At 42.4% G+C, this 123237-nt stretch overlaps 3 protein-coding genes across 4 annotated transcripts; 2 read left to right on the top strand and 1 right to left on the bottom strand.

Annotated features, from left to right (window-relative positions):
* Positions 1 to 5726: 5726 nt before the first annotated feature.
* LOC121624302 (guanine nucleotide exchange factor VAV3) lies at positions 5727 to 95387 on the bottom strand. Its single transcript, XM_041961959.1, has 27 exons — positions 94984 to 95387; positions 80958 to 81074; positions 56981 to 57039; positions 56783 to 56848; positions 52612 to 52720; positions 51393 to 51494; positions 49927 to 49995; positions 49415 to 49518; positions 48960 to 49059; positions 48503 to 48598; positions 44372 to 44440; positions 43571 to 43657; positions 43393 to 43478; positions 42616 to 42748; positions 37655 to 37764; positions 34224 to 34325; positions 32127 to 32218; positions 30165 to 30187; positions 28948 to 28966; positions 26297 to 26427; positions 23184 to 23249; positions 22539 to 22573; positions 22163 to 22279; positions 19370 to 19457; positions 18613 to 18742; positions 11323 to 11474; positions 5727 to 10012 (listed from the first exon to the last, which is right to left on the bottom strand). Exons 1-27 carry the CDS (start codon positions 95188 to 95190, stop codon positions 9968 to 9970), a joined length of 2514 nt encoding a protein of 837 aa, XP_041817893.1. The 5' UTR covers positions 95191 to 95387; the 3' UTR covers positions 5727 to 9967.
* Positions 95388 to 101602: 6215 nt separating this feature from the next.
* Positions 101603 to 108970, top strand: LOC121624310 (crystallin J1B-like). 2 transcript variants are annotated; one of them, XM_041961976.1, is made up of 10 exons: positions 101603 to 101668; positions 102189 to 102255; positions 103036 to 103152; positions 103790 to 103888; positions 104478 to 104570; positions 104657 to 104813; positions 104927 to 105042; positions 106049 to 106126; positions 106546 to 106685; positions 108576 to 108970. In XM_041961976.1, the coding sequence occupies exons 2-10, from the start codon at positions 102189 to 102191 to the stop codon at positions 108678 to 108680; spliced, it is 972 nt and encodes a 323-aa protein (XP_041817910.1). In that variant the 5' UTR covers positions 101603 to 101668; the 3' UTR covers positions 108681 to 108970. The 2 variants fall into 2 exon arrangements, with proteins under 2 accessions (XP_041817910.1, XP_041817909.1); XM_041961975.1 differs by having other exon boundaries at positions 103036 to 103215.
* Positions 108971 to 110900: 1930 nt separating this feature from the next.
* sh3glb1a (SH3-domain GRB2-like endophilin B1a) lies at positions 110901 to 121939 on the top strand. The gene is made up of 9 exons (XM_041961972.1): positions 110901 to 111096; positions 111576 to 111717; positions 112577 to 112705; positions 113842 to 113975; positions 115124 to 115216; positions 117964 to 118053; positions 119120 to 119220; positions 119816 to 120050; positions 120675 to 121939. The coding sequence occupies exons 1-9, from the start codon at positions 111034 to 111036 to the stop codon at positions 120780 to 120782; spliced, it is 1095 nt and encodes a 364-aa protein (XP_041817906.1). The 5' UTR covers positions 110901 to 111033; the 3' UTR covers positions 120783 to 121939.
* The last annotated feature ends 1298 nt before the right edge of the window (positions 121940 to 123237 follow it).

The following is a 123237-nucleotide window of genomic DNA, read 5'->3' as shown; positions in this document are numbered from 1 at the left end:
GAGCAGGTAAGCTAAGAGCCTTAAATGTTTTAACCCTTTACTTGCAGACACATGCACAGAGAGAAAACACAGTCCGGATTTAAAACACATGCACGCAGGCATACTCAGAACTGCCATTTCTATGCATTGCACAGTCCAGATAAATAATGGAGTTGAAGGTTCCCTGCAGCACCTAAAATAAACTTATCTAGCATTTAAACAAGGTGCACGGGGGACTGTGCTGAGCTCACACATAACTGTGCATCCTCACGTCAAAACAGTTCTCAAAACCAAATGTTCAGGCAGTTAATGTGCCAAATTAGAAACGTGATATTCATGGAGATAATTGAGATTGCTGTCTGCTGCAGTCGTTTCAGCCGTGAAGATCTTGTAACACAAGGTTTGTGATGCCGGAAAATCCTTCCAGCCCAACTTCAGTAATAGAAGGCATGATGTGCTAATGCAGTTGGAACAGAGGGGCAAATGAAATGTAACCGAGACAGTAGCTTACCATACAGAGCGATAGTTTCCCTCGTCTCCTCTGCCAAATTGGAGTGGATCAGTGTGAGCTCCAGCTTCCTGTACAAACCACAGGGGAGGCACGAATTCCAGGACCTCTCAGACATGTAAAAGTACCTCAGCTGTGTTGAAACAAGCAAGTCAAATACCGGTTTCAAAATTTACTGGAGTAAAAATAAAAGCGCAATTGAAGTTCATTTACTCAATTAAACTGAATGTTCCCTGCATTTATCTTTAAATTTCCCCTTAGGGTGCTTCAGCTTTAGATAACACATTGTTAACTAACATCACGTACATATTCTGTGTCTCCCAGTGGTGCCTGAAGGAAGTATTACATTTATATTGAGGAAAATGTTCAATTCTACCATGCCATGTTTTTAAGGCTGCACTATTACATGACATGGATAATTCTAGGTGCCTGTATGTTCATTTACCAATAATTCAGTATGACAAATTTGATACTTTTGGAAACTTTGGGAAAGTGACTACAATTTCAAATGGAGCTCCCCGGGTTTGAACTGGTGGATGAGCTTCAGTTGTACAGCAAAAGCTACAAAAGTCAAACTAGGACCTTAAACTGAAATTACAAAATTCCAAAGTCATGAACAAAATGTTATATGAATCAGCAGAATTCATCTGAAACAATAGCACACAGTTTGCAAGTTAGGTGAAGTCCCCAAAACTTGCCCCCAGTATAAAAAAACACCCAAATACACCCTTTTTCTCATCATTTCTTACACTGCATCACACTCTTCTTGGTATTCGGACCATAAATATTACTGGCAGGACACCACTTTCACAGGCTTTTCTTTTCCATTATTGTTTGGGCAATGATGAAAAATATTACATCTTCAAAACGCGATCAGCTGCCCCGCTTACGTAACATATGCTTGTCAACTACTCTTTTTGTCCCACCCCTCAGCGCTGAACAGGGCCAAAACTAGCTCCAGTGTAAACCCAGAGAAACTCTGAGAAAGGTGACGGGCTCTTTTGTTATCGCCTTTTGAATGTGAGGGAATGGCGGACTCCGCCACCACTACTGTATACAGAGAGGTTGCTAATGCATGAACACATATTTGATGGCTAAAGCAGAATACAACCAGGCATCAGTGCATCATTATGAGTCTACTAATGATTCACATACCTGGTCATAATAATTGTCATTCGTGTAATGTAAAGGGTTTTGTTCAGCTTTGTGATGATTTACTGTCATGTAACCATGGTAACTGACATGTCAACAAACCCACTGGTATAATTTAGTTAATAGTGGTGTGGGAAATAATTTAGCAATAACAATGAATGCATTATTGTGCATACATACAGTATTGTTACCTGACATTATGTGTTATTGCTGCTCCACACAGGTTTCTTCCAGCTACAGTATGACGAGGTCACAGGTGTGATACTCACACATGCCTACGCTCTCCAAGTTTTTCCCGACTTTTCTCTACTTTTTATATCAATTCTTGCATCGAGAAAAAAACAGCGTGGAACATACAGGGTGTCATCGCACCCAAGTATTTATTTATAGACTGAACACAGACACCGTCTGAATGTAACTGCTGCAAGTATCAACTATACATGCGACTCCAGTTAAGATGCTTTTGCCAAACCCATTGTGTACGTCAGTGCTTGTGGACTCAAATGTATTTCTGGTTTCCAAGCGGACTTGACTTCAGCTGCCGGTGTCTGTTGACCTTGAAGGAAGGACAACAACATAAAGCACTGAGTCTGTACGTAGCCTCCACGGATGTCAGGGGCAGAATGTGTTCAACACTGCAAATAAAACTTGGAGTAAGCTTTTCAGGAAATTAAAGGATTCATCTTTAAGCATTCTATAACGCAGATTATTATTGAAGGCAATGCTTGTGCCGCCATCTGTTACCAGCGTGTGCTGGTATACATCTGTGTGTGTGTGTGTGTTGGGGCACACTTACTGTACAGCTTGCATGTGTTTGTTTGCATTGTGACTTGCAAAAAAGGCTACGACAAAGAACTGCAGCTCTGAGTACGCCTTCATACCATGCCGCTGCCACTTAGAATAAATGCAGTCACCCAGCACACGCTTCACTTCTGAGAAATGCCAAGCCATGTCAACATGTGCACACGGAGGACATGCGTTCCCTCGAATCATTCCTGAATACATAACTATGCATGAGAATAAACTAAAGGCTGGAATAACGTAGCTGCAACCTGCAAAGACAGATGCCCGTAAAAGCGGAGTGTGTGTGTTTCTCAATGGGCAAGTGTGTGTGTTTTATGGTGATGAGCTGTCTGAGTGTGTTCTGCAGACAGCACCTCGGTGTTTATGCAGTGCTGATAGTCTCCAGGAAAACAGGGGGGAAAGAGTGCTGCTTGATATTTACACACAGCAGCCATACCGTCTGGCAATGATGATGGCTCCCTCATGGCCCCAAAAGACAGCCGTAAACCCAGAGAAAGCTCGAGCGAGACGGAGTGAGAAATAGACTGGCATATACAGAGTGCAGGAATCGCAACATGGCAGGTTATATGAGAGAAGGGGAGATTGAGGGAAAGGTAGACAAATGACTGCACTGCTAAACTGATACAAGAGAGAAGTTCAGTCAGCTGAGCGGGTCATTTTGTTCCACTGGTCCTCACTGGTGTTTTTTATGTGTTACAATATAAATCATGTCTTTACTGTATGAATCAGGACTGTTACTACCTGCCAGGCATCCTATGGTTTCTATTCATTTTTACGACAAACAAAGTCAGCGTCCAAAGACCGAAATAGGAAAACCGACATTTTCTGTGTTGTTGCACGTGGCCTTGCAGTCGAGAACAAGAATTTCTTCCTTGCTGGAGCTTTCAGGGCTTCAAGTCATGTGACATATTCACAAGCTGTGTTTCCACGCGGTTTAATGGATTTTCAGGGCCACCTTTGCCTCAGACCTTAGGTTTGATCTTCTGAAAAAGGTTTTTGAAAGCAGCTGGCGTAATTGTAGCAGCACGACCTGACCTGGACGGTGGGAAATCAGTCTAAAAATGCATCTTTAGCAAATAATAAATAAAAATAGTGCGTTTTTTATTTTTGTGTAGAGTTCGGCAAGACAAAGCTCCTCATTTGCAAAATAATGTTATCTGTAATCATTCATATTCATGTCTGACGAAGGAATGATCGACAGGAAGCTTTCGTCTATGGCTGTGCTGCCATTTATTATTTGAACAATGACAAGAGCTTCTCGTTCCATCAGCCTCAGCAACACACAACTCTTTGCTCATCTTCAGACCCTCGTATCAAAGAGGACTGAAAGTTGGGTCCTAACAATCTCCCAGTGCTGTGAAGCCAGCTGATGTCACCCTCTCACCAGCCATCTGTCACACTGGTGGTCCAGCCTCAGCTGGAAGTGGCCTGGTAGTGGATCCAGACTGGCCCGGGCCAAGGCGAAGCCCGCCTGGTGGGCGTTTAGCGCGGCATCTCTCTCCGCCCCTGCAGCGCCAGCAACAGCCCACACCCCTCATCCTTTTGGCGCCTGAGCCTCAGTCTAGCTTCAGCGACGGCAGGTAACCGGGCGGCAGATGGCCGAGAAGACCACCACCCACACACACGCACACGTGAGAGCTGCACATGCATGCACAATGATTTCTACGAAGAAGCTACTGTAAGCATCAGCATATGGTCTGCACCTTGTACACACTTGTACAACTGTTCACTGCATGGTTTCACACACCCACAGTACTGCTAACATTCACCTTTTCTGCATTCATTTTAGCTCGCTATATTTAGAAGTTTGGTTGATTTGGTTCATTATTATCAGCATGATAACAGCAACAAAGCCCACCGTTATCCCCATATCCATTCACACCTATTAGCCAATGAGCGAGTGAGAAACAGCACCCCACCGGCTGCAGGTTATTTAAGTCCTGTGGAGGGAACAGCGACAAAACGCGGCAGTAACACCACGGCAGCCATTTAATGAGCACTGCTGTACTTAAAGGACCAAGTCCTAATTTTAGCCAGGAAGTCACTTCTGGGCAAGCTGAGCTCACAGAGATGAGCCTGACCAAGATAAAAGCCAAATTACGCCATTAGTTCTTTTTTAATTTACTGGCAAGAGTTGGCGGCTGTAAGCGCCGTGCTCCTGGAGCTACTGAGCTGTTTGCACTCTGAAGACTTCTGTTTGAAAATGTTAAGCAGCATAATGGTTACAAATAAAAGAGTTCGTTCATTTGAATAAGTCATTATAACTTAAAAATACTCAAAAACTCCACGCTGCTCACCCAGTGATTCATTTCACAGTATGCAAGACATTTGTCCACTGATGAATTATTATTCCAAACACATATATATGAAAAATATCAAATTCATTTGGGTCATGCTGCTAATTAAATACGACTATTTGATGCTGATTGCATGGTCCCTCATATTTTATGCTGCTGTGAGGTTTGTAGTATTTAGATGTAGATATAAGACAATAAAAATACTACTTTATAAGTAAAGGTTCTGCATGTAATTAGTCCATCTCTGACTTATATATATAAATATATATTATACCACTAGATTATTATTACAGGTCCTTTGCTGCATTGGTGTTGGAAACGTAGCTAATAATGACCTCACTTAGTGTTTGTCAGTTTAATCCGTAGCAATACCTTGGTTTTGGAAACAACTCAAATGTTTTGTTGGTAAAATATGTCAGAAACATATTTTGCTTATTTTTGGTACACTTGGATGTTTGAGCCTCACTGTCATGTGATGTCTGTGCCTGTTTGTCTGTCTGTGCTCACCTCAGGTCCCACGCACAGTAAGTATGAGCAGGATTGAATTAACACAGTTTTCTTCGATATGCAACTTTCACAGGTGTGATGTGAAAACTTGCAGCTTCAAGTTTTCAGTGAAATCAGGTGAATCTTGTGTGTGTTAAATATTACTGGCTTTTTTTATTGAGGGAGAAGAACTAGATGTGATTTTAAGAAATTTAACCAGTTAAATGAACTTTTTCAGATAAAAAATTATCATTCAAAGCAGAGTATTCCTATATATCTGCAGGCTCTTCAGAGCCTGTTGCTAAACCTCTGAACACTCAGACTGGTTGAAGTGAATGTGTTATAGTCATTATCAAATCTCACTAACTTCAAGAGAAAATTTTAAAAACACATTTTACATAATATTCTGTATGTTTTTCCGCAGTTTTTCAGTGAATAGTTACAGAACGTTGTGGTTTAACACCGGGTGTAACACACTCATATGACATAACAACACAGTAGAAGAAGCAATGTATATCTTTATTATGTGCTATGTACATATTTTTACAGTATAATACAGCAACAATACACGGTAATGCTACACAGTCAAGATTGCACAGTTATAGTTAGGCCACAGCGGTCAGGTACCGTGGTAATGAGACATCACATGGAGCGTACAGGAAGTACATACATACATCTTTGGCTTCATGGGGATAACAGAACACGGACACAGTGAATGCAAACTTCAGTCGAGAGTGAGCAAAAGACCACAGAGAGATGGTGGGGGGGTATCAATGATTTCTCGGATCCAGAAAGGATTTTCAGCCCAGAAAGAAAGACGTATTATACGACATATTTTCTTCATACATGGATTACTATTATGTTTCTGTTCAGGTTACTACAGAATCATCCTCGCGTGTTGGTAGAGGAGATTGCAGCCTTAACCCCCCGCAGGGCTCAGACTTGCCCGGCCCTGAATCCTGTCAGAATGTATTTCCGCACGTACACCGTGTGTGCCTGCGCATATGGACGTAATCTGTGCACACACTGGATACGAGGAGACAGCAGTGGTGAGAGCCAATCCTAATTCATTCTCTAATTGCCATCATTTTTCTCTGTCTATTAATTTGAGGTACAATGAAACTAGTCCTCATTTCGCGGGGGTTTGTGTATAGAGAATCAGACCGCCTCTCTCCCTCCTCTCCTGATAACACTGAATCTCCTCCTCCCAACATACAGCAGTTACAGCCCACAGAGCATCGGGGTGAGGGACAGAATACAGAGAGAAACGGAGAAGACAGAGATTGGATGAAAGATAGATGGGGAGAGAAAGAGGGGGGGAGAGAGAGAGCAGAGAAGTGACAAGGTGAGGCAGAGCGAGGGAGAGGGGAGCCGACAGAGAGATGGATGCAGCGGGGTCGCCGAGGTGAGGAGATGGTGTAATGATTAGATCACAGATACCCTTGAGCCTTCCTCCCGTCCCTCCTGCGCTCAAAAAATCTGGGAGCACACGGGAGGGGAGGAAGGCCTGCAGTTGTAAATGGCCCCGCTGTCAGAGTTCATCTGGGCGGAGGAGGCGTGCGGGAGTGGATTACAGGAGTCTGCGATTACAGAAGCATATTCCGCTTTCTCCCCTTTTCCCGAGACAGAGAGAAGCCTGTGCTGGATCTCATTTGTGCTGCTGTCGCACCGCAGGTTTCCTAAAGATGTTATAAACTTAATGTTTGGCTGCTCAGACACTGCAGACGTTTCAGGAAGCAGGAGAGGAGAAGCATCATCCTCAGGGTTCCTACTGGACATGAAGTTCCTGGAGTAAAGAAACTTTAACATACAGCTTCTTTTACAAACACTGTCATTTTAAATGCATTGTTCAGTTTGCAGTCTACCCGCCTGTTTGCTTCTCTCAAAAACCTTCATCTTGTCTGTTTTGATCGTTTGCTTTTGCCTGGAAGGCGTCGCCTTTCCCTCTCACTCCCTGCAACAAGTCTGAGGGTGATGCTAATTGCCTCCCTGACTATTGTTCGTCTTCTGATCAGATGATGTCATCTCCAAACTTTAGCAAGTTGAAGGTGACTGCTCGGAGAGGGGGAGATGTGTTTGGGATGCTTCCATCTAGTGGTCACTGCTGATAACACTAAGTTGGAAGAAAGGGAGATGTCGGACAAAAACACATTAACATGAGCCTTTTGACGCGTCTCTTCAGTCCAGTAGTTAAACAAGGCCACTGAGAACAGAACTCTTTTGTCATACGTATGATAATGGCGTGGAGTGGCAGGGCTGGCAGCGGGCTGTTAGCGATGTTCAAACATAATGGCTCCATTAAGCGCATACAAGAGCATATCATTACAATAAATTCTTACTTAGATTCACAAAATAGATTTCTGACACAATACCCAATGGCTTCGACACAATGAAGACAAGACAGGGGGGGTGACAGCGCTGAAAGGAAGCAATGCCCAGAGTGCTGCCACCGGAGGCACAATCCACCAGTTAGCCACATCAAGTGCTTACACTTGGATATCAGCTCCGCAAGTTCTGACTTCATGTCTGATTCAGTATCCCACCATGTTTTTCACTTGAAGTGCCAACTGGAGAATGCTGCCTCTACAGGCGTTTCAGTGACCGATATTGCATTTTATGTACATCACGTTACATAAATAGTTCCCCTTAACAGAAAAGAGATGGATGCTTTATAAAATGTCAAGCGTGGGCATGTGTAAGTGTGTGAAAGTATTTGAGGAGTGAGGAGGAAGTATAGCCAAAGAACAACTTCAAAGAGAAGGAAGTAAAGGACTAGTTCAACACGATGTTCTCTGTAGAGATACACGTATGACATGCGCAGCTGTGTGATTGGGCGATCGGCAAGCCCCGAGAGCTGACCAACCGTGAATTAAATAAAAATGTCAATATGTACATATTTTCTACAAAGAGGGATGGTTTGTAGTTTTACAGCCAAAGAAAGTTCGTGTAGAAAGGAGAGAGTCGACACTGGCTGAGATTAAAACATCGCTGCACGAAGCCAACTGCTGGGGAGTTTTTGGCCTCACCTCCAGACACAAGTTGATCATTATTTTTGGATCTGTGTACGCTGCCGTCTTATTCCGTCTGTGACTGTGTGCTGAAGTGGTGTGTGCTGTTTAGCTGTAAAGGTATTTATTCCCTCAAATGTGGGAAAATCCTCTTTCACTGTGGATTAAGGAGACAGAGTGCATAATGTATACAGGGGTGAGGGTGGGACACAGAAAAGGCGAAGGGGTGAGAGCGAGGACGGTTAGCAGGAAGGTGTAAGCAGCGGGGAAATGTTTCTGAAAGCTGATATCAGCTCTTTTGGATTGAAGCGTTTCTACATAAATACCTTTTTCAATGTGATGTTTTTCTTGCCAAAACAAATCCCCTAAATTACAAGTGTTTGGTGTTTTTGCACAAACTGCATCGTTGTGCAGAAAAACCTCAAAAATAGCAGTTGTAGTAGAAGCCACTAAGTATCTGCTACTATGTAGGAAGAAGATGATGAAACATCTTGATGCATCATCTGATGAAAATGTTGCAAAAGTTCCAATGTCGGCAGATGCATTGCTCAGATTTGTAAGAATGCAATCAATCAAACTGCATCTGTAGATAATGCTGGAAAAAGCAAAGAAAAGGAGATGGATAATTGGGAGGAAAAGAAACCAAGCTGGGCTGCATTTGTGTTTCATCTGCTTTTCTTTCTTCTGTTAAGGGGACAGAGGCTTCCAGGTAGTGTGGCTTGTTCCCCGACACGCCGCTAATGCCTCCAATAAGATAAACCCTCTGCGAATGTGCTCCTGTCGACAGAGCTGCCACCGATAAGAGCAGAGGATCGCTAACGGCCAAGACAACCAAAAACATGAGAGGCTGGGCTGGAGATAAAGAATGTAGGAGGTGGAAGGAAAATAGGAACAGCAGCGATCAATTGCTGGCACTGTGCAGCGATGCTATCCGACGCCATCCCGCTCTTACATCTCTTGTAAGAGTGTGTGTGATCATAATCTGAAGGGGAGGAGAGGTGGGTGGTGTGTGTGTGTGTGTGTGTGAATCTGGGTCATCAAGTCATCAATAACCACCTGCATTAGTGGAAGAAAGAGGGAAGGTCAAGGCTGACTGAAATCCTGACTGGCTGAGTGAGAAGGGGATGAAAGGGAAGAGAAAACTTTACAGTGCGGGTCTTTTCCAGCTCCGATGACTCTATTCCCACAGGGGGCTGGGAGTGAGGATGGATGCATGGATGGATGGATGGATGGATGAGCGCATGAATGGAACAGTGGCATTTGAGTACTACTTTTGACAGATTGGCGACGGCCGACTTGGCAAGCAGGAACAGGTGGGAGTTGGGGGCTGCGGCTGGCTGGGAGAGAGAGGAAAGAAGGGTGAATTATGGATGGACGGGCCGAGCTGGGGAGGGAGGAGGGGGCGTCTGGCGAGGGCCTGTGCCCCCGCTGACAGGCAAGCTGCTAGTTGGTGGAGTCACTTAGCCACACAGAGTCAACCAGATATGATGGGGCCATCTCTGCATGTGCAGCGCACTGCAGCCCTTTTCTCCCCCGAAGACCTCCGGGACGGCTGGAGGCCACAGGACTCCATCGAGCAGAGTGACGCCGTCTGCTTTGCTCTGAAAAGTAACGCTGGAGCAAGCAGCGCTGCAGAAGCTCACTGTCTTTGTTACGGTTTGTGTGCTCAGTTTGCTTTTACTCCACTGCTGCCGCTCTTCCTTTATCGTACTCTTCTTCCCACGTCGGGCCTTTCACTCCTCACTCTCCTCTACGTATGTGGACGGGAACCAGCCGACCTGAGGGGGGAGAGATGGCAATCAGTAACAACACAGGAGTTGACTGACAACAGGTCCGTTTATAGTTTCGTTGTACTTATTATGATATTTTTCTACCCTATCTGCATGTCTCAAACATCTAAAAGCACAATACCTGAGCTGAAAACTAAAATAAGTCTGAGTTATTAATTAAGTCTTAATAAATATTACACAAAATGTCTAATCATTCCACTTTATGTTGAATATAACACATACTGGCAGTTGTTTTGTGCAGTTGGAATAGCTAGTTTTCAATGGTAAAAGCTCAAATTTAATTTTGAAAAATGAAATCCAAAACCAACATCAACACATTTGGATAGCTGGACATCTTGCACCAGTATCTTTTCTTTGGAGCACTTTTCATGATAAACTTGACAATAAGGGACTGATATTACACCGAAGCGACACTGAGAGGTTCTGGTGGTGTTTCTGCACTGACAGATTCAGGCAGTTTTTTTCCAGCCAGCAGCGCTGATTGTTGTTGCTGGTTGAAGGCTCTAAAGAGAGTCTAACAGCTCTCTACAGACTCTACATTGAGTGTTTAGTTTTCACCAGAGCGGCACCATACACACACACCGCAAAACACACTCGCAGCACATTACAGGGGGCTTCAGCACACACACACACACACACACACAAAAACACACAGGCTAAAATGCGGCGCATGCGAGTGGGAGTCTGTACATACACTTTATGCATTTAGAAGCAGGATTTTCTCAGCCTGATTATGAAGCGCTGTTGGTATTGGACGGGAACATTTGTGCATTTAAGACACACAAGCAACACACTCAACAAACTCTTCCAAGGGATGATATGGGGGAACAGAAATGTTGGAAAGGTGTACATGACAAGCTAAAGATAAAACATGCTAAATCTGAATGGTCCCTTCCAGGCACCTGTAGACAACAATCTCTGCCAAATCTTTCTTCTTGAAAAGGCCCATTTTTAGCACTACCTAAAATTGGATTTAAGGATTTAACAGCCAGATGTAAAAACGAAACCGGTTTCTGTGTAAACACGGCTAATGAAAGTTCTGAAAGTCTTCTGTCTTGATTATAAATAAATAAATATCAGTGAATGTAAACACGAATGCAGCGCATATTTCACAGGTTTGTCATCGTATCAAATGAAAACAAATGAGAAGGGGACAGAAATGTGTCATCCAACAAACTTGGGACTTTTTCAGACTCTTTAAGAAAGTGAAAACCTGGAAGCCAATATCACAAAACATTATTTTCACCATTCTGTGACGGCAGGCTGTGTTTTATTGGCATCTTAAAGCCGCTGCTTACCCTGCCATTGACCTCGCCCCTCCACCAGCCGTTGGCTCCTGACTTTGTGTAGATCTTCACCACGTCACCCTCCTGCAGGGACAGCTCCCGGGTGTCACGTGAGCTGAAGTCGTACCGCGCTATCGCCACGCCAATCACTTTTGGAGTCAGCACTAGAAAGAGAGAGAAAGAGAGGTGGGTGTATGAAATACATGAAGCTCACTTCATCGAGGCTCAGGAGGATGCGTTTGAAAAGAAATGTGAAAACATCAGTTTCAGTGTCAACACTTACACACATATGAACACATACACACACACACACACACACACACACACACACACACACACACAGAGATGGAGATGGGTGATATTTTTTCTTTTGGTCAGAAAAACCTGAGGTCTTTCTCCTCTTTCACTCTGTTTCTTATGAAATGGAAGAACATCTACACATTTATTATTAGTACTGGTAGTAATAATGACGGTACTAGCAGTCTAGCACTGCCATTAGCTACATTTAAACAGGCTGCACCACATAAACTAGCTCTTACTTTAAGATTAGCTAGTTGCTGCTAATTGTTTACACCCAGTAACTGAACTGATCAACCTTAGCTTTGTTTACTTGCTAACATTTGAAATATAAGAGTAAAGAGCATAAGATCTGGAAATAAAATGAGTTTTAATAAATACATATATAATATACTGCGTGAACTGGGAATATTTTAAATTGCATTTCACAAAAATGACACAATAATTTTTTCAGAAAGACTGATGAAAGACAAGCTAAATGAGAGATTGAATTGAGCAGCTAGTTGAAGAGGTGTTAGCCCGGTTGTGATGTCATGACTTCGGCTGTCTATTTTATTGCCTGGTTACAAATGCATGTTTACAGAACAGCAGTTGATTGCTTTTAGCTGTATGTCTCTACAAATATCTCCTAGAGAATGATTTATAAGTTAGCATCACAAGCTAACAAGCTTCATAAGTTTTAATGGTGTAACCTCATTAAGTAAGTCACTAGTTTGAAACTAGCTAACTAATGGATTCACAAATAGATGGTGCAACCCACTTTTGACTATTTATTTGGTCCCAAATAAAGGCTGGGGGGAAAAAACAAAACAACGACAAAACAATGCAAAGTTAGAAATGACGATCACAGAAATTATTTTGTTTCAGTGTTGTTAATTAATCTGCAAAACAACATAAAAATCGGCTAATCTATGAACAGCCTGTCTGTACTACCAATGCATGTGATTTATTTTAACACTGCCCGACTAAAAAAGAGAACAGAAGTACGGCCCTTGTAGGTATGTGGTGCATCGCTTTAGTTGAGAAAGTCCAGCTGGAGTGTTCTGACAGCTGTGTGTGTGTGTGTGACTAGACATCTTGTCGAGGAGACAGCAGTATGAGAGACAGCTTTGGAAAAGGCTAGCTAGTTACTACTGCTCCATCCCACCCTGCCCACTTCCTACCTTCTCCAGACACTGACTGGTGGGTCGGCCTGGGCTAAGCTGACAGGTGGAAATGGAATGTCAGAATGTCTCTGAACCTGGCCGTGGGGATAGAATATCTAATATAGAGGAGCTCTGTGTATTTGGACACCTCCACCTTTACTTTGACAGACAGACACACACAAGCAAACACACACCAAATTCGCCTCAGAAAACACCTTTCTCAACTGTTTCTGCCTCACGCTCTCCGCACTTTCCATGCAAAAATGCATACAGAAAAAACATACATGCAGTACAAAAACAAACAGTTCCTATTCTCCAGAGAGGATGACATGTATGTGCACACGACGATGGAACAGGTGAAATGGTGCAATGGCAGAAGGCAGCGATTCAGGCGATGGTGTGAATGCACTGAGCTACAGCCAGCATGCTAAGCAGCCTTCAACATGAAAGGAAAGAGAGAAATCGAGTGTTAGAGAGACAGACAGAGAGAGAAGCGATACCTGTACCTGACCAGAAGGGAGCAGAGGAAGGAGGCACAAAGCTGTAACCGGCAGGAGATACAAAAGAGAGGCCACAGAGCAATGGGGCTATGGCAGGGCAGGCCAGGCAGGGAGCGATGCGAGAGGGGGGACGGGGCAGGGATGGGGTTAGGATGGTAGAAGGAGAGAGAAGCAAAGGAGAAAAAATAAAACACGTTTTTAAAAATTCCCACTCTGAGCTCATTTCTGTCAGAAGTATAAAGAACACAGTTGCAGTTTGATAAAAAATAAATGACGGCAGGCACAGGAGGAGCTGTAACCAGTGGGATTCATCTGCACAGCCACTGCTAGCAGTGCTTTCACTTCACTTATTTACACTGTTTGGCCTAATGTGGAAACTGTAATTAGAAATGTAAAATTTGAACATGAGGATCGAACTCTTGGTCTGGTCTGAAACGTTAATGCTTTTGTCAAACTGAATGACACATTTTGTGTTCTGGTGTTGGAAAATTGAACTGAAAGATCGTCAGGATTGCATTAAATGTCCAAAACAAACACACAGAACTGCTAATATTTGTTTGAAATATGAAGTGATGATGTGTCTTGTTTCCAATTTGCCAAAAAGATGTCTGCATCATTAATGAGGGACGGCGTCTTCACTTGTTCATTTAATTGGGAGGAACATGCAGTCTACTCACAATTACAGCACAGGGAATAGATTTCTATTTGCATATTTATAAAGACAATCATCCAGCTGTAACACAGCCACAACTGCAGATACACATCTCCTGCACAAATTTCCTCTGACAGACACGCTTGACTTGATAGCTTATCAGAAAACGATATGCTTTATTTCATATTCAATTATTATAGCACTTTCCTGCGGTATTATTGTTTTTTTATGTTGTGTTTCTGCACCTCACAATATCCACAGTGCAGATCTGCTTTAGAAAGGCTGACTGTGCTCCCTCTTGCAAACAACTTGAGAAATGCATTTGTATTTCTATCTGTCTTCCACTGTGTTTCCTGGCAGAGAAAGAAGCTACAGGCATTGATCTGATACCAGCAATTTCTTAGAGTTGGCAGTGTTAGTCCATTTCTTTGGGGAACAGAACCTCTAACCCTGGACGTATTAATACCTTAGCCTTTATGGACAACTCTTTTTTTTCATGAGCAGTCCAACAGAAAACAGACTATAAAGTACAAATCAAATAAAAGTAGTTGGCTAAATGGATGCCAATGCATGATTTTGTCCAGAAAAGTTAACTGGGGTGAACAAAATAGCCCATTTCAGATGTAGGAATTATCTGCAGTATCTGGACGAAGAAAACTCTTATTCAAATTACATTACATAGACAGATGCAAGAAATCAGTGTGTTCAACTCTGGCTTCACAGCCACACTGGTCTGCTTCTGCATCATTATGCCAGGGTGGGGCCAGAGGGGTGGGTCCATCCCCCTCCAGAGTCAAAAGGTGATAGGCAGTTGGCTTATTAGCATCATGGATGGATTACTGAATGAGCCTACCAGGCACAGGCCTGCAGCCCCTGGACCAGAGCCTCTGCATGAAGTGACCGTTAACACAGAGTCAATCAAACAACTGCAAAAAGATGCAAACAACTAGAAAGAAACACAAGAGACCTATGAAGAGAAACAAAACAACCACAAAGAGACACAAAAGGATCATAAAGAGACACTGAATGACTACATAGCTTTAGTCTGGCTGTCCTCTTGCTCTGATATGGGACAGTTGGCAGCACTCGTACATCTTGTAATCTAACCAAGCCTGTAAACTCTCTGAAGTTATAAATAGCAACTATCAATCTATATTATTTCATAGAATATTTAAACTTGTTTGCCATACATTTATTACACTGACTAAACCATGTAATTATTATTATTATTGTCGAGTTTATTGTTAAAAAATTCAAGTCATAACACATTTTTACATATTTTACAAATATGGGACTCATTTGTGAAATGAATAAAAATTACCTTCTTTGAAACAGCGCCCAGTCCAGCACCATTCAAAAGTTTCTAAATCCCCCCTCACACAGGAGCCCACATTTCTGCCACCGGGAAGAGACAATCTAATCCCCACAATGGCAGATAGATGCCCAAACTTTATGAAAAATGTGCCGCTCCCAACAATACTGCTGGCAAGTTAACTGGCCTGGGTTATTGATATGCAGTAAGGAGAGCAGAGCTCCAGTGGTTTTTAAAATGAATCCTAATCAGCGCACTGAGAGACAGCTCAGCAACCCCTAATGGTGTCGAGGTACGAGCAATATGAAGAGGGATCGCCCTCCACTTCAAACAGCCACCAAAACACCAGCTGCATTTTACATGCTTCATTTTTGCAAAATCTGATTTGTGGACCACACCGGAATACACAATGTGAGCTGGTTGACTAACAGAGGAGAGTAACGTCGAGAGCGCAATGCACACGCAGTGTATCATTTCACGAGACAGCGAGTCCCACACACACACACAGTCAGCTGAGTTTGTTCCACAGACACAAATTAATTAATATGATGGCACTGTTGCTATTGTAGTGAGCATACTGTAAAAAAATAAAAAACAGTCAGTCAGTTTTGCCTTCTGCAAAGTTGTCCAAAAAACATACAACAAAGCATGAACGTTAATTAGCAGTCTTCCAGCTGAGCTCGAGGAAGATGGAAATCAAAACAAAAGAGTCATTTAAAAGCGAAAGAGAGAAAATGAAGTTTGCACACCAGGAGGAGGCTGCCGACGAGAAATGAGACCACACCGGAACAAAACAAATTTGGACTGAAGCTGCCTCGACTTGTGATTTGAACAACAGGCCTCGCCTACAACAACCAAACAGCTCTGTAGGCTACAATCTGTTCACGTCTCTCCCACTTGGAACATGACCGTCAGCGAGCCAGGACTTTTTTTTCCCTCCACTGCACACAGTGGCATACAGAGTTCAAATGAAATCTCATTTTCCCACTGAAGTCATACATTTTCCATTAACCAACTGATGGGCAATGATGCTTTGCCAGGCTCACGCGCTGTTTAATACCTTTTCTTCTGGCATCGCTGGAAACATTCAGCTTGTGTGGCGCGACCACGGATGTTTTACAAGTAGCACTGAGTCTCTAAACCTCTCGATGGTTTTTCAAACGCATCCTCACCTCACGTTATCAGCCATGTCAATAAAACAAAGAAGACTAGAGGCTGGTGAAGTCTTTCTACTCTTTGAAAACACCCTTCATTACTACTACTATTACATTACAAAAACGACACTTTTTGTCACATAAACGTCCATATGCACACCTGAGTTGGCACGTTGGCAATGTTCTGTTTTATCTGTTCCACTTCAAACATCATCTCATTAAAATCTCAGTTCAAAGTTACACCCCCCGCACCTGTTAAATTCAAAGTCAGAAGGGAAAAACATCTCAGTGGAACACCTGAATGTTGAGAGGAATCAGGTTAGTTAGGGTAATGACTGACAAAGTCGCACAGTTAAGGAGCAACGGCAGCTGCATGCATAAGTAATCAGCGGCGTGTTGCATTCCAGCGCAGTTCTGCTCGTCTGGAAGTGTTGGTGACAACAGCTGTTTTGTCATGAGGCGTTGACAGGTTTGTTCAGAAGAGTTAAAAAAATAAAAATAAAAATCACACAGCTCAAATCTCACTCAAACTACTGCCAGACAGCACACCCCAACACCGACAAGAACAAAGTCTGCCGACACTGAGGCTATGACGTAGCATTAAGCGACGGTATAATATTGCAATATTCACTATTAAATTCCTAATAGTCATTTCACAACAAACAGATCATGTCAATATAAAGACAATCATATGATGCAATAATGACTATTTTACTCAAAAATGTAAGCAACCAGATAGAAACCATGTATGTTACAAAGTCACTGTTCTAGCTCCATCAGATTTATGTTTAGAGATTTTATTGACTTCTTTGCTAAAACTAAACATGAAATAAAAACGAATGCACAAAGTGCTATTAATGGATTACACTGTTTTCTGAAGCATCCACACAGTAGATGACAGTAGAAAGCTCTTGACTTTGGTTGACTCGTTGACGGTTCCACCAAATTATCTCCCTCCCCTGAAACTCAAATTGATTTGATCTTCAGTAAACGTCCAGAGAGTGTTATCAAATTTAATAACATGCTTAGTGGATTCTCCAGCCGCCGTCTGACGGTTGAGTCAAAAACAATTAACATCAGACTGCTTTTAACAACAAATAGCTACCTAACTCCTTTAAGGTTTTGAAGATGTTCCCGAGTGAATTGAAGCAGTGTGTCTGAGTGAGAGAGAGCTGGAAGGATGATAGAAAAGAAAACAGACGAGGCAGCTGCAGCACTGCTGGGAGATCAGCAGAAAGCAGCAGAACCAGGAGCAGCAGCGTCACAATGAACGGAGGCTGGATGACCAGCAGAGTGTCAGATCACACACACCGCTTTACTAAGAGTATGCTAATGCTAATTAGCTGCCAGCAATGTGGGGAGTGTTACTTTTAAAAATCTAATCTAATTACATTATAGTGCTTAAAAGTCAGAAGTTACTTCGAGTCTCATTTTAGCTTCTGCAGCTGTCTGCAGGTTCACACCTCAGCTGTGTTTCACGGGCGTAACCGCAACCTAAAGCGCTTATTTACACTTCAAATCTATTTCTTTCTTTCTTTCTTTTTGGGGGGGACAATACACACGCAAATGCAAGGTTCATGCACAATAAAAAGGCCATGTGTTTGTCTGCATTTTGAAAAGAAAAGAAAAAACTGAAAAGTGTGCTGCTTCAGTTTCAAGCAGCACACAGTTTGATCCCTTTTTTCTTTCAAGGAAACACTTGCTGCTTCCAGCTTCTTAAATATAATGTTTTGCGACATTTCTCTGCTTTATATGATTTGAAACAAAAAAAAAATGTTTGTTTTGTACTGCTGGTCACACAAATCAATTAATCTCTAGACATCAACTTCAGGTTCTGAAAAATTTCTCTGAATTTTCTTACATCTGGAAATTAGTACTTATTAGTTGCCACGATACCACAAAAATAAAGGTACCCTCTGAACGTTAACATGTTTTTGTTTACATGAAATATAAACAGTAGGGGGACCGGCATTAAAACATTGCTCTACAGCGCTACTAGTGGTCAGAGGCTCCACAGGCTGCCTTTAATTACCACAAGTTGAAATTAGAGAACTAACTGAAATGTGTCGCAATAAAATCTTTAATGATGATTTAATTACAAGCAGCCGCCCTGTTTGGAACTCCAAATACATCAACCGAGTGAGGGAGGCCTTCCCAGTTGCCCCCATCACTGTATAAAAGTGCTTAGTGTCTGAGTGGTGGATTGTTTCTACTCTTGGTGACTCTTCAGGTCTACACTTACTGTTGCTACCCGACCGGTTGAGGCGGTGCACAGACGCATTCTCTGGTTCCCTGTAAGGAAACTGCAGCGTGGTGTCCAGACTCCTAAAACCTTCTCTCAGGGAGTGGTGCTTGTAGTACTCGATCAACTCCTGGACACACACAAGAATAAACAGGCAAATGAATAGATATGCAGTCATTTGCATTTGTGTCATATTTCTCTCAGTTTGAAAAACCAGATAAATGAAACTTTCAGAAATGTTATTTTTCCACATCTGCTTGAAAACTGAATCTTATCATCTCAGCACCTTCTGCTTTTAACCTAGAGATGTGAAATAGCCACTTACACTGCGTAAAAAAGTCATGCAGAGCATTATAACATGGAATGAAAGCTGCCTTTAATATACCACCACACTGGACAGAACTTTTGATCAGGTTTTCTGACTCTGTAAACAGTGAAATTACATGTTATTGAAATACTGTTTTGACACACACTGGTATTCAAATATTATACTCAAACACCTGTTTTTAGCAAATTTGAGATCAAGGAATCACAGTCCTGCCATAAATAAAGCTGGTGAACCTTTCCAATATGCACTGCACTTATCTATAATGCTGAAGCCCTCGGGCCAGTATAAACATGTCTCTAATCATGGCTATTTTTGTGCACACTGCTAAAATAAAATTCAGGTTCTGACACTTCATTAAGCGAGCGCGGTGACTTATTTATGAATTGCAGTAGTGGAATTTAAAAAATAAAACAGGCTGAATAGACTCACTAATATGCTCCTGAACTTCTTGTTCTCGGCGATGTGGAAGCAGCCCTCCTTGGTCAGGATCTTTATGTGCTTCACGTCGTTGTTGTACCTGTGGGCCATTGAATAAGTTATGAGTGTAATTTCCCTCTCTGATCACCGCCATCGATCGGTGGCCGGCCCCTGGCCCCTGTGGAGAGCCCGGCCCTCGCAGTAATGCATAGGGTCCCAAAGGTTTGTGACATGTGAATGATGGGGTGGTCAGGAGAAAATGTGCCCATGTGCCCCCCCACCTGCATACTCGGGTTTGCATTAACAGGGCTCTGAGGCTGGTGGAGCAGAAATGTAGGATGTCTGTCACACACAGTGTTGCTCGTTCCAGTCCATCTTTACAGTGATCACCACAGAATGTGCTTCTTAGTGTAATTATTGCATCATGTTATTCTGGCAGTTTGACATTTTGCAGAAAAATATTAAAACCCAGATGAAAACTGGTAGAGTGGACTGTATGTTCTCAGAGTCTCTGGTTTGGGGAAGGGTCTTCTTTGACACTACCACTAGGGGGAACCAAAGTTGGAAATTTTCAAATTCACACATAGTGGCTTTAATGCATAAACTCTCTGTCACATTATCTTTCAGTCTGTCTTTCACAGCTGTCAGTGGAGGTCTTCTCAAATGAACCTATGGAAAACGTACAGGCATTATTTACTGGCAGAAAGACCTGATCCAAAAAGGGACCTGAGGATAATTACACTCATTTCCAAATTGCGATCAACCCAAACACGGAAATAGAGAGAAAATTAACCCAGCATGGCGGTGTGATGGCACTGGCACTGACAGCTGAAAAAGGCAACAATTTTTTCCCTTCACTTCAAAGCTACCACTTTCCCTCCCTGACCCAGTTGGAATGATTATAATTTGACGCCCGGCCTGACTCTGGTCCTGGGTCGGTCCTTGGTCTCTAAGAACAAAGCTGGACTTGTCAAGATGACTTGGTTTTAAAAAACGAAACAGCTCTTTCCAACCTTAATGCTAATGCTGTTGCCAATTTAATGTTAAAGGGATAGTCTGATATCTTAACAAACACCCAGTTTCTTGCCAAGAAATGAGTATTAATGAGAAAATCAAAACCACTCTCATGCCTGTCCACTAAATATGAAGCTACAGCCAGCAGCTGGTTAGCTTACTTCAGCAAAATGACTGAACACGGGGAAGCTTGCGAGGTGCTGTCCATGCTAAAAAAAATGATTCTAAGCTCAGTAATTAATGAACTGTATTTTGTTTGCTTAAACTATTTAAAAATCGAAATGCAAAGGTGACAAATTGTGGTTTCGGGGGGATTACGTACCACATTATTTCTTCCATATAACCACAAACTGTCATTTCTCTTTATTTATACTTTATTTAACAATAAATATAGCGAACATAAGATATAAAGTGTTGAATAGTGACATTTAAAGGTGCTATTAGTTGGATTAATAGTTGGAGAAAACGCGAGACTTTTTTAGAGATTTAAGGAACCAGACAGACTCTCTACTGTGTGGCCAGAGGTATCCAGGAAGCTGTCTTTGCTTTAGAAGAATACCTTAAGTTAAAATGTTAGAGCTTAATTTGTATAGAACTCTCTTGGCTATTTGGAGGCAATGATCAAAAATCCTCTGCTTCATTCCCTGTTTCTCAGTGTAGAGCTGGCAGAGGGTACTTCCATTTGCAAGTAATGCTTTTTAAATGTTGTCGCTCCCACCGCGTAGGCTTCTCTCTCTACCCTGCTCGTCTCTTTCATGGGGAGGTTTTAATAACCTTGAACAGTCTTACAGTCGTTCTCTGGTCTGCTCAGAGCACCGCGTCTGTGTGCACACAAGCAATTAAGACTTCAGCGCAGAAGGAACTTGAAGGCACCGAAAGCGGTCTATTCTGCGAGGGAGAAAAAAAGGAGCCTAAAAAAAAAAGTCTAAAGTTAAATGAAGTTTAAAGGAATGTTTCCGTTGCTCACAGAGAGGCGTGCTGGCTCCTTGTAGAGGAAAGTGTTCCAGCTCAGAGACTCAACAGCAAGAGACAACAGGTCTCTTTTCACCGCCTGAGCACACACTGACGCCATTCATCTGATGCATGGAGATAAGTTACAAACAATGGTAGGGTCACTAGCACCCCAAGGTTAATTCGTCATTATTAAGATGAAATCCGCTGTGTGATTCTAATTATAAACTAATAAGATTGTTTTGTGGGTCCTCGGGTCAAACCATAATGAGTCTCTCTCGCCTTAACTGAGACCCTGCTCCATGATTAGCATCTGGTTTGGTCAGTTTCACACACACCACTATGGTTAACCACAGTCTGAGCCTCAGAGGGAAAGCACATCACCCTGTGAAGGCATTATAAATCGGTCCGTCAAACTGTGTAGTATAGCTGGGAGTTAAGTCTGGTCAATACTGTGGTTTAGCTAAAGGCATCTGATGAATCTAACAGACAGTTCTCTCGTCTGACTGCGGCTCCTCTGCCATGTTAAGGAGGAACAATAAAACCTGATGATCCAAGACCAGCCTGTAATTCTTACACCACAAATTCAAAATGCTTATCATTTTGTCCCCACATGCATTTTTTTACTATCAAACACAGATATCAACCTCTTAGAAATGAAAACAAGCTGATGGAAATCCGTTGTTTAATACATTTAAAGGGCATTCCTATTGTGCACACAAATAGTGCATCGTTATGCATGCCTTTTTCTTCTATTCCATAGTCGAGCTGTAATCAGAGGTGCTGACACTGACACTGTCTGATCTTTCTTGAGTGACCGGATAGAAACATCAGCCTTACTTTATACTGATGGCGTACTCCGTGTACTCTCTGCTGCGATGGCGGACCAGGTAGGTGCTGTTGACCCTGTTGATGAGTTCTGCCTCTGCCTGCAGCCTCTCCATGGGCCCTGCAAACCTGCAACACAACAGTCAAAACTAGATGAACTTGATCCACATAAAATCTATTATGGAATGATACATGGAGTTAGTGACTGCTTGCATATCATTGTTTGCTGTGTATTGTCCTTTACAGTCTGTGTGATGGCTTTTTAATTTGCTTATTTGTCTGCACTAGCTGTGTTTTGCTTTGTGGAACTGTGTGATGAGTTTCAGCAGAGACTTTGACCTTTTTGCTTTAATACATTCAGACTGAGATAGATGTTTTGTAAGCATACCAAGGTTGAGTGGAGTAATCCACGGGCTTCGGGACCTGGAGCAAAGAGCAAAAGTGGAAGGAGCTTTCAGTCATCCAACCTCGATACAACAGGACAGTAAAATCTTGTACTTGGCACCAGTTCCACAGAGCTGTTTTCAGGCTGATGTTTTGCTCTTCTATAAAACAGGTGCCTTTACACTGTACAACCCCAGTAAAACAGCTTAATGCTCCTCTTATCTTTACAACAGTGTTGACATGGTGATAACATTTTGTTATCTGCAGGGAGGCTCATGTTCCTGAAGCAGCTGGACATACTGTGAATTTCATTCTGTCCAACTGAACATGGACAAGCCAGCGGTTGAGAGATTTAAACAAACAGAGGACAAGTGACACTGCTAGACAGTGAAGTCCTCCCTCTCAGCTCTCCAGTTCAAAGTAATGCTTGTTCCTTATACAGTATCATTTTGTTCTCTCCTTCTTATTGATAAGAGAATTAGACACTAAACCACCTTTATCTGAAGAGGCCTGCTTTCCCTCTCATGCCATGTTAAAAAAAAAAAAACCATCCTCACTTCCCTGAACTGCTGGTGAACGCACACAGCCAAACACGAGCTGCTACAACAGGCCCTAACGTAGCGAAGGAGAAGGAGGAAATGCTGCTTACACATGGGCAGGGCTTCACAGCGTCGCTTGGAAAGAAGCCAACCTCTTTCGTCGACAGGATTTTGCCCTGAAACCACAGAGAGATAATTGTGTTATGTACATCTGGCTGACTCTGTCTCCATAATTCAGGAACAATTAGCTTGCAACACAGAGCAGTGTAAATTTACAGCCCTAGTTAACTATTATTGAAATAATGGCTGGCAGGAAGAGGGGAGGAGGATGAGTTCCTCATTCCTCCCGTGATGATGACTCTTTAAGCTTGGTGCCTTGATTTATCAACGTTGGCGAGACTCAGTCCGTATAAATAGGGGTTTTCTGGAGGCCATAGTGTAGTTATCCTCTTCTGACTGACTCATTCGCTGTGGGTTGATGATGCTGTTTTTGGCAAAATATTCGATCTAAATGGGACAATAATTCAGTCACGGATTCCAGAGCTAAAAAGAAACTGAGGCTCAAAAATGATTGCGACTCAGAGTTGTGCATTTTTACGGTCACATTCTGAAATGACTTCGTTAAAAAAGATTGAACCTCTATACGAAATGATTGTTGTTGGTAGGTAAATAATTTTTGAGGGGTAAATAAACAAATAAGTCTCTTAGATGAACACACGGCTACACAGTGTGGAAATGTAATGTTGCTGTGCTGCCTTTACAACTGTGAATACACAGTTTCCTGCATGCACTGTTTGTATACTCACAAACTCACATTTGCTGCAGCTAATTTACGACTGTCTTACCTTCCCTGTCATGGCCTCAATCCTTAACCGCTTTTCCTGTGTGATACTTTATGTCTGCCACTTCAAAATTCTAATGCAATGCAGAAGTATCCTTTTGCCAGATGTGTAAATTCACATTATATAAAATTCTTTTGATTTTTGTTTTTACCTCCTGTCTTGCAAATCTCAACCCCTCACCTGCAAAGCTTAGCTGTTGCCTGCACTTACACTATCTCTAAACCAGTTTGTGTTTTGTTTAATCATTGGCTAACTGGATGTACTGAGAGATACAGCTGGCGGTGGATACAGTGACACCGCCAGTCAGCCTTGATGCAAATTGGTCCCAAATTATTACTCTTTGTATTACAAGTTTTTAATACATTTTTAATTTTTTATTTGTACAACTTTCCCAGAGAAAAGCTATTTATATTTGCATTGCAATTTAAAGTCTATGAGCCGAGCAGGAACACACCACACACCAGAAACACCAGTGCACATGTGCAGCTGGCCGCGCAACAGGGAAGCTAACCTGCGAGATAGAAAACATTTTTGGCTTCTGCAATTGGCAAGCAATTCTCATTCAGGTGAGTGGACGCCATCTTTGAATTCAGCATCCAGTTCTGATAATTCATCCATGGTCACCACAAGCAGCCACGGCAGCATTTGGCCGACAGTCACTAATTAAAGGGGCCACTTGTTAATATAGGAATCAAACATGCTCTTAGCTGGCTGCTGGGGAGTACAGGCAGCAGCTGTGGGGGTGCACAACAGCCTGAGGAACTACAAATGAGTGATAAAAATAAGTGCACATGAATAAAATTTCATTTGTTAAATAAGATTCATGCAGAATCTGCAAAAAGCAGCCTCTATGCTTTCAGTGGTTTATGCTAACTTGAGTCTGTGTCAGACCAACATGTTGGCAGGAGCACGTGCTCATACCTCCCCTCAACGTGGCTCCTCCATTAATAAATTATCTAAACCGTCTGACATGACACCAAGATTTAGCTGTAAGTGACCTTGTCTGCTTGTTGCACACCGGAGAGCTGCTCCAAAGATTCAGTTTATACTGAGAGGTCATGTGCAGAGAAGCGGTTGACAAGCAAATCCCTTTATTAGCTTGGTTTAAAAATTAAGGACTGTTAAAGAACTTTGACTTTTGGAGAAATGAGGATTTTGTTTAAATTTGCTGTTTAGTTTGCAGATCTATAACCACGCCAGCAGCTGCAGCACCATTAGGCTATACATTCACTGCCTGTTGACTGGCAGACTATTAAAACCACCCACACTATGCGCTCTGGTTATATTATAGGAAATGAGCAAATGAGGGATCGATGGGGTTTTCAGACGCAGCCGTGATCTCAGAGGCACAGGTAGCACACGACCAGCTAAGCTCATTTTGACGGTTTTGTGGTCATCAGCTGCCGCATCACCTGCTACCTCAGGACACGTTATCAGTCCTCGTGGAAAGCCTTGTGCATCCTTGCATCTGCTGCATCCTTGCTAAGAGTGTGATAATGATTAGAGCTGGTAACATTGACAGAGTAAACAGATGGTCGCTGTTGAATGAAATGAAATTACAGTGATCGATTCTATTTGTCACGCACCCCCAGAACAGAAATGATTATGGTCTGCTGGCTACAAAGGTGATGGATATTGAATGTTTGCTGACTGTGGGGCTGGAGCTGCCTCTGGTTAAGCTTTTACACGGGGTTAATTGAAATCTTTATCTATTTTATCTGTTTTGCATCAAATATGGTGAGATTTGTTGGTTTCCTCACTCCATGTCTGATCATTCTACCATATGTCTTTCCAGGCCCCAGGTATAATGTGATTCTCATTACTCTGTTGACTTTGATTCAGCCTCTCTCAAACAGTAAGCGACCGCTGCAACACAATGCATCAAATTTCCACAACACAGCTCAGATTTTTCCTTCCTCCAGTGAAGCTTAAACCACACATGTTGCCACACAACAGTAGCTGCTTGCATAAAACAAAGACATTTCTATTGCGTGGGAGTTTAACTTCCTTATAAGACGTACTGTGCTGTGTGTATAATCGTCAGTGGGTGAACACGTTACTAAGAATTCTGTTTTCACATGCAGACTGTTAGCTTGTTAACCCCAGAAATACAACTGAGAGCTATTTTGACACATGTATGAAATGTCCAACTTACAGTGTGATATCTAGGTAAATATATCTTTAACTGCTGAGGAAGCTGACACACAGGGCACAATAAAAAGGCAGACCTGACTGATACATCATTCAAACCCTATTACAGAATATGAGGTCAGGAGAAGGGCTAGATGGACTGACAGTGGAGGAAGTGGGAGATTTAAATACAGTAGGTCCATCTTTTAGCATTGTGCTATACATGACTAAGACATAGTGTGACCTCTGACCTGCCACCAGGGGCTGTGAAGGTCGGCGCAGATTAATTCGATGATGTCACCCGTCTGGATGCTGAGTGCTGGACCAGACGTAGGGCTCGGCACGCCAAAGTAGTTCCTGATCACCAGCATCTTGGGCAGACCTGCAAGAGGGACACAGTTGGCTCCTGCATGCTGTTTGCAAAGGGGGCTTCATGTAGTGTGAACATGACTGATTGGTAAAATTTAATGGAAATATGGGCCACAAAGGGGTGTGATTTCATTATTCTGCCATCAAAAGGTCTGTTTACCATTGCTGACGAATCCATTTGAAAACAAATCTGCCTCATCAATATTCACTGTCCATGAAACATTATTTAACAAATCCGCACCAAATTTGTTTTCTTTTTATTTATATACAGTTTTCAACCTTGTTTCCTTTAATCTCATCCTGTAGGATGCTATTATATATGACCAGTGATTTTGACGATTTTATGTTCATGTATTTCATGTTTTTTCCTTTGGACCATGGGTTTGAAATTAAGTGTATTTAAGTGACCTGAAAGGTTCTATTAATCCTATTGTCATCAACATTACAATCTTTGTTTTATGGTAACAGTTAAGCCAAACTGTCCTCTCTCAAACTTCTGCAGCTTGATTCCTTTAAGCATGAATGCCTGGCTCCACATGGGACCCTCTATGTGTGTGTTAGTGCACGCATGTTCTATGTGGCCTGAGGTCAAAAAGAGGGTGTTTGCCATTCTAAAGGTACATCTTTGCTCTACTAAACTATTCATGGCCCCATTAAAGGTGCTAATGAGAGGGAGCATACATGTGTCCACACATACAAACACACCCTTTGTCACAGGTGTACTGCCCTTTCAAATAGTTTGGACCATTTACTCATTATCATGTAAGAGATAAGCAACAGTGCACTCTGGTGCATGGCTGGTTACTAGGCACATAGAAAATGATGTGTGTGTGTGTGTGTGTGTAGCTCATAGTATGCATCCTTTTTCCTCAGCTGCTGTAATTACCAGTGGAAGGACTAATTGTCATATTACGCAGGTAATACATTACATAGTAGTAAGGGTTTGTACTGGCACTAAAAGAAGTCCATTTTAAACAAGCAGAACTTGTTGTTGGAATGGCCCCAGTCAGCGCTATTTAATTTTGCACTATGGCCAACTTTGATCCCATTATTGATGAAGATACCAGTGAAACTAAGTTGTAATATGTCTGTCATGAAGCACCCAGTTCACACCTTAGATGCCTGACACAATGAAATAAACGTGCGTGTCTGCATCGTGTGGCCATAGTGTTGTTCAAGAACACAATGTGAGAAAAAGAAATTCAAGTATGAGCATGAATAAAGGGTGAAGCTCAAGGCAAATAATAGAGAAGTCAGCAACATTGTATTGAAAGCTAATACATCTATATCTGCCTTGTTTCTCTTTCAGGGTCTGTTCCAGCACTGTAGCAATGAGGCTGGCAGCCTGACATGTGCTAGCCTGCCTGAATAGGACTTCTAAAGACACAGGGCCATGGAGAATTGAGTCTTGGGGGCATGAATTGCATTCCTATCCACACAAGGACAAGCCAAGTGTTAGTGCACCTTTGAAAACAGACAAGGAGAGCAGCATCGAAATATTATGAAACGCCAAGGGCTGGGGCAATCAAATGCCTATTGATTTTAATGCGTCTCCAGTCAGAAATGATTTTCTGCAGCAAAATGGATGGAGGCTGGAAAAATGAGTGTTGAAGCCAGGTTTATGAGAGATTAAAGGCCCTCAGTGTAGTGTAGGCTCACACACACACGCGCACACACACATGCGTTTTGAGGGATGCTGTATGTTATTCACAGTCTGTTGGAGAAAGATTGAGAGACAGGAATCCACAGACGGAGGGAGGCAGAAATACAACGGCTACACTTGCTGCATTTACTGTACACACCCTGTTACGTGCTGTGTTGTGCACTCTGGTTTAGGTTTTATCCAGCTTCAACTGTTTACAGGCGCCTTTCATAATCATAGACTGAGTCTCAGCTGTTGCAACCGCTACCAGGTGCACCTTACTCTCTGACTGAGCCAGGTAACCTCTGATACAGGAAAAAAAATGTATGCGAGCAGCAATTCATGCAAGCCTACTGCCAATCCTGACAAATAACCTCAAGGAAGAACTATATAATTTCTCCTGGTTGATCTGGCTCGTATAATGTGCCTGTCTGTAGTTAAAGTACCACAAAACAAGCAAAGGATTTCCTAGTAACCATACTGTAACGTGTAAAAGGGGCAAAATAAAAGATTTACTTGCACATTAGTTGATCAACAGAAAATTCAGAAGTCACCTGTGGATTTTTTACTATTTCCAGCCTCTTTTTTTTTTTAGACTAAACGATTAACCGATTAATTTGAAAGATAATCAGTGTGACAGCTTAACATACTTTTAAGATCATCATTTCATCATCATTTTTAAAGCTGACATCAGTTGATACTTGCAGCATGCTGACAGATGGTATTTCAGTAGGTGCATGGATTATCAAAATCTGGTCATTTGAGCAGCATGGAGCGGCAGTCTCTATGCACATAAACAAAGCCGGAGAGCTAAAAACAGACTACGGTGAAGGGAGAGAAGGATGCGTGAGAGGTGGGAGGATGTCTGGTGTTGCGATTTCGATTTCTCACCTGGATCTCGATCTTTGCCCTGAAAAAAACACACAGAGACGGTTACACACTGAAACGGGCATATGCAGGTTAACAAACAAACGCATACAGACAGGAGTGTTTTAAATCTTTCTCCAGTGATTCTCAACTTCATTCATCAATTTCACCATCAGTAGCACACACAAATCACCGCCATGGCGAAAGAGTAACCTACATGCCCTTCTACTGCAGCCTTACAGCCTACTAAATCAATTATTAGCTACACTGCTTTGAGGTGAATTTGAAGTTAGGACACACAGCCTATGTGTGCTATGAATATACCCTCCTACTGCTGCACACACAGAATTAATATCTGAACTCAGCGCACTGTCTCCCCTATACGGACCACAAGCAGTGGGCCTGGCATGGATGACGTCTCATAACATATCAAAGTTGCATGCACTGACACCACATGAAAACTCCTGCGTGTCGCTCTGCAGCAAAAATTTTACAAAAGTTGCAGAGAATAGTTAAACTGGTGTGATCTTTACGGGCAAATACAGGTATTTATTTTTGGTGAGGGTGAATAACTGATATAGTCAATAGGACATTCTACAGTATTTCCACCCAAAAATATTACTACTGCTATTACTACGACTGTTTCTACCAGTGATACGAACAGTACAACACACTGTATTCATGCACACTTTTTGTGCGCATTGCACGAGAGCAGTTGGTCGAGTTTCTGCTTTTTCAAAAAAGTTTGGATTTTGCCTTTTGAATTTGTGTTTGGCACTTTTTGTGCAAAAGAACACGTCTCATTAGTTACTCTATCGAGCCTGACACCAGACATAATCGCCGGGCCATAGGGACACTTGTCCATGTCACCCCAGTTCCGTGTTTTTGCTGATGAGCTGAGATAAGTTGTGCAGTTTTAGCCACAGTTATTGGTATTCTACTTAAGTAAATCGTCGTAAACTCAGTCTAATTTCCTGCTTGGGGATGCTTGTGAGCATTGTAGCAGTGAAGCGCAAAGAGACAACTCGGGGTAAATCTGCAAAAACATTCTCGTTTCTCGCGTCAGGTAGGCTGCAGAAAGTTAAGTCAATTGGAGTCTCCTTGGCAAATAGCTGCAGGAGAGAGCAGTCTTCAAAGTGCAGCACAGCTTTGGAGGAGGCAAGCAGCAGACATAGACAGACAGTATACACATCAGCATGGACACACACACACACACACACACAAGCACAGCAACAGCTCACCTGAGTTCTGACGGAGCCGGGATCTGAAAGAAGTTTGAGAACAGGCATAGTGAATGACGGGTTAGCGGGTGCACGCAAACACTTGCACACACTCGTCGGTACAAGGCAACAGTCCCTCATTAGTGGAGAAGGCGGACGCTTGTGTCTGATCATGGTTCGCTTTGTTTTGCTGCGCTGCCACTACCTGACAGCCAGGATAGAGGAGGTAACGAGGCTGGGGGTGTGTGTGCGTGTGTGTGTGGAGGGGGGGGTAGACCTGAGGTTTTTGCTCCACCAGTTTCTTTCATTGGCTCCCTGAGGGATGGGTTACACCCCCTAGACACACACAAGCACACACCTTTGCACACACACACTCATACTCCTGTACCTGTACAAACAGAGCAACTGTATAAACACATACATACCTCCACACTCACACACATATGCTAGCTGTCAGACAGCCACAAATATATGTGCTGTACCTACAGTACCTGCACACACACACACACACACACACTTCTCTCAGCAGGCCTGTTGTTCCCCAAATGAACTTTGACCTGTTACGCAAACATCTGTCAAGGGAGCTGATAACAGAGACAAATGCTGGTAAACAAAGGCTTATCTCTGACACACACACACACACACATATAACCCTATACTATGAGCAGGAGTGCAAACCTGCTGGTGAATTAACAAAATCAGTTAATGCAAGCTTTGTTGTGGCTTTCTGAGAGTGTATTAGGTTCAATGTTGATCAGCAAAACCAAGAAGGAAGTAACAAATGAAAATGCCTCCCTTTACTGTAAACGAGTTGCTTTTTTGTACTTCCACTTTTAGGAGTTTCTGAAGTTTAAAAAACACTTGTATATGGTATATTTTCCTGTACCAGCAGAGGGTGAATACTGTGCAGAGTAATGAGAGTGGGAATTCAAACCGACATCCCGGCCTTCACCAGCTCTGCCGCCGCTGGTGTCGCCCAAATCTACTCAGGTACACACTGTGCCCAGGTGGGCCTGGCAGTGGCGTTATTGCCTCTGCGACCTGATAGCACCATGACAGATGCCAGGTCCAACAGGAGCTGGCAGCTTGCCACGGGGAATACAAACACACACAATTGCAGCATGCAGTGTTGCGGGTGCAGAGTGTGCAGGCTGTGCTTTCCTGGTTTTAAAAACAGCGAGTATGTGTGCTCTGAGAACACGAGCACGCATTTGCAAGACCTAAAAGAACTTCCACAAACAAAAAGTGTTTAGTTTTTTCACCTCTTTGCACTCTCTCTCTCTCTCACACACACACACACACGCTGGCACACATGTGCAGGGGACATGCTAAGCTGGTTTCTGAAGGCCTTCCTTTCATTCCACATGTCTGAAGTTTTCCCTCCATTTCTCTCAGAGCTGTCAGTGCTCCTGCACCGGGAGCTGAGTGACAGATACACAACAGGGGTATAATAAAAAAGTCAGGAGTTTCTTAAAACTCCTCAGTAAAACGACTATTAAGCTTTGGGGATCGGCACAATGACACACCGTGACATTGCCTTTAAGGTGTTCAGAAGTGTCAAAACCACCCAGGGAAGCAGGGGAGCTTTTGAATGAATATCTGCAATACTGATCCAATACTTGGAATGGGAGAAATAAGGGCACTTAAGTTTTTAGTTATTTCCAGCAAACCCTCTAATTCCCACAATTCCACTTGGTGCACTCTTTTTCAGAATGTCACTGTGTAGCTGTTTAATCACAGTGCAACAGCTCCACCTCATATCCATGATTAATCACGAGACACTTACACATCAGGTTTTATTCACCACTGTGTGTCATCTGTCATTATGCTCACACTGCTGTGAAAGTGCACTTGTGTTCATTTAATTACATTTTGTTCAGTGACAAGTTGTTAAGTGCAGAATTGCGGCAGATGTGACTGACAGGTTGTGCAACAAACTTGGAGACTTTGGTCACATTTGTGTGTAAAGCAATGGTGTCTTACCTGATTTTCCGCAGCAGCCGAAGCGGGCGAGGCATTCTTTATGGGCACCTAAACCACACTTTGAGCACAGGTAGCCTTGGTTAAAGATGCCCCTGCAGACAGAACGGGAGAAGTCACCACATGGATTGCCTGACAGTAAGCACACAGTAGTAAGAGTAAATTGCCGTAATGCTTATAAGGAAGTATGGATCCAAGTTGAAGCAAAAAGTCCGGCATGGCTAAAAATTGAAGCGCAACACTGAAATATCTCCACTATTATTGAATGAATTGCCATGAAATTTTATACTTTCAAGATTCCTAGATGATAAATCCTAATGACTTGTATTCATCTGCTGACTTTCCTCTCGTGCCACCATGAGCTTGACATTTGTGTCTTGAGTGAAATATCTCAACTACTTTTGGACGGATTGTCCTGAAATTTGGACAGAATTCTCGCCCCCCTCCGGATGCATTGCAATGACTTCTTGGACCCCTTAACATTTCATCTGGTGCCATCATTAGGCCAAATACCTGCAAAACTGATATTTCTAACAGCCTCAGTTGTGCTTTGTTTGGAGTGCTTATTAGCAGCTGTTGGCATGCCAACAAGCTCAACTAAGATCATGAACACATCATAACTGCTAAACATCAGCACGTTAGCTTTGACACCAGCCAGGATCTAATACTTTCTACCAAAGCCACATTAGGAGTGGTGGGTAGGTAACCAGAAGTCTGTATCAGCTCGTATCTAATAAATACTGACACATTCTGGTGAAAATGATGTGCACACACACATATGCACGCACAGACTGAAGCAGCAGTGTGCCGTTCTGTTTTGCATTTACATAACCATCTCAGAGGCCCTAATTAAAATGACATGAAAGGAAAGACTGCTCTGCTTCGCTCTCCAGCTAATTGTCTGTTTAACCTCTTTGAGAAAGCTAGCATGGAGTTGAAGTGCAGGTACACTATTATTATTTTTGCTCAGTTCAAAAGTACAGGGTGTGTGTTGCACTGGGGGAAGTGTGTCTGAACGTGTGAATTTACACCAGTAGGACAGCCCTGTTATGAAACCTTCACAATTCTTATGAAATCACATGAAAGGAAATATTTTGAAAAACTTCTACAAGACACTTGACTGAATATTTGTATGCACCGTGTTTCCTGACTACTGACACAGTGCGGTATCATAAAGCGTTACAAGTCTTCTGAGCGTGCTGCATTTTAGTTCCAGTGTAGTACACTAGATATTAGATTAGAGCAAACATTTTCTTAATGCTCTACACAGTGAATTTTTTTTTTTTTTTTTTTTGCTGTAGGTTTTACAAGATAATGTCATATATACATACATATATATATATATATATATGAAACTCACAGAGTAACACCTGACTCAGACTCATGTTTCATGTAGTCATTTAATATCTGTATCTGCCTGATATCTGACGTGTATCTGTCTTTTCAAGTTATCAAATTTTCTTCTGCAGGTACTGTAGAAGGACCAATCATTATTTAAAGGAAATCTGGAGAGACAATCAAGAAAATAGCAACATCCTAAAAGAAAATTAATATAACACGGCACTTGCTCTCTGAGACCTCCCCTGCATTATTCTTGTTTTTCTCATATCCTCAGAAAACTGTTGGTGAATTCAGCACCCGGCTCTGTATATTCACAGTGCAATAACCTTGTCCCCTTTCCCCATCCATCGCCTTGAAGAAGTGCTGAAGTGTGACAGACATTTTTCTTTGCCGTCCTCGCTAGGTGAAACCACTCAGTCGTTCCCGATGTGAGAAGGACCATGAGGCGCAGTCCTCTGGGTGCCAGTACCATTCAGCACATTCAAAAGAAACTTTGTGTTATGGAGGCACATGTGCAGAGGAAGAGAGGAGCTAAAGGAAAGTGACGAATAGATTGTTAGGGTACACTGGAGAGGAATAGGAGGAGTGGAGGTCTTTGAAAGGACTCCTGACAGTTGTTTGAAGGGAAAGGGTCCACGTCTCGTCCTCAGTCTTTATGTTTGACGGTAGCCTTGAAGAGATTTTGTGCTACTTCCACTGTGTGTGTGTGTGTGTGTGTGTGTGTGTGTGTGTGTGTGTGAATAATAACTGGCCTCTCACCTCAGCAGCATGTGGCAAGAGTTGCAGGAGGTGATCCTTTCAAAGGTGTGCATATGAAACTCGTGGAAGTTGTGGGTGGCGTTCTCAGGACGAATGTTGGATCTAAATAAGACATAACCCACAACAAACATCAGGTCCATGAAAGCTTACATTTAGAGGATATGAACTGGTGATACTGCACTGAAGTATCTCTGAGATGTCACTGTAAGTAGAGAGTAAACCAATCCTTCTAACTAAGAATAGCGTCAAACCCCAAACAGATAGCTGCTTTTACATATTTTAGCCAATCATCATTACTATTGCGCATGTCATTTCTACAAATTTGTTGATTCTTACATGATTCTCTTTCTTTAAATACAGTCCATTGATCAGTCATGTGTCTTACACATCACTATGACCAGGCATGTCTAAACTATTCCATAAAGGGCCGTGTGGCTGCAGGTTTTCATTCCACCCAATGCAGGGATCACTTAATTATCAGCTAAACTGAGATCAGCTGATTAACTGATTCCAGCCTGGTGTGCTCCTCCTTGGTTGGAACAAAAACCTGCAGCCACACGGCCCTTCATGGAATAGGTTTGACATGCCTGCTATAGATACTAAATATACGAGTGAACATTATCCTCACCCTTCACAGAGTAAAGGACCATAAATACAAAATATTTAACATAACAAACATCTTTTCAGGACATTCTTTTACTCACTGATGGGTTAAGATGAGAGATTGTATTTGAATATTCTGACAAGATGCCTGTACTATTATTAATTTGTATTTATGGTCATTTGTATTTTTCATTAAGTCTCATAAGTCTGGCATTTTTAAATGCCAGTGTGTGTGTGTGTGTGTGTGTGTGTGTGTGTGTGTGTGTATTGCACTAGTACTATGCACTGTTCTCTACCTTAATGCCCCTGAACACATCTTTTAGAAATAAGGGAAGAGGTAAGGCGCCCCACAGACCAAAAACTACTGGAAGAAGTTACCAATGAGCCCAAATCAGTTACCGTTTTCCAACAGCTTTGATGCAAACATACATTTCAAAGGAAAATTTAAAAAAAGACTAATAAAATAAAATAATTCAAAATTAAATAAAATGTTTTTCACTAATAATTGCAGCCAACAAACTCTCTTCCATGGCAATGGGAACATTTCACTGATACAGTTCTTTGAAGTGGGGAGGAGAGAATTGCAAGTAGACAGGCAAGGTCTGCTTGAAGTGAACACAGGAGCGTTCTTGGCCCCTTGGGACACAGATGCATGAGTGAGAGAGTGAGAGAGAGAGAGAGAGAGAGAGAGAGAGCTTGCCTGTAGCACAAGGCCTGTTTATTTCTCATTTAAGAGGTCTCCCTTTGTTATTCACTGCTTCAACAGCTTGACATGATGGCATTATTGCATAAGCTCTTTGCTTAATATGCTACTTTTGAAACTCAAATAATTAGTCAAACTGCGAGCGCAATGACACTTTCTCTGGAATATGGGACAAACAGCGGAGAGATGGAAGAAAGTGTCAAAGAAGAAACAGAGAACTTCAGTGGTGTCCTCTCCTCTGTACTGGGGTCAACCAATATATCCACTTTTTACTGAAGAAAACTCGCAGTCGCATGCCACCAACAAGAGAGCGGTTCCACTTTCGCCTTAAAAACAATCACATTGAAAGATAATGAATATGTTGCTCGGGCATGTTTATAACAAAAAAACACTAGAAACCCCCTGAGCTTCTTTTTTCTTTCGACTTGACTTTGAGAGGATGACTGGCCTCCTCCAGTTCCACTACATCTCTGTGTACTGAAGCTTTAAAAGCGTCCCGACACAACTCCGTACGGTCCAACCTTGCGCTGAGAGGTAGCCGCTTGAATTTTAAGTCCTCTAAATGGACTCGTATTGTATTTTGGAGTCTTCTTCTGACTTTCAAGGATGGAGCGCTCACTCACTGCTGTTTAGTTTGTCTTTTCTCTGCCGCTTTCTGTTCGTGGAGCAGCGTGTCGACCTCACCCCCTCGTGGCCGCTGAATCATAGTCGAGGAGCAAACAGTGCGTGGTTTGGAAATAAAGGCAGCACGTGAGAAAATCACTGTTCACAGATCAGCTATGAAGCACCGCTGTGGGAGCATGTGATCATGTGGTAACGCCTCTCTTTTCTCATAGGGCCTTAATTGGGCCCCAAAAGCCCCCGTTTTCTCACATCACAGCACGCTTCAGCTTCCGTCTTCACTTCCTGTTGCTATAGTTTGGAGCTTGAAAATATTTCACAGATTTTTCTTTTCTGTGCATTATTCCCTTTCTTTCTCATTTTTAATTTCGACATTTGCATTGTAATTGCACCTGCTCGAGGCCACCGCTGTGCTTAACTAATCGTCGCTGCTGTCACGTTTGCCTAACACACCGACTGGTGTCTCAGTTCAAACTGAAGGAGGCACAGAAGGACTGGGAGGACGATGGTATTGAACTATTCTTTGAACAAAAACATTATTTTGGGCATGAAAAATTTTAAGTTATATTTAAAGGAATGAAATACTTGATCCCACATTTCCCATAATGCAATTCAACAGCATCTTTTGTTAGAAGCTGCTATACTGCGCAAGCTGTCGATATCTTTCTGGTGCCAATTTCATAACCACTTCTTGGTCATGGTGAATGAAGCAACACTAATTTCTTTGAATTTCATGGTTTGAAATGAGAGAATTGAGTCCTGGCCCCCGACTGTACACCAAACACCAGTTTCATACAACAAGCTACATCTTCACAAACCTTCATGTGGTATAAAAAAAAAACAAATAAAGTTTCCACACATTTTTTGTCAGGTCTTGAATGAACTGTGCAGTTATTGCTGTTCTGTTCTACAGTTATGGTATACCAAATAAAATATGTCTGGCCTGTAGCGGCAACAACAGAACGGTGGGTAGAAGATCTTTGAGACAATTAGTCAGTCATTTGTCTTTCTTGGCTCGATAAGTGAAATACTACAGTTCCATTTGTCACTCTTGGCACCAGTCTGTCAGTCAGTTTGGATTCATTTGGATCCAGTTCAGGATGTAGACTGGTTGATGCAGTTTAACTACAAACATCTGACTCTGGCACTAAGTTTAATCAACTGTGTTCTTTGGATATATAGAGCTCAATGCTAATTAAACACTGTAAAATACTGGATTCAAAACGTTGATATTTTGACAATGCAAAATGGGCAACATGCATTTTTATAAATGCATTTTCAGACAGGCTCTGGTATTAAAACTAAGTGTGCAACTCGTAATCTGCTCATCTTTCTGTCACAGCCTCACGTCCCTCACAAATCATCGAGTAGCCTAACTTGAATAACAGGATGGGAAATGTGTGGGCTCTGATGCTGTGACAAAATGCAGCAGAGGCAAAAAAGGACACACTCTTATCGCACCGTCACGCATGAACGCACACACTCGCAGACAAAGCACACTCACATGGCCATGCCAAACTGCTCCAGCCACTTCTTTTTCAGCTCTTTGGTCTTGAAGAAGAATTCAAAGCCGCTCTGGCCCTGGTTGTGAGTGAGGTAGAATCCGTAGGACCACTGCAACGGCACAGAAAAACACACACACACACACACACATTTGAGACAGAAAATAAAACGACTGCGAATAAATAGATTGAGGGCTTGAGTGAAAGACAAATGGAGCAGGAGGGGGCATGAGCTGAAGGAGACAGGATGCGGGGAGACAGATGGAGACAAAGAGATGCAAAATGAAAGAGGGATGCCTCGGGGAGAGCAAACACAAAGGCTGAAGGGTTGGAGGGCGGCAGAGCTGACAGACAGAGACAAAACACAGAGGAAGAGCATGAAGGAGAAGAGGAAAATAGTGTGAGGTAGCTGTGCCATATAACTGCTGGGCATCAGACAGCATGCACAGACCCAAGTAGTGAGTGGGCCTGTAATCATCTACCATTACCCATTTCAAAGGCTAAATATTTGTCTATTAGCCTCTGTGTCAACACATGCCTCTGTTTTTCAGAAAGCCTCACTAAACAGATGCTTGTGAGATGCACTTTTTATGGCTCCTTGTTGTGATTTTGAACTTCTAGCACTCAGCTCTGAAGGCTAAAAACACGCCAAGCTCGCTGTGCTGTCAGGGAAGCTCATCTTTGCTATAGACAGAGAAGAGAAAAGGAAAGCAGCCCTCTACAGAGGCATTCCCAGTGGACACCAAGACTTGCGCTCAGCAAAGATATCTCTAGCTACCAATTTGTAAAGGGGAGGAGGAGGTGTTTGTCTGTCTTTCTGTCAGTTCAGATCTTTTTATGCTTGGTTTATCTTTGGCATTTAAAAGGAAGGATCACATATCCAGGCTGATAATATAAAGTGTTTCTGTATTGATCTTCTTAAAATATAATTAAGCTAAACCTTGCTCATGTCTTTCAGCGTGTGAGTCAATCTGCCTGAATGAACCCTGGTTATCTGAGGAATGGACATCAAACCTGCAAAAATATTTGGCCACCTGGGGGCAGCAGAAACAAGCTGTGAACGTAACACTGACATCAGGTTTTAAAGTTGATATGCACTTGTTAGAATACAGATTACACACACAGCAGATGCTGAACAACATGAGCATTCTCTCAGAGATGTCTTTTATGCCCGCTGGGCGATTGTTAATCTAATACTCACTCTCCTTTTAGCTCTGTTTTGGGTTCCACCTCAGCTGCTCAAAGCTCCACATGTTTGGGAGCTATAGCTACTATTTGTCGCAAACTTTGTCTGCTGTTTAGCGCTTGGTGCTGCAGGTCGTGTAGTGAAAACGGTGCTAGTTGTGGGCCAAAACCAAAGCAAAACACAGACGCTAAAATGCACCATTTAGCCGAGGACAACTGCAGAGTCGGGTGATCTGTTGGCTAGTCAATGTAAGCGACACCTTACACGTAACACATACTAATCTGATGTTTTGTTCATGTAAATATATTGATTACAGCAGCTTTTAAAGTTGAAATACCCATTTAACTTTTATGCCATCACTTCCTGCTGCAAAGGCTCAAACTGAACTGATGAAAAATGGCTTCATTCCAAAGGTTGCACAAACGTTTCCTATTGCTGTGTACATCACTTTCAGAGCGATGAGACTTTAAAGTTATTTGGTTTTAGCGCCATCTGACTTGCATGTAAATGTGATTATTTTGCCTCTGTGATGAAGGTTCTTATTGCTCCTTCCCTCAGACAGCCACTGTCATCTTTGACATTTCCATAATAAATGTGCAATCAAACAAACTGCATCATATCCATCATGTCAGAGGTGAATGACACTGAGGCAACTGAAAGTTTCATAAATAATAACTATATAAGCCCATATGGGTCTAAGCCTACTAATGTCTGCTATTTACAACATCATTATTGCCCAAATCATTGTTTCCTGGCACGCCGTGGATATCATTCCTCATTATGATTGGCAATATTTTTCACCATTTGGCACTTAGTATTCACTGTCTGTATGTGCGTGTGCGTGTGTGTGTGTGTGTGTGTATTCAGGCCCAAAGCGAGGTTTAATGATAACACCATCTGGGAGGAGGCAGACTGTTCTCGTCTAACAGTGTTTCAGTATTATGCTGCTAAATGAACGAGACAATGTAAAACATGTGCTGGAGCGAGCATGTACGAAATTATTTAAGACTCTTTTCTCTTGATGGTTTTGTTGTCTGTTTTATGAGCTGGAAAGATTTCGACAAGTTGTTCTTTTTAGGAGCACATTAGAGGATTCAGAGCACAAACGGCAGCAGTGAGTTAAAGAGTTTGGTACAGGTGCTTATAAAATACTGTCAAGAAGCAAGTTAGCTCAGATTTCACTCAATTTTATGAACGTGCGTTTATCTGATAAATTGTTATGGGTGCTCATTATGCTGAAGTAGCGCCGCTAATTGGTTTGTCAGGAATCCAACATGGTGTCTGAACTTTGCTGACTCACTCATAAAGAGGCAATAATGGACTCAACGGCGCAAGACTTCAATCCATTACAGCTGATTGGTTGTTATAGGAGATGCTTGTTTTCTTTTTATTGTACAGAATGTTCAGGAGCACATTCTGCTGTTATGTTTTTACTGTATATGACAGCATCAGAGAGAGCGAAATTAGAAAGAAGATGCTCGCTACATTGATCTAGTATTAGGATGGACACAGCCCTCTGAAATTCAGCATCATGAGAGGCTGTTTTACAGTAGGTGTTATAAAATCAGTGTAAATCACATCTTACAGTGGCTCATTGCTTTCTGGCAAAGCTGGTAACTCATAAGATTACAAGCTGAATGCTTTGAAGCTAATGACTTTTCTCTTTCACTCAATGAAATTAGTGTGATTTCAAAGCGATGCCACCAATCAGACCTGAGAAAATTAAGCTTCCTAATTAAGGTACATATGATAAAATTAGATGTGTGATTGACACTTTGTGACATATCTGAACCAAGACGTGTTACTGTAGAAACAAACCTACATGGCTGTCAGAATTACTGGGACATTTTTTCAGAGGGTTAAAATTCAGAGCCCACATTTTGATCTTAATTTTGTGTGCAGCACAATGAAGAATGTGAGTAATAAATGTGGTCTGCAAGTCTGGCAGGAAGAGAAAAAGCGACCCATTTTATTCCTTTCTGACTTCAGTTTGAGTTAATTGAGCCTAATTTTTCAGCATGTCTGAGGCAAAACATCACTGTGGCCTCGCCAAAAGCAGAATGGAGTTACTCTCTTGGAATCGAGGAGCTGTGTTGTTGCCACAAAAAAAAAAAAAAAAAAAATGAATAACAGATGTGCCAATATTGTTTGCAAGGTGACGGCCAAATCTGAAACTTGAAAAAACATCTGCCAAGTAGGGAGAATTCACCTGGGAGATCTACTCATGCAGTCTGGGGGGATCCAAACTTTACCATGTTGTGGCTTTCCTGTCAGGGAGGTGGGGATTTCAGGGAACTATGGGTTGAACCCAGATGCAGACACTAGGAGGGGCTGGTTCAAATAATAAAATTTATTAACCTAAAGGAAACCAAAATCCAAAACACAGGGAACAATGATAAACACCCACAAGGACAGACAGGCTTAAGGCAGGAAACGAAGACATCACAGGGAAACACTGAACAACTACAAAGGACATGGCACAGCTGATGGACAAAGACAACTCAAACACAAGAAACATGGCTAAAGGGTTCAGGGAAAAACTATAACATTCAATAACACATGAAACACACTAGGTACTATGGAGAACTCTAACAAGAGACATGGCATGGGAAGGAAACATAGACCTGTTCTAGAAAACACTTACATGGACTGTGACATGGCTAGAGACAGAGACAAGACTAGAAACAGACCTACATGGACTGTGGCAAGGCTAGTGAACATAGACAACACTAAAGACGCTGACAAACATCCGCAAGAACGCAGCAAAGACAAGAACAAAGACAAACCAAGGAAACACTCATATGAAACATGGCACGGACATGAACAAAGACAACACAAAGGAAAACACTTACTACTGGGCATATGTCAAAGACAAGGGTTCTCAGGCAATGGCGGGTAACGTAGACAACAACCTGACAAAGACTGGGGGGAAGACACGACTTAAATACACAAGGAAGGACCACTAATGAAACACAGGTGAAACACATCAGACAATCACAAGGGCGGGAAAACACAGGAAGTAAAGCAAACGAAGAAACATAACATGAACCTTCAAAATAAAACATGACGTGACAAAAACACACCAAAGAAAACCTTCAACATAAATCAGACGTGGCAAGCACGGATCATGACATTTCCGTAATAAAATTATACCAGATCAGTGACCTAATGAGTAGTTTTGTTATTTTTCTGATTAAATACTGTGCTGGAATCCATTTCTATAATTTAATCCATCTATAAATCTCAATGATGCGGCTGTAAATATATTCCCACACGTGTTATGTTTCCTGACTTTTCCTGTTTGTAATACAGCTCTCTCTACACCATGACTGCTGATAATCACTCAAACACTAGACCTGTCTTGAGGTGGAGATTTACACAGGTGTAACTAATAACATTAGTTAATTGTGGCTGTAATCGATGCCTTAGTGACAGCTAAATATAACAGCGCCATGTCTATGAAGATTCTGCGTTACCAAGGAAACAGAGCCGTCGCTAATGTTGTCTGTCGCACCTGCGCTTTATAAGGTTAAAATGTGTGGAGAGAAAAAAGTCAGTCATGGTGATTGATGTCAAAACTGAAATCACTCTGCCGCACATCTGTATTCTTGTCAAGGTAAAAAAAAAAAAGTTGATGCTTAAACCGGTTCTAAAAGAATTCCTCCAACTTGCATGCATCACATCCAACTCTCTGGTCGGAGATAGCCGAGAGTCAGCTCCTTTAGGATGGGGACAGGGCTGAGGCTCAATAGAAACCTGAACCGTGAGTGTGCTGACCTTTCGGTTCTCCTTGTCCGACGTGGGGTTGTTGGTGATCTTGAAGAGGTGCAGGTCGATCACTTCTTTCATCTCATAGTTGTCTCCTCGACGCTTGCACACGATCACCGCTGCATCGAAAAGGAAGATGTGCCTGCGGCCCGGTAATTATTTATGACGTCATGATAGTAAAGGAAATTGGATTTATTATTCACTATTACCCTGCTATTGCCTGGATATCTGTGTGGTCACAACTAAATACCTTTGTTACCTAAAAATTGACTTTAAAAAAGGTATGACTGGGCGCCTCTTCAATTCCTGTGATGGCCTTACAGATATGGAGCGCCACAAGCTCAAACTCAGCTTGTCTGTTAGTTTAACATACAGCAGACAGTTCATCATGGTAGGTGAATCATCCTAACCCTAACCCCCCTAAAGAAGAAGACTAACAATCTAAGTTAGTAAGTTAAGGTAGCATTGTACTTGACCCACAAGAGTTTAGTCTGCTGGTGAGACAAAAAAAAATGTATTACTGGTGGGTTGTCCTTCATGACACAAGCATCAGCTAAATGCCAAAAACGTGACATGCATCATGTATTTATTGATGGTAATTCAGCAGCAACTATTCACTTGATTTTGTTCTTCACTTACAGGACACACAGACTTCGTTTCTAACAGCATGTCGTCTTAAAGTTGTGTATTCTCTGGCACTTTTCCAACCACAACACCTGATTCTCATGAAGCCGCAGCCTGTCAGTCAGTGTTTCAGCCAACCAGCGTGTCAGCCTCACATCTCACCTGTCCTGTTTGGCTCGTTTGTCCACCGAGGCCACCCGTACCTCCCCGTCACCTTTGGGTCTCCCGTAGTTACTCAGAGGCTGATTCTACGGAAAAACACACGGGTTTGTCATGTACTTCCAAAGTGCTGCGAGGCCGAGATCAGCTTCTCGGCATCTGGAAAAAACGGGTGGCTTACCAGGTTTTCGATGGATTTCTGATACTGATCTATTTCTCGCAACGTCTCATTGTCCCTCTTGACTTCATTAACGTACTGAGCCAAGTCCTGCACACAAACAGAAAACAACACAGCATCTCTTTTGAATTTTGTTTCATTTAAGATGTAGCTTTCACCAAATCCTCGTTCTTTCCCTTCATGCTGTTTTTTCCATCCTCAAATCTAACCACTGCAGATGCGGCTCGTAAACTCCAATAAGGCACTGTATTTGATATTGGCCTATACAAATACACTTGACTTGAAAAAGGACGGGACTCTCAGCTTTTGAACAGCCTTTGAGGGTTACAAAATGAGCAGGACTTATAAATGCTGCATTCACTGGAAGATTCATTTATTTATGTGTAGTCAAAAGTTGTGGACATGCGATGACTTGCAATGAAGTGCAATATCTTCAATATCAGACATGAAAGTCTCTTTTCAGACATGAAGCCAACGCAAGCTTTCATTGCAACATGGCACTAGGTAGAGGGAAAATATTATTCAGCACAAATTTATAATTATTTGATGAAATGACACCCACGTAGTCCCAGTCTTCATACATAATAACAAAGAAGGTTCTTTTTTTTTTATTCTTGCTAATTTATTCGTGAATATTCAGTTTAAAAGACTTGACACCAAAGGGAAAAATGTGAACTGTGCACTCTAAACGGTTCATGCTGGAAGAGCGAGCGTGAATGTAGCTCTGGGATGGACCTTCCACTCGGCGCATGCTGAGATAAGTGTGTGTGGAAATAAAATAAACTGGATAAACTGATGCTGTACCTTCATGGCGTCCAATGCCATCCGCAGATTACTCTTGTCGGTGGCGTCATGAGTGTGTTTCACCAGCTCCTGTTGGACAGAAACAAATCACACACACAAAATATAAGTCGGCAAGAGTCCTACGACAACGCCTCTTTCAAAAAATCACAGGATACATACACTCCAGCCACACATGAGAGCGTAATGCCTTGGCTCTTGATATAAAATGAAAACGGTTACTGTGAAAAGAACCCTGTTCTGAAATAAATCAGATATTGTGTGTGTGTGTGTGTGTATGTGTGCACTCATCTATTGCAGGCGTGTGTGTGCAAGTGTGTATCTGAAATTGCTTGCCAGCGCCTGGCTGCAGCGTAAACAAGACATCTAGACCTCAGCAGTGGAGGATAAGGAAGGATGCCATGCATGTCTCTCACACAGGCCCATACAAACTGTGTCCACACACACACACACACACACACACACACACACACACACACACACACACACACACACACAGTGAGCCGCTAAGGGAGATATATATGTCTGCATGGCACTGCTCAAATCCCTGTTGTCAGTCAAGCTCGACCTGGGCATTATTATCAGTAGCAAGACGGCAGAGTCCCATTTATCAAGGCTCGCTCCCACCTCCACACCTCCACAGAGATACAGAGGAAGGGAGTGGTCGCAATGATAGACCGTACATGACGGACTCATTGAGGGAATCGAGTCGCGGTGTGTTCGGCGGGGGCGAAGGAGAGAAAGACTGATGACAATAAAAGAGAGAAAGAAAGAAGCAGAAGAGAGAGGAACTCAGGGAGCGAAGGGAAGTGACAAGACATTAGTTGTACAGATTCTGGCTGTCACCATGTGGGAAAGTAACCCAGCGGAGGCTTTATGCAGCGGAGCCGACTATTGTCCGGCTGTTCAGCGGGGATCTCAGCCCATGTTGACACAACACAATCTCTTTATTCCTACAGGTCTTTATTCCTTTTGGTGGGTCATTTGTGTTGCATGCAAACATGAGGGGGTGAGATTAAGGTTTCAGAGAGACTTCAGCAGGGCTTTTTCTTGAAAGCCCCTGGTATAGGCTCAGCTCATTTCTGACTCAATGTAACAAGAAAAAGGTGAGAAACTACAGACAACATATCTGTCATTCATGTGGGAAGGAAATATGAGCTGTCACACCTGTATTAAATGCATCTACCATACCTGTAGAGAGTCACAGGCAACAAAAAGCAATACATACTGACAGCAAAGAAAGTTAATTAAAATAGTATACGCAACTGAATGGCTAATTGTAATATTGAACTAATATTGAATGCTCATTGTTGTGCACTTGGACTTACACAAGCAAATTTCCAGACGGTAATTTCAAAACCTAGTTCTTTGTTTTCTTTTGTTTTTTAATTTTAACAAATTGTGGTTGAAAAGTCGAGCCCACAGAGGTTTCCAGGCTCTTGTCTGACGCCTCGTTTCTTTATCCTTGGCAGCTCAAACGTTCAAGTTGGAATGTTTCATCTTTTTCATCTCCAACAAATGGCCAATTCATCCCGAGCAACTCTAACATTGTTGGCCTGAAACGAAATATCGCACAGCTTGAAGTTATCCACTGAAAATTCCAAAGAGCGGCAGCCATGTACATTCAGTGGTAATCAAATCTGACAAGTAAGTGTTCAGCTGCTTTTAAGATTCCAAACCTTTTTTTTTGCCTTTTTTTGCTTGCATATAACCTCCTAAATCACACCATCCTGCACTCGTTTCTCCTCCGAGGTTCAACATTAGCATACACAATTAACAAAAAAAATCAGTCGAATAACACACACTGCATAATCTCTCCCTGTGGATGACCAGCCGAGTGGAGCAGGAAGAGTCACCTGTCACCTCCACACCCACGCAGACATCCATCTTTTCACCAGGAGAAACACTGCTGCTTCTCTCTGCACAGCAAACGCACATGTACACCTTCAACCTCTTTGACTCAAGTGTGCAGTGTGTGCATTAGACTAAAAGGATAGGCCGTGCTCACACACATACGTGTCATCATAGACAGGCCTCTTATATGCAATCAATTAAAAAACGATGAGATCTTTTGGACCATTAAAAAGTCTAAACGTCTCCATTTGCAGTCACATGTTACTATGCTGACTATGTCCTGAGTTTCCACAGCCTCACTCCAGCTGCAAATTCAGATTGTCACCACTTCAAAAATACTTCACCTCTCTGTCTGCCTCTCTTTAGTTGTTTGTCTGCTCTCTCTTTCAGCCCTCACTTCACTTTCTCTCGCCTCACTCTTCATTGTCTCGATCAGATGACAATTATTTGCGGGTCATTTCAGACTGAGCGTCATGAAGCAGCCGCAGAAATAGATGAGAGAGGAGCGTCAGAGCCTCAAGGACGAAGCAGGGGAGGAGAGGGAAACACGATCAACAGCACCACCTAGTGGCTGCGAGCCCTGCTGCACATAAAGTCTGATTGGCAATGATGGAGCCTGATGAATCAAAATGTCCCGGATGGGGCCCTGTCACTCACTGACAGTCCACTGTAAAGTCAATGAAGATTTTAAATTTGAAGCTTCTGTCCAACTTTGATCTTTTACAATGACAGTGACGGAAGACTTTACACCTGGAAGACTTCTGCTGGAAATACGTAGTAGTAGAAAAGTGAAGAGAGCTTATTACATAGGCGCGATGCACAGTGGTCCTGAGCTCCTTCACTTAAAGGAAAGAACAAAATGGGTTATTGTAAGTAAAAGTCCTGCTTTCAAATGTTTACTTGAGTGAAAAGCAGAAGTATTATTACATATACTTACAGTATGAAAAGTAAAAGTATTCATTACTACTTTCAAAGTGTCACATTACATGTGTTACCATGTGTGCAGCATTTTAAGGCTGCAGCTGGTCGAGGTGGAGCTAATTTTAACTACTTTGTATTCTGCTTGGTTTCATTTCCATTCCTCTTTGACAAAGTTAAGGAGGGTCAGAGGTCGTTGAGAAGGTAATAGGACATAATGGAAGTGACACTGCCACATGCTCGATTCTGTTTTCACCAAGAACACGAAGGCAAACAAGGAGATGATAACATCAGCACATCTATATTTATCTAATATTTACTTCTTCTTTTTTTAGTGCAAAAACAAAAGCAGCTAGTGACTTTATAGAGTGACTTTACAACAGTGATAGAAAGAAATGTGCAAGGACAGACATGGAAAACAGAGAAAGAAACCGTGACATGATACATACTGTATATAAAACTATACAATCAAGGATGAAATAATTAAATTAATGTAATAGCAGTGTTTTAGAGGAAATCTGTTAATGGCACAAGTGTTTTTGTGTATGATTGTGTGTGTATGGGAGAGAATTAAAAATAACGGCAATAATGATACATGAAACAAAAAAATACAATAATAAATAAATACTACTGATATTTAGAAATGTCAGCTGTTGTAGTGGTGGTCTTTTGGTGTGTCTATTGTACAGCTGAAGTATGGAGGCAGGCACTGATGCCACCAGCAGTAGGGGCAGGATATTATGTGGGTGACAATGTAAATGTATGTACAGTACATTGGTTTGTGTTACACGTGTAGGCAAGTGATGCTGATGAATGGGGCCCAACATGTGTGAAATGAATCTATTTGGTCATTTTTAATGCTAGTTGACCAGTGTGGGATGTTAACATATCAGCTGTGTTTGCAGACCTTCTATGCATTCATTTTTGTTCTATGCTGTCCTTTTTTCTGCACAAACAAACATGCAGCTACAAGTCTGATTTATCATTTTGTCACTTTTACAAAATATAAAGATGCTAGAAAACCAAGGAAAATGACAGACATGCCCACAAAAATGCACAAATCTTTTAAATATAATAAAATGAAATCAACTGAAGAATGTAAGAAAAGAAAATATTCTGTATTATACATACAGTTGTGCTACTATAAATACAGCAGGCTTCACGTGTTCACAGATGAAAAGATGAACTTCAGAGGGTTTGGAACACTCATGCAGAAAAAAAGAAAACCAAACCTATCCGACCTACCTGGTTTCCAACAGTTACAGCACTAATTGGAAGGCTGTGGCTTTACATCATGATGACATACCAACTTTATGAAAACAGCAGAACAGAAATAGTAGAGTACAGGCTGGAGTGCTGTACCTGCAGGAGGAGGTGATACTTCAAGACTCGCTGCATAGGAACCACTAGCAGATCCCTCAGTGTGAATTTGCCGTAGTTAGCTCTCTTTGAACATTCCTGTGAGAAGACAACAAAGAAAAGATGTCAGAAGATTATCTTAGAAATTACACATGTATATATGCAGCCAATGAAGAAAACTAGTCAGGGAGTATGCAGTGTTTATCCTGTGAATCCCATACGATTTCCAGGGGCTTTCAATTAAAAACAACAGAGCTTGGTTTAACTTTCTAAAGGAGGAGTCTAAAGGAGGAAACTCTTAGAGCTTAATAAAAAAACTCAGCGCTATTTCATGCTGTCTGCCGAGGTGTCATCACCTGCAATGCCCCAGGTGTACACTTGAGGGCATTCTCTGACCGTTCTGAGATGCTGAGAAATGAGCTCATGAAACGATGACTTACTGACACTACAAACGTTTTACCTCGAGCTTCATGCGTACGTCCTCTCTGTCTTTGCAGATGTAGTCGAGGGTGGCGATGGCTGTTTCCACATGGCTGCAGTATTTCCCATAGATCAACAACCTGGGACATGAAGACACAGCAAGAGGACTAGAGAGGACACCAAGGTAGCTAAACTTTTCTGAAAACAGTATGTAAGACCTAAAAGGCCACTTCAATCTCAGATGTAAGTGGAGTTAAGACCTACTTAATAACTAATAACAAAACATAATCCTGAACTGGATGCAGCTAATCAGAAACAAATAGCCCTCTTCCAAATCAGTCTTAATGTGAACACACAGTACAAAGAAACCTGTCATTGCTTGATGACCTGTAGCAACTGTTCAAAAGTTTCTTGTGTTGTCTCGTTTTACAGAAATCTTAAGAGCTTGCGTACAGAATACAGGAAGAAGAGGAGGTTAGAAAGTTCATAGTCTACCTCTCTTTGAAAGTGATGAAGATCTGGTAAAGGTTCTGGGCACTTCTGTGGTGGACTGAGTCTTGGATTTCCAGCAGTAAACATTTGTGAACTTTAACCAGTTCCTGAAACACAACAGCAAAGATCTAGCACTGACCATGTAAGCATTTTAGCATGCAGATGATAGCATTAGCTCAAAGCTCCTAAAAGTCTGCCTAATGCATACAAGCATAAAAGCACCGCTAGCATGGCTGTAGACTCTCGTAGTCCTGTTACCATTTTCAGTGTATTTAATACACATTTAATGCTGCGTAAACAGTTTTTGTTTTTTTTTTGTTTTTTTAAAAAGCCATATTGAAGATCATCTGATTGAAAGTGTGGAATTCATTTATGATTAATTTGATCATTCACGCCTGTGCTTGGCAAAATGTCGTCAGTGAAAAAGGCCCTGCAATAACGAATTTTGTGACTCCAAGTTGACCACCCAGCAGGATTGTTAGACTATAAGGTATAAAGTAAAGAGAATGACTTACCGGGATATTCACAAACATCTTTTCCATCTCGGCCATGGATAAAAACATGGTGAGGGGCGTCATAAAGTGCTGCAGCAGAGAGAGAGAATACAAGGGAATGAAGCTCGTCCTCTCTGGAGTGAGAGTGGGAAAGTCATTTTGCGAGACGCTATTACATTATGGGGCCAGGTTGCAAAGAGCTGCAGTCAGCAAAAACAAGGAGGACTGTCAGGGTCACGACAATAATCTCATTTTCAGAGTTTGCAATTTAATGATTTCCTCTCAGAAAACTCCCTCCGTATAGTCCCCTCTACATCTCAAAGGAGCGGGCGAGAGCACCAACTGAACTCCACCATCCACTTCATATTGAAAGTCATCTACTGAGATTCTCCGCTGGGAAATCTGGCAAGGTCTTTTTCCAGACGTGAACGTGCACAAAAGGGAGAAGACAAGTAGCTGTGGCTGGGGGGTAAGAGACGGCAGGCCTCCCACGGTCCTGCAAAAGTGCAGGGTAAGGTGGAAAATGTCCACCACAAAAGGGCTTTTCTCACAGTTCTGGTCTTTAGGTGCAGTTTGCTCTAAGCAGTGCTGGGATTAGTCATTACCCAACGCTAATTTAAAAAAACTAAAACATATTCTTTCACTCATTTCACTCCTGGAGTACACATTCGTTAGAAAACTTATTATGTTTTTCCATTATGCCCCCAAAACAGGTCATTACAGTCAGTTTCACACGTTGCAAGTGATAAGGAGGCTAAATTGATTTTTGGTGCTCTTGTCACCCTTTAACTGCATAAAATCAGTGGAGTGGGACTATTTCCACCTTAAGAAAGTTAACTTTACTTTCATTTTTGATGCACTGTAGTTGAGCGTGGCCTCTTGGAGAACACAGAGAACGAAGAACAGTTCAGATTATGTCAGACATTTGTGGGAAAATAAAAGTTTGATTTGTAGTCTTAAGTAGTTCTTAAAACTGAGGAAGTGTGTGCTAATTAATGTGATAGAGAAAAGGAAAAAGAATCCTGCTACTCTTATTTAGATTCCTTTCTTTCTTTCTCTACTTTTTTGCCATTTTTCCATGTGAAACACTAAATGGTTTTGCTTCTTCGGGTCTCTAACAGTTATTATATTTAAACAATCTGACAAAGGAGAAAATCAATTCAGGTAAACTGGGGTCACATGCAGACACTGCTTTATTCTAGGGGGTCATCACCTGGACATTTCTGGAAGCACAGATCTAAGTAACATTATTTGTAAGCTTTAACAACTAATTTACCCACATACTTTGCCACACACTTGTGACTTTCTTCTTACACGTAAAATCTAAACTCCTGCAGCATCAGTGGATAACAGCACACACACATTTGTATTCTCAACATCTCATGTGTGCACTATAAGAAGAAAAAGAATGAGTATAAATGCCCAGGATAAAGCCTTGTACTTTGAGTCATTATAAAGCAATATGATAAAGCCCTGTCAGTCATTACCTTCTCTATAGACTCCAGGGTCTCAGTGTATTTCTCCTCCGTCTGCTTGATCTCTGTTAAACAGCAGCTCCTGATGTCAGTCTCTGCCTGCTTCTGGAACGCCTAAACACACACACACACACACACACACACACTGTTACTATGTGTCAGCACTGTCTTCAACCAGATGTAGTCTGTACAACCCTTTGAGCAAGGTCAGAGATTCACACATGCGAGCTAGACTAGATGCCAATTATGACAGAGTAGATAGGTACCATCAGTTTTTACTTAACAAAGCATGTATAAGGCTGAATGCAGAAAAATATCAAATGTGGAATACTACAGAGTGAATGATATGAAAAAAAAGCTTAAATGTCATTTCATTGAAGGTAGACGGACAGTTTGAGCATCAAGGTTGATGCTGCTTTCTTTCTTTTTGTACAGTTTTACTAAATACAATGTAAAGTCATAGTAAAAGTAATATAACAATCGTGTTGTACCCTAAAGCTCCGCAAAGTAATTTCACACACCAGCAGCCCAGAAAAAGCAACAAGACATCATTTTCTAGACTTCAGTTCTCAGATTTAGCGGAGATACTGTGTATGCTAATGAGAGCCAACAGCTGATTAGCTTTGGGGAAAAAGCTAGCCTGGTTTGTCCAAAGGTATAAACCTACTAGCACGCTGAAAGATGACTAATTAACACGTTATATCTTGTTTGTTTAAACTACAAAAAAACTGAAGATGAAAAACTACAAGTGGCAGTTTTATTTCCATTTTTACCTCCATTGGTTGATGGACTCCAGGAAGTCACTGCGCCCGGGCAAGAAATAGTCCCACATAACCATCCGTGAAACCACCGTGTGTCATTTTCACACTTCAGCTTAGTACAGATTAGACAAACAAGATGCAGGCTATCGTATTTTGTTCATTAGTGAGCTTTGGAGGTGCTAGTAAGCAGTCTTTGTTGCGTTTGCACAGAGTCGTGCTAGCTTCCAGCCTTTATGCTAGGCTAAGCTAATCAGCTCCTGGCTGTAGCTTCATATTTAGTTAGTGTACACATATGAGAGTGGTATCAATTGTCTTAACCGCCTCCATCAAGAAATAAGCTTATTTCTTGAAATGTCAAACTATTTCTTTAAAACAGATGGTGACTCAATGTGCCGTGTCACTAACAGAGTAAACCTTCATCAATGAGGCGTGGTAATGATGTGAGTGAAGTTAAAGAGAGCAGGACTGACCGGAGGAGGGATGGCTTCTGTCTTCATCAGGTCCTCATAGATCTCTCCTCCATCTTCATCGTCATACACGCAGTCATACAGATCCTCCTCATCCTCCACCCCCTTCTCACTGCAGCACACACAATAAAATACAGAGTACTGACATTGCATTGCATCACACTGCTGTTTGAGTTTTACTGCGAGTGGCTTTTTACTCCTCATGACAACCACATGAAAGGGTCACACAAAAACACACACAGTTCTGGTTTTTACGGGAGTGGATTTAAATACTATACTACCAATCATGTTAGTCAGGAACAACACTTAATCCATGGCTGTGAAAGTGGCTCAGACACACACACACACATGCACGCAAAGACTTTAACGCCACAGGCCTGTTCTGACTGCTCACATCTGAGCCAATTACTGTACCTCAGCAGCTGGGCTAGCGTGACATGTCTCAGTGCTTGTGTGTTCTTGTCCTTTTTATATATGTGTCTTAGGACCAAAAGTCCTCGAGAGGAAAGAAACATGAGGACAGACCTGTCAAAGAGGGACCTCTACAGGGTGCATGTAAAGGAATTAGACTTGTAAGAGTGCAGGGATATTAGGGTGAGGTGAGGGTGAGGCTTATGCATGGACTGGGTCTGCATACACCCGTACACACAAGCCTGACAGGATGCCTCTGGACAGCCAAATGATCCATATGTTCAAGGCAACTTATCCGCTGAACTGAGAGATGTGGAGTGATAGTGAAGCCCTCAATGGTTAGTTCATTTAAATGATATATAGGTTGGTCTTCCAGCTGTGTGAAGATTGATGAAATTACATTAATATTAGGTGCAAAAATTGCAGAGACTATAATTTTTATTTGCATAGAAAAAACAAGTAGCAACAAATAACTGTGTACAAGTATGCTTGTATATATAGTTATATGCGTTATACAATGACAGTATTTTCATACATTCATTCATCCAATCAAATGTCTTTTGACACAACCTGCCATCATATAAAACTGCGCTTGACTGTTAGGGTTAGGGGTCAGGGTTACCCTAGTATAGTACAAATGAGTTGTGCTTCTGTCACATGACACACTTCTGTATCTTTGTTTTTCTCTGTGCAGTGACATCATGTTGCATATTTAGTCATTGGTATTTATATAGTCAAAATTTATTTTGCATTTTTTATTCTCTCCGCTATTCCTGCTATTGCTTGCTGTCTGCAACGCCCTAATTTCCCCAGCAGGGGATGAATAAAGTTTTATTTTATCTTATCTTGTTGTAATGTTATATATATATACTTTTATAAGTACTAGCTACATGTAACCACTGTTAAAGTAATGCTGTACTGTAATTCCACTTGTTTGTCTGTAACAGTGACTGAAATTTAAATGTCCTTGTTCCTCATTACTTTTGTCAAATGTGAAAATAGTGAAAAAACTTTAACTTAACTTAGCAGCTTGTCCATCCAGCATCCTGCTTTTCTTTACAAAATCCTACTGTCTAACCCATAGACATATAAATGTAGATGCCTCATCAAGTGGGTTGGCCCGTTGCTGCGAAACGTCAGTGTGTCCGCCATGTTGGATGAGGCAGATCTGCCTGTAAACTAATGCAAGGAAGTGGACCGAACTTTACGAAGGGCCTTTCTACAAAGTGATTTAAGTTAATATGTTTTATCTACCCATTCACACACACTAATATATTTGGAAGACAAATATGCATCAAAAACAACGTATGTAACTTTTAATATGATGATTAGAAATGTTTACTCCTTTTGTGTTTAGGACATAGATAAGCACCAAACCAACAGTATTTTTCTGGTGATTTTATGAGATTTACTGCTACCAATGTAGGTAACACTGTTATTGTGATAATAAATATTGAAATTTTTATATTAAACATCTGTGTTTATGATAACCAGATCCTGAAATGTAAATGTGACAGCTGGGTTTTCTGAATAAAGAGCATGAATGTTTACATTTAACTGATTTTCATGAATCATTTTGATATTCAGTGATTGATGAACACACATACACACACACATATTGTATATACATATTATATATATACATACATACATACATACATCTATGCAACTACTCTGTGTGTGTGTGTGTGTGTGTGTATATGTGTGTGTGTGTGTGTGTTTCTAAGCTAAAAACCTTGGAAAAGAATGGTCTTGCACAGCTTTTTCCATGTGTTGCCACTCTGCAACTGTTCAGAGTTCAGTGTTCAGTTTGGCAATGTGGTGCAGCCTCCGTTTGTGGAAGACAGACATAACTAGTGACAACAGCACAAAGTGGTGGATGTCAATCCCAAACTGTGTATCTTGAACGTGCCCGAACAGAAAAAAACACATCCTCAGAGCCAATCTCAGCCCAGACAAACTGACAGATCAAGGCCACTTTGACAGCTTGCCCTGACACTGACTGGCAAATAAACCTCTCAGCTGATCTGACCACCTTTACTGCGCCCACAGAAGGAGTCATCAGTCCTCCTTTGTTTTTAACTGTGAGCAAGTGGTAGCTCTGATCAAATGATGTGGGTAACACATCAGTCACAAAGCTACCACGGCACACACCAACACACCGACTGTTTGCTTTTGCCACATCCAATGTGGCGGTGACGTCAACATATGATTCAGTGCTCAATGCGGCGTCTATTTATGTATGTCTGTGGTCTAACCAAGACAATACAAGTGTAGCCTACAGGTAGAAAGACTCATAGCTGCCCTCTGGTGGTCGGGAGTATTAATAACGTCTATTGCTACAGTAACATTGGGCACAATGACGGACAAAATTTGACAGTGTGTTGGTCCACACTGTGCTAAAGCAACACTAAAATAACCTAGCTATGTGTGCATTAATAAGACAGTTGAAGTAGACATTTAAGTAAGGTTCAAGTTACTTTCCTGAGTACCTAATTACTCTTATGCGCAGTAATTACTTAACTAATTCAGTTACTTCTTTGAGAAGCAACTATTAACTATAACTAATGACATTTTACAGTAACACAACAGTCCATGTAAATACACCACAAAAAACAACTAACCAGGGTCATTTCCCTCTGGTGTGTAAAGTAGAAAAAGGTGATACTGAAGGCTCCTGTTGGGTGAACGAGTACGTCTCTGCGTCTGTGTGTGTTTTTCTGTACATGCTGTGCCTGTTTGATAGCAGCTGAGCAGATGGGAGTTGAGAGCAGAACATGGCTCTGTTCGGTGTGATCCAGGCTGCCACTTCCACCTCCCATCCACCGCTGGCTGCTGTCAGGCTGCTGTTTTTCTCTGTCGCTGCTGTCTAGTGGTCTGCTTCCAACTCCAGGAGCTGTCAGCGCTAAGCATAGACCAGAGCACCGTGTCAGTGGAAGGCTTCCCTGCAGCACTTTTACTGAACGATTATCTGCCTTCACCCACTTACATTACCACACAAGTTAAGGTAGCGCTGTCTTTCAAAAAAGACTAAAAAATATCCGATAATTTTCCATATTTATAAATGGTTTATGATGAGGTCTAGGAAGTTAGACTCATGTTTTGATAAGAGCATCCTATGAATACGAAAAATGGTGAAAGGAAAAATATTGGCAAAAATATGTGCAATTGGCAACTGACAGCTAAAATGCCAAAATATTTCCAACTATATATTCTTCAAAATCCATATGAACCCACCCACAGTCAGGCCTCTAAACATCTTTCACATTCAGTTTTTATTGCTGGATTGCATTTAGGTAAAGGGCTTTGCAAGGCATTGTGCCACGAGTCCTGTGTGCAGTGTAGGTGGGTTATGCAATGTTATGATTTTGTTCCTTGTTCCCTTTCAAAAGTAAAAAACGCCTTATTTGCTGTTTTGATAAAGTTACTACAGAATAAGATTGTTGAAAACATCAATCATAAGTAGGTTAGCTGTCATCGTGTGTTAAGTGCAAGGCCTTAAAAATGATCAAGCCACAAGCTCACACGACTTGTTGTTAACTACAAAAAGAGTCTGGGAAGCTCATGCTGAAAGCCTTAGAGGATGTGGCTGCCTTCCAGTCAACACCCAGGGAACAAATGTTGTCCCGCGCCCACAACAGCCTGTTATTTATAAGCGTAGGGAAACGAGAGACCAAGTCGACAAATTGGAATGAAGTTGAAAATCCTCACAAGCATGTAGAAGGGAAAGGTGAAATGAGAGGAGAGGAGAGGAAGCACATACTCTATAAGGTCCTCCAGGTGGTTGTAGATATCTTCATCTTCAACACTCTCCTCAGATGGAAATGGCCTTTGAGGGGAAAACAGAAAGCTTCTGTATTAGGCTTAAAATCATATATATATATAAATATACAATAAAAATATAATCACATTGCTCCTAAAAAAATAATAATTGTATATAATAAACGTGTGTGTGTTGTACCTGATTCCAGTCTGCTGTGCGATCACTGTGTGGGACAGTTTGGATAGAGCATCCATCACCTGCAATGGAAATAAGGATGTGTTATTTTATTAATATTATTTACTTTCTAAAAAGCACACAGTGCCTGGAGGGAAAGATGGAGATCCGTGACTCATACATTTGTTGTTTGGGTCCTGGTGCTCTCATGCAGCTGCAATGCTCAAAGGACACACATGAGGGCAGTATTCTCCAACACTCCAACACCGCTACTGATCCGTACTGTAAGTGAGCTCAAGCTAATTTACACTCTGAGACAGAGGTTGTATATATACATGATAATATAACTTTCATTTCATGTCTCTACGTGGCAAATTTTATGTTGAGCTGCACCTAAAATCATAACCTCATTCACATATGTTTAGAATAATGAGAGAGCAATGAGAGAGGTGTTGGATGAGAGAGGGATAATGTTGCGACTCACTGCTCATACAGTCATCAGTTAGCACCACCGCAGGAGCAGAGCGCAGTCACATGACCTGATCAGTAATTGATCGTGCTGTGAAGTTAAGCGTGTGCTCTTGTGGGCTGACATGATTGCTATTAGTATGACATGTAATTTCACGCCGCTGTGCTCAGTCCTGCCAGTGCCCTTGACCCTGCGTGTGTGTGTGTGTGTGACCTGCTCGACTGATAATCACAGCAGAACTCACCTGCTGAACGAACGACACAGCTTTATTATCTGAGTCTTTATTATGAGCTCTGCTCATTCACGCTCATTCGCAAGCTGGCAAACGGCCCGCAGACCTCTTTTCGTGGGCCATCCGACCACTGACATAACACGACATGCCGATAAAAACACGCCTGCACGCTCGCATTCACACACACACACACATCACAGATGCAGCGTAGATACATTTGGCCTGGAGCATAAGCTCTCACAGATCAATACTGATCACACAACTGGCCCTTCCCTTCCCCCACCAGTAACCAGAATAAAGACTGGTGCTCCACTGAGACGAGTAATGTAACATGTTGCGTGTTCCAGGTGTAAAATGTATGTTTGTCCACTGTAGGATGTTGAAGATTAATGGACTTTAGCTGTTTTCAGTATCAGTATTGATTGTTTTTAACCAGAGGGCTCTCTGATTTAAGGATCCTTAACAGATAAGCACACGAGTGTTAATCAAGTGCACATAGGCAATCAATCAAACTGGATCACATCCATCAAACAGAAGGTGGATGACACTGACGGGCATTTCAGAAATCAGTCACAATCTGACACGGACGAAGCATTTTCCCATCTCAAACATTAAGATGCATCGGAGGCGGCGGGGCAGTATTAACACCGCGAAACACAAACTCAAGCTGCGTTCGTTGGTTGTAGCTCTGCTCAAAGGGAAATCCGTTAGCGGTGAGCAGCCGTGCAGAGCTGCGTCTGTGGCAGCGCAGCAGCAGCGGTGCACCAGTGCTCCAGACCTGCATTTCTATACATTAAGTCAATCTAACAAATGAGAATCTTCCCATAATAATTCACTGACAAAAGCATGAGCTCAGCACAGACTGCAGTCCTGGAGCAGCAGCCTGGAGGGCCGACAACCTCTGCTGTCAGTGTGCCCTTCAGCAAGGGAGGGGGGATGAGAAACACACACTTTAGGCAGTTTTGAGTAGAATTGTAAACACTTTGGGACTATTTGTGATTTGTGCATTCCATCTCTTTGCATTACATTAATCCGGGGATTAGACAATGCTCAACCAACTCTACAGCATGTGCTTACAAACACGTTCATGGTCGGCGTGGCAATCCAAACACAGACGGGTATGAATGCAGACACGTTCCTGAGCGCATACTCCAAAATTCAAAGAGAGTCCTCCTCATTCCAGTTATTAATCCTCACGCAGTTATCAGACAGAGTGGACAGAGTTCTCGCTCCAATAATGAATGAAGGGCATGACATCCAGAGGCCAGCTGGCAGGTACAACATGTCCAAAAGCTGAAGATCCACCGCGTGCCGAACAGAGCTTTGGAGCCTTTCCAGTTTTAGCTGGCAGGCGATTTTCAGGAGACGACTTGTGTATAGTTGTGCTTTTTGGCTTCGCTGACTACATGAGTCACTCACATTCGCACTAAAACTGACCATCTGCACACAGCCAAGAAGACTTTCTGAAGACTCACAAGTGATACAACCATCAGCAGTGGTACAGCTAATTATAGAAATGTCAAGAAACTGTCCACAAAGGAAATGAGAGGTTTAAATTCCAAGAAGCAATATGGTATGTTTCATTTTAGCTGAAGCAAAAGCAAAAACATAATGATTATTACTGTTTTTAGAGTTGCATTATGCAAGATTGTAAAAATACATCATGATTCAGCAGTCACAAGTACTCCAGTGCAAGACCAGTACAGTATCTGTTCTGTAAAGCTACACAGAGTAACGATGAAGTCAAACTTAAAAAGCTCCAAGACCCTGCTTTAGATCTGGTGTCCAGTGTGTGCGCATAAAGCAGAGGCCACGGGCTCAGCAGCCGCGTGGCAGGTGGGCGGTGATGCAGGGGGGGCTGGCCCTTTGATGGTGGTTATTAAACCTGTGCTGTCTGACCACAGCAGCACCGCTGGATCTAATGATTCACACCACAGCAATTAAAGCAGGATGGGAGCTGTGTCCGCCCGGATGAAAGGGAGATGGGTACACTGTGTGTGTGCGCGCGCGTGCATGTGTGTGTGCAGTCACATTGTGGGACAAAAACATAATTTCATGGATTTCAGGGTGAAGACTTGGGCAAGTAGTGGCTATGGTCAGGGTAAGTCTCCGGGAAATGAATGTAAGTCTATGTAATGTCCCCAAAAATGATGGAAACATGAATGTGTGCACATGTGTGTCAGTGTGTGTGTGTGTGCATGACATGATTTCACAGTCACATTGTGGGGACTCACCTTTCTTGGGGACAAAACACTAGTTCCCATAATGTAAATTATTACATTTTAGGATGAACACTTGTGTTAAGGGTGAAGGTTATGGTTGGACAGGTACTGGTTATATCTCTGCAAAATGAATGGAATTCTCTCTAATGTCCCCAAAAGCGATGTGTGTGTTTGTGTGTGTGTGTGTATGTGCTTGCATGCTGGTGCATGTCAGTAGCAATCTGTCTGGTTCCAGTGAATTTCATTTACGCTGCATTTATTCCTGCATTGACAGACGCTGCACGTTCACGTCAAAAATTACAGCCATCTCGTTTTATATCATCATCATTTTTCACTTTGGTAAGTGGAAACAGCTTTGACACAGTAATCACACGACAGAACACTTAAACGCTGCGCTGATACGCTGTACATAAAATGTTCACTCAGGCTTCTAAATTTACAGTCAACGTGCAATCATACGCTCAGTGGTCTCACACCACAATGCCACTGATTTCAAATGGGTCTACAAACACGGATGACAGGTTCGCTGCTTTCACAGTAAGATGAATACTAATGAATCAGTCAACACGGAGCAAACACAGACAGTTTCTAATATCTGCTGCAGGCATGCAAAGCCACCGATCACCTCCTCTTCACTCATCCTGAGGCGTCCTTCAGCACCTCTCATGGTAGAGGGCACCTCCAGAAAATGGGTGATGCATTTTAGATGTAGAACATGCCAACAGCTTTATTGGTTTCACACACAGCCCAGCTTTCTGTCCCAGTTTGCTGCTCGCTGCTTTAACTCCTCCTTCCTGTGGCTCTTTTCTTTTCTTTTCTTTTCTTTCCCTTTTTTCTTTTTCCTCTAAATTTCTGATTGCAGACTAAAAATAGAGATCAGTTAGGTAATCTGGTGAAACACATACAGATGGCAATATAGTTTTTATTTTACAGTCCTTGCGTTCCAAGCCAATAAAAAGAACACTTAATTCCTGTTTATAGTAATTGAGGTCACCTACCCACTTGCAGATCCTGAATCAGTGCTGAAAATGGTGCTTGACTGCAGTGTTTCACAGGAAAACAAACTGAACTGCAGTGTCAACGTGACAAACAGTCACTTAGCTTTAATACCTTGTTAGGGGAGGTTTGTAAATCCTAAATGAAAAGAAATATTGTCATTTGGAACTACAATTGTGACTATTTTGCCAACAATAACTCAATAACAGTTGCTGTAAAAAGATGATTTTGTTGCAAAGGCCAGGCCCCACTGCAGGTCAGCATAAGTTAGCTGTGTCTCTGCATCATTTCACAGGTGTGACTTTATTTTTATTATTATTATTAACTAAGTCAGCCTCCAAATGTCTGATCACTGCATCTCTCCGCCACCACTCCTAGAATCCACATGAAAGCCTGACCAGGGATCAGCTGTTTGCTTTAGGGTTTTCTCACCGTCACGAGATAAACCAGGAGGGAAACACTCGGGGGGGTTGATCCGACCACACTAACGTAGCAGGTGTGAAAACACCTTCAGATAGCGTCACCATCATCGGCAGCTTTATTTCAGGGGATTTTCCCAACCGGCTGCGCTGTGCTTCCTCCTGTCCCGGAGCGTCCTCACAATCAGCATACCGTCTGTGGAACAGTGGATTTAAAATCTGGAGTGGTTTTCTGCACGAAGACCTCAGACTGTCTAAGAGGATGAGGTTAAGGGGGGGGGAAATTCAAGGGTGTTCCATTTTGTTTAACCTAAAAGAAAGTCCTCGCTGCACCAGTGGAGAAACTGAACACCCCTGCTCGACAAAGACACCTTCAAAGGACGACACTATTGAAAATCCTCATCTGTCGATGTCCTGTCTTTTCATTGCAAATGCACATCAAACAACGGAAGTTTTTTTTTTTTCAAAATGTCCACTGACATCTTAATGCCGTGCTTGATAAAACATTTATGAAAAACAGGAGAGCAAATCATTAAAATCGTGGCTGTATTCTGAGGGGAAAGGCTCTTCTCTCACACTTTCTGCATCAAATGTTTTGCCGTTAAAACAGTGAAAAATAAAGGCTGTTTGAATATTTAACAGCCTCCTCTCCATCTCTGTTATTGTGTCTGGTGACAAACAACAATGGATGTTAAATCACTGCCATTAAAGAAGAAACATTTACAGAAAAACACACCATGAAGCGAGTGAACACAAGGCGTGCTGGTATAAGATGTGTGTGGGTGTGTGTCACAGAGTGTGTACTGACTGATTTAAGCTTGCTTCCTGTGGATCTGTTGCTGCGCGTGACACTGACTATTATTATTTGTGCACACATACATGAACACACGTGTTTGCGAGCGTGTCTGCGTGACAGATGCAGCCGGCGTACAAAATTCAACCCACACAGAAAGGAGCCAATAAAAGGCCGATTGGCTCGGAGAGAGAGACTGGCTAATGTTTGGCAATCAGTGCCACGGCTCATTAGCGGCCATGATACATAATTAGCGTGTTTGGATACGGAGACGTGCAGCTGATTGGAATACGACACACGTTTGCCTTTTCTCCTCAGTCTTCGTCGCCTGCATCATTTAGTCCATCGCTCTCCTCATCAAACACGGCTTCACTTGCGTTAATTCTATCATCATGCATATTGCAAAGGCAGCAGAACCTCCTACAAGGCAGTGCACCTCAGACCATATCCACGCTAAGCCAGCTGAATCTGAAAATGCACCTTCACCACTGCACCCGTACCTGGAGATAGCCAGAGAGATGATGGAGATGGCGAACTGTTAAATCCCCAGTATTGTATAATGTATGTAGCCATAACATGCCTACTGAAGAGCCTTTTACAGAATTCTCATCAAAACAAATCAGCCGGAAACATTAAAAATTCAGCTGTAGCGATCATTACGCTTCATAATCACCTCTCACCTGGCCTGTGGCACCGCAAACCAATCCAAGCACAATCACCCTGAAGCCCTCTGCCACATCTATAAAACCACCATCACTATGAGATGCACCAAAGCCGAGCTGTTGAGCCTCAGAAATGTCATATTGTTCTCTGACACACACACACATAAAATCTCCCACAGTTTTGGCCTCAGAAAGTATTCCACTAAGCTCTGCTCGGAGAAAACGCAGGACTACAAGGACCCTCAACGAGGGGCGGCGGTGCCATCCCCTCAACATGGGGATTGTTCACCTGCTCAGGGACAGAGGACGAGGATTAGCATTAGCTATATCTCTGTATGATGCATCAGAATTCAAGTATTGAAATGTACATTTATCGTGCATCGTCCCTGCAGTACTGATGTTAAACTATTGGCAGCACAGACGCATATATTCACCAAGCATGGCTGGCTTGCGCCTATGGGGGGGTTCTGACAGTGCAGTCTTCGCTGCATATCTAGAAATCACGACATCAGAATGTGTCACAAACTACCTGCTGTCTGATAACTGGACCATGAGTAAGAGTTTTTCTGGCCCAAAGTATAAAATTACAACAATAAACTATAGCTGCCAGCATCCAGTGACTCAACACTTCCAGCTGCTGAGCTTCCTAATAATCAACCCCCCCCCCCCCCCCCGCTTAGTCACACTCTTACGCCATCTCCTCAGCTTTAGTTCAGTTCAGTTATGTGCTCCACTGGAAGGAAAGTTAACAGCAGTGCAAGCTTCATTATCTTCTATCTCCTCCCTGAACAACTCCCCTTCAACAGCAGAAGGTCAAAAGCAAGGCCATCATTGCTGTCCAGGTAAATCACGTCAACTTCCACGGACTCGACCCCTCAGGACACACACAGTCGTGCACACATTCACGCCATCCCAGCACTCGAAGCAGCAGTCCTTCACTCCTCGCGCTCCCTGAATGCGTTGTGTTCCAATTAATAAGGGAGCATATCAGCCAAGTGGTCGCACATTTGTATGGTTCTCACACACAGAGACAAACGCTGCGCGAGCACGCTGATGTTCCCACGCAGCGCGAGGCCTTGATGCACAAACAAATCTCATCTGCCAAATCCTCACTTTGCTGACAGGTGAGGTAACTGCAGCTGAATTTCACACTGTCTGAATCAGCATGCTGCTCCTAACTGACCACCTGGCCTCCTGTGCCAGCACACAAATGAACACAGACTCCGCTGCTCAGGTAAGAAAAACACCCACACAACTATCTATACAGCGAAATAAGAAATAACCACTGTGGGTGTCAGAGGGCCAACATAATGCATCATTTGTGCCAACCCAAAATTATGGTGCCACTATGGACTATATTTTTTGTGGATTTTTACCAAAAATAGGCAGCTTTTATAGGGGGTCCTCCAGTAACTCAGCAGTACATATTACAAAGAGAAGTGAGCTAACACCATTTGTTGATTAATTAATGAATCTCAAATAAACAGATTTGTGTCTTTTCTTTCTTACGTGAGAATAAACTGGATGTGTTTAGGCTTCGTACTGTTTGATTTCACCTATGGACCGATCGATTCATTAAAAATATATTTAGTGCAGGCATGTCAAACTGATTCCATAAAGGGCCGTGTGGCTGCAGGTTTTTGTTCCAACCAAGGAGGAGCACACCAGGCCAACCAATCTACATCAAGGGATCCTTAGTTATCAGCTGAAGACTGAGATCAGCTGATTAACTGATTCCAGCCTGGTGTGCTCCTCCTTGGTTGGAACGAAAACCTGCAGCCACACGGCCCTTTATGGAATGAGTTTGACATGTCTGATTTAGTTAGTTGTTTTCCATCAAAAAGGTCAAACTCAAAGAAGCAGAGGCAGAGATGTCCAGACTTTAAGTGCCTAGTGGAAAAAGACTCCGGATCCTACAATTCCCATAATGCAATTCAGTAGTCTTTGGTCAGCCCCTCCTTGCCCTGGACCTGCCTACATCTTTCAAAGTCAAAATCTGAAGCCTCAAGCCCCCAAGATAAGCCTGATGACATCACTATGACATCACCAGGGTTACCTACTCAGACCTCAGGAGTACACAGGATATCATACAGCTATTTTCACACAACGAGTGCAGTGTGACAATCAAAGTGATCTTCAAGTGTAAAATCACCACAGGCAGCTCGATTCCAGATGGCCTTCAAAAAGATTCAGTGCAGTTGACAGTAAACGGAGTCCAAGGACAGTTTACGATGTGCTCCAGGAGCTCAGAGATGACAGAAACTAGGAGAAAATGCAAAGGAGCTGCTGATTAAGCTGCAGACCAGTCTCTCCATGTAGTTATGCCAAACTATAGCACGATATGATGATGAAAGAGTAACTGTGGGATTATTGATTTTCATTCATTAAACAATACTGTTCACGCAGTGAAACGCAGCTGTTTGCAACTCAGAGAGCACATCTGTGCATGTGGCTCATGAGAACTTCAGCATCGTCTCATCATAACTGATATAAGATGATTTTTTTCCTTCGGCTCAGCCCGCTGATTACTGAGGAGAATCCACTCACGGTTAGCATGACGCATCCCAGAGCTTCTCGCTATTGTATTCACTGCTGTTATTACCATTGAATCGACTGTGGAAGCCGTGCTAAAGACATAACCTCATCTCTCCGCCCACTCCCAAACCAATCTACAACACAATCTCCATTGTTTCATCACGCTGACATGACAATCTCATTCCCTCACCGCTGAAACACTATCCTGCAGTTAACTGAGGATGAAATGAATCGGGGAAACGGGGAAAAAGTACCCTGAGGGGCACTTCAGGCAAAAATATAAGCTGTTTTGAAGAGTCCGTCAGACAACCAGTCAAGTGAAGTTATCAGGATACTGATTTCTGCTCCTCGTAGGCTCATCTGGGGGACCAAGACTTGAAAGACTCAACTAGACCATAACCAAGTGTGAAGAGCAAGTTTGAGTGGGTTGTCTGCATTGTAAACCATGTCCTAAGGCGGTCAGTGAAAATCCATATGCACATTCCTCAGGATTTTTTTTTTTTTTTCCCGGAGCCTTTGATCCTGCTGTCAGTTATGGACCCCTACACTTCAGTTCTAGCGGGCCCTGTCTCACCCTGTGGGACCTCGTCATTCACGAGAGGGGACAAGCAAACATGGGAATCTGTTATGGGCATTTACTGCTCTACGGCATGGCATCAGTGAGAGGAAATAAGGAAGCTACGGGCAAATCCTTCACTGAACTGGAAGGTTAACTCTTCTATGATATCAAACCTGCACGTGCATCCGCTTTATATGACTGAATATACTTCCAAAACTATTCAAATTTAACATTTGGATGTGAGTAAGAGCCTAATTAGCTGCATGATATGCGTGTTTTTACGTTTCCACAGAAACACCTTAGTGTGTGTGCTTTCTGTATGGAGTCTGTATGAGCAGCTACATGTGTCAACCACCCCAGAGGTTGACTGATACCTGTGAATGTGGACTGTGACATGGAGGTGTCGTACTGTCACTGCTGAACTTTACTACCATCTACTGAATACTGAGATGTATGGGATAGGCGTCTCGCAGTTCCTAAAAATATTACATACCATATATAACAGAACTATACAAACATTTGGATGCAACATGTCGGCTCCCACAGGGTGGCTGCTGCAGTCCTTATAACCTGTAACCCCACTACATAATGGAGATACTTAATGCCTTCCTTTGGCTTTGGAAAAAACACCAGGGTACTTGTGTGGGGGGGTAAACTAGTTCGGTGGACGTGCTAACGTTTGCATCTAAGGTTAGAGCAGACAAACAGTTTAATCCAGTCTTCATGTAACAGAGTCACACACTGTATAATGTTAGAATTACACAGGTTCTTTGTAACTAGTTTTAACCATACCATACGTATACTGATAATTGACCAGAGGATCTTTTCTTATTTCACTCTCATTGTCTGAAATAAATGGAGAGCACCTTCAAACGCATCCAGGTCTGGTTCTCTGCATAACAAAACGCACACAACGACAATCCATACATTCACACATGTGCTGTTGAGTTAAAGCTGAAACTCTAAACTGTCAAGATACTGAGTGTTGCTCTTAGAGGCCCTTGAACCATTTCAGCAGGAGAAGCTGTGATGGAGGTTTTCCCATTATTTTTTGACATTTTAATAATGCACAAGTAAAAAATCAGTATGTACATCAATTAAAAATCTATATTTTATTGCAGGCCTGTATTGTAGTTTTCTAACTATTCACGATTACTAAAAATCATTTGAAAGCAGCAGCATAATGACAGGGACAAAAAGTGTTTCTTCTTTACAACAGTGGAAGAGTTTTAAACTCTGCTGGCTGAGCCCTGTCTGGGTAATGTTGGGAAACATCATGGTTATCAGCGGCGATCATCACCTTTCCCTCACCTTAACCGAAGTGCTTTTGTTGCCTAAACCTGACCACAGCTTTGACATGAGCTCTGGATTCTGGTGCCACGGTCCTGCACTTTGTACGATCCATCCATCCAAACCGCGCTTCGCTCACCCAAACGTTGCCTGTGAACATAATCCAAGCAGCGATTCCGCTTTATCAGCGCAATGCCATTACGAATGCAAATTAGTTGTATAGGAATATAATTTCTCGGGGACAGGGCTGGCTGGTTTTTACTGCCGCCATTTAATCAGGAGGTGATTCACACCTGGGACACCAGGTGAATGTAATTAACTCAAAGGAAAGTCAGGAGGTCTGTGGTGCTCGAGAGAGCCGAGACCGAGAAGCAGTCAGGGGGGAAACGCTGCACTGCTGTTCACACAAAATCCATGAAAAAGACATCAATCTCTATCACTTAGACATGTTGCTTAATTAGGGAGAAATGCGTCTAATATATTTAGATAAAACTCACTATTTATGAGCTCAAACACAGTAGTTTTGTGGCCATCTGAGGACACATGCAGTCTCTTTGGCTCTGCTGTACACAGCCCACAACCAATAAGGCTGGTTTACAGCCATACCGGCTGTCGGCAAGCAAAAGCTAAAGCGGGGTTATCCATCTTGCTGCACCTCGCGCCGCGATTCATCATGGTAGTTTACATGTCAGCCATTTTATTGCCTCGCTCCGTCGATGCTGGATCATAGTGTTGACTGGAGCCATAATAGGCAAATACTGAGTGAGACGGTGCCATAAATCCAGATCTCCATGGAAAAAGGTAAACATAATGACATCTGTGTTACTGGCTCAAGACATTAAAAGCCTGGAAATTAAATGAAGAATTCCCATGTTGTCCTGGCTGTCAGTCAAGAATGCAGTTTTAAATTATATGTCAACTAGTCATCTTCATTCTTGTTTTATGGGTCGTTGATTTCTCATCTGGGTTAGTTCATTAAAGATGCAACAGGCGTGATTAATATGGTAAAAGCTACTCATCTGACGACTAGATCAAAAAGCAGGGCTGCAACAGAGAAGAGCGTCCACTCATCGGCGTTCATCCCTTTTGCTCGAGTTTAAATTCTGATGTAAGTTCCGGCAAGTGAGGGAAATCGTCCTGATGTACAGAAAATGACACATCAAAACCCAAGTGATGAAATCCCAAACGCAGCAGCGAGGAAGCAGTGCAGTGAGTGAAAGCCAGACTTACTACACATGGTCCACTCCTGCTGCAGTGCAACAAATGTGTTTCCCACTTCTGGGTCTGTGCTGCTAAAGCTCTGGCCACAAATAGCCGGCCTGTCACATCTATATGGCATAAGTGGGTTAGCATCGCTTAGTATACCCAGAGGAGCTCCCATTATAATCAGGAACAATTAAATACGCACTGTTTCAATCTCACGCTGCAGATAATGCACATTAGTCATGCTGCTGTGTGCAATCTCATTATGGTATTTCTCAGTGACTTTTCACTTGAATAATTTAATAAAATCTGGCACTGTAGAGGTATCCATTACAAAAGTATGGAGAGACATAAGACAAAAGCATGAAATGGCTGTTGATTATGCTATTAAGATAATATTAAAGATGCAGCATTTCATTTAATATATGTCCATTCATCTTGTTTTTTAGTATATATATAAATATATATATATATATATATATATATATATATATATATATATAATATATATATATATATATATATATATATATATATATATATATATATGTGACATGAAGTGGCCCAAAGGCCATGACTGAGGGATGCAAAATGGTAAATTAAGGTAAATTGAAAGATAAATCACAAGTCGGGACAGGAGCAACAAACGACTGGGAAAGTTGTGGAACGCTCCAAAAACACCTGTTTGGATCATTCCACAGGTAAACAGGTTGATTGGTAACAGGTGATAGCATCATGATTGGGTATGAAAGGAGCATCCTGGAAAGATTCAGTCGTTCACAAGCGAGGATGGAGAGAGGATCACCACTTTGTGAACACAGGATTGGATAAAGAGATTACTACATGGACTCAGGAACACTTTGTAAACCGTCGTTAGTGAACATGGTTTAGGTTTTGCACAGCATCCCAACTTTTTATCTGGGATATCTCATTTTGTTATGAAAGTGGATTATTGGGCAAATCTTAACAACAGAAATAAGAACACTAGCAAAGACTGAGTGATTGAAATAGTATTGCAAACTGTTTTATGACTGTGTCTGTTAAAGGCAGCCTGATGGTAGCTCTTACTAAGACTTAGTTTAGCTTTAAAGGACATCATGAACATGACATGGACATGAACATACCTGTGCAGCAGCACAGAACAGCACTGCCAGACAAACCTGATGTTCATTATTACAATTTGGACTAGATGGAGAGCTAAGTATTGATTTTAACACTTCACTGATGATGTGAGCTGTAATGGATAACACCCATTATCTGCCATTAAAGACTCTTAAGTCTTAAGAGGCACATTAGAAGCCTTTTCATAAAGCTCACGACATCCTGTTTGCGCACAGGACTCATTGCAAACTGAGCTCACCTCCACCGTCTGTTTCTGTGTGCAAACGCTGCTCAAATGAAGCTGAAATCCTAGTTTCTTGCCTTGAATCCATGTCAACACTCCAGTAACGAACAAACACGTCTCATTTTAGCTGCTTCTCTTGTTCAGCGCACAGTGTTTGTGGATTATTTCTCATTAGCTGAGGTAGACAATGATAAACACTGCAGTGCACTAATCCACAGCAGTGTGTTTCTCGTATTGGTTCAGAGAACTATAAACCACGGCTCTTCGTGTAAGATGAACCACAATGCTTCCTCCACCATGTATTACTGCATCCATTGCATGAATTTCAACTTTTTCTCCATCCATTCATTTCCCATGTGATTTCACCAAAACTGCTTCTTTTTGGATATTATATAACACAAAACAGCTGGTACATTGTGAGGAGGGATCAGATTTTCTGAGCAGAGTGCGGGGGATGGAGATTAGCTCTTTCGAAACGCCCCCACTTTGAATGACAGCGCATCCACCCACTCCACCTCTGGGATGCAGTGCAGAGAAGAAAAGACCCCCAACCCCCTCTCTGGTTGGAGCCTTAAGCATCTGGAAAAAGCATCGTTGACATACATACAATCCTCTGCACGGCTTCTGCAGGATCTTTATATTGCAGAAAAACATCTCAGCGAGATCAGAACATAAACGTTCGTGTGAAATCGCATTCGTTGCCGTTCAGATACGTCGGAGAGATGACAGACGCTGCCTCTGGCGCCTCATGAAAGATTTAGGAGAAAGTTTTGAAAGATGTGTCAGAGACGAGGATTGTTGCCCTCTTCCTTTGGAGGAAGCCGGCAGGTGCCCTGGGGAGGCTTGCCTCTCAGCGGGGAGATAGCGGACTCTCGAGTGCAAAATAAAGATGCACAATCTAAACACTGAGCGTGGCTGTCCATCCGGAAGAGAACACTGACCATTCGGCAATGCATGTTCTGAATGTTGATGCACCTCATACACTCGTCTTTAAGCAGGATCGTGGTGTGACTGAACTACATACTGAGGTTTGCCTGGTGTGTTTTTGAAGTCTTATGCTTAAACTATTGGTTGAGACTGCCAAGAGCTGCTATGAAGATATTTAATGTATTATTGCCAGCCGGCTGAAACACTGCGCAGTGTTAGAAGAGCTGAACTGACGTTTTGGAGGCAGCTACTTTTGGACTGAAGTAGCCCTGATCCAGGACCCTACACCAACTCAGGCCACACACAAACAGATCCACGAAATGTTGAACAAACAAACTCATGACGTGGAGGGAAATCTTCTCACTTATCTATCATCTGGGAAGAAAATGACATGCCACAACTGTGAGGCAGTTGCAACCTTAGTAATGCTTCCACATTAATTCATCACTAATTACAGTCCATAATATTCTGGAATGAGCCATTCTGCATAATGAGTACTCCTTTTGCTACCAAGTATATTTTGATGCTAATACCTGCGTTCTAAAAAAAGCGTGAGTATTTTTCCTCTGTCATACTGCTACTGCAACCTTAATAAAAGATCTGTGTCCTTCTTCCACTATTTCTGTGAGGTAACAATAAACCAGCAGCTGGTTAGATTAGTTTTGTATAACGACTGGAAACAGCTAACTTGGCTCTGTCCAGTCCTGTCTAAACTTCACTGATCATCTTGTGCGGAGTGAAGTTTCCTGTCAGCCTCACAGCATGTCCCCAGGAAGTCCCTGCACCTGGCCAAGAAACAGTCAGGCACATGAGCCCCATAATGCTGCAACGCTTCGGGCCTCTTTGATTTTACACAGGTTGCATTGTTTTTTTTTTTGTGAGAGGCCTTTCTCTGTAGGAACAAATCATGTTTATGTGGGTCATGTTATTTCCCAGCTTGTAGGTAAACCGTGCTGTGAGTTGCATGTTCCCCATTCTCAAGTTCCAAGAGATATCTGTGTACAGCAGGCCTGGGATACTGACATGGTCCTGGTTCAGTACTATGATTTAAGATGTGCACAAATGTTTGGCTGATATTCCAGTTCAAGCCCCTGTGTTTTCTTTTCGCGAGGGTGGAAAAATAATCTAGACCATAGAAGAATATAAACGTCTGTGCTGTAATCTAGTTTTGCAGCTACTAAAAATAAGAGTGACAATAAAGCAATATTATATTGCAGCATATTTCTACTGAATCCAATTTGCTGCTACATATGACAGAGTTCAGTTTTAGGGCATCCCAGTGACAAATATTGTAGAGGTGATAACTGCTTGATTATTTGATGAATAAACTCGTTTTCTTTTCTATAAATGGAACAGCGGATCAGATCAGGCCAGTGTCATCCTTGGAAACAACACCTCAGTCCACCCCTGTTCCAGATGATTTAATGGCAGTGAGATGTAGGTCTGTCGTTGCAGGTAGCGAAGCACTCAGGACTGAAGCTGGGGGAAAAAAGCTGTCAGAAAGTAGGACAGCGAGGGGAGGGGGGCTGGTTTGTAGACTTGCACTTCAGTCTTTGTAGTCTTTGATCCTGACCACGGTGGCTTCGTTTCACATGCTCTCCGGCTGGCCCAGACTCAGCAGTGGCCTATAAATACCTGGCAAGTCTGCACGGCCAGGTAACCTCAATACCCACCAACACACTAAGATGCAGAGCCCTCACACTATGATCTCTGCCAGCAGAATTATTGCTGACGTTGCACTATTTGCTAAACACTGTCAACCAATGAATAAAGCAGCAGGACAACAGCGTGTGTGTGTGTGTGTGTGAAAGGTGTCTTTAAATGAAACAAAAGGTTAAGCATGAAGAATTGTTATGGATCAAGCAAAAATAAAACATATTTTTCTCCTTTATCTGCAGTTGAGAGACTCTAAATGAGGAACATGTTCCTTTTGAGTCTTTTCACTGGAGGACTACCTGCAGTGTTTATGTGTTACACACTCAATGGGAGGCTCCCTTTGAACTGGTATGGGGTAAGGATATACAATACACTCTCTCTCACACACACAATTTCCCCCATGCAGTTTTCCACTTGCAGCACCCTTCTGCCTCTCTACTCCTTTCCCTCTGTGTCACGTTCACATGCACGTTTCCACTTCCAGGGGCCAGGGCCTGGTCACAGGAAGAGCGGGTGCTTGATACAAGCCGGGACGACAGAGACAGACAAGAGAGGACAAGAGCGAGACAAGCACAGGAAATCAGGGGAATTCCAATTGCCTTGGTCAAGCACACACATTTACACACTCACACACACACAATATATATATGTCTTGACAGGCTTGTTGGCCCCATGAGGCCGTGGTGAGAAGCCCAACACACCATGAGAGGTAGTTTTATGACAGCATGACAAGGGAGCACATCTGCCAGTGTGTGATATCTACAAGTACACACACACACACACACACACACACGGATGCTGAACACACTGGTGTTAATGCAGCGCTACACCTGAAGCTGAATTTGAATATATCCACACGCTCAGAGAGACAGAAGCTCCAGAAGGGCCCTGTGGTGACCGTTTCCTCTTCCTGTTTCCTGCTGCTTACTGAGACTTGAGATGAGTCAGTCCTCAGGGGAGTCGCTGCTAGCTCACACACACACACACACACACACAAATGCACACACACGTACACTAGCACATACGCACTTGTACACGCTCATATGCAAACATCTTTTCCCCTCGTTCGCACTCAAAAAGTCCACGTGGCATTTTAAATGTCGGAGAATCCCTGTTAGAAGATCTGCTACACCTTTCTATGACTCCTGGAGACACGTGGTGGAGACGACGGGGAGCCTCGGTCTGAGAACGGTGCTCGTATTTCATTTCTCTGTGGCCAATACAGGTGGTCTGAACAGACGCACTAATGGTTCACTCAGCTTTATGTACACTGCCCTCGAGTTTTAATGCACACCGTGCATTGAAACAGGCACTAGGGACGAATGATTGACTAAATCAGGATTTTAAAAAGTTGTAGCACCAACTATGTTGTCAGCAGATTTACCCAACTGTGGCTAATTAACTTCACTCTGCAAGCTGACAAGAACAAAAAAGAAGTTTGTGCTATTTCCGCCTGGCCAAAGATGCTTTCATCTAGGAAGAAATATCACTCGATATCAGGGAAAAATAAGCGGCGGGCTGCTTTTTCTGTGTGCCCGCCTCACATCACGTGGCCAGCATCAGCACGTAGCTCAGCACTGTAGCTGCCAAGTGTTGTCTAAATGACAGACAGCAGGTGGGAAGAGTTGTCCAAATCTCCAAGTTAAACTTCTAAGCTCTTGATATCATCCTTTTAAGCTCATCAGCTCTCAGCTCTGAATAGAGACTGCAGGATTCAGGGCCGTGAAGCAGCTCGTCCTGTCAGTCTGAGCTAACTTATGTGAAGCAGATACAGGCGAGAGAAAGCCATGATTCCATTTGAATATTATTGGGAAATACTAAGAATGCCACTGATGTAACATCTTAATAAACAATACATAAATCGGTCAACTGGTCAATCGAATCCTGAGAGTAGCTCAACAACAAATATCTGCTTTATTTCTTTATTCTGCTTTTACATTCATAACCAAACCCACATGCTCCCCATGACGGGTCTACTTTCTGCCTTTGCAGGATTGTGTTTGTAAGTGCGTGCGGAGCAGAAAGGTGTTTGCTTTCGAGAAGAAATATCCCCAGAACTGTGGTAGGTGGTGGTTGCCACAGCTAAGACATCCAGCGAGCTCACATGGGGATCAAACAGATGTCCGCAATCGTCAAAGAAGTTTCTCTCTGACACCCTGAAACAATCAAAGAGACCATCCATCCCTGCAGCCGGCGAGCAAGGAGGCACAGAGCTCCCTGGCCGAGCAGCCTTCAGCGAGCGAGGGCTGTGTGTGTGAGTGTGTGTGTTTTTCTGCACATGTGTGCACGCACTCAAACTCAAGGAAAGCCAATTGACATGAAATGTGTGATTCCAGTGGAAGCTGCTGTCATGCAGTCACTCACTGGGAGTCCATGAATTATCCACAGCAGCTTTCAGCACAGCAGCTTCAGAGCAGGCTCCATCAAATTGTTTTGGAGGAAACTCCAAATGCATTGTAAGTAAAAGCAAGTGAAGCATGGCAGCTTTTCCACACACAGCACAGACGCTGGAAGCTGGGGTAAAGGCACACTGTGGTTTTAGAGCAAACAGTGCTCGGACAACAGAGGTCCTCTGCAGCGCTGAGAGAAACTGTGATGATATAGTTCATGTTGAAGTGTAAAGGTTTGATTCAGAGCTTTGACTCCTCTTTCCCTCTTTTGAACTTTTCCTCTCGCAGTGCAAACAAAGTGTGGGTGGATTAAAGACTCTCAGAACACCAAGGAATGAATGTGAGCAGTACAAAATGTGAACTCTACGCATCCATACTGTGCCTTCCTCAGTCCAGATGCACATGTTTGTAGACGACACCTCCCTATTACTAATCAGAAACAATAAACAGCTACCAGAAATCATCCAGACTGCCTACTACACTGCCTACTATCTGATAGCATTCATGACGGCTCCATTCAGTTTAGGTGTGCCAGTGAGCCAGCGTGAACAATACAAATAGAACGCAGCCATTATTTATGCAAATGCTGACACCTGCATTTGACAAGTCAAAATGTCCATCAGAGACCCTGCTGTGATGCAGAAGTTTTGACCAGAATTATCTAATTAAAACATATAAGCAAATACAGAATTTCAGAACTTAAGATGCTAATGAGCTAAAATAATGTTGGAAGGCGCACAGCTCCTTAAGGCTGATGGGTTAATTTTAGGTTTAACTATTACAGTAAAACCTCCTACACCACTCTTGAAAGAGCACTGGTTTGGGAGGAACCTCCGTCATATTCACAGGAGGGGGACACCGGCAGGTCAAAATATGGGATTTGTGATAAAACACCAAAATCAACCCAGCATATTGACCACACATTACTCCCATCTGGTCCTAATGGCAGCTACTAAAACCTGCCTCCAAAGCTTACACCCCAAGCATCCATTAGCACATCGCAGACATATGATATCTGACCACACTGATCTGCAGCAGAGAGCACATCTGAAGGACAAAGGAAAGAGACAGAGAGGGAGAGATGATGAGGGGGGGCTGGTCAGGAGATGCATCCGCCTTTATGTGGGTTTCCACGGTTAAATTTATCACAGTCAACTGAGGAGGAAGACACTAATCAATAAACCCTCTCAGTCTGTCTCCCTCTTCCTGTCCTTCTTTGCTTTGCCCCCCGCCCCCCTGCCTGTCTGTCATTTTCCACCTCCCCCATGGAAAAAAAAACAAACAATCAGCATGTTCAACCACGTAAAAATGCTAAAGAGCCAGTGGTGGCAGATGGTAACAGAGATGAGCCAACCGGGGCTGACTTGACGAGGTTAAACTGGAACTGTACGCAAAGACAATGTCAAAAGAGTCACGCCTGAGGCTTTCAAACATGCTCTTGCTCATAAGAATGCTGTAGTAAACTTCATTTATTTATACTTTAGTGTCAACCGTAACAAACCTGCTTCATAACAAGAGGTGGGAGGAACATTCAAACCTTTCTGTGTCTGATTAATCAGACTGCCCGTCTCCAGTGCACATGAGGTGACTTCACTGCAGATGGATGAATAGAATGCAGCTGCAAAAACGGGAGAATGCCGCATCAATCTCTTATTGCCAGATTATTAACACGTTATACAGCTAAACACACGCAGGTGTGGAATCTCCTGGACCATGTAGAGGAAGTTGCGGTGCAGCAAAATTTGCATATTCTACAGAATGGAACGTAGCTGATGATCTGAGGTTTCTTGAGCACGTAGGAATCAGCCCACACGAAGCCACAGTGTTCATCAATGATCCAGATGTGCTGTGTGTCCTCGCTGCCTGCCTTTGAGATTTGAAGCAGGTTTTCATGTGAACCTCAGAATGTGTCAAACTTAAATCTGGCCAAAAATAATTAAATTTCACAAAATAATGGAAAATAATTGAAATGAATGGTGTGAGAAGTTGGAAAATTGCTCATTTGTTTGATTTGTGAAATAACAGCAGTTTATATATTCCTTTAATAAAATCTAATTCCAATAGTAACATGTATAACGTACATACTATATAGAGTGAAATCAGTATTTGTAGTTAGTAACTACAAATTAATATTAATAAGTAGGATGAGGATTAGTGGTGAAATGATATAATGATGCTGCAATGAATGAAGGCCCCTACTGTTTTTTACTTTACATGCTTTATTGTTTTAGTTCCATTGTGCATTTATGAGCTGATATTCACATGATTTGAGGTGAGGTGTGTATTGGTGAATGAGGCTCCACTATCACTTTAACAAGCAGGTCTGTGGTCAGTGAGAACATCTTATATTTAAACTGCTGAGTGAAAAGCGCAGCAGCGAGTATGACGGGCCGCTGCCGCTGGTTTCAGTACGTTCCCCAATTACTGCACGCTGCATTATCTCACAGGCCGGTCCGTGACACTCATTTTTTCCAAGTGCCGTGCGACTGTCCGTCATGTGAGTGTGAGTACGGAAAGCTCCTGTCAGCACTTTGATTCTATTTTGAAAACGAGCTGATACGAGATGGCTGGAATTAGCAATAAAATAGAAGTGAGACAGTGAGTCACTCGCTCTCAGGGATGATGAGGGCAGTGTGCATTCGCAGCCATATCACAAGCAAAGATACGTGACATTTTTATACCTGGGTTATGTCAGCAGTGTATACTCTATTCGGCCCACAGAGGCACTGTGTAGGGTACAATAAAACTAATGCTTATGGTGAAATCCACAGTTTTATGTTTGGTATCCTTCATCAAATAGCCACCAAAGAGCAAGAGATATTGTGGCTCTCAATATCTTCTCTAAACACTTCAACTCTGGTGCTCTCTCTCTCTCTGCCAGGTGTGTATCAGTGTGTGTGTGCATGCTCTGCACAGCCAAGTTTCTCTTCTCCTTCCAGACCCCACAACCCTCCATGTGTCTACAAGACAGATGCACAAACCAGATGTTCTGCACTGAGGGGAGAGGGCTCCAGACAGACCTACTGTATTCATCAGTTTTCCTGGTATTGCAGTGTTGCGGGGCCACAGTGTGAATCACCAACAAGTCAAAAGCTGTTCATCAGACTCTTCAGCGTTATCACAAATTCAAAAACCTAAATTCTCACATCTCCTTTTGAATCTGGTCATGCTTTTTCAGACTTGAATCTCATCAGGGACTCCTCCTTTGCTGCTGGATTCCTTCCTGGCTTTTAAAATAGAGGAGTCGAGAAGAATTTGCAGGCTGTGTGGTAAAGGTCGTCTCATGTGAGCTTGACTCAAAACATGTCCGCTATAATGGCGGGCAGACAAATACCTTAAGATTGCGCAACTGTTGCAGCCCAGAGAGAGATCCAGCACGTGTTTCCGCACATCCTCCATCCAGGCTACCACACGAACTTCAAAACAAACAGGCACAGGTCGATGTTTTATTCAGCAGCTGTCCGGCAGCTTGAAAGCTAATTTTTTAAAAATGCTGAAACTGCAGGTGAGTGGCAGCTTCGCCCGCTCCCCTCCTCTCCTCACTCCATTAGCCTCCGCAGAGCCAGCCGACCGAGGATTACAGGGCCGGCCTGCTGTCTAATTTCAGAGATGTTAAATTCACTCCGGGCTGTGTGGGATTCACTCAAGAGAGTCATCAAAGTGTTGTGCTTGAGTAAACTGAAATCACTAAAGGGAATGAGGATGAAATCGGACGTTGTGAAAGCTGGAAAGGAGCCCGCACTTGAAACAGGTTTATCATCTCATCTGAAAGTGGTCGGGAAGAGAGCGAAACCCAACTGGACAGAGGAGCTCAACCTCCCGCAGTCACCAAGTGCTGACATTAAGCCACTTAGTGTGAAGTTATGATGAGAGCTATCAGGGAAAAGAGCTTTTGAGTGTAATTTTCTCAACACAGATTTCTTTCAGAGCTCCGACGTCTTAAACTGGAGGAAAAAAAAAGCTTAATATTGAAGCAATAGTTCAACATTTGAGAAATGCTGTTTGCTTTCTTGCTGGTAGGCGCATGAGAAGATTGATGCTGTCCTCTGCATGCAGCTACAGCCTGTTAGCTTAGCTTAGTTTGCAGAAACACTAATGAACACATTATATTCTGTTTGTTTAATCTGTAAAAAAAAACGTCCGGCTGAGGTAAAATCTCCCAGAGAACCATGTAAAACCGCTGACTGCTGTTCTCACACTCAGCACAGCTAATTGGCTTCCTGCTGTGGCTTCATATTTAGCGCACAGACATGAATCGCATTGGCGATCTCAGCTGACTCGAACAGCAAATAGACTCATTCCCCCAAATGCTGAACCTGAACGCATCACACCAACGGCCGTGACGTATGCAGCCCTCCCTGTTGTAAATCCATGTTGCTGCTAATTCATCGGCTCTAATGATTCTTCACACTGATTTTTGTGCATTTTCCAGCAGCAGCTTCGGCCCAGAAAACTTTTTTAAAGGGTTTATGCAAAATTCATACAGGGGCTGAAATTTAAAAGAAAAGCCCGCTCACAAAGGGCGAGAAAATCTACAAAGCGCCTCGCAGCAACATTTCAGGGGCAAGCACAAAGATTTGGATTTGCATATCCTAATTCACTGAGCCATTGCTTAGAAAATATTTCCCAATGAGGGCGAAAGTTGCCAGTGGTCCAAATATGTTTTAATTATAGTTGACTTGATGACTTAATTCAGCTCAGCACAACAGCAAGAATGAGTGACCATATCCTGAAGTCTTCTTCATTTTCCCTTATCTATTCTTATATATTGATTGATATTTTGTAATAAGATCTGTGAGTGGTGCACTGTAAGGTCAGTGGCACCCTTTTCATACATATTGCATCAACAGTTCATCTGAGAGACAGTATTAACATATCTTTTGCAAGTCAAAGCGTTCATTAAGTGAATGTTTTAAAGTGGATGTTGGCCAATTACATACACTAACACCTCAGCTGGGAGCTCTTACAGAATTTTGTTCTAATCGATGAACAGACGAGTCGAAGAGTCGAACGAGCAGATGGTTGCCACTCTGTGTCGCACGCCGTCATTTCACAAGCCGTTACCTTTCGTAAACTGTTCTCTGGTGGTGTTGCAGCCTGATGTTTGCGTTTGCCCATGAAAAGGGAAGTTCAAAAAGGTATTTTTTCTATCCATCATATAAGACTCGTCCTATCTTAGGTGTTGATTAGCGGTTGTTTTCGTACTGCAGGATGTGGTTTTGTTCTCTCATAGCAACCACATAAAAACGCTAATAAATGGGCGCCAAAATACAGAACAAAATTAGTTCTTTTTATTTGAAATCAGCTGTGGCTGTGTCTGTTTTTCACCTTTGATATGATGCTATTCATTTGCTTTACTGGAGAGCTGATAAAGTTCACACTGTGTCTATGATGTTTTCTTTTTTATCTCAGCTGATTATAATACTATCACTGATGTTATTAGAGCTGTTGGTGTCACGGCAGGATTTTTTACTTCCCATGATGCTCTAAGCACCACTTCTTCTTTTATCATGAGTAAATGGAGGATGATGACTCGTCAATCAGTGTGTCTCTGTGTCTTCCTATATTGACACACAGACACACATTTTAAGCTAAGATGCACTCCGTCGCCTCATAAACGCCTGCCATCGTGTGCACCGGGGTCCAGCAGAAGCGTCTCTCTGCTCAAGGTTGCGATTTCTAATTAAACCTCCTGGGGACTTCACGAGAGCTGTCAAAGAGCCGCAGACAGTTTCACTACAGGCAGAGACGCAGAGTATCAAAGTAATGAACCCGAGGCCAGGCTTTAACCCCTCGTAAAAACCTGCATGTTGAGGCCTTTTCACTCTAATGAGAGGAAGTGATTAAGCTGCTGGGTCATGTTGCTGACTTCAGCTTTGGCTTTAAGTATGAAAAAGCTGAAGTATAGCCTCAGACTGTGTTTATAAGCACCTGCATGCCAGTAAGAACATCTACTAATCGATCTACTAATTGACATTGAAAATGTTGGTACAACAGCAGGTTGAACTCGACAAAGATTACCCAAAGTTTGGCTGAAATATCAAAGGCCAGGCTTGTATAATGCATGCATATCCCAAGACCTCATTATAATTTAAAATCCAAGTCCAAGATAAGGGAATGCTTTCACTTAGAAATCATTTTAACTAAGCTCCATGGCTTCCACCCAAAGACAAGAGTAGGCGGAAGAGCACATTTTCGCTAATTCAGTTCAGTCTTTGGGGACAGCTGGCAAACACAGTGAGGGTTGGAGCAGGCTGCCGTCGCCTCCGTCTCATTCTGCGTCACCGAGCAACGCTGCCTTACCTTTCCAAAGTCCCTGACGTCAAAAAGGTCAAACGCCTCGAACAGCTCGCTCTTCTTGATGCCGAACGTCTCGCTGCACGCTGCCAGGAAAGTCCTGATGTTCTTCAGGCACAGGAACTGGGTTGGGGAGACAGAAAGGATTCATCTGTGAGTGAGGCGCCAGGAAGTGTACAGGCAGTGTGATATACACAAACGACATAATGTGCAGTCATCTTTAATTTTCATTCTTAATGCTGCTGAATGGGCTCTGATACTTCTGCTTTTCTGTTCTGCCTGCTAGTTTTTACTTTGGCTGTCTAATGAGGGCATGTAACTAAGGAACTGGAGACACAATGGAGGACCTCGGCTCTAAAAGATAGATGAATCAGTGTTTATAGGCACCGTGAGGACATCTTGTTTCATTAATATGATGCATTTCCTGTTGAAATGGGACAGTGGAGTGCTACATAATTGCAAAAAGATAATTCAACAGTGCAGGGAGAGAAAGGCAGAGATCTTGTTTATTCCTGCTGGTACAGTATGATGTAACCACTGAGATACTGCTCAACCAAAAAAAAAAAGAAATCAAATGATTGCTTTTCATCGTGTATTATTCTACATTCACTTTCAATCAGTCAGTCAGTCTGTGATGTGTTTGGTTTTTCTGTCGGTGAAGTGAGTTTCTGTGGGCGTAACGTTCGTCCAGTCGTGCTGGATATCACTGCTCATTCCTGCTGCCCAGTTTTAAGCTTGTTACTGTCGTCACTATGAGCACGTATGAGCATATTGATGCCAGCATCACAGATCTGCTTGCACAGCTGTAAATCACCTTTAGCATTTCTTTCTCGATAATTATCGGCCCGCATAAACAGATATCTTTTTTTGTTGTTGTTGTCTGTTGGCCTGAATTATGAGCTTAAATTCAATATTATGTTATGACATGAGTCCATGAGTCATGGACTCATTTCCAGAGAGTAACATGGCTGTTGCAAACAATTAAGCAACATTAAGCAAACAATCTACAGTAGAGGAAAACAAAAGGTCAGGAAGCTCTTCCTCTGCTAATTTTTATACACCGCGAGCTTAATTCCAGCTGAGGCTGCACCTCGACCCAAGAAAACCAATCAATAAGTAACTCCTCTAATAAACAAGGTCATTGACTGAGGATGCAAGTGTTTTCTGCCTCGTCTGCAACCTAAATCTTTCACTAATGACGTTAATGGGCTTCATCCAGAAACCATTTATCCAAATTATGCGGCAGTTAGCACTGAATCCTGCTCAAGAACACCGGTGAAACTGAGGAAAGTGGGGGTAAACACCAATGAAACTGAAAACACTGGGGGGAAAGCCACAGTATTAAGTCTTAAAGAGGTGTGAGGTGGTTCACTCTCTTCATGAAGAGTTCAGAGTGACAGGTAGTAAGGGGGGGTGGTGAGCTGGTGTGCAGCATCTGTGACTTACACCCATTAACCTTCCTGTAGTTGATACAGGCTGGAGCACTGAGAACTGTCTGATCTGTACACTGCACATTTGAAATGCAGAGCAGATGAGGATTAGAAGCTGCTCTTTCGGGTCCTGCTTTTGCTAATATTTGTTTTGGTAGCATTTTCAGCAGCTACTGTCCAACTGTCACAAGCAGATCATTACGCATGGGCAACGCGGCTTCATGCAAAGTGACGCCTGCACGATGGAACCGGTACAGAGCGACATCAGTGTCAATATTGACATGCGGCGTAGAAAGACAACAAAATGTCACAGCCAGCACAAAGGCACGCTGCAGCTGCGTGCTTGTGGCTGGTGCATTTGAGCAGTGAGGCGTACAAGTACAAGAGACCAACATCTAAATAGAACAAAGACAAATGAAGACACGGGAGTGTCGTGCAAACAGCGATGGGCTAAATAACTAAAAAAAAGTGGCGGTTAAATTGTCAGCTAGTGAGGGAAGTTGCTGCAATTTGAAAGCTTGAAAAATGTCACAATAATGTTTAAATCACACAAAAAAGTTGCAGTGCAGCACCGCAGGACAAATGCAGCTCTCCTCCTGCGCTGCATTCCTACAATTCAAAATGACATTCAGTGTAATTACTGCATCAGAGATGAGTTTCAATATAACCATGCCTCTTCATCATCATCATCTCCTTCTTCTTTTTCTTCTTGAGTAACACATTAACGGGAAGTGAATTTCATTAGCCTGTTCCTGTTTCTCAAAAAGAGCACATCCCTGTGTCACTGTGCGGACTGTAATCATGTTTGACGACGTTTGAGAACATAATTTAGCTTCGTCCTGACAAACAAAGCGCTCACAAGAAGAAGAAGAACCAAAGTAGTCCGATTCATTCGGCTATTCACGACACACCTGCGTCCTCGTGGTACAAGGCAATATGAGATTTGTCTGCAAGGTGCATGTCCATGCATCAAATATGAAATGCCTCCCCACTCCAATTGAATTAGGCTTTACAGATGGGTTCACAAGAGAGAGAAAAGCCCCCAGCCAGTGAGCTCCAGATAAGAGGCAGCGAGCAAGCAGCGAGTGAATAATATTGAATGTTTACACTTGTACACATCACTTTCTTTTATCAGACAAGCACATCTTGTCTGCCTGGAGTCTCTGGAGAGTCCCAAAGGACCCTGGTATATTATCTGAGGGAAGCAGATTCACAGAGCGCATATGAAAGACAGTGTCTCTGCTGCACTGAAGACAGCGGAGGGGGAATTGTATTAACAAGAGTGCAGTAGCATGAGGCGACTAGTAACTGTGCCACTGGCAGCTTTTCTTCTGCATTAGTGACTCTCTGGGGTCGTTCAGCAAGTGAATGGCCTCATGTGAGCGTGCGTCTGTGGATGCACATCTGTATCTGCATGCATGCATGCATGTACGCTGTATCAGCTAAAATTGAGACAAAGCTGCATGTTTGTAAGTTGCCTGTATCTGTTTTTGTCATTTCACTGATGTTCGTGGGTTATGAATAAGAAAGAATTTTGCTTCGCAGCTTTTAAAGAATTATTTCAGCATTTTGTGAATGCACATTCACTTTCTTGGCGGGCACTACATCAGCAAATTGAAACCACTGGATCCAGGCTAGCTGTTTCCCAGAGGTTCCAGTCTTTGTGCTAAGCTAAGCTAACTGGCTGAAGCTCCATGTTCAACGTACAGACAGTAGATGAGTATGTGCAGTATGTGTAATTATTTAAAGCTTAAGTCAAACTTGAAAATGTTGAGCGTGAAAGACAAAAGAGAGACAAACCCAAATCCAGTTTTTAAAACATCCAAATTTATTGAACTAACATCAGAGCTGACATTTAATGTCAACGGGTAATAAACAAGAAACATTCTTTAAGCTTTTCAACATCAATATCAGTATCAGCTTTGAAAAACACTATTGGCTGGGCTCTAATTATCACCCTGGTATCCATAAATGTCAACGTAAAACTGTACTTAATCCAAACAAAAATGGTAAAATACCTATTTCAGCATTTCAGCAAAACCTGCAAATAACCTCATTGTGTAGAATAAGGAATTAAGGACAGATTATGCTGCAACACCTCAGCAGCGAGCTCCAAACACACGTTGACTCAGTTTGAAAACGCACATCTCGTACAAGACCAGCGTGTGGAGGGCTTAAAATCCCACCGGTGCATTTCGTCTCTCAGACCAACCATCTGGAATATAAGAGGAGAAAATATTCCTGTAAGACAAGCCATCTCACTGCTGTGCTTTTGATATGAGCCAGGCCGTGCTCTGGATCCACAATAAGCATCCACTTTCTGCTTATATATTCCTTGGTACAAGTCAGAGCTCCATAGCAACAAGCTGGAGCCTTTTTATGGCCCCCGTGCGTATCGTGGAGCTTAATGAAATCCTGCTCTTGTTCTCCCATAGAGCCACGCAATGAAAGACAGTCAGAGTTTGGACATATTATTGCTTAAACCTTGTTGAGCACCAATTAGCGGTAATTAATGGATGCAGAAGGAATCAAGGCCTGTGCAAAGAATCTCATTTGGTGCTTAAAAGCTCTCTCTGTCCGACTATGTTTATGGCTAGCAGTGTGGGAAAGTAAAGAGGAGACCACGCTTAAGCAATATAAAGGGGAAGAAATGGTAATAAGACATGTGTCTGTCAGTTTCAAACCCCTGCTGGATTATGTAGCGGAGATATTGTGTCCGGAGTGAATGACATAATGCGCGCAGGCCTGATCTGTGGAGCTCTTTTGTCCACACTCACAACCGGTGGGTGACACATCACAGTCCAAGCGATCGGGTCACATCCATGTCATGTCGGAGCTTTTGTCAGCTGCGTGACCAGGAAATGGGCGGTGGAACGTAGGCGAAGGTCTGCTGCTCTCTTTCAGTCTGAGGTTGGGGGTCATCACAGCAGACAGCCCGGTCAGACACCCATCAGCTTACTTATCTTAATGGAATATTGTAAGCATTATGGCGTGGTCAGCAGCTTTTCATATAGATGTAGTGTAAAGGTGTGCTTAACTGTGGAATGAGCTGCTTGTTTGGCTGCAGTGAAGACCCACAGACATGACTGAAAAACACGTGCCGCTGATGGAGCATGCAGATGGTCTTTCCAGTCACTTTTTCCAGTCGCTTTTCGTGACTCTGAATATCCCCTGCTAGCTGGTGACAGCCTCTTTATCGCCTCTTCACAGGATCACATTTCCGGTGAGGGGCTCTTCTGTTTTTTCAGGGGCTCGGCCCACCGGTCACCTCCCTCTTTAGGTGAGGGGAGGATCGGAGTGAAAGTCATCGAGATGGCTCGATGTTCATTCATTCACTGTGTTCAGTACTTGTGACAAAGGTGACAAACACTGTCCTAAAGTGAGAATGAAAAGGAGAACTTGTAGCCGCACTGAAAAAATGTTTCTATTAACAACGGATCACATGTGTAATGTGAAAGGGCTTATTCGTCACTCGACACTGCAGTCCCCCTCCGCTCTGCACAGCGTTTTACCATCTTCAGCTCATTGTTTTGATTTTACACCTTCACAGTTTTTGTGTGGCAGCTGTTTTCAGCAAAAATGCCCTTGATAAACCCAGCGTATGCTACCTGTCCAGCAGCACACAGCCGACAGACGGTTAAGTAAGCTAGCAACTAGCTTGTGAACACTATGGAAACCAACACTGAGCTTAAAGAAGAGGGAATATTCCACTTCCATTAGTCAGGTGACCAGAAACATGCTAATTGGTCTGCTGGATGCATTAATAGGCACTGTTTGTTAACAGGTTCGCCACATCAAATTTATAAGGTGGTATAACAACCCTGATTCCAAAATGAAAGACAATATATTTAATGTTTCACTTCATCAGCTTCACTGATTTTTGTAAATATCTGCTTATTCTGAATTTAATGCAGCAACATGTTTCAAACAAGTCGGGACAGGAGCAACAAACGACTGGGAAAGTTCTGGAACGCTCCAAAAACACCTGTTTGAATCATTCCACAGGTAAGCAGGCTGATTGGTAACAGGTGATAGTATCATGATTGGGTATGAAAGGATGGATGTAAAGGTGCCTGTTACTTGCTGAAACACACTGTTGTTGTCGTTGCCACCTGTAGATCAGTGGGAGAGTAGCAGGAAGGCACATCTCATCACACATGCACGTGCATCCTCGCGCATCTGAGAGACAAGTAAAACCGGGACCCCCTCATCTTCACAGTGCTACAGGACCAAAACCTCCAAAAGGAACCTTTGATGTGTTTACAACTCTTTGTGCTGCCTCCAAGTGGCCGATTAAAAAAAGGAGAAGTTATGGCAGCTTATAATGGCAGAAGTTTTCTCTTCCTGGAAGACAACAAGGGCAGCTTTGTTTAAGTGCATGGAGGTAACAGGCTAATGGACTTCACAAATGGAAAACAATTCCACAACAAAAGCTCAAGACCAATCGTGGATACACACCGATTGATTTTTCTAAGATTAATCATTCTAACTGCCAATGAAATGAATGCTGTCACTGAGCCAAAATCCAAATAGGAATGGCCAGACTGGGACCATTTGTCAGCACATTGTACATATTAAACAAGAAGATATAACAGGCTAATTCATGAGCTTTAGAGGTCAGTGGATTGTGTTACTGCTGGACAGAGTCAGGTTAGCTTTTCCCCAGTTTCCAGGTGCTACGATAAGCTAACCGGCTGCATGCTGCAGCCTCATATTTACATTACAGACATGAGAGTGGTATCATCTTCTCGTCCAGATCCCTGCCAGAAAACAAAATGTGCATATCACAGAGGGTCGAAACGGTTCCTTTAGAGATCACAGTACACACTGAAGCGCCACAGCAACGCCTCTGAGCCTCTTCCTCATCTTTTGCTTTGGCAAACGATGAACACTGCTTGGCCTCAGCAGGTGGAACCTTTCTGTCACCCCCCGCTCTTCCTCACCACTGACACAATGTTCAGACAGCCAGACCTACAATGCAGGCGTTGTCACTGACACGTTTCAGTAATTACGGTGCTGCTGCACTGAGGTGTCAATCAACTCACTCATCTGCGTTCTCCAAGTCGTCCGACTTACAACATTGACATAAATAAAGGTTAATGGAAGGCAAACTGCGTGATCAGCTGCGGCGACATTCAAAATGAACAATCGCAGAAAGAATTGCAGGTGACAGGCCTCCTGACATTTCTGCTCCACAGCACCCCAACATGTATGAGTGGGTTTTGGAAAAGCTTTGATTTCCCCGTTCACACGACGACATGACTTTCATGTAATGACAATGAGGCAATAAGGGAAAACCCAACTCCCTCCAGGCCCCCCAACCCTTCCACCTCTGTACCTCCCCCACAACACCAATAAGTGTCTCAGAAGCCATTTTCCATTAAATCCTGGTTTTAACCCCAGTGACCCCCACAGATACACAAAGCTTCCTCCATCCCCCCACCCGATAAGGGAATTGAATTAGTGTTACGGCATGGGATATGAACCCGTTTGGCTACAGCATCACATATTTTAGCTCAACCGTGTGTGATCGGCTCTAAAAGGTTTGTACACAAGGGGTATGGGTGATAGAGACTGAATGTGGCATTGAATGTCACACAAACTGTGAAACACACTAAATAAAATGTACTCAGCGGATGTGTAAACACTGAAGCGTGAATGGTGAGCAGACAGCACCTCTCCTCCTCCTCCTCCTCCTCCTTCTCCTCTTCCTCCTCCTCCATTTTCTACATCTTGGACGATTGTGTTAAAAAACTGTGAATAATGCTCTGCTAAGCTATTTGACAGAGCTTGATGTCAGATCTATGTCTGCGTGTGTGTGTGTGTGTGTGTGTGATTGTGTGTGTGCATGTGTGTGTGTGCCCATTCAGGTGTGTTACTTTGACCCATATGGGTTTTTGCAAAGATACCAAAAAACACCAGTCAGTGCTGATGTTTGTTGGATTTAAGCTGCTACAAGTCAAATGTTGGAGTCAGAGCCACCAAGGACAACAGTCTATATGCTGTATTCATGAAGAGCACAATGTAAAGTCTCCCTTATCCCTTGTGTATGCTACTACTATAGTCGCTACTATTCCTACTCTATTGTATTCTTCCCCTCTCTGTCTCCATTAACAAATAAGGACGTTCCCATTTCCACCAGACAGCAGTCGTCCATCACTTCCAACCTGAGTCGCTCAGAGCAGGATGCCTTATACATAACTGTCCCTGCTGAGGAAGACGTGGGGTCAATAATGTGCAGCAGGCGTTATCCGTACCCATACAGGGTCCGCGCACTTGCACGTACACAAAAGTCACATATTCACACAGGAGGTACACAGAGGTACACTAAGGTCTACTCGGGCAGTGTGTAGCGGTTTTGGAAAGTCTTAAATCTTGATACAGCACTCTCCATCTCGCTTGGCTCCAGGTTGCCACTACAGTGAATCCGACAGCCAAAGGTTGCAGACACACCGCTGCAGGCTATGACCACAGTTGCATGTTGGTATCATCAATTCCTGACTGCTCCCAGATAGCATCTTGACATTTCCTTCAAACGAAAGAAGGGCAAAACTGCAGTTATCATTTCTTGCTGTTTCTAGTTAAGTTTTCCTAATAACGCTGCATGCTGAGCGGTCTCCTCTCCTGTTAATAAGCCCCTGGCTACACTTAAAATGTCAATTATGATGATGATTGTTTGCCAGTAAAGACAAAAGATAATACTGACTCTCCCAAGAGCTTTCAGAGCACTCAACAGTGATTAACTGATGCATCCAAGCCAGAATGGACTAACATAATAGACATTGATTGCAGGTACATTCCCTACTTCTGAATATCTCCTAATGAAATCAGAATATATATTATCTATAGTTTAACGTGTGCTCCAGCATAGCCTTTACCGGCTGGCTGTGGTGCAGGCTTGTTACCTTGGTGACGGACTGAAAGGTCTTGCCTTTGCGGATATCTGCGTCTGTGTCACTGTACATAAGGCAGCACATGAACACGAGCGCCATCGCGATGACACGGCGGAACAAACCAGGCCGAGTGAATTACGCTGCACTGTAATTGCAAACGGGAGGCCGTGGTGCTTCGTTACGACGCGCCATGCACGCCTGCTGTAATGTGGCGTTCGCACACTGACAGGTGCAATCCTTTCTTTAAAATGAAGCAGAGAGGGCAGCCAAGCCACAGTAACTCAGAGGCGGTCATCAAGGGATTCAAAAGCTGTGTCCGAAGGCCTGCAAACAGCATACAAATGCAATCTGTAGCATGCACATTTAGCAGGATAAAGGCATGAGTATGCATGCCATACAGATGAGAATGTTAAGTATGGAGTGTGGTCACTGAAATCTGATCCATGATACCTACTACACCTTATTGTTCCCATAGAAACAACCCAGAAGGGGGAATGTTCTACACATCTAAAAATATCTTCTAGGGCTCAGGCCACATCCACTTGCATATGAAAGTGTGATTACCTGCAGAAAGTGCTACAGGCTGCAGTCAGCTGTGCAGTTAAGAAGTTATTGAACGCACTAAAACTCAGACACAACTTGTTGTTGCACTTTGGTTTGTCGCCGCCACAAAAAAAGAATGTTTCAGATATTAATTAGTTTCAGTATATTTTAAACCAAACCACAGCAAAGCATCTGCTCAGTCTCCTCGAAAAAGGAATCCCATAAAACAGCCTGAAAATGTCAAATAAAAAATGTGTCTGAGTGTGTTTCTATAAATGTATTTTTGGCATCAGGACTTTACTAGTGTTAGTGTTAGTGTCACTAACAATATTAACAATGACTCTGTTCTCTCATCTGAGAGCGTGGACGTGAATCGAAGGAGAGAAGCAGACACTGTGTGTGTGATGAGAGTCACACACAGTCATGCACTAAGTATCAAAACCTCTTCACCACATCACTTTACGTGGTTGCACCTCACTTGTCTGTGATCTTCTTCTGGTTTGTGATAGAGTACCTCACATTTTAGTTACTGTAAAAAGCCCACAACAGGCTTTATGCCTCCTGTAATTAAACTTTAATATCTAATCTGAACTCATAAAGCTCACAGTCTTTCGTTTATTTTCTGAAGTTTTGACGACTGTTTCCTGAGCCCATGTGACTTGCAGAGGTCTTAATCTGCCGGGACCGAAGGAGAATGAAGACGCTACCTCTTACGAACTTTTTGTCTGTGCGAGTGAAGAGCCAGCGTCGGCGCCTTTGAAGCCTGCTGTTTGGAGTGTTCGCTGTGTGAAACCGGCTTTTCCCTCCATTATCTGACAGCGCCGAATTTTGGTCTCAGCTTGTTAAAATATACATATGTACCATGTATAATGTATAATGGTATTCTCTGTGTGGCCAAATGTGGTGCGCCTGCCAAAGCCTTCATACTCAGACCAGTTTTCTGACACACCTGCTGCATAGATTCAGTTTTTCATGTATGTGCCTTAAAACATGATGTTGCGTAATAATCATGTATCAGCAGTAGTTCTGTAGCAAATGTGCTGTAAGCCATGTCTGCTCACTGCCTATATGCAGCCTAATATTAGCATATTCTGCATCACATTCAGACAAACTGATAATGATGATGACTGAATATTGATAAATGGGTTAATGAAGTGTTCGTGGCATCTCTGCGCTGATCTTGAGTCTGTGTAAAGTGCACAGAGTGTTTTCTCTCTTGCTTTTCTGCGTTTTGATGCACTTTGTTGCTCTGTCAAAGACTGCTGTGTGTCGCTCGTTAAAATTAGACCTGACTCTTACTCACTCTGTCTTCTTTCTCTTACTTTCACTTTCCGAAAGTGGAGAACGAGCCTTGAGGTCTTTGAAGGCGGCTCTATGAAGAGCAAACTGTTTTTTTTTTCTGTGTGAAGAGAGAGGCGGCTTTTCTCCTCATTGTGTCTGACATCTCAGTGCTTTGGTGTGAGCTTGATCGAGGGCATGCTTAGTTTCACTTCCTTCCTCTATTCCATTTCCTGATTTCCTGTGCACACTGAGGCTCATGGCCGGTCTGTGAGAGAGGCAACAATTTGTCTCACTCTGAGTCCACAGTTTAAAATCCGGTGTCATGGAAAACAAGGCAGCAGCAGGCTTGACAAGTTAGGGGTGTCATGGCAAATTTCAGGATGAAAATTTACATCAAATGTTATGATTACATATATTAAAACCCACAACACAAGCTCAGTTTTATGCATTGAAGCAGCTGTTTGTGTGTTTGTGGGTGTTGTCTCTGCTACATTCTGCAGGCTAGTTGGATTTTAGCACAAAAAAAACAGCCATACAAGGAGGTTAATGTCCTCACTACCAACTTATACACGCAGAGTTCAGAATATATGTGCAGTCTTTTCAGTAAAAACTGAGATTCAGCAGAACACCGGCCCAAATGTTTCAAGGAACAGAAGGACAGAGAGAGTTCATGCTGCTGCTTGTTTGGCCACATGGCCGGTTTGTTGCGCCATTACAAGCAATCCATAGTTCCGCTTAACGCTAAACCGCTGATTATCACTGAGTGAGACAAAAAACAACTACTGATTATGTGGTGTTTTCTCTGGTGGAAAAGCAAACTGCAGCAGTTGCTGTGGTCCGGCTGTGTCTAGACAAAGTAAATGGTTCATTACAGACGTGTAAAACAATGATCAAAGGGTGAAACGCTGACCCTCAGCCCTTAACTGCGACTTTGAGCTCTTCATTTTAACAGTTATTGTAAGCCTAATAAACAGCACAGTTTCATACAACCCATGCATCATTCAGCATAAGACAGCACAGATCAAGTCATTTCCAGTAAATAGACTGATCCCACTTCAAATAGTCTGCTGGCTCTTTGTCCCCCTTACATGAGGAGATTTCTAAACAGAAGTGACGTACTATGCAGCCCTATACAGATCTCTGAAAACACAATCAATGTTGCAGAATGAGAAGCAGCCCGTCCTGATGCTAACATCACACATGTGAGCCCTCCAGAGCCTCGCATGCATTGTGCCTTGATAACACAGCTAACAGCACAGCGGGCTAGCCATTCAGGGCCCTTTATGTCCTCGGAGATGTGTCTGTGGGGGCCAGACAGGCTCTTTGTAGCCCTGTCCCTTCACTGCCTTTGTCTTTCCATCTCATGGGTCCCACGGGTGAGGCCACAGCGGCGTCCCATGTGTTATTACTAGCCAATGATAAAGTAGCTGCCACGGCCCCCATGAATTATGCAGGAAGAAAAAGGGAAGCAACTCCACCCTCAGTTATGTAAATTTAACTTTGAGGAGGGGGGGGGGGGGTAGGGTTAGGTTGCTGGGGGGGGGCGTTTCCACTCATTTTTAGTTGAACAGTGATATGCTCATGGAGGAAGTTGGTACCCAGCATCATGCACTGTGGATGTGTGTGAGAGGGGAAGCCAGGAGTCATGATCCACTGACATACATATGAGGTTGTAAAGTCACAGAACAAACATTTCCAAGTAATCATCTGCAAAATGTCTAAATGTATATGTTGCCACTATTTATCACAACAGTGACTGAACCTACAGCGATGCACTTTGCATCTCTGGTTTTTTGTTGTTCTTTACAGTAGGTGGTTTTCATGAGCAGTTATAACCACAATGGTTGATCGGGCAAAGAAAAGAGCAACAACGAAAAACCCCAAAGCAACCAAGAGAAACAGCTCACTCTGGGCACGAGACATTCATTTGGCCTCTGGGAAATGCAGTTCAAAAACATTGCAGTAAGAAGCCCTGAGCACTCACTTATGCATGAGCTTACACATGCGCTTTGGGGCTGTATGGGATTGTGCCTAAGCCTACTATACAGCTAATTCACCTGTGAATGTTGCTTCAGCTCTGCCTTGGTGTGAGTAAGCCATCCAGCCATGCATAAAACAAACTCTGCCTAAAAATAACCCAGTGTGGGCCAGGCAAGGCAAGGCCAGGCCAGGCACTGAGCTGAAGTATGGTTCACAACCCCTCACACGCATGGCAGCTCCATTGTCTGTCTGTATGTCGTGACTGACAGCAAACACTGACCTATTGATGGCTCTCTAGCAGTAATCGTATTGGTGCCAGCATAACTTCTACCAGTAAATGGACCAATCAGCTTCTCCTCTTACACTCCCAATCTAGTTTTCTCTGAAATCGCCGCGTAAACAGATCCCTGAATAGTTGACTTCCATTGCCACTGATGACATTAAAACCCTCTATGTCTCAAATTGTCCATTTCACCTGTGTGCTCACGTTGAACAGCGATCCCCCAATTAGATGGTGAAAGAACCGTAAATACATATCACGCTGACCGTCCGACTGTGACATTGAGTTGGGAGTGCTCCTTTCCAGGAAACAAGCCTAATCCCCCTCTCCATCAGTTGTGCAGTATGTCCACAGAACTCATATTCAACCCTTAATCACCTGTTTTGCATCAGTTGAGAGCATTACTGCATCCATTACAGAGGAATATACTGTAGTCTGTGTGTGTGTGTGTGTGTGTGTGTGTGTGTGTGTGTGTGTGTGTGTGTGTGTGTGTGTAATCTTTCTGCAGCAGGTCTGCAGGCTCAGTAGGTGAGTATCTACCTCACTGTGTTGTCACCGAGCCAGGCACCCAGATTCGCTGTCATGAAGGCGAATATTAATCTGGTCATTGCTCCGGCTGTCCTGTTATTGAAGCAGATGGTATCCGACAAACAGGAGCCACGTGGCCACAGATCTCTCTCCCTATCTATTCATCATCTATAGCAGTTTGTGGTACAGGAGTAGTTACATTAGTTAGTTATTTCATTTTATGGCTACATAGGAAGGAATCAAGTGATTTTGGTTGCTTTTTTATTTCATATTGCCATCCAAGCCAAACAAATGTCTTATTGTCTCATTTAAAAAGTATTTCATTAAATAGATTATTTCTTAATGCTGGTAATGCAATGAGGTAAAGCCCCTTCTCTGATAAGGATCGCCCACAACAAAGCCTCATCACAGCTTAACCTTTGTCCCCAGCTGTCTGCATCACCTGCAGAGGGCAGATGAGGAGCCTTGTGTGTTGACCGACATTGTCTGTGACAGTCATTTCAAGTAACTTAGGCTACAAAGTGAAGTAAAAGCATCAAAGAAAGACACGTTTTTGTCATTTTCGCTTGTGGCGTGACTTTTTTAAAGCACTAAATTCGCCCCAATAGATGGCAACCGAATTCCGTCCAATTCTTTGTCAATTCAGGGTTTCCTTGCTCACGGTCAAATGTAGTCAAGTCACAAATCAACAATTAATAGCTCATACAGTGGTAAGGATCGTCCTATTTCTTCGGAATATATTCCACACACAAGTATGGCTTGTTCCCAGCACACTTTTATCTTATTTTCTACGTTTTCCGCCACCAAAATATACGAGGGGGCGGTAGCGAGCGCTGTAACCAAGATTTTAAAAAGTTGACATTTTCTTACAACAAAGTCCAAATTTGCGGATTATGTTGAGCCGAACTTGAAATATAGCTATTTTCGTTTAGAATAACATCGAGGCATGTTCTATCATTTAGGGTGTTTTTGTCGAGATGCAATGAAACCAAAAACTAGCATAATTTTGACGAAGTCTGGTTACGCTCTCTCCAACGGGGCTAAGTTGTAGTTTTGGCGACGGAGCGACGATGTAAATGGCTGCAGTCGTTTCTTACCTGTGACATTTGCGGTCGGAGGTTGATTTCCTTCAGGTTGATGGACTGGGGTCTCAGGTTGTTGAGCAGATGGCAGAGGAGGACTCCATCCCGGAGGGTTTGGGCCAAGTCAAATACCTGTGCAGACTCCCATGTAACGCGGTGGTTAGCTGCAAGCACCTTGCAGTTAATTAACCACAGCGCGCATTGCCTCCAATACTCCATCATTATTCTCACTTTAGCCGGACGAGCTTTACGAGAATGTGTTGTTTTGTTTAATTTTTGGCGAGTGAAACAACTGACCGCTCGGTAGCGCGCGTTAAATCGTATCCATGCTATATGTGCCAAGTGTAAAAGCCGATGAAAGCGGAGCTGGACCACGGCAGGGAGCTGGTGAAGATGCAGGGAGCCGCTCCGGAGCTGACAGTCCGGCGCACTGAGGCTGTGGATGGAGCGCACCCTGCACTCTTCCTCTCTTAGCTCTCTCGCTGTCACTCACACACATACACACACACACACACACTCGCTCTCTCTCTCCATCTCTCTCAATGTCTCTCATCCCTCCCCCTCACCCACTTCTTCACCTCTTCCGCTTGCCACCCATAGGCTCATTGTGCACTGTATGAAATTCCAGTAAAAGACAGAACAAGAAAAAATACACTGCGCGCTTGTTAAAGAACACAACATGAACTGTAGGGAAAGAAACGTGCCTTTATTAAATCATATTAGTTAACTTACTCATTTTATCAGCCAATATTATGCATCAATTTGCTCTCTGCATGCAAACATCCCAGCTCCAGGGAAGCATAATACTTGTCAATTGATGATAAAACAAACCAAACAAGTTCATCTTTCTGAGCGCTGTGAGGTTCCAAAACGCATGACATGTATGCTATTAGCTGTGGTCATGCATGAATAAACCATGATTTATGACTCATACCCCCACTGAAACTCTTCCTGTAACTTCATTTGACAATAGTCAAATGAGATCAGTTTATAGACTCACTTTAAGTCCAGTTTGATAACAGTCTTTGTATTGCATTAAGTCAAACAGTGTGGACTGAATAATCTTAACCATTTCTGCTGGGATTTCTAAACAATACGTGTCCCCAAATAAGTATTTTATGGTCAAATATATACATATGCATTATTTGCTTTGTACTTTTATATCTTAATAAATGTTTGCATGTTCTTGTTCAGCGATGCATCTAAAGCACATGCAAATAAGCAGTTTTGAATTTACTGACTGGATTTTCTCCTTTAAGCATAAACAATGACATATCCATTAAGTCTAATTTCTGTTTGCATGTTTAAACACTCACCTATTCAAACCTGTGTATCTCTGTCCTGTAGTTAGTGCCCTTTGACTTCTTCTTCCTCCTCCTCCTCCTCCTCCATCAGCCTACCAGTGCTCTCACAAATAGTCTCCTCCAAAGTAGTGTCATCACTTTTTACAGTGACAGAACAATTAGTTCTCTTTCCTCCACTTTCAAATTATTCTCCCCACCATTGTTTCCTCTGTTTTGGAGCAAGTAAACACAACCACTTCTCTTTTTATGTCTTCGATGTAATTTAGAAATCTGACATTTAGAACAAAAGGGTCTAAGGAGGAAGAAATAACTCACCATGCTTTTTATTGCAATAAGACAGTGATGTTCTTACAGATGTGGAACAAAGTCTTTATGTTAATGACATTATTTGTACACAAATGTACAGTAGGAATGAACCAAGGCAGAGGCAAATATGTGTTAAAACCTACTGTTTCCAAAAAGGGCAAAGCATTAACATTTCTAACATATTCATCCTGCAAATGCTTAACTTATCACCTCACTAAGAGCAGGATTGGCATGACTGAGCCAATATATGGTCTAGCTGAAGCTGGCTTTATCTTTTATGGCTTCTGTGCGAATAAAATGAGGAAACTCTCCTCGGTTTCTGCTGCATGCTGACTGCTCGGACTTCTAAGCATCAAATTAAATGTTTTAAATTGCTCAGTAATGGGAATGGAAATGATGTTGAGTAGTATGGTATGTGCAAACTGCCTTTGCTTCATCTTTAGTATGTGCCAGTACTGTATATAGTCGTATACTGCAGTTTGTTCCCAAATATTGCCAAGTTGCAAGGCAGCTAAGCTGTAACTGATCAAGCATCCAAATAAGAGTAGAAGACTGCTGTGAATAGGCTCCTGGCATGTGAAGCAAGAGAGTACACCTGCAACACAACTCAGACTGATACAAGTTTGTATTGATCCCGGTTGGGCTTTTAGGGCAACAAAAGGCAAAAGGCTACATAAAGACCGCTGCGTAAATGGGATTAAATAAACATCTGAATGGGGATGTGCAAAAAGTGATGTAAGCCCGAGAGCAACATAACATCACAGAAAGACGTGATAAAAGTAGAGCATTCAAAATGCATTTCACAACAAAGGCAGGAATGTGAGAGGATGAGAAGTCCAATATGTGAAAATGAATACAACTCTCTATACAGCACGAGAGACGTGCTGGGAATCGCATTAACGGCACTGTATGAGCTCGCTCTTACAGTATGTGCAGACACGATAGAAGATAAGAGACAGACCTGCAGAGTTCATTTCCTTTCGCAGGTAGAAATAAGATTCACAGAGACGTTAAGAGTTGCAGAGGTAGGAACCTCACAGAAAACTGCCACTATGCAAAGAATGCACTGTGTGTCGAGGAATTATGCCCAGTACATTTACATACAATGACTGAACACAGGCCTGTGCAAACAATGCTGTCAAGATTAGTCTCCAGCATTTGCAGCTGCACACACTTAGAATTCCTCACTCTGCTTCCCCACTCGTCTTCATTTTTGTGCATATGATTTGGATGAATGTCAAAAGAGTAGAAACTCTACTGTTTGTCTACATTGTATTCAAATCAAGACCGATGGAGAGTGCAGGGAGTTTGTGTGGCTGAGCTGTGAGCGTCCAGCTTTGTGTTGCACAGGCTGCACGCTGGATGCCATGGCTGGCATAGCCCAGATGACAGGAGAGGTGAGTGGTGGCCGGATGCTGGTGTACCTCTCAGCACCCTTCTCCTGTTTCAGCTTCTTCTCCCAGACTAAAAGGACAGCCATGTGGACAGACAGTTAACAGCATTCCTCTGATTAATGCTGCGCAGGGACTGAGGGGAAACACACCAACACAGAAGCATCCTCTCCTGAGGATGACCCTCATACATACATTTCGGAAATCTTTTTGAATTTGCACAACATATGATGCCTTTTGCATCAAAACATGTTATTACTGCCTTTTTGAATTTTCCATCACACACAGCTTAATGCTTTGCATATTTCTGATTTGATTCACCTGGAATATGACCAGAAATGAAAGGTAATGATGAACCAGGTGAGTCTCCAAGAAACAGCATGATTATGTCTGAGCACATATGGCAGATCTGACTGCCAGGGCTTTGTTTTCACAGCCACAGCACATAATTAAAGTGCTTCAACAATCAAATAAAGAGATAAAATGTTCATTGAGTCACTGGCGACAGGCAAAAACAAGAAGATGGCACACGGGGGCATAGGATGTCATAGACGATTTCAGAAAACAAAAGATATTACATAAAAGCAAGTATATGAAACTAATTATAAGAAGAGTCCACAGCCATGCTAGCAGCTCTGTGAGGCTAACATGCTCAAAATGACAATGCTAACATGCTGATTCTAAGCAGGTATAATGTTTAGCATTTTTTCCATCTTGTTAACATGCTAACATTTGCTTATTAGCACTAAGCACAAAGTACAGCTGACGCTGACGAGAATGTCATTAGTTTTGCAAGTAACACCTAACAGCATGGGTTACAACCAGTTTGCTCCTATGGACCAGATGTTGATTGACAACAAGGTACACAATTGCTGCTGTTCTGCTTGGATCGATGCGGTTGAAAGGTCAACCACCAGCAGGTTGACATTTTGGGTTGTTAGTGATCTGTCTCGACAACTATGGCACGGATTGCCTCGACATTTTGCGCAGACATTCTTGTTCCCCAAGTTTTCAGCTCAACATTTAAACATTTCCACTACTTTGGTTTATGACCAAATACCTGCAAAGCTAGTAACACTCCCATCAACTGCAGCTGTACAATGTGTTTAGTGCTAATTAGCAAATGTTGGTATGCTAGCACGCTAAATGGTGAACATGACAAACATTGTACCTGCTTAACATCACCATGTTAGCATTGCTGTGCTCTTATTTGACTGGTCACAGTCATATTTTCTACCACTTCTACAACAAGCTGAAGCCTGGAAGAGAAAAAGATAAAAAACACTTGAAGGGGATACGTTAAAGTGTTACAGGCCAAATGAAGCACAGCACAGTTTCCAGACCAGCACACATGCCCTCCTTGTTGCACATCTTTACGTGGCAAGTTTCGGCATCAGATAACAGAGCGGCATCCCCTCCACTCCCCACTGTCCTGCCAAATGACACACACAGCCCTAAAGCTCAGCAGCCCCCCAAGCATGAGGGCACTGCCACATTGTCCACGCTCCATCAATATCTTCTTGCAGTTCTGCCTGGCTGTAATTTATAGAGCTTCGCCCTGCTCATTGTGTTACTTGATCTGGTGGCGGTGGCTGATCTTGCGCAGCTCTTTTATCCCCTCTGTGAAGGGCATGTTATCGCCCTGCCAGGGAAAGCTAATGCTCTCCATTTCCTGCAGATTTGCCCTATCGCTCAGCTGTATCTTGCAACTGTATCAATAAACAGTTTGTCATTTGTTTTCATTAAAAAACCCTTAATTGAACTCTGTTCTTTCATGTTCCTCCTCTTTTTCTTCTATCGATACAAAATTTCAGTAAGTACGTCTTGAGCAGGATTTTGGCACACATAAGTTTAAACTTACAGTACAACCACAACCATAACACAAAAGTAACACTGAAGGCGACCATGGCGGCTTTTATTCATTGTTTTCTAACTGCCATTGATTGTTTGACCCTCCCTTAGCACTCTATTTTGCTGGTTTAGGAGGCCAGAAGAGAAATCAATGGTTTGGGATACCCATGAGAGGCCGGGGATAAGTGGAGCCTGGCCAGGCCTCGCAGGGTTTCATCAGAGAACAGTGGAGGGGATCAGCTGGGGGACCATCAGGATGGAGGCAATGGAGTGGAAGATATCCAGAGAGAGAGCATGAGAAATTAAAATGACAAAGAGAGTCTTTGAAAGCTATTTCAACATATAGTTACCCTCTGGAGTTGCAGCAGAGTTTGTTAAGTGCAAATTAACTGATAAATGAAGAGTTTAGCCTTTGAGGAATTGAAAGGGAATGTAAATGGTTTTATTAAAAACTGTTCTGAGTTAAGACACAGATGATGGGGGTCAGACGTCCACATGGCTAGAGACACAAGCTCCTAAGATGAGAGGGGGGCTGACTCCCAGTGTTATGTCTGTAGGGCCTCAAAATCCAACAGAGCAGAACTGTGGCCTGCAGCTTCAGACAGCATTCTGATTGGACAATCAGTGGAACAGCAAAATCAGCTGGATCAAAAGACTTGCAAGTTAAACTGATTTTTGCTTCCTCTTAAAGTATCTCCTTTTGTTTTCTTTTTTTTCTAACTTTTATTTATTATGTCGGTCCAGACTGGAATATTTTGACCATTATTGGATGGATTACCATTAAATCTTACATACAGTCATGGTCCTCAGAGGAGGAATCCTAATGACTTTACTGATCTTCTGACTTTAATGAAGCCCTCCAGCAGGTCAAAGTTTTCTTTAACCGACTGAAATTACTTGATGTCTACATGATGGATTGGCATAAAATTTGGTACTGGCATTCATGGTTCCCAGACAATGTCTGAATGATTCTGGTGATCCATGAGGTTGACTTTTATGTTTCTGAGTGAAATATCTCCATGACTATCAGATGGACTGTCATAAAATTTGACTGTCACATTCTTGTTCCCCTCAGGATGAAATATAATATATTGGCGCTAGATTGCTGATCATTTAGCGCCACCAATTCAAAAATGTACCTTTTCCACTGGTTTATGACCAAATATCTTTAAAACTAATGACATTCTCATCAGCTTTACTTTGTGTTTAATGCTAACTAGCAAATGTTAGCATGCTAGCACGCTAAACCAAGATCATGTTAAACATTACTTTCTAACCATCAACAGTATAGTGGCATTAGCATGTAGCTGAAAGCCACACTGTGCAAGTAAAACCTCACAGAGACACTTGTTGCATCTATAACTAAAGATTATAACTTAGCAACATATTGTATTTAAGTAAAGATTAAACTAAGGCCACAAAATAGCCAGTACTGTAATTACCCATTACTGTTGAATAAATTACTGCAAGTTCCCAAAGTTAAAGTTATGACAACCCCAACACTGAACCTGACAACACAACAGCATAAGAATAACCCCCCATAGCCACTAATTACAATATGATACTTTATATATTATAGTGTACAAGATCCGCTTTCTGTGTACTGTTGATACTTCTGTGATAAGTTTGAAATCTATAAACCTCACATAACAACTCTTGTCCAGTGTTTCAACCTCCATTTTAACACCTCCTTGGCCTCCTCCCAGTATAATGCAGTTTTCTGGCAGCCCAAAATGTCTTGGGTTGTCATTGGTGAATGCTTATCACTGGGCTGATGGTACCCTCCCCTCGACAGAAAACTGCCAGTGAGACGTTTTACAACACTTCATGTGAAGACGAGGCTCTGAGGTAAGGATAAACAAATCTGTATTTGTTGTATTTGCACCATCTTGTTTCAAGGACTGTGGTATTGAATGGCAGGATAGACACATTAATAATCTAGGCATATTACAAAAGAACTCTTTCTAGGATTATAGACTTGAATGCATGAAAATTCTCTTATCTTTTTACCAGACGCTATGTAATCAAGCATAATGCTGTGTTGCCTAAGTTCACATGGTAACTTCTTTTTTCTGTCAAAACAAATGGTAGAAAACTACATGAAGCCAATTTTGGTTCCACAATGACAATTTCACCCAAAGAAACAGTCTGTCTTCTGCATGCGGACATACTGAATGTTGCAAGATACTCAATTCAGAGTGTAAGAGTATTTTAGTTCCTGCCAACATTAGACCATTCTCATCAACAACAGTTCAATTCATTAATTGAAATTACAGGCATTCATTTCCGGCTGTAGTCTTTTTAAAAGTTATGTTTTAATGTAACAACACCCTCATATTATTTCTCATTTATACTGTACTGAGAGCAGATGGCCTTGACTTTGGCAGACAGAGCCATTGGGGCCATAATTGGGGCAGCGGTGGCAGATGCAGCAGGTAAGATAAACTGTGTGATACTGCTGATGGGATAATTACAGCAACAAGGCTTTCCATGTCATAAAACCAAACCTGCTTCCTCCTGTTCCTGTATCCCAATGATTTATAGGCCTAGTGCATGTTTTGATGCTTTCTTAGAGCTTCAACCATTATGTGTCATAGACACGTTTATTTCTCATACTGAAAATGTGATACAATAGAGTTTTTTTGGTTTGATTTTACTTGTTTCCACTGTTCCTCCACTATTTATGATTGAATATCTTTAAAAGCTTGCTAGTGCTTCTAACACAATATATATATATAAAAAAACAAAACAAAACAGTTTTTCATTGTTTTTGTAAGTGTTGCACAGAAACATTATCAGTGGCATTATCCATGAGCAACATCTGGACATGCTGATAAAGCACTGGGGCGGATCCTTAACTTCTGTCAGTCAAGTTGACTTCACACATAATGTTATGAAAGTTTCTGCTCCACCGATAGCCAGAGGTAGCCTTTACATTTACTTTTTCGGAAACCAAATAATGATTGCATTGTTAGTTACTGTTTGATGACTGCTTAACGTGTGATTCTTGTTTAGATTCATGATTCAACACACATCTATTTCCCTTTCCATGCTATCTATCATTGACAGATTGTATGTACAGTAGGCCATGTCAGACACAAAAACAAAACTATTGAATGTTCCACTTTTTTTTTCTCCCTTGCTGTTTGTGTGTGTGTGTGCGTGTGTTTGTGTGTGTGTGTGTGCGTGTGTGGGTATGTTCCCCACCCATACAGCCCAGCCCATGCACTGGATCTACAATCCAGACAGGCTGAAAGAAGTTCTCTCTGATCTGGAGCCCTGTCCTGAGTTTCGGGCTCAGTCAGCGAATCCTTTCTACCGCAGGACGACAGGCGAGCAGACTTGTTATGGAGACCAGGCGTACGTCCTGCTGGAGTCACTGAGCCAGTGTGGAGGTGCAGAGGTTCACCCAAACAGGCAGCAACTGTGTGTCATACGTTACCATGACGCCCAGTGCCTGCCAGCGTGTTACACTAGCACTGTTTAATCGTCAATGTATCAATGACTCGACTTTTGGGGAGACTGTACTGATTGTGTATCTTAAATATGAAGCAAAGCCATGGATTGATTAGCTTCACTGAGGATGAGGAATGGAAGCAGGGGAAAGAGCTAGCCAAACCAAAGTTTAAAAGTACAAGCTGTGGTTTCACTAGAGGTTTTGTGCCAGCCTATTTCTCAATACACCTCAGTTTTTGTGCAGATTAAACACAAGATTTAGCTGTTAAATACTGATTTTTAAGGGGGCTAGTAGACAGATTTTGCTACTTTTAACAAATCCAGGTCAGCTGTTTCCCTCCGTTTCCAGCTCTATGCTAGGCTAAGCTAAGATAAGCTAGCATTTTTATGGGTGCTGCTTCATACTCAATAGACGGACATGACAGTGGTATCGATCTTGTCCTCTCGACAAGCGAGCAAAGAAGCTCTTTTGCTAAGCTATGCTTGTTTTCTGTGTATGTCATGTGTTGGCAGATGTTAATGTGGAAGATCTGACCAAGCGCATCTACAAGTTCTTCGGCTCAGGAACAGTGTACGACCTGCCTCTCAACGATCCTTACAGGAAGAAAGGAGGTACTGTACCTGCTTCATGCACCTGTCCATCTCACCAAACAACATGCCAGTATTCTGATGTCTGTATATGTATATCAGTCATTAACTTCACCGGCCTAAAAGGATGAGAGAGCCTCTGTTACTGTCTAATATGCTTTTCCTTCCCGCTGATGGGGAATTCCCTCTCTATGAAAATATTCCACACAGTCAGACTTCCCTGTTCTTGGTTGCTGTCCAGAGCTCTGGATAGTTGCAGCTTTTTTTTACTGCTATCATATAAATGCAGTGCTGCTGTAAATCATCCTCACAGCACAGGGCACCGTTACAGTAAACTGCAGGCGGCTTTACGTCTTAGAATAATAGAAGAAAAGCTGTGTCATCATCATGGGCACTGATAGCCATGACTGAACAGACAAAGAAAAGAGCTCCACCTAGAGAAACTTAAACTGCATCAACAGGAAGCTCAGGGAAATGTTTCATGTCTTCTCTTGCTTGTTTTGTCCCTTGCGCTTCTATTTTCATACATATTCTGCATATTATGGGGGTGACACAGTCAAATTACAGGGCCTTCATTTTCCTTTGTAAAATACTTTTTTGTTGCATTTCTTAGGTCCTAAAGCCATCCTCCCCATCGATGGCCCATGGAGAAACGGGAGCCTGAAAGCTTTCATCAGAAATGTGGATGCTGGCAAAGCAGAAACCGGTGAAGATCACAGATCATAGGTGCACGTAGACCTCCCCAGGCCTTTCAGCTAGTTGTAACCTCTGTGTGCGTGTGTTTTTTTCCAGGCTGCGATGTGGACTGTCAGATGGACGGCGTCACCAAGCTGGCTCCGGTCGTGGCCATGTATGCGGGCCGACCTGAGATGCTGGAGAAGGTAGAGCAAGCCGTACGGGTGACCCAGAACAACGACATGTGTGTGGCAGTGACTCTGGCTGCAGCGAGGTAAGAGATGGCCCTGAAGAAGAACAGAAACTTCCAGTCAGGCACAGTCATAAAATGATTACAAAGGGAGAAAACGGGGGCTTAACCTTTGTTTTTCTGTCCAACTTGGTAAGGTTTTTGGAGCATTTCATCCTGAATGGTCCAGATCCCAATGCTCTGGATGCAGTTCTGGCTCAGCTGAATGACCCAAAGAGACCGAACCCTCAGGAGCTGGACCGGGCTGTCATTGGTAAGGCTTGTGTCTTTAAAGCCTTTCATTTTGAGAGTCAAAGGAATAATTTGATATTACAACATGATGGTTGTTAAATATGGAGCTAGCCATGAGTTGATTAGCTTAGCTTAGCATAAAGACTGGAAACAGGGGGAAATCAGATAGCCTGGCTAGCTACAGAGCTAAAATACCAGCCTGTGGGCCCCTCCAAACCTAAAAGTTGTAGTTTTTACATTTCAGTTTTTGTGCAGATTAAACAAACAAGATAGAATGTGTTAATTATTGAGCTTCAGAGGACAGAGCCAAGCTAGCTGTTTCCTTTTTGCTCCATGTCTTTATGCTAAGTGAAGCTAATCAGCTCCTGGCTCTGGCTTCTCATTCAATTTTCTCATCGATCTCTTTACAGGACAGCAAATAAATCTATTTCCCAAAATTCAGGAATAAAAAAACTTTGAGCACAATGATTAGTCCAAAGGAAAAAAAAAAAAAAAAAAAGGCAATAAAAGTTTGATTAAGCTAATCGACTCCCTCCAAGAAGATGGATACATGTGATTCCCCAAATGTCCAACTATCTAAGTGTAATTTCTGTGAGTGAGCAGAAATCTGTGGCTGCTCGCAGTCTGCACATTGCATTTTATAATGTATTCCATAAGGATGATTCGGGGTGAAATCTGCTGTATTGCAGTATGAAGCAGAGATCATTTTATTTTGCTCTCTATCCTTCTCAGATGCTTCCCTAAACAAGCAGAGGGAGGGATAGGCAGAACAGAACACAGAAACCAACAGGCCTTATGGGAAATGTGGTCAAAATTACAAGAAACCCAAAACGCTATATGCAGCAACATGATCATCTTCAAAGAAATTACGCCATTTGTCTTTCAAAATCAAAATCTGATGCTACAGCAAAGATGTAATAAGATGCATAATGTGTGTTATGACAACAGGCCGCCACAGCCAAAATCAGGCTGCAGTGTTTAGACACTAAACAATGCGTTTTATCTGTCTTCCTCTATCTCTGCTGAAGCACAAATCCACCAGGTGAAGGACAACCTAGCCAAGACATCCCAACAGCTCATACCTGCTGTGTTCACAAACACATGAGGTAAGCCAGTAGGCAGCAGCAGGATCCAGGTCTGTTGACTTGGCATGGCCTGCGTCCCCTCCCCGCCTGTATATCCGTTAGTGGGTCCTCCAGCCTTTGATCTCCTGACTCGAGGTCTCCCTCCTCTTTCCTTTGCATTTTCCCCCTTCCCGCTGAGTGTCTCGGGTTTTACGGGGCTAAAAGGTTGAGATGCTTAATGTTCAGTGTGAAGAGTTCTGCTCGCCAAATCTGTTCAAGTGCCTCCTTAATTAAAACACGTATGATACTGCAAAAGTAAAACAAGTTATGGTGTTTAACAAGTCACAGTGAATAACAATAACACTTAGAAAGACTGGAACGTCTACATTTGATTTGGGATCTGTTACTGTGTCGTTCACCACGTCTCAATCTGCCACTGAATCTGTTTCCTTTGTGTCTAGCTTTGCCCGGTGCGTTCCAGGGAGCGCTGCAAGGCGTCCTGAAGCTGAACCAGCTGGATGAAGCAGTCAGGGACACCATGCGCTGCGGGGGATGCACCGCCAGCCGAGCCTCCTTCATCGGAGCCTGTTTTGGGGCACAGGTACTGCAGGAACATGGCTCTCAGGCATATAAAACAATAATTAGTCAATGGTTAAATTTTTAATGATGGAAATCAGTTGGAGAGGGAAATGCAGTTAGAAATTCATTTTAAAGACTATTCATTTTGATTTTTTTTAAAATTAGTTTCTATTCCTGAACACCGATTTGTGAAAAAGGTGTTTTCATTTTGTTTTGGGTGATGCTTTAGATTACAGCCTGCAAGTTGCTGTGAAAATATTAAGTTCATACAGGGCATCAATAAATCCTTACTGGGTACCTATATGCAAGTACAAGGGAGGAAGAAAAAATGTCCAGCATTAATGGGTAAAGAATTTTGTGTTTAAGAGGGACTTAGTAAATAGTAAGACCAGTTACAGTATAATTTATTTCTGATTATGTATTTAATAATTACAGGGTGCAATCATAATACTGAGGAACAAGGCAGGAACACTGGGATAACAGTCTTGATACTGAAAAGATTATCATCATTTATTTTAGAATTAAGGTATATTTACAAAACATGAGTCTGTCTGTCACAATGTGAAACATTTTTAAAATTGCGTTCTTGTTACTAATCAAGTTTGAATGTTTTTATACATAATATATATAATATATTTTCATTATTATTTTTTTTTATGTTGTTGTTGCTTTGAAGCAAAACATTAGGTTTAGCCTGGGGAGGAGGGTGTGCCTTTGTTCACCCCACTTGTAATCATAGAGTGATAACAGGATACATTAAGTGTAAGTGGGACATCAGTTTTGATGCTTTTCATTGCTCCTGTGAAAGGACATATAGGCCAAGTCTGCTTGTAACCTGTTTGTATCTTGAAATTATTCAATGTACTGGACAGTTTCAAAGTACTTGCAAGGTAATTTAGTTCTAGTACCCCCTAAATGCAAGTTTCTTACTACCTGTTTTCTGTACTTCATTCCTTGGTACCCTGTATATAGAAAATATTTAAACAGCAGCTTGCAGGCTGGAATCTACAGCATAGCCTTGTTTTGTTATTAAATATCTACTCTAAAACATATTTGCAAATCATGTGAAACAGCACAATATTTATGAGTATACTAAAGTTAACTTAGTGACACAATCAATCAACAATGACAAAATAATGAGTCAAAAGCAGACAAAGACAGTAACTGTGATTCATATTTGTGACACCACTTTAAGGGTAGAAATACAGTCAGCTGCTTTCTGCCATTACAGCTGCAGCATGTATCATAATCTAATCGTAAACACTGAATAAATGATAGAGGTTGCACATGTGATGATGAACTCACAGACAGTTATCACCCGGCTCTGCAGTCCCCCTCCACTCTGCAAAGCTTGTTAGTGTCATTCAGCACATTTTTTTGGTCTTCCAGCTTGCAAATTTAGTTCACTCTCACTGCTCTCATCATTTCCAGTCACAGCAGGTGGCTGTTTTCAGCCCAGCTCCAACCAGAAAAAAGTTAGCAACTAGCTGGGGAACAAGTGAAGCACTTAGCAACTGAAGAGCCGGATATTTTTCTGAACCACAGCCGAAAGGAGGGAGCGAATATTGGACTTGATTGTGTCAGGTCATCAGAAGCATGACTACACATGCAGGCTGATGCTAATAACTGTCCAGCTTGTTGCTGCTGAAGATCAACTCAGCTGGCTTCACACATTGCACAGGTTCACAGCTGTCAAACTAAAAGCGAAGCGGCTCACTTCCATTTTAGATCAAATCCTGTAGTATTTAATGCATCAGACAGACAGCGGCGCATGCAAATCTAGGATCCGGAATTTTGCATACTTTTGTATGTCTCTGTAACTTTATAGATGAGTTTGATGGCGAGCTCATATACTCTGAAAGCTTTGTGCTTCCTGTGATGCTTTCAGCTGTCATCTTCATGTGTTTTTCAGACTGGTCTCCAAGGAATCCCCGAGTCTTGGAGGAAGAGGACGCTGAGATACCCTCTGCTGTTGGAGCTAGTTAAAAATGTTGTCCAAAAAAGTTTGCAGATGTAGCTCTGCTTTGATTTTTCCCTAAATACAATTATTATAATTGCTTTTCAAAGCTATTTTGGAAGACCTCAGATCTTCCTCAAACCTTGCAGATGTGCTTTGACACGACAATCTATGACAGTTGCTTTCTAAAGTCTCGTGCTGAATGAAACTCGAATCCTTTTGCTCTGTCAACGCTGCATCATGCAAGAAAGTGGAAGATATTTATGTTATGTTTAGGACATGAAGCACATTTATCCTCAGCAGCAGCGTTTTAAGCAACCGTCTCAAATAAAGACCTTTTATGTAACCAACATGTCTGTATTGTTCTATTATCTCTTTTGTTTTTGTTTTTTGGCTGCAAGGTGGACAGCTGGGATTTCCTACTTTCAGGAAACATGCTTTGCTTTGATGAGAAAGTAATTTTGCTGAAGTCAAGTTTCTCCGACCCTCAGGTACTTTCTGTTATTGTGAAGAGAAAGAGCAGATAGACACAGATTTACTACTGGAACAACCCTAGACTGCAACCTATTCCTCCCTCAAAGGAGCTGTTCTGCCTTCCTAAAAGTGCTGACTTCCATATTAATGTGTTTAAAGCACCCGCCCCAACAATTCTGACGGCTAGCCAAGCATTAAGCAAAGCCAAAGCCTTAATATCTTTGACATAGTGTGGTTGTAAAAAATGCAGTGTGTAGGCTACTGTTGCAGTCCGTTAGCTGTTTTACAGCTTGTGCATGTTGAAAGATGATAAATAGTTGGAGTTTGTTCAAATCTGGAACATTTCAACATTAGTATCATAAATCAATACCTTAATGTAAACTGGTCCTACAGGTCATCTTGGCAGTGAAATAAGAGAGTCCTGTAAGTGTGTTTTCAGGTGTGTCGCCCAAACGCAGCATAAGAACAACCGTGTGGATGAACAAACCTTCCAGCCATCGTTTAGCTGAGTAAAAAGGTTGTAGCTGACGGTGCGTTGGTAGCCTACAGAGGGGAAGTCATTTGATTTCCCTCTCTGCCTGACTTCCTCCCACACAGCAGGTAGCAGGCTCTGTCTGGCATAATTACATCCAGACCTGAAGTGTGTTTTTGTTTTTCCAAACTCTGCGAAGGTCTGCTTCCTTGAGACATTTTCTAAGAAAGAGGAGAGGGTTGCAGAAGTTATTATGTTGTAGCTAGAAACATTATACTCATTGTGTCAGTATTAGTCATCAGCATGCATAGCAAGCCAAATGATATTACAGGGCAGACTGAATGAGTTTCATGAGGATAAGGTGGACAGTTAATAGGAAAAAGGGTAACTCTTACACAAGCAACACCATGCTGTCCTACTGTGAAGAGTTTACTCTTGAGACCTTGTGACGATGGCATGAAACAGACAATATTCTGAAGGGGAAGATCTAAACAACATCTCCCTGTTTACCATAAAAGCCTTGCCAATTTGTACTGTACTTTCATTGGGACTTCAAAGTTTCCAGCCATGTTAAGGGTCCAGTCATGACTGCTGCTAATAAAACGAATGCTGAACTTCTGGGAACAGATGAGCCTCCCTCCCATTCCTGCTCTTCTAATAATGCACAGGCCTAATGAAATTAAACCTTACAGTGTTCATGTTTAAGGTGGGAATGAGTGAAATAAATGATTCTAACTAGTAAATCTAAATTTACAAGATTTTTGTTGAACCATGATAACCAAACATGCATTATGTATTTGGTTAAATTTGGAATTGATATGCTTGTTGTTGTTTTATTAGCCTAATTGTCCAACAATAACGAAAACAATAATTTAGAGCAAAATATGTCCGTCCTATCGTAGGACATTTCGATCGTCCCACTTCTTGACTGCTTTTATTTGTAATATGTCACAGATATTTCCGCATGACATGAAGACATCAAAATGTTAATGGAAGCTGGCTTCCACACCGCTGAGCAGAACAGCATATAAAGGTGGACAAAGTTGCCTCTAAACTCCCATACAGCATCAATTTATGTGTATGTCTCGCATAATGTGCATAAAACTGTCTCTTACAAGCCCAGAGTGAAATCACAAGTCGTTTGCGGGATAATCGACAGAAATGAACAGCCGCATTGATCGTATGACTTGTGTTGTTTCGCCGTTGTGTTATCCGCCTTTGGAAACATGAGAGAACACTGAAAAATGAACAAAAAAAGTCAACGACCAGGGCGCATGCGCGACATTATTCACAACGACCGGACTGATGCGCGGTGGGAACTGTCTTGCCCGTATACTATCTTTGTCAGGATTAACAGCTGGGTGTAACTCGACAAAAAAGTTGCCTCAATGACATTTTCTACAGGGATGGCAGTGTGACTGTGAGACAAGCTAGCTGTTGTTTTAAGTGTTTTTTCACCGCTGTGCCATGGATTTTAATGTTAAGCGGTTAGCCGCAGATGCCGGTACTTTCCTGAGTCGAGCGGTGCAAGTAAGTTTGATTGTCTCGCTCGTGGAAGTTGTTGCTAACCAACGTTAGCTGCTAGCTTAACCAGTCGGGTAGCGTTAGCTCGCCTGCTAAACAGCTAACGCTACTGTGGCGGTTGTTGTGTAGGTTAGCTAAGTGGTAGCCCGTTATAATCCCAGAGACAGTTCTATACCTTGGAAACGTTGCTGCATTTACACTGTATGATTGTTTTTAAACGAACCCTCTGACATTTCAGTGTCTATGATAGCCAAGACATTGCAGTTGTTCAACATAACTATCATAGAAGGCCTCAGCAGAGAGAGCCATCAACATTAGCTTGGCGGATAACGTTTATTTTGTAAGCTAGTCCGTCCAGCTTGCTGGCGTTTGGTGGAATCTTAGGTCAGCCACGCCTTGCATGACACCTCAGCCGCCGTACTCTTCATTACCACTTTCCAACAACTGTTCATGTGCATATTATAACCAGATATTTTCAATTTCAGTTTACAGAAGAGAAATTTGGCCAGGCTGAAAAGACAGAGTTGGACGCCCATTTGGAGAACCTTTTGGTCAGAGCTGAGAACACCAAACAATGGACAGAAAGGATTATGAAGCAGACAGAAGTCTTACTACAGCCCAACCCAAGTAAGACCACACTGTTGTCTCTCTAATGAACTTGACTCAACTGATGAACAAAATGCTGATATACTGGGCAGTGTAGGGCAGATACCCACCATATACTGCCCCCTCTGTGGGAAAAAGTCAACAAACACCATCTATAGATCTGTTAATACCACTAACTTTGCTCATCAGTAACATTTCTGATTTCCTAACTAATGATCAAACAAGAAGTACTACTTGTTTCTATGAGATTCATCATTTTTCACCATAGAACTATCTATGGAAATTAGTCTTTTCTCTAATATTAGCCAACTCAGTTGTGAAAGGTGATATTTATTAATTTATGTGTGTTGTTTTTACACAAAATATATGCTGCACTGAAGAGCTGCTCACTGATTCAGAAAATGCATGAATTTTGGAGATGTATCCCAGTAAGAGGGGTCACATAAAAAATGGCAAACATCTCTAAGGTGGTGTTTGACACACATCACTTGGTAGGGTGTCTGTGAAGTCTGTAAGCTCAGCTGTGCATCCTCCTCAGCTCACACCATGATGCTGTATTGCTGTAGCACGGCCACAGCACAGGCACAACAAACACGGACGGACCAGCTGCTTGTTGCAGCCATGTGCAGCGCTCAGATTTGGTCAACTGGATTTCGTCTTCTTGTGCACAACATGCCGCAGATATGTTGACTGTAATTGGCAGTGTCTTTTCATGTGATGTGATAACATGAAACTAAATCGGGTACAACAGAAAAGTTGTCAGGTTTTCTTCACATGGCTGTCATTATGGAAGCTTCTATTTTACAAATGTATGACATGCTGTTTGGACTCACTGTAGTCTTATGACTTTGTAATTGAATTTTCTTGTTGCCATCTGCAGACGTCCGGCTAGAAGAATTTGTGTATGAGAAACTGGAGAAAAAAGCCCCTACGCGAATGAACAACCATGAGCTACTGGGCCAGTCTATGATGGACTCTGGAACTGAATTTGGTCCTGGAACTGCCTATGGTCAGTGATACACTAAGCTGCTTTTCTGACTGTTGAACACGATTCTTTTATGATTGCAAATACAGGAGTTTCTGCAGTGCAGAAAACACGGGCGGAATTGAGGAATTTGATTATAAAAACAGAATTACCAAAGCAGAATATTGAGGAAATTGGCAAAATGTGGGTGCAGTTTATAAAAAAATCTGGGTTTTCCCTGCCATCATGAATGTTTTTCACAGCACCTAAGCCAAAAAAAGCTTTGTTTGCACATATGCATACTTGTACTTCTACACATGTGTGGACCTTCAGTAACATAATGCATTCCCCAGCCCCTTATCCGAACCTTAACCATCACATCTTAATACCTAACCCTAACCCTCAGGGAAACCTAATTTTAACCCAACATTTAAAAGCGAGTCTTAACCTTTAAACAGCCCTTTGAAGTTGTGAGGACTCGCCAAAATGTTCTCACTTTCCAGAAATGTCTCCACTGTGTCTTGTCCAAGCAAGAGCACATCATCTCAACATAGAAGCACAACCACATCAGCAGATACAAGACACACGTTCATGTAGGCTTCATGGCTGTATGTGCGGAGTGAGATATTGTTTTGGAAAAAATGAAAAAGCTATGTCTGTTCCTGGTCAAGCATGGTGAGAACATGAGAGCAGCCTCTGTCAGATCCACTTACCCACTGTGTTCGAGCTGCATATGGAGGCTGTCCTGCAGGAGATCTGATTTATGAAAAATAGTGCAGTGTTGTCACATCAAATTCACGGATATTATATTGAATTGTTGTTGAATTTATTCATCCACTGCATCATTAGTCTCTCTTTTCTGATGAAATAATGGTCTTGAATTGTAAAACACAGAATTCAGACCAATTAAAGTGGAAAACACAGGATTTGTGAGAAAATGTAACAGAATCTGGAAAAAATAAAAGCAGATTTTATAGGGTCCTATATACATCAGTATCATCTCTGCCTCTGTCTTTCATGGTCATTCCTCAGTCACAGCATTGGCCTTTTAAACAACAGCACTTTGTATGTGTCCACGGGCCTCTGTGTCTTCTCAAGACTGAAGTATTTAGGCCTTAGATGACTGGTGCTACCAGTGCAGTGTTGGGAGTGAAGGTATGTTTGTGCTGCTGACGTTACAGGAAACGCTCTGATAAAATGTGGTGAGACAGAGAAGCAGATTGGAGGGGCAGAGCGGGAGTTTATCCAAAGTTCTGCCATCAACTTCCTGACACCTTTCAGAAACTTCCTTGAGGGCGACTTCAAAACCATCCTGGTGAGTTGGACTGCTGGCTACAGCAGGCCATGAATTGCTTTCGCTTTTCACTGAACTTTGAGCTTTTATCTGGAACAAACTCTCAATACCTATGGCTGTAAAGTATAGATGAGTACAGTCCTGATGACTGTCCCTATCATTTTATAGTCTCGATAACCAGAAATCATAAACAACTCTGTCCAGTATCCCCAGTTCAGTTTAGAAGTTAATCTAAAAGCTATGTATTTCTTGATTGTGTTTGAAATTGTTTATTGAATTACAAAAAGGCAAAATGGGTTCAGATCTGGCAACTATTTGGTGGAAATACAGAAACAGTACTATAATAGGATTTCCTTCATGCATAAGGCTTGGAAGGTAACCTTTCTTATAAGCAATATGACCCCTACTGTGGAGTCTATGTCATTACCATCATCACCGTTTGTTCCCTTTGATCTGGCAGCAAACTCAGTTTTCTTATCAGTCAAATTTTAAGCTGCGGCTAAGTTTTGGCCCAGTTTTCAGCATTGCAGACATGATACTTCCTGTTGCTTCTTTAGAATTAAAGCTTTTCTCTGGCTGATCATTGTAAGGCTTTATTAGTAAAGCAGCTGCAGCATCCAGCAATCAACATGAAGCTAGCAACTGCCAGCTCATTCATCTAGTGAAATGACCTACTTAAAGATTTGAACATGCAGATGCTTTTTGTTTCAAGATGAGTTTTGAATATTGCAGGAAGAAATGATAAAAGAAGACACACCAACAGTGAAGCGGTTAGATGAGGAGGTTAACATGAAAGGCTCTCGCTCAGGTCTGCCTGAGCATCAGACTTTCTTGTCATATGGAAAAACATTTGTCAAGACAAACACTTATGCTGTGCCCACATCACAGACCCTGATCACTGTTGCTCATGGTCTGTTATGGAACAGGTATCCTAACTGAAAAACGTGCGTCTGATAGTGAGGAGTATCATCTCTGTATTTGACCCTGTGCACCTGTTTGAAACAGAGTTTGATGCTGATGTAACTTGTGGCATTAGACCAATATATCAAATGGCTCCAAACATCTTGCACATTGAATGTGCAGACCCACTAAGAATCCCAACATTATTGTTCCTTCTCCATTAAAAAAAAAAAGTATTATTTGAGGATTTTATTGTGTTCTATGTCCAGAAAGAGCGGAAGCTACTGCAGGTCAAACGTCTGGATTTGGATGCAGCCAAAACCAGGCTAAAGAAAGCCAGGATGGCTGATGCTAGAGCTGCAGTAAGTACACACACACACACACACACACACACAAAATTGTCAATGTAGCACTTTATTTTTTTAAATCTGGGTGTGTTTTGGTTGTTTTAATGCAGATTATGAACAGTGTTGATGAATTCTGCTTTCTTTAAAATCATCAGCCAGTGTCCTTTCAGAGGAGGAAAAGCTGTCAGGGCGTATCCTACTGTCCATCCTTCTAAAGTCACAAGTCACGCAAGACATGACTGACACCAAATTACACAACGTGAAGCTGACCATTTTATCTCTTGTGACTTGCATACAGTCACATGAGCAGCTATGGAAAGTTTATACTTCCCTTTTTCTGGACAGTTGTCTTGTCCCCTTTATTTTTGCTTTATCTTTGACAACTGGATTTTCTCTCTTTGTAGTTCCAGGGCTCAACACTTAAACTTGTATTTTTAAGGCCATTAGTGCCCTTAAAGGAAGCAAATTTAGGGGCATAGATGAAAATGTAGGGTGCAGTTATTGATAGAAAGAAATAACATTAAGATGCAGGGGGATTGCCTAAGAGATTGACCTAACACAGGATACATTGTGCAATCCATGCAGTCAGCCTGACAGCATCCCCTTGCAGACAGCATGGAGTCTACTAATTATTTTTTAGGCTTTTTTTTTTGTAACTTTCATGTTTCAAAGAGAGGCATTTAAACATAAACATCTTCAGTACAGTTAAGGCATTTCATGTATCCACTGATTGAGCTCTTCGTAGTGTTGGAATATCTTGCTGCACAGTTTTCTGAGTCGTTTTCATTTACATGTCCAGTTGCAGAACAGTAGTACATCTCATTCAAACTGTAAAAGCTGCATATAGACCAGCATGTCTCTCCCAGGCAAGACTGCCTTCCAGTTAACAATGTCTGAAGATGATATCTCAGAATGACCTCAGTACCGAGCCAAGACTTGGCTCGTTTACGACAAAATCCTTTCGGAAAAACATAAACCCCGTCTGCGTGAGGAAAGGAACACGATGGGTGTGCCAGTAAGAAACTAGATTAGACAAGTACTCAGCTAGACTGCTGCTATTCTGATATTCTGCTAGAAGCAGTATCACTTAAATAGTGTGATGTAATGTCAGTCATCCATGGACATTAAGGCAGTGGGCAACATCCCAGCAAAGCTATTTGGCTGCAGTCTTCAGAGCATCTAGGGTAAATTAGTGGCTTTTGAGCACAATTTTCCACAAATTTAGGAAAGAAATGATCTAGCTGAGACCCAGTGAGCTTGAATTGTATTGAATTGAGTTTCCATCCCTCTTTAAAGAACTATTATATCACTCCCCTTGGCCTACTCAAAGCCACGTTATCTCCGTGGCTTGTCAATATGCTCATTTAGCTCTTCCAAATAACACGATTGCGTGGTAGTTATTGACAGTCAAATAGTGTATTTAATCAATGCAAACCTGTGTGCTGTCAACAATATCTGAGTAAACTTGTTTACTCAGGACAGAGAAGAGTGTCAGCTAAACACAGTGGAAATAATAGGAAATGGAAATAATAGTTTGTGCTGGGTAACACCAGCTTTCCTTTAATCTTTGAAGGTTGTGTGAAAGCTGAGGGATGAGAGATGTTTGTGTGCTACATTTTCAGAGTCCTGCCACCATCTACAGAGTGTGGTTTTGTTAAAGCATGCAGCCGTCTCGCTCTCTCTCACACACACACACAAACACACGGAGTGTTAGGATGTGTTGTTTTGGCTGTGGCCGTGCAGCAGCTGTAGCTCTAACTACTGTGTCACTGTTTTCAAAACGCAAAGCAGCAGATGTGAGCAGAGGAAGTGACAGAGGTGAGTGGAATGTTGGAGCCATCTTTGAGTTGAACACACACACACACACACACACCAAACCCCCTGGTTGCAGCGTCAACAGCTGCTGCCTATCCCTTTCTCCATCTCCTCCATGACACATACTGTGGTACCTCATGGAAATCCTTGAATCCTTGTCGATGAGTCCTACAAGAACCAAAAGGGTAATTACTCTGCCTTCCTCTGCACCTCTCTCTGTGGCTCTACTGTACGCTGTAGGCCATTGTCCCTGCAAGTCGCCGCTCCAGACCACATGTTTATTAGACGTTTTAGCAAGTCTCAACAAGCCATTGTTCCACCGGGTCTCATTTTTAATCCTTTGGCTCAATATGAGGAAAAGGAAACATTTCCCTCTGGACACACATCATGTTCACTTGTATGGTTGTGTCCTGTTCCCCGTCTTTCCTTCATGACCCATCGCACAAATCCATACAGTATGTTTAGTTTTGTCTTGTTTGTTTGCTTTGTTTTTGCTGCCTCTTGACGTCCCTGGTCTTGACCGTCTGAAGCCACATCATGTTATATGCACATATACAGACTCTGGCATCATTTCCTCTTGTTGGAGACTGTTCGTTTTTACTCTTTATTGCTTTTTTGGACTAACTGGTGGTATGTTGATACTCAGTTGAAAAGGATTTTAGGATAATACCAAAAATATTGCACATGAGAGGTGATGTCATTTTCAACAAGAGGACGATATCAGCCAACCAATTTGTTAGTCTGGGACATCTTCATTTGTTATATTTTTAAACCATATGTGTGTATGTCCTTTGGGCTGTAAAGAACTCTGATGACAGGCATATATCACACAACATTGGACTTGATTTTGCTCACTTTGGTCATCATAATTTCTCCAGCCCAGACGTGTGTGTGTGGGGGGGGTAATGGAATTGTATAAAAATCTGCTTTTGTTTCTCCATCCTCAGGCAGAGCAGGAGTTGAGGATGACCCAGAGTGAGTTTGACCGTCAGGCAGAGATCACCCGACTATTGCTAGAAGGCGTCAGCAGCACCCACGTATGTAACCCAGCTCAGCCCGGCCTCTGTTTTAATCATCATTCAGTCATTTAAACAAGTGACATTATGGGAAATTATTGTTGTGCTGGTGAAATCCCACGCATCCTGAAAATTGTAGAAAACAGTTGACCAACTTTCCAGTCATGGAAAACACATGGAAAATGAGAGATAAAGTAAAATGTCCTAGAAAATCTGGTGGAAAATCGTTTCCACACTCTCCTATTTTCCTTCAGGTGAGAATGAACTTCTGTCTCTGTCAGAGCTCCCCAGAACAGATATCAGTGCCATCTGAAAGGCTCATGGTCAGGATCATATTAATGCTGAAATTGTAGTTTATGGATGGAAACATTTTGAAAAGGCTGCTCTCGGTTATGTTGTGGAATCGCTGTGAACACCTCCACAAGTCATTTCACAGGGTAGCACATGTTGAGTGACGTTACAACGTAAGTGGCTGAAACTCTGAGTAGTGTAGTAGTGGAAGTTACTGTGCTAGTTTTAATGAGGTTTACAGATTAACGTTGCTTTCTTCCCAACTTGTTTTAAAGTGTTATTTTGGTTTGGTTGCTAAAGTTGACATGCTTGCTAGCTTGTTTTGCCTGCAGAGATTTAAGGTTTGTGATTCAAGTTTACATCAGGCCAGTGGTTTCAAATGTGTCTCCGAACAACACTGGATCCTACACTTCCCATAAGGCAACTCAAGTGCACTGTTGAGACTCTCCCTAACAGGTCATCATCCATGTCTTTCAGACTCCATTCCTCCAGTTTGTAATGCAGACCTTCCATTATAAATGTATTGCTTAGCTTAGATAAGCCTGGGGTTGTTTCATTTATTGACTTTGTCAAGTCTGAGAAAACTCCTCCAGAGCCACAGAAAACAGCATGTTTCAGTCATTTCAACAGACTGAAACATACTCCTCTTGCCCAGAAAGACAACAATGTTAACAAAAGGTTTGGTATAGGAAGATGTCTAGATCTTGCAAAACCTGAGTTTAACATGTGGAAGGTTTGATAGAAACCTGTCAGACTTTCAGTACTTTCCTCTCACATCTCTCTTGTGTGTTCTCAGGCGCACCACCTACGCTGTTTGAATGACTTTGTGGAGGCCCAGACTACGTACTACGCACAGTGTTACCAGTACATGGTGGACCTCCAAAAGCAGCTGGGCAGGTGAAATACCACTCCCACCTTTCATTCTTATTGTCATGAATAGCTCGATACAGTCACAGGTTTTGGTATCACACTGTTTTTCCAGACAGTTGAACAGTCAAAAGGCACATAGAGGACAAGCTCCACTGGAGCAGCAGGGAGACACTCATCTCAATATTTTCCAGAGCCTGCATTAGATTATTACTCATTTCAAAAGTAATAGTATTAATGTGCCCGTACTGTAGTGAGGCAGTCATTATAGTCATGGTTCTGTTATTTCTCCTGTTTCCCTCTTAAATGGGTAAGTAACCGCCTCGTCTTACTTTCACAAACCCTTCCTCCTCACAAAGGTGTTGATGCATTAAATCAAAGCGGTGCAAGGTCATGGAGGGTGTAAAAAGTTTTCACCTTTCAGTAGACAGAGGAAAGTAACTAATACTGACAAAACCTAATGAGGTTAGAGAAAAGTCAGCTTTATCTGGTTTTTACAGGGAGGAGAGAATGCAAAAATTGGGCTGGTGAATGACTGACTACCATTTTACTGAAGAACACTCACCCACCCGGCTCTGCTGCATGGTAGCCTCAGCGCTCATTCGTCTCCTCTTCCTCCCACCAGTTTCCCCTCGTCATTCTCCAACAACAACCAGTCATCGGTGGCGGCTGGCGCCAGCATCTCGGTGCCCACCATTCCGGTGTCGGCCTCCCTGCCCAGTGTGTCCGCGGGCCACGGCAGCGCAGCGGCATCGGGCGGATTCAACGAATTGCGTAGCTCCAACGGCAGCCGCAAAGCCCGAGTGCTTTACGACTACGACGCCGCCAGCAGCAGTGAGCTTTCCCTGCTGGCTGACGAGGTGAGCCTCAAATAATCATTGGTCCATTATATCTTACTTATATTACTGAAGAGGACATTCTACTAAAAAACACACAAAGTTAAAGTTTGATTTCATATAAAATGAATTGCAATTTTTCACACACTTTTCCATGTTGTTGCTGACACTAATATTTTGTGTTAACCACATCACGTCCTGCAGTGGAGCAGTCCCTTAAGGTAGCCTGAGTAGAGTGCAACATAAGCCACTCCCCTTCCTGGAAAAGGACTTAAGTGTCCATTACAAGCCTGCAGTGGACTAACAATGGGCCAGCATTACCTCATTCATTCTTACACTTGCATTCAAAAAATGTTCCAGTCTGCCCTTGAATGTGGTGAGCCAGCCGTGTGGCCTGAGCTGCCTTTGATAATAACAGGATTTATAATCAGCCATTTCATACATTTGGTGTCTTTGAAAAGAGGAAGCAGAGTCGCTGAAGCTGATGAATGCCACATAATGGACTGACTTATCAGCATTTGCCATGCCATTAATTTGTCTTGACACGAGCGTTGCGTTGACATTGATAGTGGATGATACAGTGTACGTTTTCAAATAAAAAATGAAACTTGATAACCGGATAGAATAACCACTGTGTCCGTCACCCAGGTGATCACCGTCAGCAGCGTCCCAGGCATGGATTCAGACTGGCTGATGGGTGAGCGAGGCAACCAGAAGGGCAAAGTGCCAATCACTTATCTGGAGCTGCTTAACTGAGACCCACGAACGCCCCACCAGCCCGCTGTAACCAGCTGTGATCTCATATTTATATTGTGTTGCAGGGACAGGCCTCGCTTCCTCTTCCATTCAGTCATTTTTAGAATGAAAAGGAGTCTCAGTTTCAGCAGACTCGAGCTGGAATGAATAAATGTGAGTGAAGGAAATGGACCCCAATCCCTGATGTGTTTGTATGCAACTGCAGTATACTTTCCAAAACCTGCTTCCTTGCCTTTGTGTTTGATGCCATGCAATCTGCAATATGTGCCAGAACATCTCCCAAACTGTAACTATAAAAAAAAAAGTTTTTGTTTACAACATCTCAGATGGTGACCTAAATGCTTTTGATGTGAGGTTTTCTTCCCTCTTCCCTCACTAATTCAACTTCTTTTCATGACACATGTTTTAAAATTGAAAGAATCCACTTTAGTGGAGACTGATGCTGATTTTTTTTAAGTCTTATTTTATAATTGATTATCTTATGGTGCAGTAGCTGTTATGATTACCCTCTATGAATATTTGTTTTTAACAGCGCCACATGTGTTGTGTGTCAGCTTTATTCACACGGAGCCTTACAGGACAGTGAGTTAAACACATTGTTCCTGCACATTTGATTCATGATCGAGGTGGAATAAGAGAAGTTGTAACCTGCTGATGCCCTTGCAGTTATACACATGATGCCAGACGTTAAGTGCCTGTCACAGTGAATCAGCCTTTCTGAAAACCTTTTTTGCAGCTACACCAGTATTTAGACTGTGAGTTCAGTCTCTCCTCTTAGTATTGAATCTTGATGGTTCTATTTAAGTTAATGGAAACTGAAACCCAGCACAAGTTCAACCAGATGACATCTGTTATCTATGATTAAATTATTAATCTGTGTCTTGTTCATTAATGCACAGTTTATATGTTTATAGTCTCTGGTGTGGAAATAAATGCCATAAAGTAAAGACTTTTTTTGACATTACCAGCATGCCTCACTATTTCCCCCTAAGCCTGCATTTCATCTCCACATTGAAAAAAGAAAAAAAAGTCTTGTTACGAGCTGGGAGATTAATGTATATTACTACATGGCTGCTTTCTGTTTTGTGTGTAACTGATAAAATAGCTTACTATTGTAAAATAAATATACAGTATAATGCATTGAAATAAAATAATACCATCAATTGTCTTTTTTCAGTTGTTATTTATGTTGCGTGCGTTCACTTGTTAAGGAGAAAAGTGGCATAATGATTCCCAGTGGAGCCACTAGAGGGCAGAACAGGCAGCAGGACTGAGGCATGTTTTCACCATCTAGTCTGTAATTTGGCAGAATCGTGTGAGAGCGAGACAGCACACCACACAGCAAGAGAAGTTTAATCTGTCTCAGAAAAGTTGGTCCTATTGGTAGACGCAGTGGAGCTTTTATTAATTTTTTTTTAGTTTTAAGTGAAACATGTAAAATACGCAATTTGTAAAAGGCAACAGTTGCTCCTAAATGTATTTCTGCAGAGCTAACAAGACACTTAGAAACACAAGCATGCAGTCTAACTGAAATCATGCCCACCGCACTCCAAGAGCGAATTATTTTTAATTGACACGTCTTAATGAGAGCTTATTATTGGAGCCACAGCTTTCAGGTTCCACGTGAACTTGTGTCTGCACTGGAATGTGTTCCCTGGTCCTCAGACTGGTTTCCACTGTTGATTTTTTCCTGCATGTGGACAAATGTTTTTGCTTTTTCCACCTATGAACAACCTTATTTTAAAGCAATTCCTGAAATATATTCTTAATATTCAGACACTGATAGAGAGGCTTGTGAGCACAGACTCAGAGTACATTCCCTTTACCCTGGTGGGATTTTGGGCTCTCCCCTGTCCAGTTCCCCAGTGGCTTCCTCAACTCCCAGTGCTGCAGTGTTCGCAGCTGTGGACCAAACACATACAAATCCCCAGAAAATAACACTGACCCAGTTTGAGTAGCTTCATTTGAAGAAGGTTTCGAGGTCAGGAAACTTTTAGAGTCTTGGTTTTGGTGACCTTACTTAGGTGTCACGAGGCCTCGTCTCTGACCACAGCTTCATAAACTGAGCCTGGAAAACTTACAGTGAACTTTTTTTGCATTCATATTCTGTCGTTGAGCCACACAAATATGGACAGATATGAAGGGCTTCCTGGCTAAACAAAAAGTCAAAAAAAAAGCCGCCTCATCCTCGCCTGTCATCAGAGCAGGAAGGGTTAAGAGGAAGTGGGCTTTTGCCCTCCTGCCTGTTGACTTCCTAAGTGGCTGCCTGTACGTCAGCTTACATGGGATGGGACAACTTTTTCATCTTCAAAGAAACCAACAGACATCAACCACTAACCTTAGCCTTAACCTTAGCAACCTGTGGTACCATTTACCAAAATTATTTCCTCAGAGAAATGGAGTAAATGTACAACAACATATAAAACATAATGCATCATTACTGGACTCTTACAGA

Source organism: Chelmon rostratus, chromosome 20 (genome assembly GCF_017976325.1).
Source record: "Chelmon rostratus isolate fCheRos1 chromosome 20, fCheRos1.pri, whole genome shotgun sequence".
Lineage (NCBI taxonomy): Eukaryota > Metazoa > Chordata > Actinopteri > Chaetodontiformes > Chaetodontidae > Chelmon > Chelmon rostratus.
The sequence above is the reverse complement of the archived record's forward strand: the minus strand, read 5'-3'. Positions and strand labels throughout refer to the sequence as shown.

Coding starts and splice junctions, on each gene's coding strand:
- LOC121624302 (XM_041961959.1), bottom strand. CDS start 95,190: ATGATGGAGTATTGGAGGCAATGCGCGCTGTGGTTAATTAACTGCAAG. Junction 43,479..43,570: donor AGAAATCCATCGAAAACCTG/GTAAGCCACCCG, acceptor GTTTTTCCGTAG/AATCAGCCTCTGAGTAACTA. Junction 34,326..37,654: donor GAGCAGTTTGGCATGGCCAT/GTGAGTGTGCTT, acceptor TGTCTTATTTAG/ATCCAACATTCGTCCTGAGA.
- sh3glb1a (XM_041961972.1), top strand. CDS start 111,034: ATGGATTTTAATGTTAAGCGGTTAGCCGCAGATGCCGGTACTTTCCTG. Junction 112,706..113,841: donor TGGTCCTGGAACTGCCTATG/GTCAGTGATACA, acceptor CTGACGTTACAG/GAAACGCTCTGATAAAATGT. Junction 113,976..115,123: donor GCGACTTCAAAACCATCCTG/GTGAGTTGGACT, acceptor TTCTATGTCCAG/AAAGAGCGGAAGCTACTGCA.